The sequence below is a fragment of the Orbicella faveolata genome, unplaced genomic scaffold (genome assembly GCF_042242905.1).
Source record: "Orbicella faveolata isolate gen_17 unplaced genomic scaffold, um_ofav_v1 contig_4, whole genome shotgun sequence".
Classification (NCBI taxonomy): Eukaryota; Metazoa; Cnidaria; class Anthozoa; order Scleractinia; family Merulinidae; genus Orbicella; species Orbicella faveolata.
Window position 1 is genome coordinate 12,292,593 of NW_028301569.1, and position 142,039 is coordinate 12,434,631.

Sequence of the window (142,039 nt, forward strand, 5' to 3'; positions counted from 1 at the left end):
GTCAAAGTCACGATGCGCGAATAGGCAGTCTCGGCTACTCTATGAGTCTTAACGACCCATTAACCGATCTTTTTGAGCCGTTGCTAGGGAAAATTTAGTCTCATATAACCTCATCATTTTTAGTTAGTTCAGAGTTACTTGATGTGTTTTAACTTTTTCCTCATCAGTAACACTAGTGATGACGTCACCAGGCCACGCCCATGGTCATGTGACTACTACAGAAAAAATGCAAAGGCTCCCAGGTAAATTACTTTCCCGGGATTTTTTTCATTGATTTAGTATTTTAATTTAAATCCTCATTACGCTATGGATCGATTTTGTTTAATTTCTAAAAGGTCAGATTTTGAGAGCATTTGAAAATATTGACAAATTCGTAATTTTCTGAAAAAGCATGATTTCGAAAAAAGAATGCATAGCTATGTTGCCAACGTTGGCTTTAATCGAAATTCGTCGAAAAAGGCTGAATTTAATGAAAAACCGCGTTTCCTTTAGCATTTAAAGAAACCGGAAGTGCGCCCGATATCTATTCGAAGTTACCCTATCAGCGCGTGCGCAATTTACACTACCAGCGCACTTCGGTAAGATCAAACAAACCCACAGGGAGTTAGTTTTTCTCTTTCTATTGCCCTTGTTTTTCTTTCTCTTATTTTGTCTTTGCTTGTACTTTTTTTACTTTGCATTTTGCGAAACACAAAGAAAAAGGTCTAAAATGTTAGCGAATTTGCAAGTTTTTGAGTTGTTTTTATTTTCCGCGCTCAGGCTGACGTAAGTGACCGGAAGTAAAATTTCACCCCCTTAGCAACGCGCGCCAGTGCGCGCATGAATCGGTTAAGGTGGCCGAACACAGTTTTCGCGCGCACAAGGATTGCAAAAACAAACATGCCGTCAATAGAGCGATCATTTTATTTCCTCAACACCCGCACTATCTGCGCTATTTTTCTCTATTATTGAACGCAGTGTATTGATGGCTTTAGTCTTTTATTACAAAGATATGTTAGAAAAGTTAACGACGCAAAGAACCCAGCAATTCTCAACTTTTTCTTTGTTACCGAAAGAACCCAGTTTGATGCAACGCATGCGCAGTTGCTCGAAAACTTGAGACCGATTGCTTTTGCAGAAACATGCCGATTTCTAGCGATCCAGTCGTTAGAATTTCAAGAAATTTGGCAAAAAAATAGTTCAGAAACCACGTGAATGCTTTATCGCAAAAAATTTGAATTTTGACAGAGGGAATTTTTAATAATACAGAACATGCAGTGAAAACGGTTAAAGGCGAATTACGAAAATTTTATTAGAACAGTGTTGACAGAAGTGATTTAATGTCAATTCGTAGTGGGCAAATGATGAAAAAAATCTAACGACTGGATTTTTTTTAAATAAACAAAAACCATTTTTAAGCCTTGTTTTTAACCAGCCCCGTTGCCATGGCAACAGCACACACCTTAGCCAAAATGCGATAATAAACCCTTCTGTGGTTAACCTTGACGCTTGCTAAAAACGGGCGCCAAAGCATAAATAGCTTAAAAGTAATGGTGCATTAGGCGTAGGCTCTTGAAAACTGTGTTCGGCCACCTTAATGGGCCTTTAAACTGAAGTGGGGCTATATTTCGGCGTTGTAGCTCGAAAGTGAGCATTCAAAAAGTTTTGCTCTGTCTATTTCACTGCAAACAAAGGCAATCACGAGTTAGTTTAGAGTGCCCGGGGCTGGAAAATATCCCCCAAGTTCAGGCAAATCGTGCCAAAGTTGCTCCAAATCACGATGCGCCTAAGGCGGTCTCGGCTACTCTTTCAGTCTTAAAATGAAGTGGACCTATATTTCGGCCTAGAAGCTCGACACCGAGCGTGCGCTCGTTTTGCCTGTGTCCATTTCACTGAAAACTAAGGCCATCAGGAGTTAGTTTAGAGGCCGTCGGACTGGAAAATTTCCCAAAAGTTCCGGCAAATCGAGCCAAAGTTGCTCAAAATCACGATGCGCCTAAGGCGGTCTTGGCTACTCTTTCAGTCTTAAAATGAAGTAGGACTATATTTCGGCCTAGAAGCTCTACACCAAGCGTGCGCTCCTTTTGCTTCTGTCCATTTCACTGAAAACTAAGGCCATCAGGAGTTAGTTTAGAGGCCGTCGGACTGGAAAATTTTCCAAAAGTTCCGGCAAATCGAGCCAAAGTTGCTCAAAATCACGATGCGGCTAAGGCGGTCTTGGCTACTCTTTCAGTCTTAAAATGAAGTAGGACTATATTTCGGCCTAGAAGCTCTACACCGAGCGTGCGCTCCTTTTGCTTCTGTCCATTTCACTGAAAACTAAGGCCATCAGGAGTTAGTTTAGAGTCCCCGACACTGGAAAATATTCCTTAAGTTCCAACAAATCGAGCCAAAGTTGCTCAAAATCACGAGGCGCGTAAGGCGGTCTCGGCTACTCCTTCAGTCTTAAAATGAAGTGGGGCTATATTTCTTCCTAAAAGCTCGACACCGAGCGTGCGCTCCGTTTGCCTGTGTCAATTTCACTGAAAACTAAGGCCATCAGGAGTTAGTTTAGAGTCCCCGGGACTGGAAAATATCCCCCAAGCTCCAGCAAATCGAGCCAAACTTGCTCAAAATCACGATGCGCGTAAGGCGGTCTCGGCCACTCTTTCAGTCTTAAAATGAAGTGGGGCTATATTTCGGCCTAGAAGCTGGACACCGAGCGTGCGCTCGTTTTCCCTGTGTCCATTTCACTAAAAGCTAAGGCCATCAGGAGTTAGTTTAGAGAGCCCGGACTGGAAAATATCCCTTAAGCTCCGGCAAATCGAGCCAAAGTTGCTCAAAATCACGATGCGCGTAAGGCGGTCTAGGCCACTCTTTCAGACTTAAAATGAAGTGGGGCTATATTTCGGCCTAGAAGCTCGACACCGAGCGTGCGCTCCTTTTGCCTGTGTCCATTTCACTGAAAACTAAAGTTAGCTGAAAAGTTAAGTAGGCTAGGCTGTGTGAGTAGGCTGTGTGTTAAAGTTAACTGAAAACTAACTATATTCCGGTCTAGAAGATCGAAACCGAGCGTGCGAACGTTTAACCTCTTTCCATTTTACTGAAAAGCAAGGCAATCAGGAGTTAGTTTAGAGTCCCTGGGACTGGAAAATATCCCCCAATTTGCTGGAAATCGAGGGAACATTTTTCCAAACCACACCACGCGTAATGCGGTGTCGGCTACCTTTTTTTAGTCTTAAAATAAAGTTGGGCTATACTTCGGCCTAGAAGCTCGAAACCGAGCGTGCGAACGTTTTACCTCTGTTCTTTTCACTGAAGAGCAAGGCCATAAGGAGTTAGTTTAGAGTCCCCGGCATTGGAAAATATCCCCCAAGGTGCAGGAAATCGAGGCAAAGTTGGTCAAAATCACGCTGCGCGTAAGGCGGTCTCGGCTAAAGTGAGGCTATATTTTCGCCTAAAGGGTCAAAACTGAGCGTGCGATCGTTTTACCAGCCCCACGTCATTTTAAGACTAAAAAGAGGAGTCAACACCGCCTTACGCGCAGCGTGATTTTGACCAACTTTGGCTCGATTTGCTGGAACTTGGGGGATATTTTCCAGTCCCGGGGACCCTAAACTAACTGCTGATGGCGTTGGTTTCCAGAGAAATGGACACAGGTAAAACGATCGCACGCTCGGTTTCGAGCTTTAAGGCCGAAATATAGCCCCACTTCATTTTAAGACTGAAAAAGTAGCCGAGACCGCCTTACACGCATCGTGATTTTGACCAACTTTAGCTCGATTTGCTGGAACTTGGGGGATATTTTCCTGTCCAGGGGACTCTAAAGTAACTGCTGATGGCGTTTGTTTCCAGTGAAATGGACAGAGGTAAAACTATCGCACGCTCGCTTTCGAGCTTTTAAGCGAAAATAAAGCCCAACTTGATTTTAAGACTGAAAGAGTAGCCGAGACCGCCTTACGCGCATCGTGATTTTGACCAACTTTGGCTCGATGTGCCGGAACTTGGGGGATATTTTCCAGTCTTGGGGACTCTAAACAAACTGCTGATGGCCTTGGTTTGCAGAGAAATGGACACAGGAAAAACGATCCCACGCTCCCTTTCGAGGTTTTAAGCCAAAATGTAGCCCCACTTCATTTTAAGAGTGAAAGAGTAGCCGCAACCGTCTTACGCGCATCGTTATTTTGACCAATTTTGGCTCGATTTCTAGGAACTTGGGGGATATTTTCCAGTGCCGGGTACTCTAAACTAACTGTTAATGGCCTTTGTTTGCAGAGAAATCAACACAGGTAAAACGATCGCACGCGCTCTGTTTCGAGCTTTGAGGCCGAAATATAGCCCCACTTCATTTTAAGACTGAAAGAGTAGCCGAGACCGCCTTACGCGCATCGTGATTTTGACCAACTTTGGCTCGATTTGCCGGAACTTGGGGCATATTTTCCAGTCCGGGGGACTCTTAACTAACTGCCGATGGCCTTGGTTTGCAGTGAAATTGAAACAGGTTAAACGATCGCACAATCGGTTTCGAGCTTTTAGGGCGAAATATAGCCCCTTTTTATTTTAAGAGTGGAAGAGGAGCCGAGATCGTCTTACGCGCATGGTGATTTTGCCCAACTTTGGCTCAATTTCTAGAAACTTGGGGGACATTCTCCAGTCGCAGGGATTATAAGGTTACTGCTGTTGGCCTTAGTTTGCGGAGAAATGCACAAAAGTAAAACGATCGCACGCTCGGTTTCGAGCTTTTAGGCCCAAAAATAGCCCCACTTCATTTTAAGACTGAAAGAGTAGCCGAGACCGCCTTACCCGCATTATGATTCTGACCCACTTTGGCTCCATTTGCCGCAACTTGGGGGATATTTTCCAGTTCCGGGGACTCTAAACTAACTGCTGATGGCCTTGGTTTGCAGAGAAATGGTCACAGGTAAAACGATCGTCACGCGCAGTTTCGAGCTTTTAAGCCGAAATATAGCCCCCCTTCATTTTAAGACTGAAAGAGTAGCCGAGACCGCCCTACGTGCATCGTTATTTTGACCAACTTTGGCTCGATTTGCCGGAACTTGGGGGATATTTTCTAGTCCTGAGGACTATAAACAAACTGCTGATGGCCTTGGTTTGCAGAGAAATGGACACGAGTAAAACGATCGCACGCGCGGTTTAGAGCTTATAGGCCGAAATATAGCCCCACTTCATGTTGAGACTAAAAGAATAGCCGAGACCGCCTTACGCGCATCGTGATTTTGACCAACTTTGGCTCAATTTGCCGGACCTTGGGGGATATTTTCATGTCCCAGGGACTTTAAAGTAACTCCAGGTGGCTTTGGTTTTCAAAGAAATGGACACAGGTAAAAGGATCGCACGCGCGGTTTCGAGCTTTTAGGCCGAAATATACCCCCACTTCATTTTAAGACTAAAAGAGTAGTCGAGACCGCCTTACGCGCATCGTGATTTTGACCAATTTTGGCTCGATTTCTAAACACTTGGGGGATATTTTCTAGTCGCGGGGACTCTAAAGTAACTGCTGATGGCCCTGGTTTGCACAGAAATGGAAACAAGTCAAGCGATCGCACGCTCGGTTTCGAGCTTTTAGGTCCAAATATAGCACCACCTCATTTTAAGACTGAAAGAGTAGCCGGGACCGCCTTACCCGCATCGTGATTCTCACCAATTTTGGCTCGATTTGCCGGAACTTCGGGGATATTTTCCAGTCCCGGGGACTCCAAAATAACTCCTGATGCTCTTGGTTTGCAGAGAAATGGACACAGGTAAAACGATCGCACGCGCGGTTTCGAGCTTTTAAGCCTAAATATACTCCACTTCATTTTAAGAGTGAGAGAGTAGCCGAGACCGCCTTACGCGCATCGTGAATTTCACCAACTTTGGCTCGATTTGGCGGAACTTAAGGGATATTTTCCATTCCTGGTGACTCCATACTAACTCCTGATGGCCTAGGTTTGCAGAAAAATGGACACAGGTAAAACGATCTTACGCTCGGTTTCGAGCTGTTAGGCCGAAATATAGCCCCACTTAATTTTAAGACTGAAAGAGGAGCCGAGACAACCTTACACACATCGTGATTTTGACCAACTTTGGCTTGATTTGGCGAAACTTGGGGGATATTTTCCCGTCCCGGGGACTCTAAACAAACTGCTGATGGCCTTGGTTTGCAGAAAAATGGACACAGGTAATACAATCCCACGCTCGCTTTCGAGCTTTTAGGCCAAAATATAGCCCCACTTTGTTTTAAGAGTGAAAGAGTAGCCAAAATCGTCTTCGGCGCATCGCAATTTTGACCAATTTTGGCTCGATTTCTAGGAACTTGGAAGATATTTCCAGTCCCGAGGACTCTAAACTAACTGCTGATGGCCTTGGTTTGCAGAGAAATGGACACAGCTAAAACGATCGCACGCTCTTTATCGAGCTTTTAGGCCGAAATATAGCCCCACTTCATTTTAAGACTGAAAGAATAGCCGAGACTGCCGTACGCGCATCGTGATTTTGACCAACTTTGGCTCGATTTCTCGGATTTTGGGGGATATTTTCTAGTCCCTGGAACTCTAAAATAACTGCTGATGGCCTTGGTTTCCAGAGAAATGGACACAGGGAAAACGATCGCACGCTGGGTTTCGAGCTTTTAGACCGAAATATAACCCCACTTTATTTTAAGACTGAAAGAGTAGCCGAAGCCGCCTCACGCGCATCGTAATTTTGACCAAGTTTGGATCGATTTGGCGGAACTTGGAGGATATTTTCCAGTGCCGGGGACTCTAAAGTAACTGCTGATGGCATTGGATTGCACAGAAATGGACAGAGGTAAAACGATCACACGCTCGGTTTCGAGCTTTTAGCCGGAAATAAAGCCCCACTTCATTTTAAGACTGAAAGAGTAGCCGAGACCGCCTTACGCGCATCGTGATTTTGACCAACTTTGGCTCGATTTGCCGGAACTTGGGGGATATTTTCCAGTCCCGGGGACTCTAAAAAGACTGCTGATGGCCTTGGTTTGCAGAGAAATGGACACAGGTAAAACGATCCCACGCTCGCTTTCGAGATTTTAAACCGAAATATAGCCCCACTTTTTTGTAAGAGTGAAAGACTAGTCGAAACCGTCTTTCGCGCATCGTAATTTTGACCAATTTTGGCTCGATTTCTGGGACTTGGGGGATATTTTCCATCCCGGGGACTTTAAACTAACTGCTGATGGCCTTGGTTTGCAGAGAAATTGACTCAGGTAAAACGATCGCACACTCGGTTTCGAGCTTTTAAGTCGAAATATAGCCCCACTTTATTTTAAGACTGAAAGAGTAGCCGAGACCGCCTTACGCGCATCGTGATTTTGACCAACTTTGGCTCGATTTGCCGTAACTTGAGGGATATTTTCCAGTCCCAGGGACTCTCAACTAACTGCTGATGGCCTTGGTTTTCAGTGAAATTGACAGTGGAAAAATATTTGAACGCTGGGTTTTGAACTTCTAGGCCGAAATATAGCCCCACGTCACTTCATTTTAAGACTGATAGTGGAGCCGAGACCGCCTGACGCGCATCGTGATTTTGACCAACTTTGGCTCGATTTGCCAGAACTTGGGAGAAAATTTCCAGCCCCAGGGACTCGAAACTAACTCGTGATCGACCTAGTTTTCAGTGAAATGGAAAGAGGAAAAATATTTGAACGATCGATTTCGAGTTTCTAGGCCAAAATATAGCCCCACTTCATTTTAAGACTTATAGACTAGCCGAGACCGCCTTAGGCGCACTGTTATTTTGACCAACTTTGCTTCGATTTCTAGCAAATTGGGGGATATTTCCCAGTCTCAGGGACTCTAAACTAATTCCTGATGGCCTTGCTATTCAGGGAAATGGACACAGGTAAAACGATCGCACGCTGGGTTTGGAGCTTTTAGGCCGAAATATAGCCCCACTTCATTTTAAGACTGAAAGATTAGCCGAGACTGCCTTACGCGCATCGTAATTTTGACCAACTTTGGCTCGGTTTTCCGGAACTTGGGGGATATTTTCCAGTCCCGAGGACTCTAAAGTAACTGCTGATGGCGTAGGTTTGCAGAGAAATGGACAGAGGTAAAACGATCGCACGCTCGCTTTTAAGCTCTTAGCCGGGAATAAAGCCCCACTTCATTTTAAGACTGAAAGAGTAGCCGAGACCGCCTTACGCGCATCGTGATTTTGACCAACTTTGGCTCGATTTGCCGGAACTTGCCTTGATTTCCAGCAACTTGAGGGATACTTTCCAGTCCCAGGGATTCTAAACTAGCCCCTGATTGCCTTGGTTTGTAGGGAAATGCACTAGGGTAAAACGATCGCACGCTCGGTTTCAAGCTTTCAGGCCGAAATATATAGCCCCAGTTCATTTTAAGACTGAAAAGAAGTAGCCGAGACCGCCTTACGCGCAGCGTGATTTTGACCAACTTTGCCTCGATTTCCAGCAACTTGGGGGATATTTCCCACTCGCAAGGACTCTAAACTAATTCCTGATGACCTTGCTTTTCAGTGAATTGGACAGAGGTATAACGATCGCACGCTCGGTTTCGAGCTTCTAGGCCGAAATATAGCCCCACTTCATTTTAAGACTGAAAAAAAAGTAGCCGAGACCGCCTTACGCGCAGCCTGATTTTGACCAACTTTGCCTCTATTTCCAGATACTTGAGGGATATTTCCCAGTCCCAGCTCCTTATGGCCTTGCTTTGCAGAGAAATGGATAGGGGAAAAACGATCGCACGGTCGGTTTCGAGCTTCTAGGCCAAAAAATAGCCCCACTTCATTTTAAGGCTGAAAAAGTAGCCGAGACCGCCTTACGTGCAGCGTGATTTTGACCAACTTTGGGTCGATTTCCAGGAACTTGGGGGATATTTTCCATTCCCAGGGACTCTAAAGTAACTTGTGATGGCCTGGGGTTTCAGTGAAATGCACAGGGGAAAAATGATCGCACCCTTGGTTTCGAGCTTCTAGGCCGAAATATAGCCCCACTTCATTTTAAGGCTGAAAAAGTAAAAGAGACCGCCTAACGCCCAGCGTGATTTTAACCAACTTTTGGTCGATTTCCAGGAACTTGGGGAATATTTTCCAGTCCCGGAAAATATCACTACAGCACTACTTACCATGACACTCTTAAACCAAACCTAACGTAGTAAAATATAGCAGGGAAGCTGGCAAAATATTTCAGCATGAGACATCAGGGCACTCTATGACCTAACCTCACATTGAGAATCAGAAAACAGCACTACGTAGCGCACTATAGCAGAGAATATGGCAAAATCTTACAGCACGACTTACCATGACACTCTTAAACCAAACCTAAAATCTAGTGCCAGAAAACAGCTTAACGTAGTAAAATATAGCAGGGAATATGGCAAAATATTTCAGCATGAGACACCAGGGTACACTTTAACCTATGCTAACATCGAGAATCAGAAAACAGCACTACTTAGCGCATTATAGCAGAGAATATGGCAAAATATTACAGAACGACTTACCATGACACTCTTAAACCCAACCTAAAAGCTAGTGGCAGAAAACAGCCTAACGTAGTAAAATATAGCAGAGAATAGGGCAAAATATTTCAGCATGACACACCATGGAACTCTATAACCCAGCCTTAAAACTATCACTAGAAAACAGCACACTAACTTGTAATGACCTTGGTTTTTGGTAAAATCCACTGGGGAAAAAATAATTGCACGCTCGGTTTCGAGCTCGCTGGCCGATATATAGCCCCACTTAATTTAAACACTGAAAAAGTAGCCGGGACCGGCCTAAGCGCAGCCTGATTTTGGCCACCTTAATCTTGCTTTCCAAGAAATTGGGCGATATTTCCCAGTTCCGAGGACTCTAAACTATCTGGTGATGACCTTGCTTTTCAGTGAAATCGACAGGGTAAAAATAATTGCACGCTTGGTTTCGAGCGTGCTGGCCGTAAAATAGCATGGCACACCATGGCACTCTAAAACCCAACCTAAAAAGTGTTAGTACAAAACAGCACAACGCAGCGCAACATAGCAGAGAAAATGAGAAAATATTACAGCATGACACAACATAGCACTCTGTAACCCAACCTAAAAACTAGTAGCAGAAAACAGCACAACGTAACCCAATATAGCAGAGAAAATGGCAAAATATTTTACTATGACACACCATGGCACTATATAACCCAACCTAAAAGCTAGTGGCAGAAAACAGCCTTACGTAGCGCAACATAGCAGAGAATAGAACAGAATAATTCACCGTGAAACACTATGGCATTCTTTAACCCAACCTAAAAACTATTGATACAAATCAGCACAACTTAGCGCAACATAGCAGAGAATAGAACAAAATATTTCAGTATGAAACACCATAACACTCTATAACCCAACCCAAAAACTAGCAGCAGAATCAGCCCAACGTAGCGCAACATAGCAGAGAATAGAAGAAATTATTTCAGCATGACAGACAATGGCACTCTATAACCCGACCCAAAACCCAGTAGCAGAATCAGCCCAACGTAGCGCAACACAGCAGAGAATAGAAGAAATTATTTCAGCATGACACACAATGGCACTCTATAACCCAACCCAAAAACTAGTAGCAGAATCAGCCCAACGTAGTGCAACATAGCAGAGAATAGAAGAAATTATTTCAGCATGACACACAATGGCACTCTATAACCCAACCTAAAAACTAGTAGCAGAGAACAGCACAACGTAGCGCAACATAGCAGAGATTATCTTTTCAAAATTTTCGACGAGCACCCCCGACCTTGTCCTTTTGATACAGTGGGAGTTCTAGTGGGAGTCCCCGCAGGACCTTAAATTTTTTTTTTAGTTTATTAATTTTCATTGATTTGAAGTTACTTACAATTTTTTATAAACACACGTAATTCATCAACAAACAGACACGGTACATCATACATTTACTTTAGACTTGAAAGAACTGTTTCTATTAAAACATTTTTCCATTAAAACTTAACTCAATTTCATTATTCAAATTGAAAGGATCGTCACTGACTGAACTTGGGTCCTAGACAACATCTTCAGCCATTTTTTCAGTCAGTTTTACCCTTGGTTCATTGGCTTTACTGTCCTCTAAAAACAATGACGAAGAAAAGTATCGTGATCTCTTGTTTTGAAACAAGGATTTTAGAGTTGTTTTAAAATCACGCCTAAAGAAAGTATACAGAACAGGATTTATGATAGAGGTAGTATACCTAACGAGGACAAACGCGTGAGCAGGGATTTCCAGCTCTTTAACATTGTCTTTTACTTTGAACAACAACATCAAAATAAACCATGGCAACCAACATACAAGGAAGACTGTTGCCATGGAAGCGAACAAAATCAAGCATCTTTTTTCGAGAGCGGCTTGTCGACTGAGCTGCGAGGTCCGTGAGGAAGTGTTTTCTTTCGCTTTGCCCCTTTTGGCAATAGATTTGAAAATAACCACAAAAGCATAGATCATGAATGCATACGGCAACAGGAAGACTGCCACGAGACAGAATATGACATGGCCTAGTGTTAATTTCTCTTGCGTTTCTTTATCCTCTATGTTGACCCAGGCAAAGGGAATGAAAGCCACAATGAAAGACACTACCCAAACAACTTGAAGCACTTTAAAAACGGTTTTTCTCGTCATCGAGCGATGCGTTACTGGCCAGATTATCGACAGATATTTCTCTGTAGTGGCAGCGAGTATGTGATAGCAAGCTAATATGGCTGTAAAATTGTTTAGCACGCTCACCAGAACAGTCATATAATATCGAACCTTGAACGAAGTGATGGCCGGTGTGAATGCAGTTACGATGAACAAGGGAATATTGATGACTCCGGTGATGAAGTCACAAGCTGCCAAACTGAAAAGCACGTAATTTGCTGGTGTACGGAGTTGTGTTCTTTTCGAGAATAAAACCAACACCAACCCATTGGCAAGGATGATCAGTAATGCAACAGGAACTAGTTCAGCTATTGCTTGAGTGTTGGTGCTGATAGTGTTGACTGGAGAAAGTCCTGGACGTTCTGTTCCGTTTGTGTTGTTGAACATCTCCTTCTCAGACGAATTTTCGTGCAAGTGAAACCTGAAAGATCTAGAAGGAAGGTTAAAGTGTATTTCATTGGCCTGACCACCAAAGACAACATGCCTAATCAACATAAAGACTTAGCCATTTACAGCTTAACACTTGCAAATTACCGTTTACACCGATACGAGATCTTAACTAATTACATATCCAGCACTACAAACTACCAAAGATAAAACCTATTAAAAGATCTGACACACTGAGGCATCGCTTTGAAGCGTTAAAGCTGGTAGTCCCATTGAGGCCTCATTCGTTGTGAAGCAGCAGTGTACTACCTAACTTTACAGCGCCATGAACGAAGCACACAGCTTCTTTATTACAAGGATTTCTTACGACTTTCAAACCACTCTGACTCTGCGCGGTAAGGAGGTCTACCTTTAGACTGTTTTATTTAGGCTAAATTAAAATAGCAAACAGTGACGGATTTTTCTTGATCTTTGCTTGCTTGCTTGTTTTAAATTGTTTTTGGTTGTTTCGAACAAACTGTAGTTAACACTTCTTCTAAATAGCAATAAATCTACGTCAAATATGAAGCATTTAACTTGACAGCATTGTTGAATGCCTTATTGTAATATATCGAAGGTGTAAAGATGGTGTGGATGGGAATTAGAGACAACAGAAAATTGCGTCTCAATCTAACAGTCTAACAGGTAACTCGAAATCTTGCTCGCAACTATTTAAGGCCTAACCAACTTTTTCTCGTCCCTGTGGGACTAAAACAACATAATTCAACTCGTTTCCATACTTTATATGATATGAGCTAGCATGAAATTTCCGCTAAGTGATTGGAGCTAAGGAAGCATTTGAGTTATTTACTACGAAATTTGGTATCCACTCGCTTGCGCGTAACTTACCGCTGTTGTCTCGATATGGTTTGAATAACTGGATGATGTCGCATGCAGTACAGTCGAGGTCGTTTGCCAACGAAATAGACAATAATAAACTGATACTGAGCTCCTTTGCTTCACGTAAATAAAGCCATGTCAACAAACATACATTTCTGTAATTGCAGGCAGCATAAAGCTAAAACAATGGCGGCTTAGACAAGTGTCGCTGAGAATACAAAAGAGGTTTTTCGTCCGGAAAATATGAATAATACGTTTAAGGATCCACGATTAAGATCAATTCTCATTACTGATTTTCGTACATTTCTTTTAATGAGAATTGTGAGAATTTGGTGTTGCATCGATGCAATCTACCCTTGTCGACGATTTTCTTTATTCGCTTCTCTCGTCTGCTTTCGTGAAATTTGAATGAACACGTTTTTTGTGGAGATTAGCATGAGCTTTCGACTCTCAAAAAAATCGTCGCGTTCTGTTCAACCTTCTTTAAGCTAAGCGAATATTCAAATTTCTTAAATACATGTAGTTTTACCCGGCTCCCTCCATCCCTTGAGGCCTCGTGTGTAAGGATGAATTTTTATCTAACTAGTCAGTTGGTCAGTTTTTTAGGATGATGTTCATAGGGAGATCCGAATAGAGTGAGACCCCGCCTTACGGCCACCTCGTTCACACGGCTTCCTCGTTATTACAGCCACGTTATTCTGGCCCGAACAAAAAATGCTCAGTCTGTAATTTTCTTATTTGAAGAACCCTTTTAATACGATAAGATTTGTGACCGGGTTAAAACAGGGTTCCACTGTACCAAGTTAACTTAAATTTTCCGCAGCGGAACGCAAGCGAGGATGATATCGAGATAACAAGTAAAAAAAAATAAAATCTTAACACCTGAAAACTCAATCCGAGAACGAATCTTGATTCCAGTGTTTGCTTATCACCTTCAATTTATTTCCTAAATTAACAACGGCAAGAGGTTAATCAATTGGTAAAAATTAAAAACCGTAACCCGTGAATTGAAATTACGATTCTTTCGGTTAAAAATAGCTAGTCACAAAACCTTTGAGTTTGCAAATTATTACTGAGTAATTTTGAAAATATGAGCTTCAACTTTAATTGGGAAAACGAGCGTTTCTTGAGAGGAATTGTCACGCTTTTAAATTTATGTTACCTTAAATCAAAATCTCCGTGCCTGGCTTGTGTTGAGGTCGGTTATCAGTGCTTGTTTCGTGTCTTTCACCGTATGCACTGCTAATGCTTTTCTGGTATCAACTCGTTAGCTTATCTCTTGGCAATCCAGAATTTCTTGATTTGCATTCGACTAATCCACCATCGCTTAATGTTATCTTAACAAAACATGCACAGCATGAACACAATAGTATTCTGTTTTATTAGTCACCATCTGCGGCCGGACTCATGGAAACCGCCATTGGGCGGTATTATATTATCCAGGAAATTATACTCGCCGATGTGGCGCACGAAAACGAAGCCGACACAAAGAAGATTACCAAGCATTTTTACTCAGGTTTAAAGAGGTCTTAAAAAGACACTGTTTTTTCTTCACTTACCGATAAAAGGTAGAAACCGCGAAAACCCTGTTAATCGATTGGTGCCAACACCAATCATGATTTTCGGTTCTTTAGTGATATCTGCCCATCACACGTAGGATTAAAAGAGAAAAATACTGTCATTGTGAAACACTGCTCGATAACATTTACAAGTTTAGTTTAATTTGTATCAATGCAAAAAGATCTTATTCACGATTCAAAAACAAAGCACTCTAAAGTAATTGAGGGGATTTACAGAGCGCTTGTCCCATAGAAAGACTAGTGCCTTCCAATTTGCAAATGAAATATTTTGCGAAAATTCGAGGTTTTGTTTCACATGTTAATTTGCTTCAGTCCAGTTAATTTAAAGCAGGATTTAATTTTGATTTATCCTTCGCAAAAACATCAGGAAGAAAGGTACATTTTAGGTTTTAATTTGTCTGGCGAAATTGCTAAAACGAAAATAGCAACCCAACGTCGCATCCATCATAGTCCGTGATAACTGAGAAATATCTTCCGGAAAACATGCAGCTGTTTTCAATTTGTTCGTCATTATAAACTATTTTATTTTCTGGGTCTCACCGCAAAAAAAATTACCCGAAAAAAACCTGCCGAAGTTCAATATTTATCCATATTTCATTGCAGTTCACAAATTTAATGTCTGAAATGAGTCGTTTTAGCGGTACCAGGAAAGGAAAACGGCTTTCAAAAAAGGCTTAATATTTTTGCTGAAAAATTATGTGGGTTGTATGCCTCTAGCGCCCTTTATCTGATATTTTCAAATGTAAATTTTTAATAATGGTTTTAAGTAATCGAATTTCTGAATTGTAGCTTATTGTATTTCCATCGAGAGTATTAGTTCTTTCCCACGCAATCACCTTCTGGCCGAATGCTCGGCTCCAGACCCCTGTGCTGTTCACTCTGCCGGTTCATGAACTAGCGAGACGGCAAGAAAAAAGATTAGTCCAATAAACCATTTCTGAGCTACTTTGTAACTCTGTGTTAAAACGAGTCCTCGTGCATATGAAACTGAGTTTGATTTAAATGAAAATAAACCCCCACGCGGAACACATTTTTATATGAAAAGTTTTGCACGAAGACTCGTTTGAAAAAAGTTCTATTGACAGCAATTTCTAAAGCAACTAAACCTACAGTTTAAAAGCAAAGATTTACTGTTTGGGAGTAAAACACGAATAAATGAATGGATTTTCAAATTATTTAGGTTTAGAAGTTTTGTTCAGGAACGATTTTGTGCCGATTCGTAGGTCAGGGAAGCAGGTAGCTGTAGCTACTCGGTCAGCAAAAGCCGCTGGTTGACCTGAGACTATTGTTAATGTCAGTTCAAATCTGTTTCATTTTATTAGTTGCGAAAAAAGGCCATAATTTGAAATGGACATAAAACTAAAATTTTCGCCACCATTCGAAACCTATCGTATACCTTTCTCATTTCGGTGTCCATTTACTGATAATTTCATCAATGTTAACTTTTCGAAATAAAAACTAGTGACGACTTGTGTAAGACTGATATGGGATTTAGAGCCAGTTAGCGTCGAAACCGGTAACGCGTTACTGAATTGTCTTAAAAGTTCTAGAGTCGAGTAGTTCGAGGCTTGGCACTTGAGTCGAAGGGATTGGACATCGTATAAGCCGTAACAAAACAAAACGGTGTTAATAAAAACCTCCACACGTGCAGTGTTAAGCCTGGTTCTCACTAGCGACGCAAGCACAAGCACAAACATAGTAATTCTTATTTCACCGTGAAAACGGCCTTGACGCAGGCATAAGCACAAGCACAAGCACAAGCACAAGGATCAAAATTTTCCTTTCTCTTGTGCTTGCGCTTATGCTTCAGTGCGTTTGCGCTGCAACAAGCGAAAACGAAATACCACTCAGGCATAACACAAGCACAAGGATATTTACCACACGTGGTTGTGTTTGGCCAATGAAATCACTGGACCCAGATCACCTCGCGCCTAAACAGTTTTCTAAAATGCCGGAGAGTTCGGTTCGAATGATTTTGCTTGTGCTTGTGTTTGCTTCGAATTTCGTTTTCACTTGGGTCATCCCTATTGCTTGCGTTTGTGCTCGCGTTTGTGCTTGCACTTGTGTCGCTAGTGAAAACCAGGCTTAAGGTTTACCTCATTACTTAACTGGACAAGCAGTGAAAGATAATTTAAATATGATAGACATGTTTTCAAGAGACTTTCCGTCGATTAATCAACGTCGGGCCAGAGTCGGGTAGCACGACAAGATCAGTCGCGCCACCCGAGTTTGCCGGGACTTTGATTCGAACGTCTAAAGACACTTGTGCCGACTTCAGTCACTGTATATGTGTGATCTTCCTGTTAGATTTTTCACCTATCAGAATGCAGTGCTTCTAATAGAGAGTAGAGCTGAAATACAAGTACCACTGAGTTACTTTCGAAAGAAGAGCCAGAGAGAACTGAATCACAACGGAGTTCGATCCGAGAGCGACGTTTGATCAACTATTGATCCACGGTTGTTGTTTAATTACGCGACATTTGAATCAACTATTGACCTCCAGTCGCCCTCAACTGCTTTAAAATACAATTGAGTTCGGCACGACGAAAGTGACAGAAGTGAGACGTTAGAACTGAGCAACTTCATTAAGGAGATTGAAAATAATTCTAGCGCATGCGTGTAACCCTTCAAATAAAAGCTATAAGTAATACTTTCATCAGTCTCCGCTTGGTTATCTGCATTTGTCAAAATCTCAATGTAGAACTTGAACAGATTTGCCAGTTAAAATTTTCAGTGTTTCTTTAATTGTCTGCATAAGATATTTCAGAACTGATAACAATATAAGGGATCTACTTTGGCCATTAAAAGCCACTAAACAGAGACGGTTCCACAGATTTGGTACGGATAAGCCTCTTGCCTTAGTGGTAATAGATCTTTTGCAAATGTCAATGCACAATGAAAGGCCTTTCCGGGAAAAGTAATTACCAAGATAGCATTTCAGGACGTTTTCGTAGCACTTTGTCAAATGTTAATTTGCACTAGTTAAAAATTGTTTTAAAGGTGTTAATTTCGTTTGCTGTGCCACAAAAGCAAATTCGCTTTGAAGCCTTTCAAGTCCATTTAGGGGTCCGTCCAGATTTTATCCAACAAGGTATGAGAAAAAACCTTTTAACAAAGCTGTTTGGTGACATTTTGAGAGATTTTACGGGATAATGGTGTCGGTGTTGGGCGGCTTTCTACGCTGTGCTGTTCTATTCAACAATTTCGGAAACTCCTGTCTCCTATATAGTCCTAGAAATCTAATCAGTTGCATGTTGCTTAGCAGAAAATCGAACTCTTAGTATATCTTCGGTCCATGCTTTACCCTGAATAGAAAGCTGGTTCTTGAATTCCTTGTGACAAAATCCAGGTCTTCCTTTATTGCATTCATTCAAATTCGCACACCTTCTATTATGCATGATGTCGTTCATTTGAAATCTTTTTAAATTCAGCCTTTACAAAGACTATTCAAAAATTAAAGTAATGCAATGACAGCACTTAATAGTATCTGATCAAGACTTGAGGTTAGTTTTAATGCGCCTTTGATGTAAAGGCAAGAAAACCCTGTTGCGTTTTGAGTAGCAGTTATGAATAATCCATCTATACCTGCCAAAAAATTAATGGTTAAATGGAGGTGTTCGAGTCGCAAAATACCACAACATTTGTCATCACACTGTACAAAAGCTTAACTGCTCCCGCAAGTTGTTAGACCGCAAAATCGCCACTGAATATTTAAAGCTGAGAACGAATACGTGTTCTTATCACAGGACAGCCAAATCACCACAACCATACATTGAGTAGTTTTGTCCCCTACCTATATTTCTCCCGTTGTTAATGGTACAATCAGAAAAGTTTGTAGGCAAAGAACTATTTGTGGAATATTATGTCGCGAGTGAAAACCAAACTGGAGGCGAGGTGATCAAGCCAAAAACTTTTAGGGTATTTTTACATAATTTTATCTGTCAGGTGATTAGCCGCGAGGACATAGACCATGTCAAACTCACACGGCACCAAAGTGTTCACGTTTTTCAGATTCGCTCAGTAAGATGGCACTCTATGATCGAACCACACTGAAGAAGGACAGTAATCACCATCAAACTGCGCTTAATAATTGAATTTTGGCAGGATCCTTTCAATACCACCGAATAAGAGATTAACTGTGAAACCAATAAAATCTAAAAATCCTTTTAATAATGAACAACACGATTCCAACAGTAGCGTATACTTGTTCAATGTATTTCGGCCAGCATGCACATAACCAAACTTTCGATTATTTTTCACTTTTCGATTTCGCTGAAGAACAACGTTCTCTCGAGTTAGTTTAAAGTCCCTGGAAATCGGAAATATCGTGCGAGCTCTTGGAAATCAAGTCTAAGAAGGTCAAAATCAAAATTTGCGTAGCCAGGTCTCTGCTTCTTTCCGGTTTCTGCATATGCTACATTTCGGCCAGCATCCACATGACCAAGCTTTCGATTATTTTTCGCTTGTCGATTTCACTGAAGGACATGGTCTTGTCGAGTTACTTTGAAGTCCCTGCAACTCGGAAATATCGTGCAAGCTCTTGGAAATCAAGTCTACGTATGTCAAAATCAAACTTTGGGTAGACCAGTCTATGCTTTTTTCCAGTGTCTGCGTAAGCTCTATGTCGGCCAGCATGCACCTAACAAAGCTTTCGATTAGTTTTCCCTTGTCTATTTCACTGAACAACAAGGTCTTGTCGATTAGTTTAAAGTCTCTGGGACTCGGAAATATCGTCCAAGATCGTCAAAGTCAAGGCTAGGTAGGTCAAAATCAAAGTTTGCGTAGCCAGGTCTATGCTTTTTTCCAGTGTCTGCGTAAGCTCTATGTCGGTCAGCATGCACATAACTAAGCTTTCGATTATTTTTCGCTTGTCCATTTCACTGAAGGACAAGGTATTCTCGCTTTAAAGTCCCTGGAACTCGGAAATATCGTACAAGCTCTTGGAAATCAAGTCTAAATAGATCAAAATCAAAGTTTGCGTAGCCCGCTCTCTCCTTCTTTCCAGTGTCTGAGTAAGCTATATTTCGGCCAGCATGCACATAACCAAGCTTTCGATAATTTTTTCCTTTTCGATTTCACCGAAGGACAAAGTCTTCTGAAGTTTTTTTAAGTCCCTGGAACTCGGAAATATCGTGCAAGCTCTTGGAAATCAAGCCTAAATAGTTCAAAATCAAAGTTTGCATAGACCGGTCTGTTAAGTTTAACAGTGGCTATATTTCGGCCAGCATGCACATAACCAAGCTTCTGATTATTTTAGGCTTGTTGAATTGACTGAAGAGCAAGGTCTTCTCGAGTTAGTATAAAGTCCCTGGGACTCGGAAATATCATTCAAGCTCTTGGAAATCAAGTTTAAGTTCGTCAAAATCAAAGTTTTCGCAGCGCGGTCTCTACTTTTTTCCAGTGTCTGAGTAAGCTATATTTCGGTCAGCATGCACATAACCAAGCTTTCGATTATTTTTCGCTTGTCGATTTCACTGAAGGACAAAGTCTTCTTGAGTTAGTTTAAAGTCCCTGGAACTCGGAAATATCGTGCAAGGTTTTGGAAATCAAGTCTAAGTAGGTCAAACCAAACGTTTGCGGAGCCCCGGTCTCTACTTCTTTCCAGTGTTTGAGTAAACTATGTTTCGTCCAACATGCACCTACCCAAGCTTTGGATTATTTTTTGCTTGTCGATTTCTCTGAAGAACAAGGTCTGCTCGAGTTAGTTTAAAGTCCTCTGGACTCGGAATATCGTGCAAGCTCTTGGAAATCTAGTCTAGTAGGTCAAAGAAAACGTTTGCGCAGCCCGGTCGCTACTTCTTTCCAGTGTCTGAGTAAGCTATATTTCAGCCACTATGCACATAACCAAGCTTTTGATTATTTTTCGCTTGTCGATTTCACTGAAGGGCAAAGGTCTTTTCAAGTTAGTTAAAAGTCTCTGGGACTCCTTAATATCGTCCAAGCTCTTGGAAATTAGGCCTAAGTCTGTGGAAATCAAAGTTTGCGCTGCCTTTCTCTGCTTCTTTCCAGTGTCTGAGTAAGCTATATTTCGGCCAGCAAGCACATAACCAAGCTTTCGATTATTTTTCGCTTGTCGATCTCACTGACGCACATGGTTTTCTCGAGTTAGTTTAAAGTCCCTGGAACTCGGAAATATCGTGCAAGCTCTTGGAAATCAAGTCTAAATAGGCCCTAAACCCTAGCCCTATCCCTGACCGTCAAGTAGTTTAAGACCCCCGTACGGAGGCTAGATCTAAGCAACATCCTAGATGGATTTAGTGGCTGCCATCTTTTTAACTCAATTTTAATTTCTCTTATAAGACTTTTTTGTATATTATATCTAGATAGGTCTTGTTAGATGTCCCCCATTAGCAGTGGGGATTCTAAACTGTTAGATGTAACTGACACGATAATAAAGTCATTATTATTATTATTATTATTATTATTATTATTATTATTAAAGATTCGCACAGCTATTGATGATATTGAAGCTGGTTTCGTCATTGGCTCCGGGCAACAACAAGTTGCCTAGGGAAGCCAAGAAACACCCCTTGTTTATTATTATTATTATTATTATTATTATTATTATTATTATTATTGTTATTATTATTCATTAAATATGAGGTCTTTATTCTTCAGTCAACTGTTTGTCTAATTATCATAATTATATCACCTCTAGTTCGTATAAAAATCATAACATTAATTAACATATTCCATAGAAAATACTACTTATTATAATATTATTATTATTATTATTATTATTATTATTATTATTATCAGTTTGCGCAGCCGGTCTCTGCATTTTTCCAGTGTCTGAGTAAGCTATATTTCGGCCAGCATGCACATAACCAATCTTTCGCTTATTTTTCGCTTGTCGATTTTATTGAAGAACAAGGTCTTCTCGAGTTAGTTTAAAGTCCCTGGGACTGAAATATCGTGCAAGCTCTTGGAAATGAAGTGTAAGTAGGTCAAAAAAAAGTCTGCACAGCCCGGTCTCTGCTTCTTTCAACGTCTGAGTAAGCACTATTTCGGCCAAAATGCAAGTTGCCCCTGAATTTTATAATTAATATTCTTGTCTCAGTAGGATTGCCTCAGGGGCTGCTTGAAATGTGTTTAAATCATTTTAGCTGCGCGCTCGCTGATTTTCGCCACTGTTTCAGCTGCCAGTAAATCTACTTGATCACAATAAACCGCGCTAAAACAAACGCACGAAGAAAACAATAGCCTTCGCTTTCCTGGAAAGCTAAGAAAGTAGGAGTTCTGCCGAGATAATTACTACCGGCTGGAATGATACAAACAATCGTCGTTTTTTTCCCTTTTCCTTTTTCTTCTTCGGTTCAATCAACGTATAACGTAACATAATAAACAGCACCAAATTAAAGGACGAAATTAAATTCGTTTCTTTTTTCCGTTAAGGTGATCGGGCTTTTTTGGCCCAATCTATATCAAAAATTGAATAACTTACTGTTTCTTAGTCTTGATGAAGCCCGTGCAACAATACTTGGTGATCTTCTTTGTGTCGGCTTCGAAGTAGTTTGTAAAAAAAAACGTTTGTTAAAATTATTTAATTACGATGTGACTGAGAGATTGTCATAAATACAAAAGATAACTGATTATGCGTTTGTCTGATTTGCTCAGTGCACGGTGGTTTTTCTCGAAAATTTGTTTATGCGAATTATGGTGTATTGACAAGATGCAAATAAGTAAGGTGCATTTTCGAGCCATGGTATAACTGATAAACTGAAAAACGAGGAAACCGCAACAAAGAACAAACAGAAGGTTTCTAAGGAAAACTTGGAGCAGAAAGAATCAACGCACAATAAGAGAGAGGTATGAGATTTTAATTACGAAACGTTCGTTGCGGCGAAGCCGTTGTCTCCTTGAATATCACGTTTGAACCCAATTATCAAGCAAGATAAGATTGAATATTGTGCATTGTAACTTCGTCTAGCTGAGATAATTAGCGAATAGCAAACGTTCTGTTTTTCTTTTTGTCAGTTCGTGTCATCTCTAAATTTCCAAACGATTGACTTATCTCCGGAATTGTTGATTTAGAGAAAGAGAAACTACAGGTATCATTGAACAGTTCAAAGGAGTCCGGAATATTTATTTCCTATTGATATTCTCGGTGTTAATTTTATCAGTTACCTATCTTGCTTGTTTCTCGATTTTTTGAGGAGCCTCAATAACATCAACTTGGGTTTTTTGATTGAATTTTTGCTCTTTCAGTGTCCTCTGAATTTTTTACCAGAAATATTAAGAATAATCAATGTCAGTGCGATCCGGTTCGTGTCAGGGCAAACAGCGATTTATCCAGAATCTGACCCAGAAAATCTCATTTTTTTTACTTTGCCGTACCCATATCCGGCTAAGTGACCATGCGATATCGTAGCCATATCAGGTCAGTGACTTGATATCGTAGGAAATCAGGGCTGGATACACAGCTTCTGATTGGCTAATAGAAAATTTTGACACGATAAGAGTTAATACTTTTATAAATGGTATTGGAAAAATACAATGAAGACTCCACAACGACTAGCACGTGTACATAATCGATTAGATTTTTGTGTGTCACCAATTAAATCACAAAGGCACTAAAGCTTATATCCAGAGTTTGTTTTTGAAAAGTGAGAAAAATATGACCGCTGTACATGTCAGTGTAATAACCTCCGCTTGATAAATTCACAAGCGAGCCAATGAAAACATATGTAAGAAATCCTATAAAAGTAAATATATGAAAGATCATATATTTGAACTGCGGAGACAGATATGAATCTCCGACATGATTGACATGATTGTATAACTGCGGTGATCAATCACGTCTTCATAAGAAACCCAGTGTCCATATCTTACCTTGACAGCTCTACAAGTGTTTGCCCTATAAAGTTATTTAAAAAATACGAAGTGTTCACTATCTAAATTCTCGTTACAAAATCGATAACTTTCCGGTAGACAGGTGACAAGAACAAAGAAAGCATTTGTTTTGATTTACCACTAAATTCTTCGAACTGAAATTTAAAGAGGAGTATGTCAATCAGTTAAGAGAGTTGACAGCGTGGAACTGAAGTACATTCACATTTGTTAATAATTAACGTGAGCCCTTAAGCGCCTTTTGTTTTGCAGGCGACGTTTCGCCTCAGGGGCCATTGTCGGCATTGTTAATTGTTAGCTTTGACGCACCTTTACTTCCATAAATGTTTGTTTGTTTAACAAGGTGAGTCATTTTAGCTTTCGATAGGCAAAATGGTATGTTCTTAACGTTATCTTGGGTCAAATTTCGACTCATCTGTCGGCACATCCTTCATTTGAACGCGTACGGCTTCAGTGAAATCGACACCTCTAATGATCTGTGGATACAAAATTTCAAAGTAAGTTTGCTTTATTGTTGGATCCTTTCTTTCCTTCAAGTCGGATGAGCCCGGATATATAATTCTTATCCTATCCTTACATTGCGCTGAATACGTTACAGTTCTCAATCTCTACCTGGGTTTGTGAGTTCTATGATATTAATTCAGTGGCTTGCGCTGTTTACGATTTGCACTCTGATTTAATTCCGGCGCCACTCTGACCTGCTCCAACAAATTTGAAAACGTCAATCTATGGAGAATTTGTTCCGGTAACATTTGAAGCTTAAAAAAATGAGCGAACAACGTTCAAAGTCAAAGATTTTAAAAAGCTCTAATTTGAAGCCCCAGATTATTTTCTTGGCCCCCGTTGCAACTGGCGTAACGATCACTTTTCGCTCGAATTCTCAATTAGTCATTGACACATTATTGGCACAACACTTTCGCTTCCATTGCCAACAAACTTCTTTAATTTTAATTTTTAAACGAATTCTAAATACTCAATCCCAAAGCCTAACTTAAATCACCAGTCTATCGCAGTTTTCCCGGGTAATTTCAATATTTAAGGTTTTTAAAATGTTAAAATCTGTTTTCAGCTTTTCCGCTCCATTTCATTTTTAAGGGGTTGAAATTTTGAGATGCGCAGTCTTGGCATCAATTTATCTCTTAGCTATTGTGAATATAAAGCTGCACTTTCCTCTTAGCGAAATGAAATTTGGCTTATATCTATCCTTTCTCTTTGTTTCTTTTTTAAAAAGCTTGGGTATGGTAAATGTGAGTCACTTTTAATGTGGTACAAATCAAGGAGGAAGCAGTAAACTCGAAAGGGTGGCTCTGTATCTTAGACTAAATGAATACTTAAATTTTAGAATAAATTTTCAAGGATACGCTACCAGTGACGTAGCGCCTTAAACAACCAATCACGACTGTGGAGATAAGAAAATATGAAGATGAATTTATAATTTTTACCGCGTTCTTTCTTATCCACTGAAGATCTGCAAGGAATTACCCTTTGTCTATTTTTCCAATCTTTTAGTATAATTAAAATGCTCATACAAAATAAACTTTCAGGCCTTGACTCCGAATTACAACATTACTTTTATCCCGAGAGTTTATCTGCTAATCCATTTGGAAACTTTAAATGTGCGATATTAAAATATACTGATATTTGAAAGAGCTTGTTGGCTGCGACTAAATTCAGGGAAAATCGAACGTTCCAGAGAGGCTTTCAGCAACTGTGTAATTGGGGAATTACGTACGAAATAAAAATTACGGACGTAAAACCAAACGGAATATAACAGGGAAATGTGATGGCTATTTTTATTTCTTGTTCAAATCTTGCAGGGTGTAGCAGGTGTAGCAAAACAAAAATAATTCAGGCAGATATCAAGATGCTCAACAATACGAACTCATCAGCGCCCCAACATCCCCAAGACGACATCTTGAGCGTTGACACTCAAGCAATAGCTGAGCTAGTTCCTGTTGCATTACTGATTATCCTTGCCAATGGATTGGTGTTAGTTTTATTTGTGAAAAAGACACAGCTTCGTACACCAGCAAATTACGTCCTTTTCAGTTTAGCTGCTTGTGATTTCATCACCGGAATCGTCAATATTCCCTTGTTCATCGTAGTCGCGTTCACACTGCTTATCGGGCCGTCAGACCATTATATGGTTCTTCTGGTGAGCGTGGTCAACAATTTTACAGCCATATCAGCTTGTTATCACATACTAGCTGCAACTACAGAGAAATATCTGTCGGTAATCTGGCCAGTGAAGCATCGATCGATAACCAGGAAAACAGTTTTTAAAGTGCTTCAAGTTGTTTGGGTGGTGTCTTTCATTGTGGCTTTCATTCCCTTTGCTTGGGTTAACATGGAGGATACAGAAACGCAAAGGAAATTAACACTAGGGCATGTCATATTCTGTCTCGTGGCAGTTTTCCTGTTGCCGTATGCATTTATGATCTATGCCTTTGCGGTTATTTTCAAATCAATTTCCAATCAGGGGAAGACGGAAGGAAACATTATCTCGAGGTCACATTTCAATCGACAAGCTGCTCTAGAAAGAAGATGCTTAATTTTGTTCGCTTCTATGGCAATAATCTTCCTTGTATGTTGGTTGCCATGGTTTATTTTGTTGCTCATGTACAAGGTAGAAGACAATTTGGAAGACATGGAAATTGCAGCTCACGTGTTTGTGCTCGTTAGGTATGCTACCTCTATCATAAATCCTCTACTGTACACGTTTTTTAGACGAGATTTCAACAAGGCACTCAAGTCTCTGTTTAAAAGGAAACGATCACAGCGCTTTTCGAGAGACAGTGATGTCAACAGGCAAATTTTAACTAAAGACGGGGATGACACTGCTGAGGACATCGTCTGACTCATTTGTGTTGAAAGACATTGTCTAGGGCCTCGATTTGTCTTGAAAACCGATCACAGCTTGCTTGTTATTTAATTCTAAGAGAAATACTTGAAGGAAAAGCTCAGTTTTGGCGCTTTTACTGAACAATTTACCTAATGGAGCTCATTGAAAACATGCCTTATTAAAGTTCTACTGAAACGATTCTTATTATCCAATAGCAAAGTAAGTTAAGTTAAGTAAACTTTATTTAAACAGGGTGGCCCATTCATCTCCAAAGCTGGTCTCCATAGGGGCCCTGTATCTAAAAGTTATACAGATTAAAAGCCTGAAATACAATAATAAAATTTAAGAACATTTACAACCTCCTAGCAAAATTATACATATATAAAAGCCTTTATCCTTTCCAGAACTTTCCAGAGTGAACACTGTAAGTATACTATACCTAAAGCAATTCAATAATCCATCGAACAACTTTGGGCGGTAAGAATTGCCTTACTCAGTTTTTATTCCTCTTTGACAGTTTAACACATTCAGCTCTAGCTACAAACTATCAATTCTTCGTACATTTTTGAAGTTTACTTCACGTTCGTCACCTGTTCGTGTGAGGATCTGTATCCGGCCATTGTCAGAAGAAACTTTATGTTTATTACTGTTGGATTTATAACTGAGAAGCTGACATTAATCAAAAGACAAATGTGACTTCTGTACGGAAATTAACACCGAACATTAAAGTGTAAAAACGTTCTAGAAAGGCCTCAGGGTTATTTTTTGTTCGTAAAAGCAACAGTAGCCTTAATGTCATCAGAGTAGTATGAGAAAATAAAAACTCTGCCTCGAATTACATGATTTATCAGACACCACCGTCAAATAAAATGAATTTTTTTCATCGGTTCGCTTTCAGTCAGCTTTAAGTACGGCATTTACATGGAAAAGAGCTTCCCTCGATTAAGTGCTGGTGCCGAATGAGGGCTGCACATGAGAGTACTTTTAAGCCCATGAAAAATACTTTTAAACGGCTCTTTGCTAAACAACAACTCCAAAGTGCTTAGTCCAAGCACTTGAATTCTAGAGCGACATTAATTGTAAGTGGCTTACACCCCAATGTAGCCGGCTGATTGATTCCATTTAGCAAGGAAGCAGTGACATTGATATGTTCACAATTTCAAGGTATGTAACACGCGACGAATCCTTTACTTGTCTAGTTACAAAATAGAGCAGCCCGTGTTTTGACCTACTCAAACTATGACGTACTTGCTGGACACCTGTTCAAACTTCTCGGGTGGAAAAATCTTTCATGCCAGCAGCAAATTCAAAGAGCTAAGACGGTTTACAACTCTCTGCGCGGGATGGCTCCGGAATATCGCAGTTCTAAATTCGAGCGGCCAGAAACCGCATATAGCTCAAGGGACTCTGAGAATAAACTAAATGTTCCATTGCCGCGCACAAACTAGCATAAAATTGTGGTTCCATTCTTTGAACCAGCCGCCTTTGCGACTTAAGGGAAGCAGAGTCCCTGAGGAATTTTAAACGTCTACTCAAAGAAGATGTAAAAGGCAGGGCATTCGTGGAAAGCAGCATTTCTATTTAATTATTTTTATTATATTAGACATTAGGCATTAAACGGATTAGGTAGTTTTAACCTGACGAAATTTTTTACCGTGCTTAAATAAAGATTATGTATGTATGTATGTAGTTCAGTTTCACAAAAGTGTATGAAAAAAGGAAACGGCGTAAGCTCCCCGATTAAGAAAAATAATTTATCCCACGAAACTTTTATATCTGTTCCTTTCTGTTTTAAATATGCGCAATACAATGGCATGGTTCTTTCAATGGTAAATGGCTGCGATTTAATTACATCAAAAATCCGGCGCCTTGAGAGGATTCTTAGAGACATTTTTAAAAGGATTAATTTCATAGTCACTTGAAAATAAATTGGGAGTATATTGTTACGTTAATGGAGTTTTTACTTCGAAGGCGCAATTTGTATAAAAGAAGATTGTAATTGTAATTTTAGTTCACATTCGACTCTTCTCATGTGTTGACCAAGAAAAATCATCGAACCAGAGATAAGATGCCGAACAACACCAACTCAACAGCGCCCCCACGTTCCAAAGACGACATCAACGGCGATGCAATTGCTCAATTAGTTCCTGTTGCATTTCTGATCATCCTTGCGAACGGATTGGTGCTTGTTTCATTTGTGAAAAGAACACAACTCCGCACACCAGCAAACTACGTCCTTTTCAGTTTGGCAGCTTGTGACTTCATCACCGGAGTCATCAATATCCCCTTGTTCATCATAGTCGCGTTTACACCGGTCATCCCTTATTCGCCCAAGTTGGAATATTACATGGTTGAACTGGTGAACGCGCTGAACAATTTTACAGCCACATCAGCTTGCTATCACATACTAGCTGCAACTACAGAGAAATATCTGTCCATAATTTGGCCAGTGAAGCATCGATTGATGAGCAGGAAAAAAGTTTTTAAAGTACTTCAAGTTGTTTGGGTGGTGTCTTTCATTGTGGCTTTCGTTCCCTTTGCTTGGGTCAACATGGAGGATACAGAAACGCAAAGGAAATTATCACTAGGGCACGTCATATTCTGCCTCGTGGCAGTTTTCCTGTTGCCGTATACATTTATGATCTCTGCCTTTGTGCTTATTTTCAAATCAATTTCCAATCGTGGCAAAGTGAATAGGAGCATTATCTCGAGGTCACATTTTAGTCGACAAGCTGTTCTAGAAAGAAGATGCTTGATTTTGTTCGCTTTCATGGCAACTATCTTCCTTGTATGTTGGTTGCCATGGTTCATTTTGATGTTACTGTATAACGTATACGACACTGAAGTGAAAGGAATGAAAATTGCAACTCAAGTGTTTGTTCTCGTTAGGTATACTACCTCTATCATAAATCCTGTGTTGTACACGTTTTTTAGGCGAGATTTCACCGCCGCCCTCAAGTCTCTGTTTAAAAGGCAGCGATCACGGCGCTCTTCGTTTCCACTGTCTTCAATTGACAGTGAAGGCAATAGGCAAGTTCTAAGTAAAACTGAGGATGACATGGCTGAGACCATCGTGTAACTCTCGTGTAATAGAACACATTGTCTAGTATGTATTTCTCGGTTTCTTATGAAACCTGATCATCAAACACTCACACTAAAAGATTTTTTATTTAGCCAAGAATTTAATATTTTGCTTTCAGCTTAGTACTAAACCATTTGACACTTGTAATAGAGAACTATAGGCGACGTTATTTGGGCTTTTAACGTACCACTTAAAAAGCACATTAAGATCTTAGTATAATTTTGAGTTGATATATCACATTTTATTATGTATGTTCAAAGAAAACATTAATTAATTAAAATAATAAAAAAACTTCTAACCTCTCTGTAAAGGTGGTTAGTTCCTAATAACATTTAAGAGTTGTAATAAGAGATCCAAATGAATTGTACAAAGTAGTTTGATATTCTAGTCAATATATCTATCAAAGGAGGTTCATCAGAGCCACCTAAGCATTTACGAATTCTTCCTCCTTATGCCATATTTGTTAATGATCGATTTGGAGAAGTTCACGTGACGTCTATATCATTCTCTCAGGGAAAGATTTTCTTAATGTTCTTCTATCCGTGCGGAAGTATTTTCTATTGAACTTTTTCCACGTTGACGTTAGGCTTTGAAAATGCAATTTGCAAATTTATCGTCAGCGAATTGCCAAAGTAAATATGAAAAGAAAATCTACGCGAAAACAACACGAAGCTTAAGGTACCAAAGGATTGAGGAAATCGCGCGCAAACAAGACTTGGGCTTAGGCATTTGACGTAATTATGTATCAGAACTATTGTATAAAGAAGACAAGACAAGACAACTTTTTTTTTACTGTAGAATTTAATATATAAATTAAAAGTACCCACAGTAACTGGTTACCCAAAATAACCAAAGATCTAAAATAGCTGGGTGACCACCATAAGAAAATATAAGTTGATCACTGTTGGGACTACATGTAAATTGTTAAAACGAAAACGAATAACTTTGACTTTCAAAGCGTGCAAACGCTTACTACAGAAATATTTTGCGAAAAAAGTGGTGGCTGAGGAATTATTATATTTCAGGAGCCATGGTCATGGGTTCCTGCTTTGTTCTTAAATAAAATAATGTTTACATTTGTTGTCTTAAAAGAAAATGAGACAATAAGGATAAACTTAGATTTGAAATAAGCGGTTTATTAGACTCCGGGATCAATTCCGAATTTACTTAAATTAATTTTAATATAATTAATCCTTTTAATTTTTCGTTCATTGTCAAGAGTTTTATGCATCAGCCTCTGGCTCGAATATGGAGGGAAACCTCATCCCACGTTTTGACCTCAATAAATTGATTTCATTAGATTTTGATTAAATTTACGCTTCAGTCATGCAGTTTTTATTACCCTATTTACTCAAAACAGCGCCTCCCTCAATTAAGCGCCCTCCCAAGTAAAAGCACTAGTAATCTCGGTCTCGATATCAAGCACTGCACTTCTCAACGAGAAAGAGGAGCTTAGCTCAGGAAGCAGGATAGCTCTACTCTGCCTTACCACCCCCCGTCCCTCCTTGTAGTCCAGTCCCTGAACTCTCTCTTCTCCGCGCGCTCTAAATAGGGGTTCATTCCAGGCAGTAGAAAAGACAGTCTCTCTAACAACAGCTTTATTTATTTCTCCCTTATTTTTTTCATATAAATTAAATTACATAGTAGTATAATAATTAAATTAAAATAAAGGTAACTGACAACCTGAAATAGTCAAAAATGCCAGGTTGCCAGTTAATTACATATATATTACAATTTATCCCGCGTGGTTTCAACTCCTATATAGGACGGGACAGGAAGAGTTCAGGGACTAGACTCTCCCCCCCCCCCCAACCTGAACGCCGCCCTCACGTAAAGAAGCACGTATTTTTGTCCCTATCATTATGATAAGGAGTTATTCATTCGTCTTCAAATGTAAACCTGTCATAAAAGGGAAACTTTTTCATCATTGCATACACCCTGTTTATCTGTTCATCCGTCCACACAATGCGATGTCGGGTGATTGAAGGGACTGGATCCACTATAGCTGCACAATCCTGGATGTATTTTTCTTCACACGTGATATCGAGGAAATCGCATATTCTTCTGAGTGAATCCGCTGGATTTTTCACAACATCCATGCTGACAACGTTTATGAAGTCTTCTGGGAAGGTTTTCTGTGCCACGTGAGTTCCCTCTGCCCAGTTATTGTAAAGCTGTATCTTTATATCCAGAATTTCACTCGCATTAATCTGCTGAGAGTTCTACCACATCATTAGTCAGTGATAAGTGGTAATCTTATTTCTTTCTTATTTAGTGGTAAAATAAACAAAAACTGTAGCCTATTGTTAGACCTGCCTTCGTTCAGTTGCCTAGAGACTCTCAATTAAGACCCCAATTGATTTGATAAACCTTGCTGCTTTCTCTTTCCCCATGCCATACCCCCTCCACTTCCCCGCTATTGTGCCTTTTCCTGCCGGGGATTTTCGCTCGGCCTACTCAGTGATCCAAAGATTTTTAAAACACTCGCCTTTGGCTTGGTACTTACAACGCCTCTATAGGTAAGCCTTATCAAATACTAGGTGTGGAATGAGAGTGTGTATCTTAATGATCAGGAGATTGATAGATTAGAGACTCAAAAAACTGCTGTACTGGGATGGTGTGCGAGTAACTCAGTTGAAAAAGTTCGATATTTGGGGCGCAAGTAGTCATTTGAGTACCATACCTTGATGTTCGGATCAGCGTCCCTTGCCTGGATATCTCTGTGACGTAAAACAAATGTTGCAATATTGTCAAAGGGATTTCTAACAACGTGAATGAACTTGACTTTCACTCCTAGTTTCTCTTCTATCTCGTAAATTGCGGCTGTGCCTTTTAGACGAAGCATTACTGCAGTGTCCCATGCTGTCTTGTCTCCAATGACCTTAGGGTTGTTATATGAAAAAAAAATTCAGAGAATATCAAAACGATAATTTTATCAAAGCTAGAATCGGTGACAAAAATTGTTGAGGTGGTTCCAACATTTCGCATTGTCAAAATACAAACTTGGTACTCCAGTCCTCCACCACTCCCACTTTCAATGTTGTAGTTCTGCATACCTACATTGATTGGGGACGGTGCAAACTGGGCACGATTGCAATAAAAATAATAGAAAGAGACTCTAAAAAGGGAAATGTCTTTTGTCACTGATTGTAGACTGTTCATACTATACAGTCTTGAGAAAAAGATACTATTGTACGTCTAATGTCTCTTTAACTCAAAATAAAATGCTATCATGACTTTACAGGGGTAGACTACACTAAATTGAAACTGACGGTTTATAAGGAGCATATAACGAACACGAGCCATGACTCAAAAGACTTCCACAGATCGTAAACCTGTACCTTGTACGTTTATGCATCAATGCTGTAATAGCATTATACCTGAATATATCGATCGTACGCTCCCTGCCATTGATCAGGAACATTGTAGCCAAACAATTGGAGGTTGGTAACGCCTCCTTTCGATTCGCGGGATCTTCGACCATGTAAAGAAGACCGCACTGAATTTCCCATCATGGTATCAAAAAAATCATACTTCGAGTTAACCGTCTTCCAGTCTGGGTTGGAAATCCATTTTCTCAGCGCGTACGATTCGTCGGCAACTATCATGTGTGGATGAGCATCGAGTAAAGAAGACACCAAGCTGTGTCGACTACGTGAATAACCAACGAACAACAGCAACGTAGTCAAGTGATCATAAGCTCTGTTTTTATTGTCTTCTTCGCTAGTGGGCTCTTCTGTAAACGATAAAATAGAAGCGTTACGTGAATTATTTGAGAACCGAGCAGCCTATTTGCAGAGGAATGCTTTTGAGTACTCCCAACACAGCGAAAGTAGCACCGCAAAATGTCACAGTTCTTTCTGTTTCTTTTTTTTCCCGAATTAATTTACATTTTTTTACAGTTACATGTAAGATGATTTACGTATTTGCAGTTGGTTTTGGTGATACCCAGCATCTTTTGTTTCTTAGTTTTATTTATATTTTTTCACGGAAAATATGCTGTTCTTTGAAACCGGCTAGAACTGAAAAAAGTTCATGCCCCCTTGGTTAAATAAAGCGTTATGTTTATATGTTACATTATGTAACAGACTCTCTCGATTAGACAATTACAAAAGGTAGGAAAACAAAACATTTTCAAGTTGTATAGAGCCAATGTTGTTGTAACAGTCAACGTAGAATCCCGGAAAATGAAGGTCCCGGAAATAACACCAGCAGTGCATAACTAGGAGTGTACACCCTCTGATCTATGCTCAGTCCCTATCCAAGCCTATGACCAGATCAAACGAGCTATCTTTATAGACCATTCACACAATTCACTGCAAATTACTTTCAGACTTCAATTAATTGATTACACAAATTCAGCAATAATTCAAATTCTTGCCATTGTCGTGTTCTTGTTGGGTGGAATTATTCTTTTTAACGTCTTCCTTGTTTTTGCGTTGTGAATCACTCACGCCGCTGAAACTGGGGTTCGTTTTATCTAAAAGAAAATTTTAATAGTAGAAAAATTATTATTTCATTGGTTTCAAGGTGCACGACCTGATCACATGCGAGTCGAAAGTTGTTGTTTCCCTGGGGAGTTAGTGAGTGACGAGAAGCGAGCAGTACGCAAGGAAAGAGCCGCTAGCACTAATAGCACAGCCCTTACCCACTTCTGCCCTACCTGTGGGAGAGGCTTCCTTGCCCGGATTAGTCTCATCAGCCACCTCCTGACACACCGTAGAAATTTATTAACAAACTAGATGTCTTTGGTCATCTTCGACTACGAAGGACGAACAACAGTGAGTGACACCTTCTCGTCCAATCAGAAAACGTACTAAGGTTGAGAGGTGTAACAATTTAATTTAATTTTAATATCAGAGCAGTTTTCAATTGAGTGTCGAAAGTAACCAGGCAATTACTTTGGTTGTGGTTTTACTGTGGTTTGACATTGGTTGAGTAGTCTAAATTGGTAAGTTATTGGCTTGATTTTGGTTTTACGACACTCAATTGAAAACCGCTCTATTATGCTCGACTTCACAAACTACTGAACTTTGATTTTAATCGTGCTTAAAGAAAGGTTGTCTGTCCGTCTGCCTTTTGCCATCTGTCTTTCTAATCAATCTAATATTGCGCAGTTTACCGATGAATTTGGTGCTTTATTATTCTAAAATAATTCGAATTATTAATTTTAAATTCAATGGCGTTCTTACCATTGTCGCGGATTTGAATTAAGGATTTGATCTCTTCTACGTTTTTCTTGCTTCCAGAGTGGGAATCACTGACAATGCTCCCATGGTTCGTTCCATCTGAAACAGGAATTGTAATTTCCGAAAAATCCTTACAATTTCTGCAATCGGTGTTGCAATTCAAGTAAATAAGATATCTGCCAGCATATACATTTTAATCAATAAAAGCCTCACACCACTATACATCAGTAGTTTTAAATCTCACTCACGGTAACCACAATTTTCTTTACTTAAGGACGTTCGCGCGAAACTTTTCAAACATTGACTTTTTTCTGAGACTTTTAGCACTGTAAGATGATGAGTTAGTTATGTCAGAAATGTAAAAAAATGGGGGGTCACCGACTTTGTTTAGAGAGAACATGCACGGAAGAACACCCTGAATCTGAAAAAATCGGGCCTCATTAGTGAATAAGGCCACAGTGTCTGTAAGTCCAAAAATATTGCAATTAGATCTTTGAAGAGAAATGTGCTCTGCCAAATATTGTTTAGGTGGACCTATTAAGTGAGTTTAGTCAACTGGCGAGGTTCCTTAAAGAACAAGTTCGCATTTAGCGACGATAGTTTCACGCGCCTTGCAGCCGCAAGATGGCAGGATTCGATGTCCCGTGGACAGAAATCTTGAATTTTTTTTAACTTCCCACATTGATTTTTTGTTCCTTTTTGGACAATGTGGAGATAATTGTAAATAGAAAAGTAGGGGTCACCGAACGTCCAAGATCGTTAAATCCAGGGAAAGCGATAGCAATGGCCATCTGTCCTATCATTGTTTATTTATTTACTTAGCGAGCTCTCTCACGCATGACGTGGCGTGTGAATTTGAGTGCGCAGTAAGGATGCGCAGAAACAATTAGTGCGAACGTCCTTAAGGGCCTAGGCATGTTACACTTTGTGGCCTCTCCGTCTTCCTTGTCGTATGACTGATCGTGAAGATGAAATTTCTGGCGATTTATTTTTCGATTTATTATTTCGCTTTAACCACCGATAAGTTAGCATCTAAGGTTACCAATAATATTCTATTCTTGAGTTTATGATACATACCTGTCAAAACCCTGTCGGTTATTCCATTTATTTGCCACATGGTTAAGATCACCGCTACAGCAACCGAACAAGCCGCTATTAACACCAGACGGAATAACTTTGGACCTCGAGCAAACATTTCCTTTGCACTTCTGGAAAGAAGAATCTAAAAAATTTAAAATAAATTTTTTCAGTTTTAGTTGAAACTCCTGAACAAAAAAAATTGAGCGAGGATCTGCTCGCAGTCGAGTAACTGCGGCTACAGTTCACAAGTGTTTATGAGCAAGCATTTATCATACGTGACACAAAATGTAATTAAAACATTTCACGTTACGCTTAATTGTTATTTTTACAGATATTAAGTGTGGCTGTTCTGTTTCTCAAAAGTGGACGACTCAAGGACAAGCTAAAGCAAATAAGCGTGATCGATAATTTTTTGATCTTAGCTCAGTATGTTTCTCTTGAGACAGTTTTCTATCAAGTGCTATCAACTTTGCGCTATACGGCATGAGTCAATAAATATACTAAGAATATATTTCTGTTATGGAAGCATGCTACACCTAACCCCGTGATAAAAGCAACCTAACTTCGCATGTTCTCGTTCTACTGATACAATTCCTCCACGGGCGCACAAAGATTTCACATGCATGTAGCACTTGTTGTACCTCTGCTAATTTCGCCTCGGGTGTTCACTAATTCGGCTTATTCTTGTGCCATTGAAAACCAGGATTTATTCAATTTATTTTATTTATACTCCGCGTGCATGAATTCTGTAGATATACAACTAACCGAAATTCAGTTATTAAGCTTCAGTTACATGAGTGAAATGACAGCATTTACTTCAATACATGTACTACCATTAAAACTGCATCCCAGTCAGCTCAGAGCATCCGCTCTCCAAATGTCGTGGGCCGCACGGCTGTAGATGCGATATATCCACTGTATATCTTTCGTGGTGTGTCTCTGTAAATTACTTCATATCGCTGATTATTTATCTTACCTTTCCCGTGCTTGTACCAGTTGAACCTGGCCGTTATTTCTTAGTGAAAATTAATGTATCAGAACTTAAACTTCAAGGGAATTTTATTTGCATATTTTGATCGACAGCCGATGCAAAGAAGGAGCTTTTGTAACTTAGAAGCCGGAAATTAGGGCTGATTGGCCCTTAATTAAAGTTCTGAGAAGAACAAAATAATTTTGGGGAATTTTCTTATCATCAAAATCATTGTTATTCATTGATCTAAACTTTTTAAAACACGTTTTTAAAATTGGTCTTATATTTCGTGAGCATTTGTATCTTTTATTCGCAGTTCTTTTTTCATGCATTTTAATAGAACGTAGTCTCTAAGTGACCGTTCATTTTACAGCAAATATTTCTCGAAAAATCAATTGATTTTAAACTTTGTTTCTTTAATGAAAACCTTACCAATAAAGGTCTCTAGTACCATGTTTGATAGCCTAAATTGACAGTCGGCGCACGAGGTTGATATAACGACAAGCAGTTAAATTTCCGTATAGACGGAAGACAGGACGAGACGTTTGCATACACGCGCGTTACACGCACGCGGCACTTTTGTCCCAGTCTCTTTCACTTTCTATACAAGGAGAGGTGGCATTTTTGGCAATATGGCGGACGTGAGCGTGAGAACTGTTTACGATGGTGATCTATTCCCTTACTTAAAACGTTTGTTCTGTGAAGCTCTGAGAACAGTCAGTTGGCTAGATCAAAGAAAACTGGATTCGTTTTCTTTAAAGTTCAATAAGAAACTTTTAAATGGAGATTTAATCATTCCTGCCTTTGTACGAACCTGTCTCGGCGATGTTATGAACGACAACAAGGTAAAAGGCTTAACTCCTTAAGTCTTACATGTAAGCTTACTTGTAAAGGTTTATCAGCTTTTCATATTGCTCTTTAGAAGAAGCGGAGGATATCAGCTGCGGAATAAGTCAATAACCAGTTATTAATAATTTGATACATTCTTTTGATAAGCTGAAAAGTGGGACCACAGCTCAGACAAAATGTTTTTATTCAGTTGGCCTTGTTTGAGTGAAGCCATTTATTTACTTAAACCATGCCATAGAAAATACAGCCAATCAGAATACAGGAAAGCCGTGTATATTCGACATTATTAAAAACTTGATCATTGGATAATGCAATTTGAGAGTTAAATTCATTGGCTTAGCCATCATGGGTTATGAGCTGTTATAATCCATTAAATGTTTTCACTCACGCGCGATTGGTCTAAACGCGTCAAATGACTGAATATTGCCCAGCTAAAACTGAGGAATATCCAAGGATATTCCCCAATTTTCATAATCTAATTGCTTAATGGAAACACTCTTGAAAGTTTGGGAGAATGAGAAATGCTGTAGGAGGTGAGTGTTTCCACAGCTTTTTCGAATTCTCGCAAGCTTTTATGAGTGTTTCTATAACTCCATAGAAACACAGAGAACATGTTTTCTATTTCTTTTAGAAAACACCACGATAAAAAAAGGAAAGCAACTTGTTTACTTTGGTCATCAAAATTTAAATTCTCTTTGCTTTCGCCATCATTACGTCAACAGCTCATGCTTGTTCTGTGTTTCTGTCAAGTTTTTTCAATAACTGTCTAATTTCTTGCACACTGATTGGCTCATTTCTATCATCAATAAGAGTACAGACAGATAAAATTTTAATTTATGCCAGCTTTCAAGTTCAACTTTCAGTTGTCAAACTGTCAACTTTTTAACCAATGAGATTTTATGGACTTTTTTAAGTAGCCAATCAAAAAGCGAGAAAAGCTATTGACAATGTTCGTGTCATTCACTTATCTTTGTTTACGGCAAGTTTATGGTGTCTTTTCCCCTCATTCCCAGCATTTGACCATTTTGGGGTCTTGTTATTGTAAAAAACAAATTGACGTCAGTTTTCTATGCATCTGTCCTCATATTGATGATAAATTTCATCATAACATTGTCAAAGTTTACTGCGGAAGCATTCGCCTGTGGCTCATGGTTCCACAGCTACTTTGACAATGTTATGATGTAATTTATCACCAATAAGAGGACAGACGCATAAAAACTGATGTCAATTTGTTAAATAGAAACAAGATTTTTAACCAATCGACAAGTGTATTTTCCTAGGGCTGTTTTCTAAATGGGAGTTGGAGTATGGGATAGCGGATATGGGATATAGGGCTGCAACAATACAATTTCTCACAATACAATACACATCTCAATACAACTGTCACAATATGATACATGATACGATACATCATTACATACGACTGACAGGTGAAGAAGAGCTGCAAAGAACGGACAAACCAATGTGTTTTGTCCGTGGGCGCACAAGACCGTGTCAGCTGACAATTAATTAGAACTGTACCTGCTCTTGTGTTGCCATCTTGACAGATATATGACCAGAAGAATGCAAAGCAATACAAAGCAAAGATGGAAGCTTTTTTCCCTTTCCTGGGTCTCTTTGTTTTATAAATAAGCCTGAAAGGGCTTGGACTTGGGTAAAGAGTCATAAAAGACAGTTATTTCTGAATGTTGAATTTTTAATACATGAAGAATCACAATATTATAATATTGTGATATCTTGTCATAATATTGATATTTGTATTGTTACAAAAAATATTGCGATTCACCGGTGCATTGGTGTATCGTTGCAGCACTAATGGGATATAAGGGCAATTTTCTCTAAAATTATGGGGGCTTACCCTTAAGTAGGGTAACTAAAAATCAGGTTGTTTCTAAGGGGGCATCACATCAATAGATGATCTTTTTTATAGAGAGTAAATTTTGATTTGTGCATTGCTTGAGACTCAAACTGAATTGCCCAGTGTTTCTTCCAGAGTGCGCTATTGCGGGAATCCCGCGTTACAATCAGAGATGGCCCCCAGAAAAATGAAAAAAGGGCCAATTTGGCCCTTTCCTTTTACAAGACTGCAGGCTTAACACAGGCATAATATTTTAAAAGCCATCCCAGGGCTCGAAATTGTGATCTATATGATCGCCAATGTAACAAGCAGTTCATCCTTGGCGACCAAAAATTCTGGTTTAGTCGCCATATTACGGCATAATGGCGACTACATTTCTCTGTGTTGACGATCAGTAACGGTTATTTTGTCACACATTATGTCCTTCTAGAAAAATCATATTGAAAGATCTTTGCTTCTAAAACATTCAGCATAAGAAAAGAAGTCAAACCGTCCTTTTGCTTTGCTGTGTTGATTCTCTCATATCGGAACATTTTCAAATGGCTGACCGTGTGTGAAATCGCCCTATAGTGCATTGCAAGCCCTTGATCATTGACTACGTCATGTATGCCTAAGAATTGTTCTCTTGTAATGCACGAATCCTTCATACTAGTATCTGATTCAAAAGAAACTTTATTGAGTAGAAACCCTTCAAAAAGCACTTACTATTAAATTTTGTCATAGATCCTAATAAACTGCTTTATTTTCCTTGGTACCCTGATGCATTTTTTCCTTCTGTAGCTTTCAATTTAGTGGCCCCTTTCCTAAAAAATTGACCCCTAAAAAAGATCTTCAGGGGCCACTTTGGTCCTCAAGTTAAATTTTCTGGCTGAAACACTGATTGCCATTGATAATTGTATCAAAAAAGTATCAATATGTTATTAAAACATAAAATAAAGCAGTTTATTAGGATCTATGATAAAATTTAATAGTAAGTGCTTATTAAACATAAACAGGAACATTGTGCCTAAATTAGATCAGTACGCCAACTATATAATCGGACAACACAAACTTTTTAGTCTTATATTAAGGACTGGGAGCAGAATAACCTCCTTGCAAGAGCTACTTGTTTGTCAGTGGCCTAAAGGGATAGAAATATTGAGTTTTTACAATTTCATAATATATTATATTGTTCAGTCAGTATTAGTTTAAAGGTTCTAGGTTATATGCTTGGCATTTTTAGGCTGAATTTGAAAGACTCTGTCAGGAGATCATTGAGCATATATCAACAATTCAGTTTGTACAACACTGTCAATTGACGAGTGGAGGTCATCTTCTACTGACTCTAAAAAAGACTGATGTTACCAGAGCTGCACTTCACAATGTTATAAGTAAAGCAGACCAGTATGGAAAATCAATTGGACAAAACTCTCAGGGTGTGCTATTGAATCCTTCTGTGTTATTATGTTCACTTGATAAGGATCAAGATCATTTAAGTCTTGATCATCTAAGAACAGCCCTTATTTGTGAACACACCAAGCAGCTTCTAAATGCTAATAGGTATGTTGAGTTTTAATAACTACTTGTCATGTGCTAATTTATTATAAACATTATATTTACAGTGGGTCTTCATTTCAGCTTATTTCTGTACTCAGTATAATTGTGTAGTGCAATGTACATTAATGATATAACAGGGATTAAATCTGAGGGTGGACATTAGACAAATTGATCATCCATAAAACCCTTTTTGCTCAGTTACTTTTAGGATATCAATTATCTGTTCTCTTTTGTTAAATAGATACAGCTGACTATCCATATGCCCAATTTTTACCTCTTGACCCAGACCTGGTATTAGTAAATAACTTACCGTAAAATTGCTTGGTAAAAGTACATTGACCAGTTAATAATGTGAAAGGCAGTATTTATACTGAAACACAGAAATATTTATTTAGGAATAATTTTAGATACTCTTTCTCTTTCTCTCTCTGAGTAATCGGTTAGAATCTGAATACAAGACAGTTATCCATGACTGTGTTTTAAAATAGGATATATTGCTGATTCTTCCACTCATCAGTGATATATTTTCCCAACAGTTCATTTGTTTTGTAACAGATTACTTACATTGTATCCTTGTCAAAGGGTGCAGATGTTTATAAATTTGAAGCATTCTCTAATTTGGTTTGTAGGGCTGAGGTGAAATCAATTCCAGGCAGCACAGACCAAACTGCACATGAATTTGAACTCAGAAACAATCAAAATATGCAAGAAACATGTCATCTCTTTTCTACATCATGTTGCACTCCAACTAAAACCAATATGTGGACAGATAAAGAACTTGATGAAAATGCTAAAGAACTTCACAAACTCTTAAAAAGCTGCAAATATGCGAAACAAAGTCATGAGTCAGCAGTCTCAATAAATATTGTGACTAGAGATCAAGTTGCAAACAATGTACCGAATTGTAATTGTGAAGATAATTGCAGCTGTCAAGACTCTGATTTGAATGTTGATGGAATTATTTTGGATGCGGAGGAGTTTCTTAAAGATAATACACAGTTTGAAGGTGAGGAACACATTCATAATACAATCCAGTAGCATGTGATTTTAGTTTTGTTCTTAAAATATATTACCTTTGAATATGTCTAGAATTATCAAGGGTTGTAAAGGATCATATTTCATCCATTCAAAACGATCTTGGATGGCTCACCATTGAAGAACTTCTGAACGTACGTGACGTTACTATGATTTATAAATATATTTTTGAGCCCCAACCTCTTTATCTACTACCCTCTTCAAACGCTCTGAAACTCATTCATATAACACCAGAAATAAAGACCATCTCAGTTTACCTATGTGTAGGACATCGGCAGTGCAACATGGCTTCCATTATACAGTGTAGGGCACTTAAAACTTGGAATAATCTTTCTGTTGCAACTAAGAACTTGCACTCAGTTCTGCATTTCAAGAAGAGTGCGGGAAGTGAAATGTGGCAAGTAAGATGCATGTAGATTTAAGTAGGATGTAGTGATAATCTAATAGGTTTACTCAAGTTTAAAGTTTTATAAGTCATCCATCACATGTTTTTAATATGAATGTTATTAGACATTTTGAATTTATCTTACATTGTATTTCCTTTTTACTTCATGTAAATAAATTCTGAAAAACCCATTTGGGAGAATCAATAAAATGTATTATATTGTAAGCACGTGATAAACATGCAATATTAGCTCACAAATCCTGTGAATAGCATGTTAATCTTTTTCCTGAAATTATATGCCGATTTGCTAGTTGGATTTTTTTTCTTTTTCTGAGGTTTGACAGCTGTTGGGAGTCGATCAAAAGGTATGGAATTTCTTTCTTGTCACAATCAAGAGTAAAGTACTGTAAACATTTTATTTGTAGTACTGGGAAACCAGCTGCTCATTACAGTGTGTTATGGTCAAATCTTTGTTAATGTCCCTGTTCTGTGTGAGTTCACTTTGATGTGTAACCAATAGAAAGATGCCATGATGCAGGTCATACTGTGATAAGACTAGACAGTCGTTCGCCACACTTGACACAATAAAACATTCAAGGATCTCACCTGATCTAGAGCTGTAGGTGCCAAACATATAATTTGACAGGATTGTAACATAATTAGGTACAACAACAAACTGTTTCCGAGGTTTGCATGCTCACTCCATGAACTGCATTTAACTGCTTGTGCCGTAAAACTTTCTCAAAAGATTTTGCCAACAATGCCAACTATTTAATTTTCAATGGCCCACATTTTTTCTAGTTACCCTGTCAACTTCACTTCTTAAAGATGTGGCAAAGCTGGATTTAGCTGGAGAAAATGTAAGGTAGTTTCACATTTGTTGGGAATGGGATCAAGACATATTTTTTAATTTATTGTCTACCTGTCTCATCAGTCTCATGTATTCGGGTTAAAAACTTTGATCTTAAGACTTCTCATGCCTAGTAATCAATGTCTCATGCCTAACTGAAGTTTTTGGAACTATTACAGCCTTAATGGCACACTTTTGTAAAAAATTAATAATATGGAAACTCAAGCCAATACAAGTAAAGGATAGTACACTTTCCTCAATTCCCTAATTTCAAGCTGGCAATGTTGTTATGTTTTGCAAAACATATCCTGGAACTAAGACAAAGATATCTGAGGAAATCTTTGAAGTATCCTTGAAAATGTTTTGGATCTCCAGAATAAACATTTCAAAGCTGTGGCTCCAGAAATGTTAGCAGGTCTATTGTTGTACTATGACATTACTTAACTGTCCCACCGTTATTTCCATGTTATCAGGCAGCAAATGCAGATATGGTGCTCCATGTTACAAGCTGTAGAAGAAAATTTATTCAACAGCAAATCAGCAATGTGTGGCTTATGATATCTACAAGTCTGCTGACTAGGAAACAGGCATGTGCACACATACCAAATTGTGTTATAGAAGTGTGTAGATTGGGGTTTTAAGGGTATCTCAAATGACGATTCAAAGGTGTCTCTTATACAAGGAAACGTTTCATGAAAAAACAGATACAAAGCCAACACTGATAAAATGGGAGGAAGTGATAGACTGTGCTCTGGCTGTTGGACTTGTACTACGCAAACTAATGTTGTATTTGTAGTTCTTAACTGTAAGGTAACTTACTGGGAACAGTGCAATGTTAAGTGTTTTTAACTTACCTAGCTAAATTTACTGGGTTTTTTCTATCAACACACGACAAAGCACTACTGAAACTACTTACAAATTTTACTGGTTGTCTGTTTATGAGTCCATTAGCGCATTAGATCCTTTGTTAAACAATCCCACGAGCTTTGTAGTTTTGAAAACTATCAATTTAAATTAAAGGTTGACTGATTGATTGATTCATACATGTATAATCTGCCTGGTCTTAACTACAAATGAAAAATAAATACTGAGTGGTTATCATGTCTAGTAACATCATTTTGAACTTACAGTATATCATTGTTATTTTTGGTAAATATTTGCTGTGACACTGAAAGATTTTTGGATCCTAACTATGTAATCTAAAACAGGCACAAGCACGCATGGTTTGCTTAGTAACTACTTTTGCAGAAAAAACCGCACAAATTTTCTTCTCAAGCAGTACTTACTTTCAATGAAAAATTCTGGCATTTGTTTTCTAACTAACATTGGCTATTTTGTTTGTTGACATACAGTTTTACCTGACACATGGTTTGGTATCAGTGTATAATGGCACAGAAAAAATCCAAGAACATCTTGATGCCATGGATCTTCTAAGGTGCAGAGGGTTTATTTCTTTAGCATAGCATCATAGCATGATATAATTGGACTCCAGTTTGAAAATGTGAATTCTCCTAAGCTTACAGCTTGATTTATAAAAGTCTCTTAAAACTACATGTAGCTGGGATGATTTTAACACATCAGGACAATTTCCATTTAATGATACAGTTGAATCTCTATTAAGCGGTCACCCCTTATTAAGCAGCCAGTTACTGAAGTCACAAAATTGTCTGTAAAATACTGTAAAAAAACCTATTAACAAGCCACTGCTATTACAGTGTAGGTGGCCATGGCCACCTTTTGGTCATCCCGATGAGGGGTTCTATTCTCCTTACCCCTATTGAGCAGCCAACCATAATTTAACTCACATATCGTAAAATCCCATGTTAAAGCCCCCCTTCCCCGAATAAAAGCCCGTCTATTTGCTAACAAAGGTATTATTCTGGATATAAGTTCCGCCGGATATAAGCCCGTCTAATGTATAAGTGCATTCCCTTTGCATTTCTTTACAAAGATTAAAATGTTTAATTGAAAGTTAGAGGCAGATAGGGTAATAATAGGGTAATAAGGTAATAGCTTTAAATATAATGGTATGTTAGCTTTAATTCATTTCTCTGATACGTTTTATCTCGTTTTCCAAGCCCCCCTGTTTATAAGCCCACCCAAAACCCCTTATGAAGTTATATAAGCCCAGGACTTTAAATTGGGATTTTATGGTACAGTTGAAAGTTACAATGGTTGCTTATTTATATTTTTTGATAGCGTACGTAAAAAACAGCTCAGAGAATCTTACATTCTGAAATATGGAGATAAAGTAGAAGGTATGAAATTAAATCAAAGTTGATTGATATGTCACACTCAAACCCATGTAGATGTTATTGCTTTTACTTACATAAACAGACTGTAGGAAATTTCTCATAAGCTTACAAATACCGTGGGCTTGTCTCTCGAAACCTTTTGTGTGAACTGTTTGGCGCAGTGGTGAGAGCACTCACCTCCCACCAATGTGGCCTGGGTTCAATTTCGGCTTGGTGCCACATGTGGATTGAGTTTGTTGTTGGTTCTCGCCTTATTCCGAGGGTTTTCCTCCGGGTTCTCTAACTTTTCTGGTTTTCCTCCCTCCACAAAACCCAGGATAGCGGACCTGCATGAAAACCAGCTAAGGCTGATGTGGCTTCTCTCTAAATATAGTATTTATTTAATTTTATTATTTCTTGGAGACTTGTCCCCTTACCATAAATCCTTGAATTAGCGCCGGGGGTGCTTATTTCAAATTTAGGAGAAGATGTGGGGTGCTTATTCGAGGGGGGCAATTAATCAAGGGTGTGCACTTATTTAGTTTTTCCCAAATCGTAGCCTGACATGATCATTTTTTAATACATCATCTGGACATAAACAACAACATAAGTTGTTTAGCGACACAAAAAGCTGATCCTAAAGTTTAAATCGTGGCATGGTTAGAAATTCACGTGGTCACAAACTGAAGCAATGAACAATATCCTTTGCTGTCTCATTACTCATCCACAAAATGGGGGGGAGGGGGGCGCTTAATTTAAATTTTGGCCAATTGGAGGGGCGCTTATTCGAAGGGGGCGCTTATTTGAGGGGGGCGCTAATTTGAGGATTTACGGTATGTGTGCCAACCTTTTAATGACATCAGATAGATTCATAGTGTACATGTACAAGCACTGGAAGAAATATTACACATGGTGTATCTGTTTTCCATTATCTATTCCCAGGTCGTGGCTGGGACATATCAATCAGGGAAATGGCAATAGCTGTTATCAAACTAGAAATTCTCTCTGCAGCTCCTAACAGTGAAGTGAGTATCATGGGGTTGCAGCTTGTAATGAACATTGAGAATGTAACCAGTGAGTATAAACTTCCTAATCCTGTAGAAAAGAGATCATATTAAATATTGTTACCATGGAGATTCTACAACTTCATGAAGCTTTATAAGAGTCTTTAAATTTTCAAAATAATAAAATTTGTATTATTTTGCATAACAAATTAATATAAAATTTATTTTTTCAGTGTGATGCATGCACTGTGAAATACATGACAAGAGTAAAAAATAAATCTTCAACTAAGAATATTGGATCCTTTATATCTCAGTACTAACAAACCAACAAACCCTGAGAACTGACATCAAATGTTTACATGAGTTAATAAGATAAGCAAATTTTGATGCCTTTAATAAGTGCAGATTTTTGTCAAAATCAGTTAATATAATCTCTATTATTTATGTAACAGTTTTCAGACCATTGCAATTCTTATGTTTCTTATTTCACACATGTCACTCAGTGTCAATTGATTGAGAAAAAAAAGTTAATTGAATTTTCCTGCAATCTTGCATTTCTAGGTGAAAATTGACTTGTGTGAAACTTCAAGAGAATTCAGGCAGGCTGCCTTTGTCTTGTACAATTGTGCAAGACTTTCTAAACTTTTTCAAAACTTTGAGGAAAATGTCCACAAAGGTGAGATAAACACTTCCTATAAAATTATAGTGATTCAGTTTCAAAGCCTAAAAATACCTGTTTCATTGCAATATACTCAGTCCTTTTACCTAACAGATGTAAATCTAAGTGAGTTTGAGCCAATATGCATTTCTCAAACTTTCAACAACAACAACTTCAGTATTCATGTGTCTCGGTTAAATGGACGAGGGTGAAACCCACTTTAAGAAACCTCTAGTCCACAAGCCCTACATGTACCACACCTTTATCTTCTATTAACAAATAAATAAACAGTTTTTTTGTTATACAGGTATTTATCCAGCCCTCCCACCTGTAAATGATGTGGATTTTAATCTCTTGCATGATCAAGTGAGTTTTGTTTGATGAGAAATACATGCAATCATGTGGTGGAAACCTCTATGTTAATTAAGTGGACACCATCATATATGAATTACACTCCCTAAAATGTTCTGGTTCTCACCTTTGGAATTCCCTGCCAATAAATGTTATCAGGTCAAATTCTCTTTCAATCTTTATAAAACCCTTAAGAACTCTATGCTTGACAATTATACTTATTAATTAAAGCCTAGCACATGAAGAAGTACTTTTTATCTTCAAGAACTTCCTTTTACACTTTGTGTAACTGTATTCTATTAGGAGTATCCACTCTTATCTTTGCTATTTAGATGATCCTAACTCACTCACTATTAAGTTATTGTTATTTTTATTCTTTATTTTTGATGTGATGATCTGTTTATAGTGTAATCTATGTACAAAAGTTACATGTAACTGAGCTGAGTTTAATAAATAAATAAATAAATTTGATTTGATTTGATTTGCCTCAAAAGAAACAGTTAGAGAAAGGTTTTTATTAATTAGCAGAAGTCCCACTATTTATTGTCAAAGATCAATATTGAGCAAAAGCCAGATCTGATAAAGGGAAACTTAAGATGCTAAAGATCTGTTAGTTGTTTTGGGTGATGTTCAAATTACTGTCAAATTGAAGAAAACCATAAGTCAAGTTAATAGACCAGTAAGATAAAGGCCAATAGACCCTATTCATAAATGGATGCCAATTTAACATTCTTTTGTATGCATTTAAATTAGCCCAACAAACCTAGTTTGAGAGTAAAAATTCTATTGAATTATCAACTCAAAAATGAGGTTAGTTGGGCTAGTTAATTTTTCATTGGCAGCCATTTTTGAATAGGGTCTATACTGTAACTTACATTAAGCCAAGAAGCCCTGAGTAATGATGGATTATTAAGCAATGGAAAAGACTGAGGTACATTTGAATGACAAACTATAAAGTCTCTTACTAGTCCAATGTTCACTTGTCTCTATCCTTGTCAACAGGCAGAATGGGAGTTAACATTAAACTATATTGTGGCTTTTCCATCCATTGTAAGGGATGCTGTGCCAGCAACCATAGCCAAGTCACAAAATGTCACCATCCACACAAATAAGGTCAATTAACATCACTGTTCATGTTAGTCAATTGGTGCAGAAAAACAATAATTGTCTTCTTTTCACCTTCAAGTGTTAAATAACCAACTGTAAGACATAATGGCAGCTCCAGTTATACATTGTACCTCATTCACAGTAACTAAACCTGTTTCACAGGTGAACGTGAAGGTGATACAAATTAGCCCTGGTGGTAACATAATTTGGAAAGCTATAACCATATTCAGCCAAAGTATGTAACCTGTCAGAACAAACTTCTGCTTGTTCATTTGTTATGGGAACGTACATGTAAACACAAGCACATGCATCTATTATGCTGTGAACAATTTTGACAGAACCATTGTTTAACAAATAATATTATGTTTCTCTACAATCTTTTGGTTGATATCTGCATTGTCATTTTTATCTGTAATTTACTGTTTTGTGTTCAACCTCTTTTAGATCTGTTGTTTCCTGTTCAACTTGAGTCACAAATTTAGTGCATATTATGGACGAGTGCACATTCTTGGAGTGAGTAATTTAATTGACTGTAAGACTATATTGATATCATTCCTGCTCTAATTTGACTTGCAGTGGAAGTGTACAAGTTAGGCACCAGTAATACCTTCGGACTGTGAAAGAAACTAACAAAAATTAAGGACAGTTTTGACAAATACTTTTCCTGAGCTTGAATTCTCTTCTGGTGTTACCCCATCCCTTCCCTGGGTAGATTTCCCTTGAAACTTTGTCACTCCCTCTCCTGGCTCTGCTGGCAAAACAAAGCACTCTGATGTAAAATGATGCCAGCTACTCAGGCTACTACATTGTACTTTACAAGCGCTTGTCAAGTTTCTCCATCACCTGGAGAGGGAGAGCCCTGTATCAGATGCAAACGAGTGGCATTGCTTTTCCTTTGCTCCCATGTCAATGTTTTTGAAACAGTGTTGTGTCTTTTCTTTATTTTTTTTTCAATAAGGTTATTTGTAACCACTATCTGCAGAATGAACTACATGTTCTTGATTCTCCAAGAATCAACTCACTAACACTTACTTGGTATTTGTATTTTCTTTCATAAATTTCAAGGAGTCAAAGCAACATCTTTTCCCCACAATGTTTGCAAAACTTTATCTAATGAAAACTCTTCAACAGGTCAGCAGCTTTCAGTGCCAGGCTGTTAAATTTGTTATCCCTACTGATTGCCTTATTTAATTTTGATGTTAATTTCCCAAAGCTACTCAGATGACTTTTTTAGATTGTATTCGTGTTATTTAGATTATTTGATTTGTAGTTTAGACGGGTCAGGGAAGGGTTTTTTCGGGATATTTTTTAGGGGGTTGGGTGTGGGTGTATTAACCAAGTAGGGGACTTGTGTCCTATTGTTAAGCACCTGAACTTGTGTGAATCCATAAATAAATAAATAAATAAATATTTGCTTGACAATGTGTCGATTACTGTAAGGAGAAGTTAAATGTTTATTACATGGCTACAATTTCCTTGTGGTTGGATGGATCTGTAGTTGAGAAGTACAGAAACATAGTTACAAGTTGTTATACAAAGTCAGGAATAGGCCATTTTACAGTTGTGTGCTTAGTTACCTGGCCATGGATGCAAGCGAGGCTGGAGGTGACCTTGCTTTGATGCAGATCTCTCTGCTTTTCTCATTTAAATGTCAGCTAGTTAGCATAAGAATAACTTGATTTACACAACAAAAGCAGTAAGGTCTGTATCAAAACAAGGTCACCTCCAGCATTGCTGCCATTCAAAGGCCAAGTCACTAGGTAGACAACTGTAAAATGGTCTATTTCAAACTGCTGCGGACTTTTTCAGTTTATTTCAGGGCTTCTCCAAATTCTGTGACAAAGTTAGCTGATAATGCCAAGAAATTGGGTTTCTTTGTTTGTAGCTGAGATGCATCTTTTTTTCTCTCTCTCTTTTAGCATAAATGAATACAGAAAAAGACAGGTAGTTAGAGAAAGCCTGGGATTTCAAACAATCTTGAGCATTCTAATGTATCTCAGGACTTTCCAATTTTCCCTGGCCAGTGGTTTCATGTTACCAGAAAGGCTACCCTCTGTGCCATAGAAGCCTCTGAACTACCTACAAACACTTTAGAAATGAGGCAGACAAAGTATGAGACAAGTATTTAACTGTTTGTTTAATTCACAGACTAAATTAAGTGTTCTGATTGCAGATATTTTTTATTGCAGATATTTCTGAACAGTCTAAACCTCTTGAATGTCAGTTCTCTGACGCAGATGTAAAGTAAGAGTTACACAGAGTGCTGTGTTGTCATTTACTGTAAATTGTTTTTAAAAAGCGTATACTGAAACCTGAGATGAAGTTAAAACAATAAAAGGGTTTAATAGACCATTTTACAGTTGTCTGTTCAGTGACCTGGCCTTTGAATGGCAGCAAAGCTGCAGGTGACCTTGTTTTGATACAGACCTCACTGTTTTTGTTGTGTAAATCAAGTTGTTCTTATGCTAACTAGTTGACATTTAAATGAGAAAAGCAGAGAGGTCTGTATCAAAGCAAGGTCAGCTCCAGCCTCGCTTGCATTGATAGGCCAGGTAACTAAGCACACAACTGTTAAATGGCCTATTTCCATTAAATTTCACACATAAATCAAACAGGAAAAGATGTCTTTATTGTAATAGGACATTAGCTCTGATATTGAAGACTCTTTCTCAGCCATAGTTTTTGTCAGATTGGATGTGTTGTGGGATGACGTTTACATATATTGCTTGCTTGGGGTGACGTCATTCATATCAGTGACGTGGAGGAGGCTTGGTTCCCCAGTGAGCCATCTTATTACTGATTGGTTGATTACGAAAGTACTCCGAATCAAGGAATGTTTTGATAGCGGGGATTTCCTGAAATTAGATAAAAAAAACTATTTTATTTCCTATGCGAGACAAAGAACAGTTAAACATTACACGACATCCCCAAAAGTGCTAGACTGTGATAATTTTCAATAAGACGTAGAAATGTGTAGATCTCACACACAGGGATAATATGTTGTGCACACCTTGGCTGCCAAAGCGCCAAATACATTTTTCTGATTAGTTGGGAAGTAGTGTGATAAACGGTGAGAGAATACATGAGTAATACCCCCCCGGGTTTTTTTTCCGCTGTTTTCGTGCTGCTCCGGGTATTACTCAACGCCCGGTACAGGTTATAAACCAACCAATCATTGTCCTTGCACCATATTTGTGTAAGTTTTTCTTGCAATCGAAAAACAGGATTTTGGAACCATGTTTTCTTGTTACAAGATTTCACTTATCAACTGTTGCGAGTTCATCTTGCTTACCTCAATTCTTGCCATGAAGTCCTTTATGTTTTGAAAAGGGTCAAGAGTTAAAGGTTCAAAGGTTCGCAATTGATCCAAGAATTCATACATCATAAAGTCGGCGAAACTTAGCTGTGAAACAACGAAAGCAACCTTCATTAAATGTTTTTTGTACAGATATCAGTGTCGAAGAATATTCTGTAAAAGGCTCTTTTGAGTTCGCAGGGTCAAGTCCCGCTCTGACCACTAATCTGGAGTTGTTTTCTCGGTAGACTCTAGTTCAGCCTCTCAGTCATGCTTATAAAAAAAAAAAAAAACGTTAGATTTACATTTAATTGAACGATTTGTTTATATCAGTTTAAGTGGCATGCCCGAGAACCAGCTGGCTATAGCTAAGCTCTACATTCATTTTTGTTGTACAACATATGACGAAAGCCTCACCCTAGCCCTCCCCTCTTCTCGCTTGTTTCCTCACCCCTCCTATTTTGCTTGGCTATTGCTTTTAATTGAATGAGTACTGAGAGATTTTTCATTTAAAACACATTCGTACATCATGCACCTCAAGGGAAGCAAAGTTGTCGGAGCGGCGACGGTCACTTCTTTGGAGAGAGATCTGTGATACACTAAAATTGACAAAGTTGGACGCTTTTGATTGGGTTAATGACCGTAGACGATTTATACTTACATGTTCTCCAGTGAAATAAGGATAAGTACCAAGGAAGTCAGAATGACGCCGAAGGAAGCTGTTGCAAGAATTCAGATAATCAGCTCTACCTCCTTCCTAATCACAAACAAAGTTAAAATAAAGTTTAAATAAAGTTAAAATAAAGATGTCAAAAAATGCTGTTTTGGATGTAAACCACAAAACTTGCACTCACAAAGTCTGGGCTGAAGTAAGTGAATTTCATGAATCTAGCGATGAAGTCTGTGGCCTGTAGCGGGAGAAAGAAGTCAAAAAATAGTCGGTCAGCTTGGATGGGTGCACATAAATTATGCAGAAAATGGGTTGGGCGGGGTTAAGATGTGACTTACGAAAGCGCGACATAAAAAAAGTAGTAATAATACAGTCTTCCGGCTTTCTGACCCACAAAAGTAGATTAATTTGATCAATTAAGCCAAACAAACTGAAACTATAAGGTGATACCTCGCCTTCAATGACATCCGCTCTCATCATTTCCTCCTCTGTGGTTCCACCTGAGAGGAGGATCGAAAATTATTTTTTCATTTTACCAATCGACACACTTTTTACTTCTTTCAGTTCTGTGCACATCAAGATGGTAACCATAATTATATTTAAAATACTCAACTCTACTTATAGAGGGTAACACAGACCAGCAGATATACTGAAAAACTATAAGTCACTCAAAGTTCAATTATCCCCTTTCATGTGAAAACTTGCTAGCGGGGCAGGAGTAAAGAGAGGGGGATTTGGGTGCAAACGCTAAGCAGCCGCTTTCAATTCACCCCTGGATCGATCGGACTTGCCGATTTTCACTCAAATTCTCCTCTCCTCCCTTTTCTACGCCTGCTATGCAGTACTATGTAACTGTCCTCTACGCGTCAAGCCTGTTTTAGGTAATTGATCCGTAAGCAAAGCAAGTTAAGTGCTGTGAGGCAGCAAGCTCAGTTTCGTCTAAGCAGACACTCGCGGGGATTTCCACATTGCGCGGAATGCAGGTGTTAAGAGAACGAAGGAAAACGAATCTGAGTATCAGTAGCCTGCCTCGCAGTCGTCCATGCTGCCCTCCACTATCTCAATATATCTACGGCTTCGTCTCGAGCGTGAAGGTTTCACGCGGCTGCCGCACACTCGCAAAGGGAACAAGTACTAGCATGCTTTCCCGACTATTTAAAAAATCTCCCTTGGGGGCTCTATGGAAAAGAAAAGGAAGTTACTCTGATGCAACGGATGGCGATATAAACCAAGTCTGGATTTGGAGTTATCTGTAAGATTCCAAATTAATCAAAGTAATGAACTTACACAGATCGTGCTTGCGTGCGATGTGTCGCATAATCTGAGAAGACAAAACATATCAGTAAAGTTTGCTATTTCACAGATTTCTTCAGTACTATAATGTAGCCACACTTGTGCCAGGTGATCGCTTAGTTGGGAAGTCGATATTACTTGAGCTCGAGGAATTAACGGCGAGTGAAGAGAGCGCAAGGGTCCCTTGGTTGTAATTTTTGGCAGTATTAGAAGACCGTGATGCACATAAGCAACTTTGATTTTCCAGTCAGTCAATATTCTAATATATAATAACTTACACGTACATGGTGGCTTCTTATTCATGAATTGTTGCAAAAAAAAAAACAGAAAGAAAAAAAAAAAGAAAAAAAGAAAAAAAAACTGCGGCGGATGTGTTTCTGACGGGAATGGATGTCTTATTTTTCTGGAAAATTATACATGTAAGAGTTTTATTAGCTACTTTCCATGTATTTACCGCCATGGTCTGTGTCAGTTTCACATCTCCATCGATAAAGTAAGGCAACTGAAAAATAAAAGATCTCGAAATAAACTCACTCCCCATTGTAATAACCCCAGGACCAGAAGATCGTGCTTTAAATAAACGCACCAGGCCCCGGTTAGTCGAGCCCCCGGGGGGACTCCCATATAAAAAGGTCGGGGTGCCCGTCGGAAATTTTGAAACAAAAAAGCCCTAAGAGGTACAAAGATCTTGCCTTGTGGGCATGGCTTGAAATTTCTTTTCCCCCTTAGAGGTGCCTATGCTAAAACGAGAAATTATCTCCTGCTCAACACCCTAAAAGATAACGTAAAAGCTCCAACCGTGGACCTTTTGAAGCTACACACCCTAAGAGATAGCAAAACCGATTTTTAACGCCTAAAAGGCACGGCGAACAAACCCGTCTTTTTATATTTGAGTTCTCCTCCCCCTTCCCCCGTGTTCGAGGCTGCTGCGCGCATTTCAGGTCTAAAATTTTGTAGAAGAACTTGAACCACCACCAGGCCCGCGTTGTTCGAAAGGTGGATAACACTATCCACCGGATAAATCAGTATCCAGCGGGCGGATAGCGTGGTTTGTTAAGCTAACACGTATCCACTGGACAGCGATTTATCCGGTGGATAACGTTATCCAGCGTTCGAGCAACTGGGGCCCGCAAGAGGCCGCGTACTTAAGATCAAATGTTCTTTTTTCCTTCCTTCCGACGCCATGGAAAACAGAACTTCTGATCCTAGGTTACCCTCATGGTTGTGATTGATCTATTTGGCCATCTTCACGATCTATGACAACTCCGCGACACTGACAAACCGGCCAAGTTTGCACGTCTTAGTTCTGAATGCGTTAAGTTTTGCTGGTTAGAGAATAATCGAAGTTGATGACAATCTATTCTTTTTTTTATATATATTCTGGTAATTTAGTTTAGAGTCAGTTTAATATTTCCTTTTAATTGACGCAATGGGAAAATTAACATAAAGATATTTTGAAAAAGAGGAAAGAAAGTCAGTGTACTTACGTTTGGGAACGGTAAACCTAATGTTTCTTTAACGGACAACCAGCAGCTCTTGTCGTACCCAGGAGCTAAAGATTTTTGACATGAGATTTCTGTCAGCTCGGTACTTAATGTGACATTTATTACGTTGTAGCGAAGATGATTTAAAAAGAACTCAGTCAAAATTTGTCAAGAATATTTGTAGGAGGGGAGAGGAACGGTTAAGGAAGGAGGGAGAAACGATCGAAAAAGTATTTTACGATAACTGCAGAAATTCTCGAGCGCTCATTGGCTAATTTTATTGTCAATAAGCGGACAGACACATGAATTTATAATTTATGCGATGCGTCAACGGGCGAAAGCGGACGATTTGACAATTTGTTATCGTAAAAAACAAATTAATGTCAGTTTTTAATGCGTCTGTCCTGTTATTGACGATGAATTCCGTCATAATATTGTCAAAGCAGTCTGCGGATCCATTCGGCTATCGCCCCGTGGATCCACAGCTACTTTGACAATGTTATGACGAAATTCACGATCAATAACAGGACGGACACATGAAAAACGGACGTCAATTTGTTAAAGGGAGAAGCGAGGTCAAAAAAATAAGCGAGATAAGATATTTCAAGGCCCGTTCCTCTCCTCGGCCTTTTGTTGAGAAACGATCACCTTGGAGTGTTTTTTTCGTCGGTTGTGATTGGCCAGTTGAACTATCTCTTGCAGTTCCTCTTGTGCGTCCGTCCGTCTGTCCGTTCGTGTTTCCTTCAGTTCGTTGTTTTCTCAGTGTTTTCTTTTGTTTGTTTGTTTGTTTGGTCTGCTCGTTTCGTTCGTTCTTTTGCGGAATAATAACGGCTCTTTTGTTGCCACAGCTGTTGAAAGACTGGCTGGACCTGGAGCCAGATCCAAATGTAGGCAGCTGAAGGCAACATTGAAACTCATTGTTCAACTAAGGGTGCGTTCCTTTGGGGTGATCTGGATTAGGATCAGTGATCCAAGATCACTCGGAGCATGGTGCATCAAAGGAACACGGATTCATCGGTTCCTTTGATGAACTATGATCAAAGTGATCTTGGATCACTGATCCTGATCCAGATCACCCCAAAGGAACGTACCCTAAAAGGCCTTATGTGCTACCCAAGCTCAAAGAGGATTATGAATGTATGTGTCTATAGGCTGGTTTTCACTAGAGCATAAGCAGAAGCATAAGCATAAGCACAAATGAAAACAGCTGCGTTACTACTGAAAACTGCACAAGACAAATAAGTGAGTTCGTTCTTCTTATGTTTCTGCTTATGCTTATGTTTATGTCGCGGCTGTTTTCACTTGTGCTTATGCTTATGCTTTAGTGAAAACCAGTCTTATGTTCTCTTGCTACTAATAAATCAATAACAGTTCTTTCTGACTTAATACAACAGGTTTTGTTCAAAGGAAGGACTTACCGTCCCCTGTCACGTAATCGCAATATTCGCACTCTGTTTCAGTGTAAGCCAACAGATAACGAATGGGTTGGGCAAGCTTCGAAAAACAGCAAAAATAAGACTCATTATTATATGGCATATTCTTGTAGCCGATATACACTGTAACGCGCGTTCTGATTGGCTAATTGAAGGGCATTATTCTCCCGTAATGCACACGGGCCGATTGCGGGCTTGCATAAACAAAACAAAAAGCCATATAATAAACAACTTATTAACCTGGAACGTTCGGTCTTTACGGGAAAATCTCAAACCTCGATCTTGTCGTACGCTCGGTCAATACGGCAAGGTCTCGGTCTGAGATTTTCCCGTAAAGACCTAAATCTCAGCAGGGGTGGCTAATGGTCCTTCAAAAACTCTGGGTCTCGCAAAATTTTAGTCGAACTTCACGGGTCTCACAGTCTCATTTTGAAGCAGTTATGTGCGTCTCGCCGTCTCGATTTTTATGCGAAACTGTCTCGGAGTCTCAATTTTTTGCAAAGCTAAGGGTCTCCAAGTCCTGATTCGTTTGTTTACCTGTTTTTATTAATAACTTCTTTTCGTCACTTGATATTGAATTTCAATGAAGCAACTTACAAATTTCCGAGAAAAAGTTAATTCTAACTTCTCCTAAATTGTCTGAATGCCACAAAAAGCTACAAAACCTACCGAAACATCCGTTTTGGTGCCAGAAAAACAGTTATTTTGTCCTAGGATATCATAATGAAGTGTGTTATAATCGAATTTCCAGTTCCAGCCAGTTTGAAGAAGCTGGCTAGAAAGCTGTACAAGCTCATCATGTCTAGCTCTCAACTAAATCTAGGGCTTGAATTTTAAGAGTCTGAACGTCTCGCGCTCGCACTTAAAACTTTGAAGTCTTAGTCTCGCAATCTAAAAGTTAAAACGTCTCGTGCTAGAAAAGAAAAACGCTTGTCTCGCCGTCTCGTCTCGCATTTACCATTCGCCACCCCTAATAACCATACCCTATTGATGACCAAAATGGCCAAAATCGATACCCTCTTTATGATCAAAACGGATGAAAAACCATACCCCTTGTAGTCTCCTCCGCAGCCGTTTTTTGGGATGTCACGCAACGCTCCCCTTTCTTTGGGGGAGCGTTGCGTGACATCCCAAAAATAACGGCTGCGGAGGAGACTATACCCCTTGGGGCCGCACATACCCACATAGCCCAATAAAGGAGTACCCCACCCCGGGTTTGCGTTACATTGAATTTGGAATGTGCGTGTTTTTGAAACTAATTAGCAACATACGACATCTTCGAATACTCAGCGGCGGATAAGGGAGTAAGTCAAGCTTAAGAAATCTGGCTTGTGCTTCTTAATACAATCACGCTGCAGAAACCTATGGCAATGTTTTACTAAGTGGTTATTTGAAAAAAGGTTTGTTAAAGAGGTTCATTTACATTTTTCGAGACTGAAATTGGGCAAACCTGAATACAGAGAAAATTACATGAACTACATTGAGCTCATACTTTAGGACATGCGACCTCAATTTCAATTATTACAAATATCTAAAATTAACAAATTTCTGTCAACTAAATGTGTTTGTAAATCCACAGGGCAAATACAAATGAATTTTCTAGAAGCCTCTTACCCCTCGCACATTCCAGTAGCCCAAAATTGGAGCCATTAGAGATGAAAATCTTGTTCGTATGACACTGTTGCAATCCACCCGCACAAAGACACTTCTTTCAGCTGTCGTTCATTTCGTCATCACCGCAGGGCACAGGTCACGGTATTTGTTTTTTACGCTATTTGAAGAATTGCTCTCAAGCCTTTAGATGAAATTCTGTCACGTTTTTTTAAAGAAATTCTATCCTCATTTGAAGAAATTTCACTTAATTACCGCGCTGCCTTAGGCCGGGGAGTTCTATGACGTTATTTGAGAGGGGTTTTCCACGCAAAATAGGAAATTATTACCATTTTGTTAAGTATTTGCGATAATCAATTTTTTAAAAAATAAATTACCTTATTATTCGTCTTATTAACCACAAACTGAGAAAACTAGACTGGACCTTATTCAGCAATGGACTCGAAGACAGCCAGTCTTAGAAAGACCCGGCAGGTGATCTCTCCACTACCGTTGGAATAGCTATAGGGGCTAAATCAAAGCGAGAGCCCAACTCTTATGTGTACCTTCTTTCCTTATCCACTTCCCAGGACAAATAGCAAAACGAGGATAAGATTCTTATAGCAAAAAGCTGCTCTTTATCAGCGTATCAAGACCGGCATAGCCCGCGAATACAGCCGCCTTTCATTCGCTCGAATGCGTGCCCGCTACGTACCCGCTACTCCCGCACGTAGTCCCGGGAGAGAATGAGAGGCGGCTGTATTCGCAGGCTAATCAGGACATAGAAACGAGTGGCCTTCCGGGCCGTACATGTTCAAGGTCCTATGTCTCCCTACGTCGTCTGTCAATAGCGCTAAAAAGCCTGGTTCTCATATGCCACCGACATACCTGGGACAGGGCCTGGGACACCGTTACGGCATTTGTGAACATTTATCGCCGAATCATAATCTATCCCAGGCATTGACCGCCGGCTTGCCTAGCTGAGTTTAACTTCGCAGGCAAGCCAGCGGTTGTCAACGATAAAAATATTTTATGTGAACCTCATCATCTGGACCATCTGCGGACTCAGTGTATGACCTAACAACTCGATTTTTCCCACAATTCCTTACTTTACAGATGGAATGGTTGAAAATTGCCCCAATTCGATTTGCATTTCGCGCCAGTTTGGGTACGTCGGCCCGAGACGTCGGCGATCTATCGCATAATTATTACAATACGCATCTTCATAATACAATATTGTCACATAATTCTACCTTATTTCATATTATTTTTATAATTCCTTTGTACGTTGATTTATTTCATTTTAATTTTAATGTAAATTATTTAGTAGTATTAGTACTGAAAAGCCCCCTTGGGGAGTGCTAATAAAATTTGTATTGTATTGTATGCACTGGAGACCCACTAGAACTGGTCGCCGAACGTTGTCACTACTTGCAACCGGCGACTGCGTCGCAGGCAGGTCGGCGGCATATGAGAATGTAGACTGCGAGTAGTCCCTTTTTCGCTTCGTCCGTCGTGCGTGTAGCGAAGAAAAACTGCCAGAAAAAAATAGCCGCGCAAAATCCTGGGGGCGAGGAGCCAGGGTTTCGCGTGGCCATTTTTTTCTCGCGGTTTTCTCTCGCGTCACGCACGACGGACTAATCTACTCGTAGTCTAATGAGAACGAGGCTAAAGGCGCGAAACTCGGGTGGCGGCGCGCGTCGCACGCGAACTCACGCTGCTGGCAATGTATTGTGGTATTGAGCTATCTAAACGTTTACTTCGACCGCGAAAAATTGAAAAATGTCTTTGAAAAACAGGTTAGTTTCTATTCTGAAACATCCTTTGTTGGAAATTTTCCGGTATTCTACCCAATACTACCATTTCGTTTGTACATTAAGATAATTTTCTGATGTTTCTTTTCGACTTAGGAGATTTAAACGAGATCTCGAAGTACCCACGTGCAAGTACGACATGACCCATGGCTTCCGTGAGTTTACAACCATATCATGATAAAGGAAGATACTATTGACTGAAAAGCAACTGGAAATGCAGATCCGAGGTGTGTATATAGTCTGTTTATTGTCTTAAAAGCATCATGACCGACCGTCTTTGAACTAGTGTGGTACAATTGCTCTGCGAACAATTTGCTGAGTGCAGACCGCAGATCACAAACCTTCAACCAAACATGCAAGAATTCAATTGATGTCCAGTAATTTTTAAAAAAATAATCTTGAAATTTTTTATGAATTACAAGATAAAGGTAGTAAACAAATCCGAAAGATACTGCTGTGCCTATGCGAAATCACCCCCACCCCCTCAAAAGTCAAATGGTCTCCCCCTAAAATGGAGAATGGATACTATTTAACAATTAGATTGTGAGCTCCAGATTGCTATGAGGTGATAGCTGATGAGGCTGAAGGCTGAATCAACTACCACTTCATAGAAATCGATAGAGAATAACCTAACTGTTTTAGTAGAATTCTTACTAAAATTTACATCAAATAACTGTTTCCAGTTATTTCTTGACGTATTATTAAACTTTGCGCCTGAAAAAGATTGCTCGGATTGAATTGTCATTTAAAATTGAAGTTGTGTGCACACGCACATCAGCTTTTTTCAATAATTTCAACTTTTTTTAAAGTCAAGAAGCCGTAAATGTCCTTTGTTAAGACTTATCAGAAATTTAATTATCCATTCCCATCAAAATGTTCCTCCAAAACTTTGGAAAACGAGAAAAATGTTTTCATTTCTTAGACGACCTCCAGCCACTGCACACTAATTACACAATAGAGTGTTTCTGTTGAGGAACTATTGACTGACAGTTGCCCCACAGAAATTTGATGTTCTTAAAGCAAATATGCTAGTTTTAGGAACATCAAATTTCCAAGAGGCAACTATCAGACTGATAGTTCCGAGACATAAACACTCTATTGTCTTTATTGTTCACCACTAAATTTTCTTCCGCATGCCAGTTCAAAAATCATATTGAATTATTTTCAACTTTTTTAGATGAAAGCCGTGAAAGCCAAATGTAAATTTAAAAAGGAAAATAAACAAAACCCACTTAGTACAATTTCATTTGTTTATTTTTTCTATAAGCTCGCTTGTTTACAGAAAATTTTTCACTTACGAGTACTATCCATCCGGGAATTTTCCTTGGATGGGCACCATGGGCTAATAGTGTCTCTCCACGGATGAACACTATCATGTCACATGATCAATTCAAACCAATAAGAGTCGCAGAAAATTTAGTGGTGAACTATAATGGCTGATAGTGTTCAATGGCACAGCCAATCAGATTACAGCATTTGCATTAGTATACTAGTAGAATTCTTCTAAATTTATTTAGTAGAATTCTACTAGTATACTAATGCAAATGCTGCAACCTGATTGGCTGAGCTACTCATATACTATCAGCCATTAGAGTGCAGTAGCTGTTGGTCTTCCAGGAAATGTGATGTTTTTATTTCTTTTCCGAAGTTTTGGAAGAAAGTTTTAGATGTGAACAGATAATTAAATTCCTGAGAAGACTAAAAGAAGGACATAAACGGATTCATGACTTTAAAAACTTGAAATTATTGAAAAACCGGTGTGCGTGCGTAAACAACCGCAAATTTACTAAGGACAATTCAATACCTGTGAATTTTGTTCAAGGGTAGTCTGGGAACTTCTGTCAAAGCCATCTTGGGTAGACTTCTGTTTCCTAGTAATACATCCCCTTTGGCACCAAAGACAAAGCGCGATGAACTTCAACAACTTGAGCCAGGATGAGAACCGCTGGACCACATAAATGACATTTGACTGCATCTCACTCGGATGTGTGTTGACAACAAAGGATTTTGACTCTTGTTTCACCTCCAGGTCATCACCAGACAGCTCTATACTGTGTTTGGGTAGGTTAATCCATTTGGAAGGAGGCTTTAAAAGGAAATCCAACGGTCATTTCAAATGAATGCATCTGCAGAAGTTCCTCATGAGGCATCGTCAGCTGGATTAGACTTGGATTCTATGTATCTCCATTGTGAAGGACTTGAGTCTTCTCTGATGATAGCAACACAGTTAGTGACGTAAGTGTGGAAGCATTTGGACTCATTCGCAATTTAGCGCAGGACAGTGATGCTGTCAGTCCAGAAGGTAATTTTATCTATTAGAATTTCCAGGTCATTCTTCAACAACTTGTTTAAACGAACTGCCACAGTTGCAGCTGCTAATTCCAATCTTCGAATACTCATCTGCTTCAAAGGGGCGAGGCGGAATTTTCCAACCAGAAAGGAGCAATGATGAACAAAGACAAGGACCATTAGTTTATCAGTTTTGTTACTGTCAAATGTTACCCTCTCCAATAAAGTCTTATTATTAATGAGCCTGACCATGTGAATTAACTTGCTGAAGATATGAGACAGCTCCACGAGTGCAGTGGGAAGCATTGCAGGAATGATGAATTTCAGTGATTACTACTTCTCCCAGATCGGCTCCCTTAACACATCTTTTCACTGAGAGCTGAGAAAGCTTCAGCAGATCAGCAAGCCAAGCCTGCCAAGGAGATAAGTGTAAACACGGAATTTCATCATCCCAACCGAGGCCTTTCCTGTATAAGTCCTGAAGGAGAAGCTTTGCTGGGAGAACGAAAGGCGCTGCCATGCCGAGCACATCGTAGACTGAGCTGACAACCAAGAGAATCCCATGCCTGGTACAAGGTTTATCCTTAATGTTCACTCTGAAACCGAACGGATCCGTCTCGACAAACCATGACACGCCCAAAGCTCTCTCTGTAGGAAGCGTATCCCATTCAAGATTAAGCTCCTTCATGTCCTTGGCTCTTTCTTCCAGTGGAATGGACTCTAAGACTTGTTGATCATTGCTCGCCCATTTAGTCAAATTGAATCCACCAATCTTGTATTGAATCTTGGTGAGGTCACCTTTGGACCACCAGAGGAATTGCAGGAAATCTCTCTCTTCTTCTCCTATTTACTGGCAATTTCATGTTGCGGTTCCTTAACGGCAGTGAAACCTGGCAATGTCCATCTGCACACTGCACAACCGAGTCCTAGACATAGACATAGACATACTTTATTTAACGTGGACAAGTACACACTTAGCTGTTCGCTAGTTTCCAGGTGTTCCACGATTTAAATCAATGTACAACATTATAGGAGCTTAAAAAAAGGTATTCACATCAAGCTAATTTAAAAATCACTATAAAAAAAAAAAAACCTGAGCTAAAAGCGATAAAATATAATCAAAGTGTATTAAACATGAAAATCAGTTTGCCGAATCTTTTTCAAAAAGTCTTTTGAGCCTGCCATGGAATGAATATCACGAGGTAGTATATTCCAGTACTTTGCTGCTGCATAATGCCACAACTTAAGACCATATCTGATAGTGTTCATTTCAGGTATGGAAAGATTAAAATTTCTGCGAAGATTGTAGGCTGTTCTCTTCTCAGTTATAAGATTTTTGAAGCTGGATGGAGCCCTGCCTTGAATAATATTGTTCACAGTCAGTAACATGTCTTGAGTGTGATGATTTTCTAAGGTTGATGTTGATCCAATGCGCCCTAAGAGTGCTTCGTACGTCGAGATCTTGCTGCTGTACACAAATCTCAAGGCCCTCGCATTTGTTCTTTCCAGTTTTGCTATATTCCTTCTTCCACAGTGATACCAAACCTGACTACAATAAGAGAAATATGGTAAAATAAAAGCTCGATACAAGAATTCCTTCATTTTACAAGGTAGAATGTTCTTTAACCTGCTTAGAGCATTTGTTTGGCTCCCCACCTTGCGACAAATGTCCGCAATGTGTGAATCAAATTTTAGTTTTTTGTCTAAAGTTATGCCCAGTAGTTTTATCTCCTTGGATACTGGAATCTCTTTACCCGCACATTTGATGCTAATGCCACACTGATTAGCACTTCCTAGCAACATGGTGTTATATTTTGTCGGGTTGGCAATCATTCTGTTTTGTTTAAACCAAGAGATGGCATTGAACAGATCTTGGTTAATCATGTTTTCTACTGTGCGGGGACATTCGTTTGAAGCATGTAAATTGGTGTCGTCTGCAAAGCTTAACAAGCTGCTCTCATTTATAGCATAGGCCAAATCATTCATAAAAATATTAAAAAGAAGCGGTCCTAATATTGACCCCTGGGGTACACCACTACGAACGACATTCCACAATGAAAAACTGTTTCCCAGTTTGACTTGTTGGTAGCGATGTGAGAGGTAACTCTGAAGGAGGGACCATGATCTTTCATCTAGTCCGTTAAATCTAAGCTTTTCCAACAGAAGATCGTGAGGAATACAGTCGAATGCCTTGCTAAGGTCCAGTGTAGCAGCACCAATAACGTGGCTTTGATCAAGTTTTTCTTTCCACTCTTTGGTAAGTGTTAATAACGCCGCAGAGCAGCCATGCAATTTCCAATACGCAAACGTAAAATCGTGGAAAATGGTATCAAAATAACTACTCATCTGAGTATGGACAATGCGTTCAAACACTTTGTCGAATGTGGGCAGCACGGTGACAGGTCTAAAGTTTGCTTTGTCCAACATGCTGTCCTTTTTGTGTAAAGGTGTAATCTGACCATACTTCCACCCTTTGGGGACTTCTGCCATTGCAATAATAGTATTTATAAGATCACTTAGCGGTTCAGACACTAATGGTGCCACTGCTTTGACTGCGCATAGTGGAATTAAGTCATATCCGTGGGCTTTGTTTGCCTTGATGTCGTTGAGTATTTGCCTTACTTTGTGGTGATTTGTAAAACGAAAAGTAAAGCTCTTACTGGCTATACTGTTCGTAGGTAAGCAAGAGGCATGTGACTGATGTTGGAACGGTCTGTATGAATCGATTGTTAACCTATCGGTGATATTTGTAAAATAGTCATTAAAAATCTCTGCTACTTGAGCTTGATCGATAATCGTTCTGCTATTTTCTTTTAAAATGATCAAATCACTTTGCGCACGTTTCTTTGTGTGTAAAAGAGGACGTAGTGACTGCCAAAAAGCCCTGTAGTTTCCAGCACGTGAGCAGCACAGATGATCGAAATGTTTAACAACAGACTTTCGCCTCATGGAGACCATGCGATTTCTTTCGGTATGCTTCCCAGTCGTCTGTTTTCCTTGGTTTGTTAAATTTTCGTTTTAGACTGTTTCGCTTCCGAATGGCCTTTCTTATCTCCGGTGTAATAAATTTGGATTGGCCTGAAGTCGCCTTACGCTTTCTCATTCTGATGGGTGCATGATCGTCAAGCACATCAGTATAATACAGGGCTGTCATTAAGGGCCGTAACCCGTAACACCTGTTACGGCTGAGTTCACTCGATGCTACTGGTGAAGATGTCGATTGATGGTACGAACATGCTACACTTACCTAATTTATTTTTAAACATTTACCTGTTGAAATAAACATAACTGTTTCTTGGTGTCTTGCATCCTTGGTTCTACTATTTATATTTTACTCTGGAGATGAATTTTCAGTTTGCTTAATCGCCATGAATTACATTTAGACACCATTTTAAGCAGCAAAACTTATTATGCAATGCGCTGCTCCTACCTTTTGAGAAATTCTGCCGACCGATGTAGAGTGTTGTCCAGGCTGATCGATCGTGTTTGGTCCCGCACGTGTGTAGAGAAAGTTATGTTTTAATATGAATAAGAGAAAAGAACCCACGTCAAAACAGCCTGAGATCGACAGATTTTTTTTCTAAATCCCAACGGACCGATGGAAATGAGGAAGCTCACAAAACAGCCGGTCGAGGCGGTCGACAAATACCAGTGATCACAGCTTCAAGTACTGCGAGTACTTCAGCCGCATGGGGGCAACCTATAGAACCGAGTATTATGCTACAAAGAGTGGAAGAAAAATTTCCCGAGTCTAGAAATGGTTAAGCATTTCATTCTTATTACCACTGTAACGGAAAGAGATGTTCAATCCAGCTTATTTGAGCTCCTCTAACGGTAAGATAACTTGGTAATGTAGAGATGTTATTATAATTTTTATTTCCCGTTTCACTCCCATGTTTTGCATTTGACCATAATAATGAATAATTATAACTGTTAGCAGACATCAAACCATATTGCTGATTATGGACTGTCATTTATTTTTTTATTAAACAAGGAACACTCAAGTCTGTTGGAGATATTTTGTAACTTTATTCATTTGATCTCTGTAAATTAAGGTGCATGAATTTGAAATTATGCACTGTGAAAAACAAACACTACTAAAATAAGGACCACTTGCATAGGTTGGTGCAACAAAGATGTTATTTCACTATTTGCTGATGATGTACTATAACATATTATCACTCTGTTTCATCAGCATTTTTGATTAGGAAAGTTGCCATTTTCATGCCCTAAAAAGCAGAAAAATGCATTTCCAGGGGTTTCATGTTCAAAAAATTTCTGGGGGGCATGCCCCCAGACCTCCCTAGATGCTCAGCCCCTTTTGGGCCTTCGGAACGTGGCCGTCGGGCATGTATTTCACTGCTACGGCTGATAACTTACATGCAACTGCTGCTTCAAAACTTAATGACAGCCCTGCAAGTGGTTCAATCTCAGGCTCTGAGAAATCTGGACTGAGTGACATGGCTTATGACATTCTTGCACAACAGAATTGTGTCATGAAAGAGTTCGTGAGGCAACAACAAAGAAACTTGCTCCCCAGGAAATGCGTATTCGTGTTTAGTGGCAACCGCTGGATAATTGAACCTTCATTTTGTGCCTTTGAAACTGTGATCGAGACTAGAGTGTCAGATTACCTAGAATAGCGTATGACTGGCAGACACAGGCATAGACTGGCATAGCTGTCTCTACACGAACGCTGAAACAGGCTACCTAAAGGCAAGGAAGCTTTTGGAGAGTAAATTCGGTCAGAAGCATAAAATTGCAATGGCTTATGTGGATAAACTGACAAATGGTCCTGCTATTAAGGCTGAAGATGCCAAAGTTCTAGAAGGTTTCGCCACTTTGCTGGCCAGTTGTACGAACACTCTTAAAGCTATTGGTTACTCCAGCAAGTTTGAAAGCCCGGATTGCATGCGACAGATTATCTCAAGACTTCCTCCAAAGCTGGACGCTAGTTGCCATGACAACACTGACAGAATCCCCAACACTGAAGGGAGAGACATTTGTATTGATGACATTTCCCTGTTCGTTGAGCAGAAGGCACATGCTTTGTCCTATCCAGTCTTTGGAAAACTCCCTTTCTTGGAAAAGGGAAAGAAGGATAACAGGGACAGAGGCCTGAGATCTAAATCTGAGAAGTGTGGTGACATGCAAATTGCCCTCTTTACCATTACTGACAAGACACCTCCCAGTACATCCAGTCGTGATTCGTCCAATTCAGCTAACCCTTCCCAGAAGAAGTGCCCCTTTTGCAATGCAGATCATACTCTCGCTGAATGTTCCAGTTTTGCCAAAGTGCCCGATGCTGATCTACGCAACTTCGTGATGAAGCAGAGGCTTTGCTGTTCTTGCTTGAGTGGCAGCCACCAGTCCAAAGGTTGCTACAAGAAGAAACCCTGTAATCACTGTGATAGGAAACATGCCACTGTGTTGCATCCAAGTACCCCGGAAGTTGTTGCTGGAGTCAGAACACAAGAAGGCTTTGTTGGAACTGAGGGTGGAGAAGGCAGACCTCAATCTTTGAACAGCCAGTCGAACACTGTCCAGAACATGAACCAGAGCACTGGTGATCAATTCTGTGGCCTAACCACGATGGAGGGTTCCCCCATTACTGTATTGCCTATAGTGGTGGTAAAGGTCAAAGTTAAAGGAAGTCCTCTGTGCATCGAAACTTATGCGTTACTGGACAATGGTTCCAATTCTACCTTTTGTTTAGTTAACCTGATGGAGCATCTAATTGTCGTCGGCAAGAAGACAAGACTGAAGCTAACCACCATGGATAGCAAAAAAGATGTAGACACTGCTCATGTTAACAACCTGGTGTATCTGATCTAGACAGAAATGTTGCCATCCTCCTGCCTGAACTACTTTCTAGACCAGCTATGCCCGTAGGTAGGGAAGAAATCCCAAAGCAAGAGGATGTGGAGTGATGGTCTCACCTTCAGGGCCATGTGTACTTAACCAATCTGAATTCCGGAGTGGATTTATTGATTGGAGGCAATGTTCCTGATGCCTTGCAGCCGAAAGAAATAATCCCTGCTGCTGATGGAGGTCCATATGCAACCAGAGTTGACCTCGGCTGGGTCCTTAATGGTCCAACTGGGAGAAAGCAGAAGTATGTACCTTGCTCTAGTTTCGTCATTACATCTGAGGAGACTCATCCTATGTGTGCAGCTTGTACTGATCTCGTGGACGCACTTTACTCCGATGGTCTAAGTATGTCAAAGGATGACCTCAAGTTTATGAACATTGTCGTCGACATTCAGCTTGGACAGCGACTTATGTCTTTACTTAATGTTTACAAACCACTGTCAGTAAACAACCAGACGTTTACGAGCGACATGTGCGAAATTTTAGACGCAGCGATTTCAAACCGAGCTAGTGTGTTATGTTTGGGAGATCTCAATTCCGATATTCTAAAACCACAAGACAGCTGGAAACAAGGTCGAGCTTTCTTAGATATCTGTGACATCTACGGCTTGGACAATCTCATAAATGAGCCAACAAGGATTTCAATTTCTAGAGAGTCTTGCTTAGACATTATAGCAACAAATTCTCCAACATTTGCATTAAAATCAGGAACAATGGAGACAGGCCTGAGTGATCACAAACTGGTCTACACCATTCTTAACAAGAAATTATCCAAAACAGAGACCGTTTTTACGAAAGGCAGGTGTTTTAAAAGCTTCAATGCAAATGCTTTTAATAACAACCTTGCACGTGTGCCATTTAATGTGGCGTATGTGTTCGAAGACATCAATGACATCTGTTGAGCTTGGGAAAAGATGTATACCAGGGCTGTCATTAAGTTTTGAAGCAGCAGTTGCATGTAAGTTATCAGCCGTAGCAGTGAAATACATGCCCGACGGCCACGTTCCGAAGGCCCAAAAGGGGCTGAGCATCTAGGGAGGTCTGGGGGCATGCCCCCCAGAAATTTTTTGAACATGAAACCCCTGGAAATGCATTTTTCTGCTTTTTAGGGCATGAAAATGGCAACTTTCCTAATCAAAAATGCTGATGAAACAGAGTGATAATATGTTATAGTACATCATCAGCAAATAGTGAAATAACATCTTTGTTGCACCAACCTATGCAAGTGGTCCTTATTTTAGTAGTGTTTGTTTTTCACAGTGCATAATTTCAAATTCATGCACCTTAATTTACAGAGATCAAATGAATAAAGTTACAAAATATCTCCAACAGACTTGAGTGTTCCTTGTTTAATAAAAAAATAAATGACAGTCCATAATCAGCAATATGGTTTGATGTCTGCTAACAGTTATAATTATTCATTATTATGGTCAAATGCAAAACACGGGAGTGAAACGGGAAATAAAAATTATAATAACATCTCTACATTACCAAGCTATCTTACCGTTAGAGGAGCTCAAATAAGCTGGATTGAACATCTCTTTCCGTTACAGTGGTAATAAGAATGAAATGCTTAACCATTTCTAGACTCGGGAAATTTTTCTTCCACTCTTTGTAGCATAATACTCGGTTCTATAGGTTGCCCCCATGCGGCTGAAGTACGCGCAGTACTTGAAGCTGTGATCACTGGTATTTGTCGACCGCCTCGACCGGCTGTTTTGTGAGCTTCCTCATTTCCATCGGTCCGTTGGGATTTAGAAAAAAAATCTGTCGATCTCAGGCTGTTTTGACGTGGGTTCTTTTCTCTTATTCATATTAAAACATAACTTTCTCTACACACGTGCGGGACCAAACACGATCGATCAGCCTGGACAACACTCTACATCGGTTGGCGGAATTTCTCAAAAGGTAGGAGCAGCGCATTGCGTAATAAGTTTTGCTGCTTAAAATGGTGTCTAAATGTAATTCATGGCGATTAAGCAAACTGAAAATTCATCTCCAGAGTAAAATATAAATAGTAGAACCAAGGATGCAAGACACCAAGAAACAGTTATGTTTATTTCAACAGGTACATGTTTAAAAATAAATTAGGTAAGTGTAGCATGTTCGTACCATCAATTGACATCTTCACCAGTAACATCGAGTGAACTCAGCCGTAACAGGTGTTACGGGTTACGGCCCTTAATGACAGCCCTGACTTGCAACACTCACGTGGTCGATAGCCGCCAAATTGACCCTTGCTTTAACTGATCCGTCCTCGCTTTTTTCCAGAAGGTACAAACTGAAAATTTTTAGTGCCATTGGTCCTCGTCACCTTGGTGTTTAGGACACATCTGGACATCAACATGAGTGCTAGAGGCTGGCACTTTTTGGGAACAAAGTTTCCTGCTTCCGCTTGGGCATAAGCTTCCTCTCTAGCCAGAGCCTTAGCATATTCCTTTTATAGGTTCAGCTCATCTTTCTTCAGCTGAAGCTTGTACTCTTGTTGTTTGAGGAGTAGCTCTGTCTCCTGAAGAGAATGGTGCTGATTTAAAGCAAGTACCTTGGCTCGAAGCTCGGTGATCTGGGCTGCCTCTTTTGCTCTTGCAGCTGATATAGAGCTTGTTTTAGAGAGGCTGCTTGACCTAGATCCACACTCAGAGGGTTTAGGCTTGTTTCGAAGACCAATTCCTCCGATTCTTGCCTTTGACCTTTGTCAATCAAAACTGCATGATACACGTGCTGGGCTTTAGCAAACTTACAAAACAATGATGTATTTTCCGGCAGCTTTATTTTCAGTGCTACCAAATTGCTTTCATTGGTTAGAAGATTTTCAATCTCTCTCCATTTAGCAGATAAGGAAGATAACCCTCCTCCTCTCTTCTTTCTTAGGTCTCGAATTTGTTCAAGTGACGCTCCTTTGTGATCCAAAGAAGAGTTAGGTTTAGGAACACGTGCACTTGTGTGTTGAACAGGTTGACTGCTCTTCCCTTCAGCATTCAACAAATGAACATCCGCATCATCAGAAGACATCGTGGTAGACCATACCCACAAACCCGATTCGTCTTTTACGAATAATGTTGCATACGCTTATTACACGTATCAAAATCTTGCAATAGAAGTTTAATTCCACCCAAACGTAGATTGAACACAGTAACTGAGCATAACAAAATTACAAACACGGGAATGAACATAAAATAACTAACAACGACCGAACATGAAGAATGCAGAAAACTGGCAAAGCGAAATAAACAAGGAAACTTTCAAGACAAATGTGACGAACCCAAAAACCAAAGAGGAACTGTAAAACTGAAGCAAATCCAAACAAGGCATATACAGAAACTAAAACTGCTACTGACTAAATAAATTATGCGTGAACCGAACATATAGAGTATGCAAATGAACATAACATGTACATAGGCCGCCAAACAAAGGAAACTAATTACGTGAAAACTTGACACCAAACTCAAAGCTATTACTCAAATTCTGGCACGTACACAAATAGTTTGCTGATATACAAAGAACATTGGATTGATAGATTACCGACATTTCAGGGATGTACCAGTAATATTTGGCTGATATACCATAAACAATGATTTATTAGGGACTGGTAACCAAGATACCACTGGCTGTTGACTACATACCACTAAGGTAAAGGTTAAATCTGTATAGAAGCCAGATGGCCCACGAGGCCTGAGCTTATCCTGGTTTCTGTTCCCTGAAGCGACTAGGAGTATTTCTATTGCCCCCAGGGTTGCTCCCAGCATTATGTTAGCTGGTTCTCATTTATACACCTGGGTGGAGAGAGGCACTGCAAGAGTTAAGTGACTTGCCCATGAACACAATGCAATATCCCCTGTCAGGGCTCAAACCCAGACCACTTGATCCAGAGACGAGCGCACTAACCATGAGGCCACTGCGCCTTGCACACAAACCACCAATAGTTGACCAATATTTACTAACAGGTTGGGGAGATACCAGCTACAGTTGACCAATATACCAAAGATAGTTCACTAATACACCACAGACAGATGACCAATATATTACTCACAGTTAACACATATATTACATACAGTTGGCCAATATACCATTGGCAGTTGATTTATACAGCAGCAGCTGTCAATTGATAGTTAACTAGCAGCTGACCTATGTACCATCAATATATCAGAGACACTTGCTGATATTTAAATGACCCTTATTTACCAGAGACAATTGACCAGTGTTCAGCTTACTATTTATTTTAAGCTTCGTTTCATATATAAATATCTCAAATTTGAATTAAAACAGCCCTTGTAGGTTTTAATTGAAAATGTTATTCCATTTTTCAGGTAGAAGAGATGGATATTCAGCTGCAACAGCCATATTTTTGCAAGGCTCAGCAACATGAATGAGGAAAAGATGGACTGGATTTTTAATGAGACAAAGGTGAGCAGTAGTTGCAGCTTTTGGACCATGACAATGTCTTAATCAAGTTAACTAATATGGATAGTGTTATGTAATGTGTTAAAAGTTGACTTTAAGTATAGAATTATTTTATCTCTGATACATATGTATTGGTGGATATGTACTTGGACCGATATATTTACATGTAGTAGTTCACCAATATTGTTCACAGACACATTACCTCTAATTTTCCAATACTTTGATCACCGATACATAGCCGATTTACTACCATCAGTTGGGTTAGGTACATGTATGACAGATACTGCTATTCAACTGATGCCTAACTGATGTATGTACCAAACGCACTTAACAAATATGCATAGACACACTTTATTTAGACACGGTCGAAACATCAGTTTCAAGATTGAGATTTTAAAAAAAGCCGATTTACATGTTTGCCGTGTGGGAGTACAAGGAGGACAGTTGGTGATTTATCTCATTTCTAAAGTTAATAAAAGATCTAATGGCTCTGACATTGGATGGAAGGCTATTCCACAAATATGCCCCACTGTAGCAGCAACTACGTTTCAATAAATTGGGGTTGGCAGAGCCAATTTGTTTTCAATATTTCTGAGTCCATGGTCCGTGCTGAAGGGCTTAAATAGGCCTAGAGTCCAGGGCTCGAAAAAAACTTGAATTCCAGCTGCCCTTGGGACAAGTATGTCTCAAATATTTCTTGCCGTGGGCAAGCCTTAGTTTGCTCTTTTTATGATTTAGTTGCATTGGCAGACAACTTGCCTGATGCCTTGCCCATCAGGCAAGTCAGAATGAAAAGGTACTTCCTCAGAAGGAGAATCTACTTGTTCTGGACAACTAGACAGCACTATTTTTGGCACTTGACTGATAAACCACCAACTAATATAGCCCGTGTTTTCAAGAAAGATGTTTACCTTGGTTTTGTTTTAACTTTCCTGAAGTGAAATTTTTAAATGTGTAAATACCGTAGTAAACCCCCTTAAATGGCAGCAAAATCAAAAGTAAGTCAACCCAGGTTTGTCGATAGTTGAACGCCTCATCAGGCATGGTTTAGCTTAGTAACAGACGGTAACTGAGGAAAAGCAGACGTTGTCGCTACATCTTGGCAGCAAGTGTTCACGAGTTCAGTGCGTAAAGAAGAGAAAAAAAGACAAAGATTCCCCCTAATAAAAGTAGGTTTCAAGTCAACGGGCAAGAAAAGCTAAATTAACTCTTACGAGTTTAGGCAAAGAAAGTCCAGACAATTGTTTCCCTTTCACTCTCGAGTGTCATAAGCATTTCCTTTCTGTTAGAGGCTCAGTTGCTCAACAGCAGGGTACATGCAGGCACAAGAAGAAGACCTGTTGGTCACAAAGAGAAAGAGAGAGAGAGAGAGAGAAAAACATCACCGATTCCCCTGAAACATGGCAAACGTGCACAACATCACTATTATGTTAACTAAGTGCAGCAGTTTGATTAAACTGTCTATTGTTTACGAGATATGTCAATCAAACTGTCAAATTTGTGGTAAGAATATACATCAAGTTTGATCACTTGTTGCAAGCTAGAAACAACTTGAAATGACATTATATTTCTGCATAGAGTAGTTCAAACCCTTAGAAGTAAAACGTTGAGTAAACTTCCGTGGCTTATTTTTTTGGCCAGGAGCTAAATTTCAACTCACCCTAGTCAAGTCATATCTAAACAGTAGGGTCTTTTAAGGGCCCATTAACCGATTTATGTGCGCCCTTGCGTGCGTTGCTAAGGAGGTGAAATTTCACTGCCGGTTACTTACGTCAGCCCGAGGCAGAAAATAAAAATAATTCAATAACTTCCAAATTCCCTCACATTTTAGTTGTTTTTCTTCGTGTTTCACAAAATGCAAAGTAAAAAAAGTACAAGCAAAGACAAAATAAGAGAAAGACAGAAAAACAAGAGCAATAGAAAGAGAAAAACTAACTCCGTGTGGCTTTGTTTGATCTTACCAAAATGTGCTGGTGGTGTAAAGTGTGCACACGCTGATAGGGTAACTTCCAATATATATCGGGCGCACTTCCAGTTTCTTTAAATGCTAAAGGAAACCCGGTTTTTCCTTAAATCCAGCCTTTTTTGATGGACTTAAATTAAAGGCAACGTTGGAAACATAGCTATGCATTCTTTTTTCAAAATCATGCTGTTTTCAAAAAATTGCGAACTTTTTAATATTTTGAAATTCTCTCAAAATTTGACCTTTTAGAAATGAAACAAAATCTATGCATAGTGCAATGAGGATTTAAATTAAAATATTAAATCAATGAAAAAAATTCCGATAAAGTAATTTGCCTGGGAGCCTTTGCGTTTTTTCAGTATTGGTCACATGACTATGGGCGTGGACTGATGAGGTCATCACTAGTGTTGCTGATCATGAAAAAGTTAAAACACATGAAAAAAACTCTGAAGTAGCTCAAAATGACGAGGTTATATGAGAATAAATTTTCCCTAGCAACGGCTCGAAAAGATTGGTTAATGGGCCCTTAAGTTGGTGTTTGAAGTGATGCGGCCTGTTTTTCCAATCAAATTTGGAGCTATCTAAAGCTTGCCAAAGAAATGATCTTTCAGTTTGAAAAGCAAAAACCCTGTGAAGGACGCTGTTGGAAAACCTCTCTTTGCATCATTTACTAATGTTTGTTTGTGACAATATGCAAATGAGCTCGACATGGAATTACTGTCAGAATGTTCATTGTTTGTTAGTCTATACTTTAAAAAACTGTATCCATCAACACCGTGATTGATTGTGACTTTTTAATTGTGGATTTTGTAGATGTACACTACTGATTTCTTTCACTCGTCCATTGTTTTTTCTTTTCACTATACTTTTTATAGCGGAGCTCTGGCGGCCCAAAGGGCCGCTAAGCGGAGGCCCATACTCATATAGGAAAGAAAAGAAAACCCATGAGTTGATTTTTTTGGGGGACTGGGGCTGACCATCATGGCGTCGAGCTCACTGCTTCTATAGCTCCACAAACTATGGCGATTTAATGATTTGTAAGCTGAAGTTTTGGTTATGCATGGTGAACAAAAAGGTTAGATGGACTATTTCTACACAAATATTTGGCTGATGTAGCTGGACCTGGATTTTAAAGATGCCACCGAAGGAAAAAAAGTGGCCACGAGGTTCAAGTTCATCGACCGGGGAGGCTGACGAAATTCTTGAGAGGCTGTTAAGCATCCAAAATCGCATTGAAAATGGATTTACAAAGATTTACGATGAAATAGAAACTTTGAAGACTGAACTAAACCACAATATCAAGTCCGTTAAAGAAGAACTGGGTGAGACAACAAAATCTCTAAATGCCGTATGGGAAGAAGTTCGATTGCTCAAAGAAGAGAACAAAGAGCTAAAAAAGCAACTTGACAGCACCACTAAAAAGAGTGATACTTTAGAGAAGAAGGTCGAAACCCTAAGGAGCGACTGGTAAAACAGGAGGATTACTCAAGAAGGGAAAATTTACGTTTTTATAATATCCCAGAAGAACCAAATGAGATGAACAAAGAATGTTTTCAGAAGCTAAGGCAAGTTTTGACCGAGCTCGGAGCGCCTTCAGATGTCAAATTTCATGGGGTTCATTGTACAGGAAAGCCAAATGTGGGCACACGAACACCTTCAACATCGAATGAAGAAGAGATACAGGGACCACCTCGCCCGCGACCAATATTAGCCCGTTTTCTATCGCGTATGGACTGCGATTTGGTGTGGTTTAAGAGAAAGGAATTGCTGAAGAGCGCCCGTTTCCCGACTGTATTTATCGACAAGGATCTCTCTCCAGAATCTGCTAAAGACCGAGCTAAATTACGTGCTGCCTTTAGGAAAGCTAAACAACTGAACATTGCTAAGGTACTACTCAGAGGTAAAAGCCTAATTATAAATAGTAGTAAATATTCTGTACACACATTACCAGAGTACTCGCTGCCAAGCGAGCAATCAACTACTCCTGAGTAAAAACCTTTGATTGACTTTATTTCCATTTTATTTTGTAAAGCCGATGATCGGCTTTTATCGTTTAAGGCGCCACCAAACCTCTCAACTGATAGGCAATTTATAAGTCTTAACTTTGCTTTGGTAAAATTGCGATATAAATGGTAATTAGAATTGCGATAAAATTCTTGCATACCAAAATTTAACGGAATGAAACACCAAAACATTTAATTTGCCAAAGTTTTTTCATTAGCACCTAACATTTTTGTTTTGTTTTTATAACAATAGCTGAATAAGTCCAAAGTCCCAAGGGTCCAAACCAAGGTTCAAATCTTGAGACCCTTTTACCATCTAATTAGTTTAGTTTTTTGTTTTAATATGTGTTTAAAATGTCTATTTAGTGAGTGTACGTGTTATTGCTTCTATGTATACTGCGTAGACTTTTCTTTTGGAGCTGCCAGTTTGGAAACAGCTCTTTTGAGTCAAATAATGATTATACAATGGCAAGCAAAAAGGAGAATGTGAATTTTAAACTTCTTTCGCTTAACGTACGTGGAATCTGTTCGCTCGAAAAAACGGAAAGCTTTGTTTATCTGGTTGAATAAGCAAAAAGCAGACATTATTTTCCTCCAAGAAATGTACAGTTCAGTAGAAATCGAGAATATATGGAGAACCCAATGGAATGGGAAAATGTTTTTCGCGCATGGATCAAATCACAGTTGTGGCGTTATAACACTCGTTAGAAATGATTTAGATTTTGAAGAAGAATCCTGCAAGTGTGACCAAAACGGTAGATTTATAATTTTGAATGCGTCTGTGCAAGGAGTTAAATATGTCTTTGCCAACATCTATGCACCAAATAAGGTACGTCATCAATGTACTTACTTTAAAGATTTATATGAAAAATTGGACGACATCATAACAAGCGCTGAACAAAACGTTATCATTGGAGGTGACTTCAATGTCACTTTTGATTCAAGTCTGGACTGTTTGGGTGGTTCACCAGCAAAAACAGAATTGGTTAAGATTCTTGAAGAAATCTGTTTGGATCTGGATTTGATCGATATCTGGAGAGTAAGAAATCCGAAAGAGAGGCTGTTTACTCTGAAGCAAACCAAACCTTTGATCCAAAGAAGACTAGATTTTTGGCTGATTAGTGACACCTGCCAAGATGAAGTCGAAGAAGTTAAAATTATACCTTCTATAAAGTCAGATCATTTAGCAATTACATTAATTTTTAATGGCATAGAAGAACAAAAGCGTGGGCCATCTCATTGGAAATTCAACTCTACTTTGACTAAGGATGACGAACATGTAAAACTTATTAGTGAAAGTGTACCCGTTTGGATTGAGGAATTTAAAGAGGTCAATGACAAAAGAGTGCTCTGGGATCTTATAAATATGGAATCCGACAAGTTTCTATAAAATATAGTAAAGGGAAAGCATGGCTAAGAAAAGACAAATTGCTAGAAATAGAAACACTTCTTAAAGTGTACCAGGAAAAACGCTCTACTGATCCATCAGCAGAAAATATTGAGCAGCTTGAAATTCTTCAAAGTAAGTACGATGCACATTTTGATTACCTTTCAAAAGGAGCTATTATTCATTCGAGAGCGTCCTGGTACGAGAAGGGTGAAAAAAATAATAAGTACTTTCTAAGCTTAGAATCTCATAAAAAGGCCAAAAGTTGTGTCCATAAAGTTTTTACTAAAAAAGGAACTTTAAGCTCAGACCCAAAGAAAATTATGAATGAGATTGAAGATTTTTACACAGATTTATACGGTCTCGAGAGTAACCTACCAGAATTTGCAGATTCCTTTTTTCAACATTCTGCAATTTCTAAACTCTCACCAGATAGAGCAGCAACTTGTGAAGGAAAGCTAATGGTGGAAGAATGTTTTAAAAGCCTACAATCCTTTAAAGAAAACAAATCACCAGGAAATGATGGACTTACTGTAGAATTTTATAAAACATTCTGGGGTGTTCTGGGTAATCTTCTAGTAGAAAGTCTAAATTGTGCTTTTGGCTATGGTGAGTTATCAAATTCACAAAAGCAAGCGATTATAACTTTGATAGAAAAGAAAGGAAGACAGAAGACATATTTCCAATTGGAGACCAATCTCGTTAATAAATGTGGATGCAAAGATTGGATCAAAAGCAATTGCAAGAAGACTTCAGGAGGTTTTACCTGATATAATACATCATGATCAAAATGCTTATGTTAAAGGAAAGTCTATCTTCGACGCAGTTAGAAGTATTGACGATATTTTATAATTTACTGAACGGAAAAAGATCAAAGGCTTTATGCTAGCAATTGATTTTAAAAAAGCGTTTGATTCGCTTAACAGAAGTTTTATGTTTGAAACGCTGTTAACTTTTAACTTTGGCCCTTCCTTCGTGCGTTGGATTAGGACTTTTTATCAAAATATAACAAGTTCAGTTATGAATAATGGTTTTTGGACTGGCCCATTCAACGTACGGAGAGGTGTTAGACAAGGTGACCCCCTATCAGCGTATTTGTTTATTATCTGTCTTGAAATTCTTACTATCTCTGTGCATGAAAATAACAATATCCAAGGGATTCAAGTCGATAAGGAAGAAATTAAACTTGAAATGTTTGCCGACGATGTTACAGCCTTTGTAAGAAACAGGAGATCTCTCGAAGCCCTTCTCTGCACTACTGACTTGTTTAGTAAGTGTTCTGGACTTGAAATCAACTCCGAAAAAACTGAATGTATGCTTTTGGGTAATCAAGTCTCCTTGGCAGCAATGGATGTCATTTCCTCCAAGAACATCCGAATTAAAGACATGGTTAAAATTTTAGGTGTTTACTTTACTTACAATGAAAGTCAAAGAAAAAAGTTAAATTTTGATGAAATTCTTAAATCCATTAAAGAAAAGTTGCAAAGGTGGAAGTGGAGGGACCTTACCATTCTAGGAAGAATTCAGATTGTAAAGACGTTTGTGACACCATTGTTCATGTACCGAGCCAGTTTAATTTGTGTGCAAAAAGATACCGTAATGGAAGTCAACAGATTACTCTTCCAGTTCATCTGGAAAGGAAACGATAAAGTCAAACGTTTATCACTTGTAAGTGATATCGATAAAGGTGGACTAAAAGCGCCTCACGTAGAATCGATTATTAAAAGCCAAAGGATCATGTGTTGCAAGAAATTTGCCGATGATCAACAAAGTAATTGGAAGATTATTCTTTCCCATTACCTAAAAAATGTGGGGTCGAAACTACTTCTGCGCTGTGCTTTTGACTTAAAGAAATTGCCTATTAATTTACCCATTTATTTTGAAGAATGTCTGCGATGTTTTGCAGTAGAATGTAGAATAACTGAGTAGAATAACTGAGCCAGCACTTTGTCAAGAAATACACAACAAGTTTATTTGTATACAAGTTAGGTCCATTTTCTACGAAGAGTTATTTAGAAAAGGAATTATTACACTTGGGGATCTTACGACTAAAGAAAATGCAGTATTCACAGGGTTCAAATTATTACAAGCTCTTCGCTTACATCCAAAGAAAAGTTTCAGCTAATGGCGATAATAGACGCATTACCTGCACAGTGGCGACAACATTTAAAAAACACATATAAAGTGAGGGTTCTGGCGCAGCGCTCACGCACACTGTGCAAGCGTAACGCAACTCCTCATCTCGAAGATTCGGAGTTGCGTCACGCTTGCACTGTGTGCGTTCGCTTGCGACCAGAACTCTCACTTTATGTGTGTGTGTGTGTACGAGAACATCAGTTGTCGAAACCAAAGCTCGACAAGGATACAGCGTGTTGCGTGAGCACTGCGCCAGAACGGTGAGTGTATCTACGCACCAGTGCACCAGTAAAAGTTGGCGAAAAAGCGGGTCCAGCAAAGCTGCAATGTCCGTAATCAATATGCGTGGACATGCCCTTCACTAGTATATATAGAAAACCGCGACAGAAAAATTTTCCTATTGGAGAAGTGCATGCTCAGTGTATACTGTGCCGACATGGCTGCCTGTGGACTTTCCGAGGCCATCCAAAATCTCCCTCCAGAGCTCCGTGAGATGATTTTCAAGGAGTACATCACGAAAAAATCAAGGAAAAAAAAGAAATGGGGTGGGGGAAAGTACACGAAAATCTTAAAAAACTACCGTTTTGCGAACTGAAGCAGCAAATAGCCCGCATGATAATATGTTTCGATGATCCTGACTGTCCTTTCGAAGGGAAATGTTCTCGCTGTTTTGATGAGGGAAATGTTCATGAAATGCGGAGGTCCGAGTTCAGTGGGTTTATAATTCCATGTTCTTTGGGTGCTTATGATTATCACGAATTATTTCTTACCGACTACATAATGTTTTAGCGGAAAGCATCATCCGCCAAAGCCATTGCGGCGACGGCGCTGCGCGGGGGGTACAACTCACAACAAAGGAGTGTGACATGTTAGAAACAAGCAAGCACGTTGTTATACCACCAGACCCAGGGATGGCACGAGCGCCAAACAAGTGCGGGTGGCTGATGCAGGGCCGGAAAGAAAGCTGCAGGTTTTCAGAGGCCATTCAAAACCTCTCTCCAGAGCTTCGTGAGATGATACTCAAGGAGTATCTCGCGATAAAAAAGAGGCAAAAAAAGGAAATGGGCTGGGATGAGGTACATGACGAGATTGAAGAGGCACCGATCTGCGAAAAACGATCAAGAATTGTAAAGGTCATGTTTTGCCGTAAATGCAACTCTTGTGGCATAAACGGGCTCTGTTACGAGTGTTATAAAAATGCAGAAAAACATCTTGACTACCCCATGTATGATGAGAACGACCACGCCGAAATCTTTCAGAAATTTTACTGAGCGGCTACGATATAACCTCCGGCCGAATTACATTTAAAATCTATGGTTTCATTTGCATATGATAAAACATGCTTGTCAGTGTTCACTTGACTGCGTTTCTTTTGAATGAATATTTCACGCCTGAGTGGCAGAGACAAGTGCGTGATATTACACGCAAAGTTGTTGATTGCTTTCATGACGCGGTTCCGGTTGAGGCGATACAGCTTCCCGTTGCGAATTCCTGAAGGCTACAGTTTAAGTTTGTTGCATTCCTCTTGGCTTCAGTTGAAGCGATCAGGAATTTTCAAAGCCATCAGGAATGTTGAAGTCAAAAGGAATGTTACAGGCGGATTTCTATTTTTTGACCACAGTTTTTTAGAATACGGTATTTCTTCTCGGCCTGGCCAATAAAAATGGCACTTTTCACCTTTTTTCGAAAAAAAATTGGGCACGAAACGTGGTAGAACAAAGAGACTTCACCAGAACGATAAAAAGAAACAGCTGATCGCGGGGTTTTCCCTATTTCGCACGTGACTGCGTAAGTGAGTAACCTTCTCGAAAGTTCAAGGCTATTTTTGTGACATGATAAATACCACAATCACCTGTTTTTGATAAGACAAAGAGAGACTTTTGTGTTTTTTCGCTCAAAATTTAGTTCAAATCTGGTGTTTACTCTGCAAGTTTTTTTCTATATTCTTCCTGAACCTGGTACCGAACCTGGTTTCTTATTTTTTTGATATCTGGCTGGATTGGACTTGTCTGTATTCGAGCAAAGTTCGAGCGTAAAGTATCTTTAAGCTGGCTATATTTCTGCATTTCACATGTTATCAGTTGAAACTCCGTGACAGAAACCCGATTATCATTAAGAGCCTGTGAGACGGCGAGGTTAATCGAGTCATGTTTTGCAATAGCCAGAGAATGGATTCTGGAGTGCTTATTGACTTTGCGTTCAAGCTTCTTGTTGACAACGGACAGGCCAGTGAAAACTGCACCAGATAAAGCGGCAATCCCGACAACAGGCGCGCCGACAACAATTCCAACACCAGTGAGTGATGTTGCGACAGCCCCAGAAGACAGAACTGGTGTGAAGGCGGTAAGGCCAACCACGGAATAGTGAAGCGCTTTCCGGGCTTTTTTGTATTTTTTCAACACAAGCCTGTAATGCTCGACCTCAGCAGAAATTTCTTTTTCAATTCTGCTGATCTCGGTTAGCCAGAAATTCTCGGCATTCATCGTTTCGGGAAGGCTTGGATAGATGTCAGGCGGTGCACTTGGTGGGAACAGATTTGCCGAAGACATTGCGTATATATAGAAATTTAATTTAACTCTAATTCAAAAAGAAGAGGGAAGCCCTTGAAATCAAAGAGTTTGCCATTTTCATCTTTCACGCTAATGGTGATGCTATTTATGGACTGGTCTGTAGAGCAGTCTCGCAAAACCTGTTGCGGAGAACCCTGGTAGCTCACCTTTTCATAAGGATTCCCTTTCACATCAAACAAGGCTAATACATCTGACCTTTTGCCATTGAACAGATTCCGTTTTGTGTCGATCAAATCACAATGAATAAAATATGTCGTTGAAGCTGTAAGCCTTTTTACAAATGTTATAAGACTCAACTTTTGCCCAATACCAAGCAAACCGGCTAAATCGCGATCAAGTTCCATCGGTTTTGCCCCAAAATGTCTGATTACAAGCTGGCCAAGAGGTTGGTTTATTTCTGTTTCTAACTGTTTATGGCCATATTTGTCGAACAGACCGTCTATTTGTTTTGACATTCTTTCTAAATTATAATGTCCTGGGGGTATTTTACTAACTGACAAAGCTTTATCTCTGTTTTTATCTCCCAAAGAGGCCGAACCTTCTTTTTTCAAAGTGTCCCAGCTGTTGTACAAACTGCAAGAAATGAGTTTCATGAAACGCACTTTCGGAATCGGGTCTTCGAAATAGATAGTCTGCCCGTTCTGTTGCGTGGCGATAGTGAGAACAACCATTTTATATTCAACAAATAAAATTGTGTTCAAATAATATGGTGAATGTGTGGAAAGATCCAAACATTGTGATAAAAGACGCAATAGCCAAGACAAACGCATGGATAGAATTTCCAGCACATTTCCCCAAGGCCGATAGATCCCGTTTCATCGCTCAGGGGAATACAAACGGAAAAAACGTTACGGAAGAAATCTTTTTCAAAGAGGGCCCAGGCTCGCTTCAAAGCGTCTTCGGCTCAGACAAAAAATATTGGAGCGAGGAAATGAAAAAGGTGTTGGGTTTGGAAGACAAGTGCTCGGGGGAAATTGGAAGGTTTCCTTACCAGCTGGCACCGCTTGGTTCAAAAGTTTCCTTGCCCATCCCTGCCGTAACTTTCGACGGCAAAGCGCAAAGTTTGAAAAAAATATTCGATGCCCCCATCCAAATATACGTCACGCCTGAACAATATTTTACGACAAAATTCCAAGAAATATTTGAAAAAACCAAACTCAGGCACATGTCGGCAGTCGAATCAAAACGCTGGCTGGGAGGGCCTGACATGAAATATTGGCCACAGCAGCTCAACTTCGCGGTTTTCTGCTCGACACAGGGGTGCGGAGTTTCTTGCGAAATCTTTGACAGCGGGTTGGATCTCCCTCCGCAGATAAGAGCTTTCTACAAATTCGACGTGTACTTCACGGTCAGGTGCATTTTGTACCAGCTTGGAGGAATTCAGAGCATGAGCGCTTTGCCCGGACACCCGCCTTTCAACCAATACAATAATCATTACGACGTCGCTTCATAAAAAAGGATATGCAGCGAGTTCGGCATTGCCCCCTCGAGCGATTTGCGCTTCACGCACGGCGAAAACCACGGTCTGGGAAGCGTTTATGTGTACGCGACAGGCGCGGGCGCGACAAAAACTGACTATAAATACCCTGGATGGAACAAATTCAGTGATGAAGGCGGGAGAGGGATAAAAGGAAACCTGATCTATTAAATCGAGCCGGGGGCTGCTTCTGATGCTCAAGCGGACTGGTTCGCGCCAAACACCACGAATGGTTTGACGCAGGCGGGATTGTGGAGAATAAATCAGTCAATTGAGGCTTTTGTTTACCGCATCCTGGGCGCGCAAGTCAACGTCTGTAGCAGCATTCTCGGCTCTGGCAGTCGGGCGAGAGAAGCTCAGAGCGAGTTCCTGGTGCTGATGGAAGACGCGATCAGACAGCCCGACTTGGCCGCGAGCGTGCAAAGGTACCAGCTCGCAGTGGACCAAGCAAAGGTCAGGCTCAATTTCGCTGTTGCCCCCATGGCCTGGCTCATGCCCGCGCAGATGATAATCAACACCGCAAGCACGATAGGTTACAACAACAAGCTGAAACAGGCGGTCACCGGGATGAAACTTGGGGTGAACAACAAGGTAAACCCTGAGACAAAAAAAGCTGGGCTCAAACTAATGGCAGGCAGCCCGTCAAAAATTAACCCGCCCAACAGCCATCCGTCCAACCCTATACACAAAGCGGCAACAGCCGAATCGGGGCGTGTGGTTCCACCCCACAGGAAATCAGCTTCGTCCGAAACTCAACAAGCGCAGCCAGCGGCGCAAAAAATTGAGCCCGAGGCTCTAGACAAAACACCTCAACACGAAATGAACAAAACGGTTGTCATTGTCGGTGTTGTTGTTTTATCAGCTTTTATGTTAATGGTTTGGTGGTAAAGAGGGGGTTCCACCCCAAAGCCCTGCTGGCTAACGCTGCTTCTTAAAATATTTTTCGAACAAAAAGGCCACTGTGGCAAGAATGAGAAGCCAGGTGTGCTCGGCCAGAAATCCGACGACTTGGCCGGCGGTTTTGAACAGGAAGCTCACAATCGAGCCAATCAGCCCGGGCAGCAGAGAGCCGAGTTTCGCGGCAATATCTTTGAGGCCGTTCCCCAAAGCTTTGCCGGTTGCTTTCAAACCTTTGGTGAGGACCCCGATGACAGCGCTGATTATGCTCCCGGCAGCGAGAAGAATGGCGGTCAACGTCACGCCATATTGTTTGAAGATGTCTTTGACCCTTTCCAAGAGAGGCCGCTCTATTTCCCTTTCTGCGATCTGAGTTTGCAAACGTGCGATCTCCTCGTTTCTTTCTGCCACTCTACCTTCTGCGACTTCTTTGTCGGAGGGCGAGGCATCCTCATCTTGGATAATCTTCTGGTCTTTCTCGTTTTGGCGCTGCAGCTCGCTTTCCTGTTCTTTCAGGTCGTCCAACGGTTTTGTTTGGTTGAGCCTTTTTTCTATGGCGTTTGTTTCACTTTCTTTTGCTGCGAGGCTGGCCCTGAGTCTGTCAACCTTGGCTTGTTCCTTTTCTCTGTTTTTGGCTTCTTTTGCTCGCGAGTCCAATTCTTTTTTCTTGTTTTCCAGATCGGTTTGATAGTTCTTTTTCAGTTGTTTCAGCCTGCGAAGCTCTGCTTCACTTTCAAGATTCGAACCTTCTTTATCCTGAATGGAATCGATCTTAGCGGTGGTTTGCTCTATTTTACTTCTCAGAACTTCCACCTCTCTCTTTTCTTTTTCTCTTTGCAAAGAGAGTGTTTCCACCTGTTGTAGTTGCTTTTCAGCTTCTGTCAGCCTTTGTTTCATTTCTCTGATAGTATCCCGGTCTTCTACAATGACATCTTCAGTTTTTTGCCCCAGAATTTTTTTGAAGAATGACTTATTTAAGAAATCTTTCCGAAAACCGCTCCCATCTTCTAGCATAATTTTTGTTTCACCTTGCTTCGGGCCAAGAGCGACTATCTTTCCTTTGTCGGAGTATCTGATGACCAGATCGTTAACTTTGGCGCTTCTGTACCGAGATTTGATAAATTCTCTGACTCTTTCGATTTCTTTTTGTCGTAAATCGTGGGGGACAAGAGGTATTACGTTATCAGGAAGGACTTTTGTGTTCTGATCTCTCAAAGCATTCAACCTTGTAAGCTCTTCATCTGTAAGTTTTCTCGAGGTTTCCGCATAAGAAGTGTCAGGCAGCCCTGTCTGCTCGTGTTGCAACATTTGCATTTCTATTGTCTCTCCGCCGTGGTAAGGAGTTGATGTCACGCCTGGCTCAAAAGGTTGGGTTCTGTTGACCTCTTGCCCACCATCATAATCATCAGAGTCGTGTTCAAGCAGCCTGATACGTTCCGTGTTTTCAGGAACAAATTCGCCCCCGCCTTCCGCCGACATAGCGATATATTTCAAGCCTATTATTTTTCAAATTAGAAATAATCGCCGGCGTGTAATACGATGTCAGTTCCAGAGAACCTTCGCCCAACGCACAGCGAAAAGACCTTACACGCCATGAAGGCCGCACACGCGGTCAAGCGAATCACTTTTAACCCCTCTGAGGCCAGCCCCGGAAATACGCTGTACCTTTACGTGCCCAAGCTGAACGAGAACAAGGTTCTGGTGCCGGGCTCGCTAGTGCTTGTCTTTGACATCGACCTTGCTGGGGGGCACGCCAACAACTTCCTCGTCCAGAACGTCATGCGGGCGCTCGTTGACAAGCTGGTCGTGTTGTTTGCGGGAAGAACCCTGCAAGACACGGTTGGGTACGACATCTACAAAACTTTCGAAGACCTTTTCCTTTCGCAGGATTCTCGAAGAGATTCAGAGCGAAGATCCGCTCAGAAGCGTGAGACAAGAAAACCTTGGGCGTTGACGCCGAAGAAAAGCTGACCGAGGTATACGGAAAAAAGTACTGGATCAGGCTTGACCACCAGATCTTAACAGACCACGGCGTTTTCTACCCCCAGGCCCTTCACCACGACCTTAATTTCGAAGTAAAACTTGCCGAAGCAAAACACGTGGTGAAAGGCTCTGACACGACCCAGCTGAAATACAAGCTGAAAAACATCCAGCTCGAGTACAAAAATATCCGCAGCAAGACTCTGGCAGATGAGGCGCGGAGCGTTTACTCCAGCGGTAAAGAGCTACTTTACGACCACGTGGTGCATGACAAAGAGGTGTCCTTCAAAAAAAACACTGACCAGAGGCTCACCATCAAAGTCAACACCCAAAGAATGTCACTGAAAGCTCTCCTCCTCCTGTTCATAGAGCCGTATAACGCGGGCGCCAGAGATTCAGAGAAATTCATTTTCCCCGATCTGACGAAAGTCAGTGTCACAGTCAATGGCTCGCCCAACATGCTTTACAACAACGGCATCGAAGGCAAGGACATGTGGGAAGAGGCCCGCAACCTGTTTGTGAAAGAAAAAAATAAAACGGAGCACATGGATATGACAAAGTTTTACACTGGTGATAAGTTCGGGCTTGTGATTGATATGCGCACGATGGCGGATCAGTCGATGCACGGCAGCGGGACGTGCATTGTGAACAGTACGGACGGTGTCCAGCTGGAAATTGAGCGGAAAACCGAAGGCTCAGGCGACATGAAATGCCACGTATTCGTCATATCCGACTCGCAGCTCAACCTTATGGACAGTCAGCTCTAAGATGTGTAGTATTGAATATGAACATGGACCCCGGCAAGATACCCTTTAACGCTCTCATCGTGGGGCCGACCAATTCAGGCAAATCGAGGTTCGTGGTGGACCAGCTCTACGGCCTGTTCCGCAGCGAGTTTGACTTCATCGTGCTCATCTGCCCAACGTTCACGCGCAACAAGACCTACCACCGGCTTGGCGAAAACGATCCGAGAATGGATGTCATAGTCTGTGAGCAGCACGACGTGGAAAGGTGGTTGAAGCTCGTGAGATGGCTTTTCGCGGGCACCAACACGCTCATAATCCTCGACGACTGCGTGGCCTCCAAAGACGTGAAAGGGCGCACACGCGAGCTGGTGAATCTCGCCTTTTCTGCCTGGCATATGGGCATGAACGTGTGGGCGCTGACCCAGAAGTTGACCGGAATAACATCTTCCTTCCATGAGAACGTGGCAGCGATCGTCCTCTTTTACACCCCCTTCGCCAGGACAACGAAAGCCATCTTGGACGATTACGCCGGCGAGCTCTCCCCCGATGAGTACAGAGGATTGATTTCAAAGCTGAAAGAGCGAAAGTTCTCTTATCTTATGTTCGCGCTTCGCCACCCATACGGGGTAAAGATATTTGAATAAAAAAAATTGCAGCTGTATATAGCCTTGCAGAATGGCTGCAGAAGACGCCGTGTTAACAGAAGTTATGAACCTTCTTCAAACGGAGCCCGAGATGTCGAGTGGTGGCCACGCAGGCAGCCTTGTTCCAACCGCCCCCGACATTCCTGCTCTTCGGGAGCAGCTGGCCGTGCTCGTGTCCAGAGGCAAAGCCAAAGAGGCCATCGGAGTGCAGCTCTCCCACGAGCAGGTGAAGCGCCTGAGCGACAAAGAGGTCGAGAATTTCACCAAACGCTACGAGACGTACATGGGCTCGAAGACAACGGAAAGCCTGATCGACAGCTTCATTTTTCTTGCAACCAAAGTGGTCGGAATGACCGTCAAGATCAAAGACATCGACGCTTATCGGAAAGAGCTCAGAAACGACTACATCTTGAACAAAGAGCTCTCGTATCTGACTGGCAACCTTGCTTTGAAGTGCGGCCGGTTTCTTGCCGCGGCCAACGTGGTGCTGATCACCACAAAACATATTGATTTTAGTCCACAGTTGCCCGTGCAGAGCCACCCTTCTTGTGATGAAAACGGCTACCCGCTTGAGGGCGTTAATGAAGTACCCGGCTCAGCAACTGCAGAATAAATGGTCACCATTCATCAACAGATGGTGAGGTCTTGCTGACAATTTGTTAACAATTAAACTTTTTTCATTTGCTTATAATACGGTTCGCTTCCATGTCAACCGAACAATCCGAGAGCGCACCTGGTGCCGTCACTGTGCCTCAGGTAGAGACCAAGGCAGCGCCTGCTGCCGATGAGCGGGCCTCTGCCCCGTGCTTCGGGGCTGTGGGGTGGAACCCCACACAGCAAGCGACGGCTCCGACTGCAACCATGCAGCGCATAAAAAACCCCAAGCGTGTGGCCGCCAGAAAAATGGGTGCCAAAAGAACGCGGCTGGCCCGAGAAGAACAGAAAAAAGCGGCCGAGGCTTATGACGTGAAAGCCGCCCCAGAGGCCACTGAGCCAACTGCGACTACAGAAGGTGAAAGCCCAAAGATCGGCAGCCTTTTTGGCCTCAGCACGAACCAATGGATTGGTTTTGGCGGCATATGCGTTTCACTGCTTGGGCTTTATTACAAACGTAAAGAGCTCATGGCGAGGGCCAAGCCCGTGTTCGACTAATTCAAAACGCCGGAGCCCGGACCTGAGCCCACGATTGTCGAGCCAGAATCTACTTGCGATACACGGCCAAGAGGATTAAAAAAAACGGTTTGAACATTTGCGTGTGAATTATACCACGATGCCGAGCCTTGCGCAATTTCTAATCCATACAGCAGCAATCGGAGGGATTACGCTTTTTTGGGTCGATTTCACCTTCAAGACTTGGAGGATGGTGACACGTCTTACCGACGAAATTCTTCTTGAAGAGTGAGAAAGGCAGAGAAAAATGAAACAAGAGGTCAGACGAGATGACAAAATCAAAGAATTCGTGGAAGAAGTTGAAAAGACAGGTCCCCGTTAATTTTGTTTTAAACTTTCGCTCTTTCCGATTTATATAACGATGCCGAGAGTTTGCATTCTGCATGTTCTGATCTCTTCAGCAGCATTTTTGGGTATCACGATGGTGTTTTTCGACTTCAACATAATGGTTTATAAAAGAGTCACCGATCTTATCGACTCAATGTGGTGTGAAACGGAAGAAGAAATGGAAACAAGACGGAAAAAAGAAATAGAAGAAAGAAGAAGAAGAAAGAAGATGGAGAAAAGAAATAGAAACAAGATGGAAAAAAGAAGAAAGAACAAGAGAAGAAGAAGAAGAAGCCGTGGGAAAGACAGATTAATTTTGTTTTAAACTTTCGCTCTTTCCTTATATCAAGCGCGCCATGTCCGACAACAAGCTTGTCAAGACCGTCATTGACGCCGCAACTCTCACGGGATTAGCTGCGGGCATCAGCTGGGCCGCGAAAAAGGTTGTGAAAGAGAATTTCACTTCCAATCCTAGCAGCAGCTTTATGAATTACATGAAGTTCACCGCCATCATGGCGGGCAGCATTGGGCTCAAAAACTACCTTGAGGACCAGAAAATCCTCCCCATCAGCATTTGAAAGCGAGGCTCTGCGACGCACCCCACGACGGGGTGAAGACCACATAATTCTTTTTGAATAAAAGAAGCCTCTCAATAGCGCGCGATGCTGAGCATCGTGATTATGATTGGCAGGGCTGTTTTTAACGCCACGGCTTTTACCGGCGGCAATTATCTGGCTAGGGTGCTCCGTGGGGGCGACGAAGCCGTGCTTGAAGAAAAAAAGCATCACGACAAAGCTCTCGAAGATTATCAAGCCGCTTAGGCCAAATACATGCGCGACCGAACACAACTTCTCAACTGGATCGCGACCAACGCGCAAACAAAGGAGCAGGCAAAGCAGAACATGACCAACATGGACTACGCCTTCAAACTCTACAACCAGGCACATCCCGGTGCGCAGGTGGTGTCGCCCAAGGAGCCCAAGTTGTCAGATTTCTATCAGCCGAGCGAGCAGCAGAAAAACGGTGAACTCGCGTTCGTGGGCGCCAGTGCTCTCGCTCTGGGCTACGCGGCCTGCCAGTTCCTTTAAACTTTTTTACGCCTTACTTATATGGACGCCAAACTTGCAAAGATTTACTACGGGCCCGGGGGCTACTGGAAAGGCATAGCCACGATAAAAAAATTGGCCGAGGCCGCCAAGGTACCTGAAGAAACCGCAAAAAAGTGGCTGATCAGGCAAGCGCTCTGGCAGATATTCCTCCCCACGCCAAAGCGGATTGCTCGGCTGAAATTCGACGTTCCCATGCCCAGCAAGGTCCATCAGGCAGACCTTCTTTTTCTGCCGCACGACAAGTTCCCTCGCGGCTGTAAAGTTTTCAAATATGCGCTGACCGTTGGCGAAGTGGCCGGCCGCTTCAAAGAGGCCGAAGCCCTGACTTCGAAGAATTCTGATGAGGTCACCCAGGCCTTTCAGAAGATTTACAAGCACTTGCCTCTCGAATGGCCCGAAATGCTGCAGGTTGACCCCGGGCGTGAATTCATGGGCGCTGTCACACAAGAGATGGAAAAGCACAAGACATATATCCGGTGCGGGCGCGTTAACATTCATTGCGACCAGGCCATTGTGGAACGTTTCAAACGCACCCTGGCGGAGCGATTGTTCGGGCACCAGTACGCTGTGGAGATGCTTCTCCCTGAGGGCAAGCGGTCCACTGCCTGGGTGAAAAGACATCCTGGAGTTGTTTCGGCTCTTAACAACAAGGTCACAAGCCTTATCGGCATGAAACCCACTGTCGCCATCGAAGAAAAATCTGTTTACGCAAGGCCGTTGACACCTTACACGAGGCCTGTTGGAAAACGCAAAAATATCCTCCCCCCTCTTGTCCAGGTTCGTTATCTCTACCAGGCCGGCGAGCTTGAAGGGGGCGTGAAAAGAGCCACAGACCCAATCTGGTCTTTGAAAGTTTACAACATTGAAAGGTCTTTCATCAAACCGGATCAACCCGTTCTCTACTATCTGAGCGACGGGCCTAAGCACGGCTTCGTGCGTGAAGAGCTGCTGGTTGTCCCTCCGAACACATAGTTACCCCCAGAGCAACTTTGAAACTTCAGCTTCCAACCCTTTAAGTTCATCATCCGTCAATGTTGACAATGTACCGATGCAGGTGTACCTGTAAGCTTTTGTATGGATACCATAGTCACCTATCCATCGCTTTGAATCAAATGGCGTAAGCGAAATTTTGTTAAGATGCATGCCGTATATCTTGTGCCCCTCGCTTCGAAGAATATTTATTCCATGCCATTGCTGCTTTGCGCCTAAAAGCATTTCCTTGTACTGTTCATGCGTTATCTGTTTCTTGACAACGTTCTTTTTCACACCCTTCGCTTTTTTGATATTTTTTTCGTCCGCCTTCAGGATTTAGTACATTTTCGGTCGCAGACCCACGTACTCTGCGATGGGGTCCCTGCACATTCGTCTTTCATTTTGCCCAAGACCTTTTTGTTCGTGTTTGAGTGGAGAGGATGCTCATTTGGGTAGTCGCTCGTGTCGTAAAGGTGCATGTTGTTTTTCATGTCTTCGTAGACGTCTTCTGTTTTGATTATAATCAGAAGGCTGTTGGTGTCCGTGTACAAGAGCTCGACTTTTGAGCCATACTTCTTTTTTAGCTTGTTGTAAAAGAAGTCGTACATCAGGATCTTGCTGTTGTCAAGGATCGTCATCCCCGTGTAGACCGGCTTGTTTAGAAGCAGCTTGCTTTTTCGCATGTCAATCCCTGCCATGTCGTTTGAAAATAAAACATGCCTTGAGTACAAAGGGCTGCCGATCAATTTCCTTATTTTGTCTGTCTTGTTGCTGCGCACTATTCTTATGTCAACGCGGTTACGCAGGTTTTCCATGGTTTTACCGAAAACGGAGTTGTTCATGAGCTTGTAAAAGTTCTTTTCAAATTCGCTCTTTGCTTTTTTCCTGAACTCCGTGTTCATCCGGATGTACCGCTCCATCCATCGTTCTTGTTCGAACTCCAGCACCCTGTGCACATGCTTCAGTTTCATGCCCTGCTTCAGATAAAACTGCAAGTTTCTGTAATGCATGACGTAGTTCTTTTTGTCATGAAGCGTTAGCAACAGCTTTTTGCTGTCCGGGGGTTTTAGATCCAGGTCTTTCATCAGCCCCCCTTGGTAATCTGACATCCACTCCTTTTTTACAGCTTCTTTCTCCGGCGCAAGGGGATAGCTGTTGTGCTCCTGGTGAAGTTGTAGCGGATATTCGAGATCGACCTCGAGAATGAACCCCTTCTTCGCGTTTTCTTTCATACCAAGAATCTCCTCCTCTGTGGGTAACTCTCTTTTCCACTTGAAGCCTCTTATCGGGAGGGGCTTGCACATCACCCATCCGTAAAGATTGTTTGCGTCGAGATAGATGTGCTTTTTGGGCTTGCTGGGGTCGTATACCGGTACTTGCTGGTTGTTTGCCTTAGCATACCTCTTGCTCACCCGAGACTGCCTTACGCGCATCGTGCTTTTGAGCAACTTTGGCTTCATTTCCCGGACCTTGGGGGATATTTTCGAGTTTCGGGGACTCCAAACTAACTGCTGATTGCCTTAGTTTTTACTGAAATTGACACAGGGTAAAGGAGCGCACGCTTGGTGTCGAGCTTCTAGGCCGAAATATAGCCCAGCTTCATTTTAAGACTGAAAGAGCAGCAGGGACCGCCTTACACGCATCGTGCTTTTGAGCAACTTTGGGTCGCCTTGCCGGAACTTGGGGTATATTTTCCAGTCTTGGGTACTCTAAACTAACTACTGATAGCCTTAGTTTTCAGTGAAATAAACACAGCAAAAAGGAGCGCACGCTCGGTGTCGAGCTTCTAGGTCGAAATATAGCCCTGCTTCATTTTAAGACTGAAAGAGTGGCCGAGACCGCCTCACGAGCATCGTCAATTTGAGCGATTTTGGCTCCATTTGCCGCAACTTGGGGGATATTTTCCAGTCCCGGGGACTCTAAACTAACTCCTGGTGGCCTTAGTTTTCAGTGAAAAGCACACAGGCAAAAGGAGCGCATGCTTGGTGTCGACCTAATAGGTCGAAATATAGCCCCACTTCATTTTAAGACTGAGAGAGTGGTGGAGACCGCCTTACGCCCATCGTGATTTAGAGCAACTTTGACTCGATTTGCCGGATCTTGCGGGATATTTTGCAGTCCTGCGGACTCTAAACTAACTCCTGATGGCCGTAGTTTTCAGTGAAATGGACACGGGCAGAAGGAGCGCACGCTCGGTTTCGAGCTTCTAGGCCGAAATATAGCCCCTTTTCATTTTAAGACTGAAAGAGTAGCCGAGAGCGCCTTAAGCGCATCGTGATTTTTAGCAACTTTGGCTCAATTTGCCAGAACCTGGGGGATATTTTCCAGTCCCGGGGAGTCGAAACTAACTCCTGATGGCCTTAGTTTTCAGTGAAATGGGCACAGGTCAAAGGAGCGCACCCTCGGTGTCGAGCTTGTAGGCCGAAATATAGCCCCACTTCATTTTAAGACTGAAAGAAGGGCCGAGACCGTCTTACGCGCATCCTGATTTTGAGCAACTTTGGCTTAATTTGCCGGAAATTGAGGGATATTTTCTTATCCCGGAGACTCTAAACTAACATCCTGATGGCCTTGGTTTTCAGTGAAATGGACACATGTAACAGGAGTGCACGCTGGGTGTCGGATTTCTCGGCCGAAATATAGCCCCACTTCATTTTAAGACTGAAAGAGTTGCCAAGACCGCTTTACGCGCATCGTGATCTAGAGAAACTGCCTCGATTTGCCGGAACGTGGGGGATATTTTCCAGTCTCAGGGACTCTTAACTAACTCCTGATGGCCCTGGTTTGCAGTGAAATGGACACAGCAAATATTTTTGAAAGCTTACTTTCGAGCTTCTGGGCCAAAGTATATAGCCCCATTTCACTTTAAGACTCATAAAGCAGCAGAGACCGCCTTGCGCGCATCGTGATTTTAACCAGCTTCGGCTCGATTTCCCGGAACTTGGGGGATATTTTCCAGTCCCGGAGACTCTAAACTAACTCCTGATGGCCTTGATTTGCAGTGAAATGGACAAAGAAAAACTTTTTGAACGCTCACTTTCGCGCTTCTAGGTGGAAATATAGCCCAACTTCACTTTAAGAGTCATAGAGTAGCCGAGACCGCCTTGCGCGCTCTGTAATTTTTACCAACTTCGGCTCGACATCCCGGAACTTGGGGGATATTTTCCAGTCCCGTGGATTCTAAAGTAACTCCTGATGGCCTTGGTTTGCAGTGAAATGGACACAACAGAACTTTTTGGAGGTTCGGTTGAGAACTTCTGGGCCGAAATATAGCCCCTCTTCACTTTTAGACTGAAAGACTACCGGAAACCGCCTTACCCACATCGTTCTTTTGACCAACTTTGGCTCGATTTCCCGGATCTTGAATGATATTTTCCAGTCCCGGGGACTCTAAACTAACTGCTGATGGCCTTAGTTTCCAGTGAAGTGGACAGAGTGAAACTTTTTTAACGCTCCCTTTCGAGCTTCTGGGCGGAAATATAGTCACACTTCACTTTAATACTGATAGAGTAGCCGAGTCCGCCTTGCGCACATCGTGATTTTGACCAACTTTGGCTCGATTTCCCGGAACTTGGTGGATATTTTCCAGTCCCGGGGACTCTAATCTAACTCCTGATGGCCTTGGTTTACAGTGAAATGGACACAGGAAAACTTTTTTAACGCTCACTCTCGAGCTTGTGGACCGAATTATAGCCCCACCTTACTTTAAGACTAATAGAGTAGCCGAGATCACCTTACACGCATCGTGATTCTGACCAAATTTGGCTCGATTTCCCGGAACTTGGGGGATATTTTCTAGTCCTGGGTAGTCTTAACTAGCTCCTGAAGGCCTTGGTTTGTAGTGAAACAGACACAGGTAAAACGATCGCACGCTCGGTTTCAAGCGTCTGGGGCGAAATATAGCTCCACTTCACTTTAAGACTGAAAGAGTAGCCGAGACCGCCTTGCGCGCATCGTGATTTTGAGCAACTTCGGCTCGATTTCCCGGAACTTGGGGGATATTTTCCAGTCCCGGGGTCTCTAAACTAACTCCAGATGGCCTTGGTTTCCAGGAAAATGGACACAGCAAAACTTTTTGAACGCTTACTTTCGAGCTTCTGGGCCGAAATATAGCCCCACTTCACTTTAAAACTGATAGAGTAGCTGAGACCGCCTTACGCGCATCGTGTTTTAGGCCATCTTGGGCTCGATTTCCCAGTACTTGCGTGATATTTTCCAGTCCCGGGGACTCTAAACTAACTCCTGATGCCCTTGGTTTAACGTGAAAAGGACACAGGTAAGACGATCGCACGCTCGGTTTCGAGCTTCTAGGCCGAAATATAGCCCCACTTCAGTTTAAGACTGAAAGAGTAGCCGGAACCGCCCCTCGTGCATCGTGATTTTGACCAACTTTGGCTTGATTTCCCGGAACATGGGGGATATTTTCCAGTCCCGGGGACTCTAAACTAACTCGTGATGGCCTTTGTTTGCAGTTAACTGGACACAGAAAACTTTTTGATTGCTCACTTTCAAGCTTTTGGGCCGAGATGTAGCCCCACTACTTTAAGACTCATAGAGTAGCCGAAACTGCCTTCCAAGCGACGTGATTTTGACCAACTTCGGCTCGATTTCTCGGAACTTGGGGCATATTTTCCAGTCATGGGGACTCTAAACTAACTCCTAATGGGCTTGGTTTGCAGTGAAATTGACACAGCAAAACTTTTTCAGCGCTCGGTTTCGAGCTTCTGGGCCAAAATATAGCCCCATTTCACTTTAAGACTCATAAAGTAGCCAAAACCGCCTTGCGCGCATCGTGATTTTGACAAAATTCGGCTCGTTCTCCCCGAACTGGGGGGATATTTTCGAATCCCGGGGACTCTAAAGTAACTCCTGATGGCCTTGGTTTCCAGTGAAATGGACACAGGAATGTTTTTTGGACGCTCGGTTTCGAGCTTCTGGGCCGCAATATAGCCCCACTTCACTTTAAGACTCATAGAGTAGCCGACACCGCCCTGCGCACATCGTGATTTTGACCAACTTCGGCTCGATTTCCCGGAACTTGAGGGATATTTTCCAGTCCCGGGGACTCTAAACTAACTCCTGATGGCCTTGGTTTACAGTGAAATGAACACAGCGAAACTTTTTGAACGCTCACTTTCGAGCTTCTGGGCCGAAATATAGCCCCACTTTACTTTAAGACTCACAGAGTAGCCAAGACCGCCTCGCGCGCATTGTGATTTTGACCAACTTTGGCTCGACTCCTGGAACTTAGGGGATATTTCCCAGTTCCGGGGACTCTAAACTAACTCGTGATGGCCTTGGTTTGCAGTGAAATGGACACAGCAAAACTTTTTGAACGCTCACGTAGGAGCTTCTGGGCCAAAATATAGCCCCATTACACTTTAAGAGTAATTGCCACTAACAATCAAAGAAATCGTGGCCACGGTCGAAAAATCGATTTTGCTCATAATTTGCCAGTTTGAAGGCCTAGGTAAGTAACTGAAGGAAATCAAGTTAGTGTTTTGAAATATCCAATATAACGGCAGAAATTCACGAAAAACGGTTATCGCACCGAAAGCTTAGATTTCACTTCGCGATAATCCGAAATTTTACACTTTTCAGCTTTTTGCTACACAGTCGTTTACATCGCTGTGAAACGTTCTCAACTTTAAATCTATGTATTGATTCTTCTTTAATCAAGAGATAGTGATTATTTTTACTTCTTGTGCTTTCTGGCCGAACTGAGGCCCGATTAAGTAGACACACTTTTCTAATTAAAACAAAACTCAAAAGTTATGCAAATTCAGTGAGGAAAAACGCTGACCGGTAGTGCTTCAAATCGTCTGATATTCTAGCAAAAGACAGTTCAGTCGATGAATTTTAGGCTTACGGATTCATTTTTGTGGGATCTACCAGCAATTTTGCATGAACGCCGATCAAAAATCGAGAAAATTGCAATTCAGCCCCCATGAAATTTGCAATGTAACGCAACACGCTAGAATAGGTAAAAATCTTTTGTTGGCTTGACACAGGACAATCAAAGCCTGTTAATGTCTTTAACGTTTGAAACGCTTTAGAAATAATATTTAACTTAGAAATTGCCTGTAATAGCGAAAAAACACGGGTAGAACCAAACTTAATCGCTCCCTAACTCTCCCTGTTTTGTGTCACGCATGATACACTTGGCCCATGCTACAATCTTGGACATGACAATCTGTGGCGAAGGTCAAGTAATTTATGCAGCTTCGGGATAAGTGACGGAGTGTTTGAAGCGTTCAAAGTATTTCCCCACCAGTTGCTCTTAGATTCCCTTTGCGTTTAGATAACTCCTCCCAGAAGCAATTGAAATCTGCAGGAGCAAGGATATTCGGGACGGCTAAAACACACTGTTCAGCTTTCTCAAATAACAACGCGTACTAAAGCTTTACACTGCAATCCACGGTGCTACTATGGAGCGAGTACGTGACGGACTTGGAAGATGCGTCAAATCTGTAGAAGATGATGGAGCTTTCTCCAGAACTCAACCTTCAATCGCTTTTTCAAATTATGCGATATTCAGCTATCAGTTAGCTTTCCTTTGAAGCTTCGTCCAGTACAAAAAGCCTACCTTTGCATTCAGCTCATTGATCGGGGTGGAAAAGGAGACGTCAGTATCAGTTTCATGATCAACTTGCAGGACGAGAAAGGAAGAGAAAAGAGTTGAATTGCATTGATAACGCTGGGGTGGGGATGAGAGAAAACTCCTGATAAAAATTGCCTTGTTTACAAACCAAATTTGTGACGCCACGGTTGGTTTTCATTGCTATTTAGCACTGAAGCATGAAGCATTTTTGTAGCCAATGACATGTCGGTATATCTTTAACCTACGTTATGGTTTACACTTCTGAAAAAATTAGTGCTACCTACTCTTTATCATGCTTTATCATGTAGTCTTGTGGATCGTTTTATACCACCAACTACTGCCTCATTCAGTTGACGAGCCTTTCTTCGACCCTGGTTTAACAAGCTTTTCAGTTCAAATAAATTAACAAGAAATAATTCGAAAACACAAGTATCCTGTAAGATGTTGGATGTTGCAACAAGGTGGCCAAACGTAATTAACCAAATTGCGTGTGTGCAACATTGGTGATATTCTTGCGTGCGTCAATTTTTTTTCCTTGCTTCTAGTCCAGTTCTGGCTCTTTCTCTGTCAAATGTCCATTTCACTGAAAACTAAGGCCATCAGGAGTTGCCTTAGAGTCTCCGGGACTGAAAAATATACCCCAAGCTCCGGCAAATCGAGCCAAAGTTGCTCAAAATGACGATGCGCATAAGGCGGTCTCCGCTACTTTTTAACTCTTAAAATGAAGTGGGGCTATATTTCGGCCTAGAATTTCGACACCGAATTTGCGCTCCTTTTGCCTGTGTCCATTTCACTGAAAACTAAGACCATCAGGAGTAAGTTTACAGTTTCCTGGACTGGAAAATATCCCCCATGTTTTGGCAAATCCAGTCCAAGTTACTCAAAATTACGATGCGCGTTAGGCGGTCTCGGCCACTCTTTCAGTCTTAAAATGAAGTGGGGCTATATTTTGGCCAAGAAACTCGACACCGAGCGTGCGCTATTTTTGCCTGCTTCCATTTCACTGAAAACTAAGGCCATCAGAACTTAGTTTACAGTCTTCGGGACTGGAAAATATCCCCCAACTTCCCGTAGATCGAGCCAAACTTGCTGAAAATCACGATGCGCGTAAGGCGGTCTTGGGTACTGGTTCAGTCTTAAAATGAAGTGGGGCTATATTTCGGCCTAGAAGCTCGACACCGAGCGTGCGCTCCTTTTGCCTGTGTCCATTTCACTGAAAACTAACGCCATCAGGAGTTAGTTTAGCGTTGCAGGGACTGGAAAATATCACCCAAGTTTCGGCAAATGGAGCCAAAATTGCTCAAAATCACGATGCGCTTAAGGCGGCTTCGGCGACTCTTGCAGTCTTAAAATGAAGTGGGGCTATATTTCGGCCTAGAAGCTCCACACCGAACGTGCGCTCCTTTTGCCTGTGTCCATTTCACTGAAAACTAAGGCCATCAAGAGTTAGTTTAGAGTCCTCGGGACTGGATAATATCCCCCAAGTTGCGGCAAATCGAGCCAAAGTTGCTCAAAATCACGATGCGCGTAAGGCGCTCTCGGCTACTCTTTCAGTCTTAAAATGAAGTGGGGCAATATTTCGGCCTAGAAGCTTGTCACCGAGCGTGCGCTGCTTTTGCCGTTGTTCATATCACTAAAAACTAAGGCCATCAGGTGTTACTTTAGAGTCTCCGGGACTGGAAAATATCCCCCAAGCTCCGGCAAATTGAGCCAAAGTTGTTTAAGATGACGATGCGTGCAAGGCGGTCTCGGCCACTCTTTCAGTCTTTAAATGAAGTGGGGCTATATTTCGACCTAGAAGCTCGACACGAAGCGTGCGCTCCTTTTGTCTGTGTCCATTTCACTGAAAACTAAGGCCATCAGGAGTTAGTTTAGAGTCCTCGGGACTGGAAAATATCCCCCAAGTTCCGGGAAATCGAGCCAAAGTTGCTCAAAATCACGATGCGCGTAAGGCGGTTTTAGCTACCCTATGAGTTTTAAAGTGAGGTGGGGCTATATGTCGACCCAGAAGCTCGAAAGTGACCGGTCAAAAAGTTTTGTTGTGTCGGATTCACTGCAAACCAAGGCCATGAGGAGATAGTTTAGAGTCCTTGCGACTGGAAAATATCCCCCAAGTTCCGGGAAATCGAGCCGAAGTTTGTCAAAATTACGATGCGAGCAAGACGACCTCGGGTACTCTATGAGTCTCAAAGTGAAGTGGGGCTATATTTCGGCCCCGAAGCTCGAAACCGAAGGTTCAAACAGTTTTGCTGTGTCCATTTCACTGCAAGCTAAGGCCATCAGGAGTTATTTTAGAGTCCCCAGGACTGGAAAATATCCACCAAGTCCAGGGAAATTGAGCCGAAGTTGGTCAAAATCACGATGCGCGCAGGGCGGTCTCTGCTACTTTATGAGTCTTAATGTAAAGTGGGGTTATATTTAGGCCTAGAAGCTCGAAAGTGAGCGTTGAAAAAGTTTTTCTGTGTCCATTTCACTGCAAACGAAGGCGATCATGAGTTAGTTTAGAGTCCCCGTGACTAAAAAATATCCCCTAAGTTCGGGGAAATATAGCCGAAGTTGGTCAAAATCACTATGCGCACAAAGCGGTCTCGGCTACTCTATGAGTCTTAAAGTGAAGTGGGCCTATATTTCGGCCCACAAGTTCGAAAGTGAGCGTTCAAAAAGTTTTGCTGTGTCCATTTCACTGCAAACCAAGGCCATCAAGAGTTAGTTTAGAATCTCCGGGACTGAAAAATATCCCCCAAGGTTTCGGAAATCGAGTCAAAGTTGTTTAAAATAACGATGCGCGCAAGAAGGTCTTGGCTACTCTTTCAGTCTTAAAGTGAAGTGGGGCTATGTTTCGGCCAAGAAGCTCGAAAGTGAGGGTTCAAAAAGTTTGGCTCTGTCTATTTCACTGCAAACCAAGCCCATCAGCAGTTCGTTTAGAATCGCCGGGACTGGAAAATATCCCCCAAGTTTCGGGAAATCGAGGCAAAGTTGGTCAAAATCACGATGCGCGTAAGGCGGTCTCGGCTACTCTTTCAGTCTTAAAGCAAAGTGGGGCTATATTTCGGCCCAGAAGCTCGAAAGTTGGCGTTCAAAAAGTTTTGTTTTACCTGTGTCCATTTCAATGCAAACCAAGGCCATCAGGAGTTTTTTTAGAGTCCCCGGAACTGGCGATTATTCCCCAAGGTCCGGGAAATCGAGCCGAAGTTGGTCAAAATCATGATGCGCTTAAGGCGGTCTCGGCTACTCTTTCAGTCTTAAAGTAAAGTGAGGCTATATTTCGGCCCAGAAGCTCGAAAGTTGGCGTTCAAAAAGTTTTGCTGTGTCCATTTCACTGCAAACCAAGGCCATCAGGAGTTAGTTTAGAGTGTTCGGGACTGGCAAATAACCCCAAGTTCCGGGAAATCAAGCCAAAGTTGGTCAAAATTCCGATGCGCGCAAGGCGGTCTTGGCTACTCTTTAAATCTTAAAGTAAAGTGTTGCTATATTTCATCCTAGAAGGTGGAAACAGAGCGTGCGATCGTTTTACCTGTGTCCATCACACTAAAACCCAAGGCCATCACCGGTTAGTTTAGTGTCCCCGGGACGAAAATATCCCCGAAGTTCCGGGAAATTGAGCCGAAGTTGGTCAAAATGACGATGCGCGTAAGGTGACTTCGCCACCTTGCTTTAGTCTTAAAATAAAGTGGTGCTATATTTCGGCCTAGAAGGTCGAAACTGAGCATGTAATCGTTTTACCTGTGTCTGTTTTACGAAAAACCAAGGCAATCATCGGTTAGTTTAGAGTCCCCGGGGCTAGAAAATATCCTCTAAGTTCCGGCAAATCGAGCCGAAGTTGGTCAAAATCACGATGCGCGTAAGGCGGTCTCGGCTACTCTTTCATTCTTAAAGTGAAGTGGGGCTATATTTCAACCAAGAAGCTCGAAACCGAGCGTGCAATCGTTTTACCTGTGTCCATTTCAGTAAAAACCAAGGTCATCACCGGTTAGTTTAGAGTCCCCGGGACTGGAAAATATCCCCAAAATTCGGGAAATCGGGCCAAAGTTGGTCAAAATCACACTGCGCGTAAGGCGGTCTTGACTACTTAATCACTCTTAAAGTGAAGTGGGGCTATATGTCGTCCCAGAAGCTCGAAAGTAACCGTTCAAAAAGTTTTCCTGTGTCCATTTCACTTCAAACGGAGGCCATCAGGAGTTACTTTAGGGTCCCCGGGACTAAAAAATATCTCCCAAGTTCAGGGAAGTCGAGCCGAAGTTGGTCAAATTTACGACGTGCGCAAGGCGGTCTCCGCTACTCTTTCATTTTTAAAGTGAATTAGAGCTATATTTTAGCCTAGAAGCTCGTAACCGAGCGTGGGATCGTTTTACCTGTGTCTATTTTACTAAAAACCAAGGCCATCACCCGTTAGTTTAGAGACCCCCGAACTGGAAAATATCCCCCAAGTTCTAGGAAATCGAGCCAAAGTTGTTCAAGATTACGATGCGCGTAAGGTGGTTTCGGCTACTCTATCAGTCTTATAATAAAGTGGGGATATATTTCGGCCTAGAAGCTCGACACCCAGCGTGCGCTCCTTTTCCCTGTGTTTATTTCACTGAAAACTAAGACCATCAGTAGTTAGTTTAGAGTCTCCAAGACTGGTAAATATCCCCCATGTTCCGGCAAATCGAGCGAAAGTTGCTCAAAATCACGATGCGCGTAAGGCGGTCTCGGCTACTTTTTCAGTCTTAAAATGAAGTGGGGCTATATTTGCCCAGAAGCTCGACAGCGAGCGTGCGCTCCTTTTGCCTGTGTCCATTTCACTGAAAAGTAACGCAATCAGGAGTTTTTTTAGAGTCCCAGGGACTGGAAAATATCCCCCAAGTTCAGGCAAATTAAGCCAAAGTTGCTGAAAATCACGATGCGCGTAAGGCGGTCTCGGCTAGTCTTTCAGCCTTAAAGTGAAGTGAGGCTATATTTCGACCTACAAGCTCGAGATTGAGCGTGCGCTCCTTTTGCCTGTGCCCATTTCACCGCAAACCAAGGCCATCAGGAGTTAGTTTAGAGTCCCCGGGACTGGAAAATATCCCCCAAGTTGCGGGAAATCGAGCCAAAGTTTGTCAAAATCACGATGGGCGTAAGGCGGTCTCCCCCACTCTTTCAGTCTTAAAATAAAGTGGGACTATATTTTGGCCTATTATGTCGACACCGAGAACGCGCTCCTTTTGCCTGTGTCCATTTCACTGAAAACTAAGGCCACCACGAGTTAGTTTAGAGTCTCCGGGACTGGAAAATATGCCCCAAGTTCCGGCAAATCGAGCCAAAGTTTCGCAAACTCACGATCCGCGTAAGGCGGTGTCGGCTACTCTTTTAGTCTTAAAATGCAGTGGGACTATATTTCGGCCTTGGAGCTCAAAACCGATCGTGCGTTCCTTTTGCCTGTGTTCATTTCACTTAAAACTAAGGCCATCAGTAGTTAGTTTAGAGGCTCCGGGACTGGAAAATATCTCCCAAGTTCCGGGAAATCGAGCGAAAGTTGCCCAAAATCATGATGCGCGTAAGGCGGTCTCGGCTACTCTTTCAGTTTTAAAATGAAGTTGGGCTATATTTCGGCCTAGAAGCTTGACACCGAGCGTCCGCTCCTTTTGCCTGTGTTCATTTCACTGAAAACTAAGGCCATCAGTAGTTAGTTTAGAGTCTCCGGGACTGGAAAATATCCCCCAAGGTCCGCCAAATCGCGTCAAAGTTGCTCAAAATCACGATACATGTAAGGCGGTCTCCACCACTTTTTCAGTCTTAAAATGAAGTGGGGCTATAGCCCGACACCGAGCATGCGCTCCTTTTCCTGTGTACATTTCACTCAAAACTAAGGCCATCAGGAGTTAGTTTAGAGTCCCCGGGACTGGAAAATATCCCCCAAGTTCCGGGAAATGAAGCCAAAGTTGCTCAAAACCACGATGCGCGTAAGGCGGTCTAGGCTCCTCATTCAGTCTTGAAATGAAGTGGGGCTATATTTCGGCCTAGAAGCTCGACACCGAGCGTAAGCTCCTTTTGCCTGTGTCAATTTCACTGAAAACTAAGGCCATCAGGAGTTAGTTAAGAGACGTTGAGACTGCAGAATATCTCCAAGTTCTGGCAAAATCAAGGCAAAGTTGCTCAAAATCACGATGCGCGTAATGCGGTGTCGGGTACTCTTTCAGTCTTAAAATGAAGTGGGGCTATATTTCCGCCTACAAGCGCGACGCCGAGCGTGCGGTCCTTTAACCTGTGTCCATTTCACTGAAAACTAAGGCCATCAGGACTTAGTTTAGAGTCCTCGGGACTGGAAAATATCCTCCAAGTTCCGACAAATGGGCCCAAAGTTGTGAAGTGGGGCTATATTTCGGCCCAGAAGCTTAAAACCGAGACTTCAAAAAGTTTTGCTGTGTCCATTTGACTGCAAACCAAGGCCATCAGGAGTTATTTTCGAGTCCCCGGAACTGGAAAATATCCCCCAAGTTCCGGGAAATTCAGCCGAAGTTGGTCAAAGTCACGATGCGCGCAAGGCGGTCTCGGCTACTCTATGAGTCTTAAAGTGAAGTTGGGCTATATTTCGGCCTACAAGGTCGAAAGTGAGCGTTCAAAAAGTTTTCCTGTGTCCAATTCATAGCAAACCAAGGCCATCAGGAGTTAGTTTAGAGTTCCCGGGACTGGAGAATATCCCCCAAGTTTCGGGAAATCGAGCCTAGATTGGTGAAAATCACGATGCGCGCAATGCGGTCAGGGCTATTTTATGAGTGTTAAAGTTAAAAGTTGCTATATTTCGGCCCAGAAGCTCGAAAGTGAGGGTTCAAAAAGATTTGCTGTGTTCATTTCACTGCAAACCAAGGCAATCGTGAGTTATTGTAGAGTCCCAGGTACTAGAAAGGCGGTCTCGGCTACTCTATGAGTCTTAAAGTGAAGTGGGGCTATATTTCATCCCAGAAGCTCGAAACCGAGCATTCAAAACGTTTTCCTGTTTCAATTCCACTGCAAAACAAGGCCATCAGGAGTTCCTTTATAAACCCCGCGACTGGAAAATATCCCCCAAGTTTCAAGAAATCGAGCCGAAGTTGGTCAAAATCACGATGCGCGTAAGGCGCTCTTGGCTACTCTTTCAGTCTTAAAGTGAAGTGGGGCTATATTTTGGCTCAGAAACTGGAAATTGAGCGTTCAAAAAGCTTTCCTCTATCCATTTCACTGCAAACCAAGGCCAACAGGAGTTAGTTTAGAGTCCCCGAGACTGGAAAATATCCCGCAAGTTCCTTGAAATCGAGCCGAAATTGATGAAAATCACGATGCGGGCAAGATTCTCTTGGCTAGTCTATGAGTCTTAAAGTGAAGTGCGGCTATATTTCGGCCCAGAAGCTCGAAAGTGAGTGTTCAAAAAGTTTTGCTGCGTCTATTTCACTGCAAACCAAGGCCATAAGGAGTTAGTTTACAGTCCCCGGGACTGGAAAATATCCCGCAAATTGCGAAAAATCGAGTCGAAGTTGGTCAAAATCACCATGCGGGAAAGGGAGTCTCGGCTCCTCTATCACTCTTAAATGAAAGTAGGACTATGTTTTGGCCCAGAAGCTCGTAAGTGAGCGTTCAAAAAGTTTTGCCCTGTCCATTTCACTGCAAACTAAGGCCATCAGGAGTTAGTTTAGAGTCCCGGAGACTGGAAAATATCCCCCAAGTTTCGGGAAATTTAGCCGAAAATGGTCAAAATCACGATGCGCGCAAGGCGGTCTCGTCTAGTCTTTCAATCTTAAAGTAAAGTGGGGCTATATTTCGGCCCAGAAGTTCGAAAGTGAGCGTTCAAAAAGTTTTCCTGTGTCCATTTCACTGCAAACCAAGGCCATCAAGGGTTAGATTAGATTCCCCGGGACTGGATAATAACCCTTCAAGTTCCGGGAAATCGAGCCGACGTTGGTCAAAATCAAGATGCGCGCAACGCGGTCTCGGCTACTCTATGAGTCTTAAAGTGAACTGGGGCTGTATTTCGGCCCAGAAGCTTGAAAGTGAGCGTTCAAAAAGTTTTGCTGTGTCCATTTCAATGGAAACCACGGCCATCAGGAGTTAGTTTAGAGTCCCTGCGACTGGAAAATATCCCCCAAGCTGCGGGAAATCGAGCCCAAGTTGCTCAAAATCACGATGCGTGCAAGGCGGTCTCGGCTACTCTTTCATTCTAAAAGTAAACTGAGGCTATATTTCTTCCTAGAAGTTCGAAACCGAGCGTGCGATCGTTTTACCTGTGTCCATTTCACTTCAAACCAAGGCCATGAGGAGTTAGTCTAGAGTCCCCGTGACTGGAAAATATCCCCCAAGTTCCAGGAAATCGAGCCAAAGTTGGTCAAAATCACGCTGCACGAAAGGCGGTGTCGGCTACTCTATCAGTTTCAAAGTGAAGTGGGGCTATATTTCGGCCCAGAATCTCGCAAGTGAGCTTTCAAAAGGTTTTCCTGTGCCCATTGCACTGCAAACCAAGGGAATCAGGAGTTAATTGAGAGACGCTGGGACTGGAAAGTATCCCCCCAGTTCCGGGAAATCGAGCCGAAGTTGGTCAATATCATGATGCATGCAAGGCGGTCTTCGCTACTCATTCAGTCTTAAAGTGAAGTGAAGCTATATTTCGGCCTAGAAGCTCGAAACCGAGCGTGCGATCGTTTTATCTGTGTCCATTTCACTACAAACCAACGCCATCAGGAATTATTTTAGAGTCCCCGGTACTAAAAAATATCCCCCAAGTTCCGGGATATCGAGCCAAAGTTGGTCTAAATCACCATGGGCGTAAGGCGGTCACGGCTACTCTATGAGTCTTAAAGTGAAGTGCGACTACATTTTGACCCAGAAGCTTATAAGTGAGCGTTCAGAGAGTTTTCCTGTGTCCATTTCACGGCAAACCGAAACCATTAAGAGTTAGTTTAGAGTCCTCGGGACTGGAAAATATCCCCCAAGTTCCGGGATATCGAGCTAAAACTGGTCAAAATCACGATGCGCGCAAGGCGGTCTCGACTACTGTATGAGTCTTAAAGTGAAGTGGGGGTATATTTCGATCCAGAAGCTCGAAAGAGAGCGTTGAAAAAGTTTTGCTGTGTCAATTTTACTACAAACCAAGGCTATCAGGAGTTGGTTTAGAGTCCCCGGGAGTTCAAGATATCCCCCAAGCTCCGGGAAATCAAGCCAAAATTGGTCAAAATCATGATGCGCGAAAGGCAGTCTCGGCAACTATATGAGTCTTAATGTGAAGTGGGGCTATATTTCGGCCCAGTAGCTCGAAAGTGACCGTTCAGAAAGTTTTGCTCTGTCTATTTCACTGCAAACAAAGACCATCACAAGTTAGTTTAGAGTCCCCGGGACTGGAAAATATTTCCCAAGTTCCCGGAAATCGAGCCAAAGTTACTCAAAATCACGTTGCGCGAAAGGCGGTGTCCGCCACTTTTTAAGTCTTAAAATAAAGTGGCGCTATATTTTGGCCTCGAAACTCAACACCGAGCGTGCGCTCCTTTTGCCTGTGTTGATTTCACTAAGAACTAAGGCCATGAGGAGTTAGTTGAGAATCTTTGGGACTGGAAAATCTCCCAACTTCCGGTATATCGAGCCAAACTTGCTCAAAATCACGATGCGCCTAAGGCGGTCTCGGCTACTCTTTCAGTCTTAAAATGAACTGGGGCTATATTTCGGCCTAGAAGCTCGACAACGAGCGTGCGCTCCTTTTGCCTGTGTCCATTTCACTCAAAACTAAGGCCATCAAGAGTTACTTTAGAGTCCCCGGGACTGCAAAATAACCCCAAGTTCCGGCAAATCTAGCCAAAGTTGCTCAAAATCACGATGCGCGTAAGGCGGTCTCGGCCGCTCTTTCAGTCTTAAAATTAAGTGGGTCTATATTTCGGCCTAGAAGCTCGACACCGAGCGTGTTCTCCTTTTGCCTGTGTCCTATTCACTGAAAACTAAGGCACTGAGGAGTTAGTTTAGAGTCCTCGGGACTGGAAACTATCCCCCGCGTTCCGAGATATCGAGCCAAAGTTGGTCAAAATCACGATGCCTCTAAGGCGGTCTCGGCCACTCTTTCCGTCCTAAAATTAAGTAATGCTATCTTTCGGCCTAGAAGATCGACACCGAGCGTGCGCTCCTTTTGCCTGTGTCCATTTCACTAAAAACTAAGGCCATCAAGAGATAGTTTGGAGTCGCCGGGACTGGAAAATATCCCCCAAAATTCGGCAAATCAAGCCAAAGTTGCTCAAAATCACGATGCGCGTAAGGCGGTCTTGGCTACTCTTTCAGTCTCAAAATGAAGTGGGGCTACATTTCGGCCTAGAAGCTCGACACCGAGCGTCCGCTTCTTTTGCTTCTGTCCATTTCACTGAAAACTAAGGCCATCAGGACTTAGTTTAGAGTCCCAGGTACGGGAAAATATTCCGTAAGTTCCAACAAATCGAGCCAAAGTTGCTCAAAATCACAATTCGCGTAATGCGGTCTCGGCTACTCCTTCAGTCTTAAAATGAAGTGGAACTATATTTCTGCCTAAAAACTCGACACCGAGCGTGCGCTCCGTTTGCCTGTATTCATTTCACTGAAAACTAAGGCCATCAGGAGTTAGTTTAGATTCCCCTAGACTGGAAAATATACCGCAAATTTCGGCAAATCGAGCCAAAGTTGCTCAAAATAACGATGAGTGTAAGGCGGTGTCGGCTAGTCCCCTGGTCTTAAAATGAAGTGGGGCTATATTTCTGCCTAGAAGCTTCTCACCGAGCGTCCGCTTCTTTTCCCTCTGTCAATTTCATTGAAAACTAAGGCCACCAGGAGTTAGTTTAGAGTCCCCTGGACTGGAAAATATCCCGCAAGTTTCGGCAAATCGAGCCAAAGTTTCTCAAAATCACGATGCGCGTAAAGCGGTCTCGGCCACTCTTTCAGTCTTAAAATGAAAAGGGGTTATATTTCGGCCTAGAAGCACGACACCGAGCGTGCGTTCCTTTTGCCTGTGTCCATTTCACTGAAAAATAAGGCCATCAGGAGTTAGTTTAGAGTCCCCGGGACTGGAAAATATCCCACAATTTCCGAGATATCGAGCCAAGGTTGCTCAAAATCATGATGCGTGTAAGGCGGTCTCGGCCACTCTTTTAGTCTTAAAATGAAGTGGGGCTATATTTCGGCCTGAAAGCTCGACACCGAGCGTGCGCTTCTTTTGCCTGTGTCCATTTCACTGGAAACTAAGGCCACCGGGAGTTAGTTTAGATTCCGCTGGACTGGAAAATATCCCGCAAGTTTCGGCAAATCGAGGCAAAGTTGCTCAAAATCACGATGCGCGTAAGGCGGTCTCGGCCACTCTTTCAGACTTAAAATGAAGTGGGGCTATATTTCGGCCTAGAAGCCCGACACCGAATGTAAGCTCCTTTTGCATGTGTCCATTTCACGGCAAACCAAGTCCATCAGGAGTTAGTTTAGAGTCCCCTGGACTGGAAAATATCCCCCGAGTTCCGGGATATCGAGTTGAAGTTGGTCAAAATCACGATCCGCGCAAGGCGGTCACGGCTACTGTATGAGTCTTAAAGTAAAGTGGGGCTAAATTTCGGCCCAGAAGCTCGAAACCGAGCGTTCAAAAAGTTTTGCTGTGTCCATTTCACGGCAAACCAAAACCATTAAGAGTTAATTTAGAGTCCCCGGGACTGGAAAATATCTCCCAAGTTCCGAAATATCGATCAAAGCTGGTCAAAATCACGATGCGCGCAAGGCGGTCTAGGCTACTCTATCAGTCTTAAAGTGAAGTGGGGCTATATTTCGGCCCAAAAGCTCGAAACCGAGCCTTCAAAAAGTTTTGCTGTGTCCGATTCAATGCAAGCCAAGGCCATCAGAAGTTAGTTTAGAGTCCCCAGGACTGAAAAATATTCCCCAAATTCCAGGAAATCGAGCTGAAGATGGTCAAAATCACGATGCGCGCAAGGCGGTCTTGGTTACTGTATGAGTCTTAAAGTGAAGTGGGGCTATATTTCGATCCAGAAGCTCGAAAGAGAGAGTTGAAAAAGTTTTGCTGTGTCAATTTTACTCTAAACCAAGGCCATCAGGAGTTGGTTTAGAGTCCCCGGGAGTGCAAGGTATCCCCCAAGCTCCGGGAAATCAAGCCAAAGTTGGTCAAAATCACGATGCGCGAATAGGCAGTCTCGGCTACTCTATGAGTCTTAACGGCCCATTAACCGATCTTTTTGAGCCGTTGCTAGGGAAAATTTAGTCTCATATAACCTCATCATTTTTAGTTAGTTCAGAGTTACTTGATGTGTTTTAACTTTTTCCTCATCAGTAACATTAGTGATGACGTCACCAGGCCACGCCCATGGTCATGTGACTACTACAGAAAAAATGCAAAGGCTCCCAGGTAAATTACTTTCCCGGGATTTTTTTCATTGATTTAGTATTTTAATTTAAATCCTCATTACGCTATGGATCGATTTTGTTTAATTTCTAAAAGGTCAGATTTTGAGAGCATTTGAAAATATTGAAAAATTCGTAATTTTCTGAAAAAGCATGATTTCGAAAAAAGAATGCATAGCTATGTTGCCAACGTTGGCTTTAATCGAAATTCGTCGAAAAAGGCTGAATTTAATGAAAATCCGCGTTTCCTTTAGCATTTAAAGAAACCGGAAGTGCGCCCGATATCTATTCGAAGTTACCCTATCAGCGCGTGCGCAATTTACACTACCAGCGCACTTCGGTAAGATCAAACAAACCCACAGGGAGTTAGTTTTTCTCTTTCTATTGCCCTTGTTTTTCTTTCTCTTATTTTGTCTTTGCTTGTACTTTTTTTACTTTGCATTTTGCGAAACACAAAGAAAAAGGTCTAAAATGTAAGCGAATTTGCAAGTTTTTGAGTTGTTTTTATTTTCCGCGCTCAGGCTGACGTAAGTGACCGGAAGTAAAATTTCACCCCCTTAGCAACGCGCGCCAGTGCGCGCATGAATCGGTTAAGGTGGCCGAACACAGTTTTCGCGCGCGCTTTTGCTGATGCAATTCAGCGCGCGCACAAGGATTGCAAAAACAAACATGCCGTCAATAGAGCGATCATTTTATTTCCTCAACACCCGCACTATCTGCGCTATTTTTCTCTATTATTGAACGCAGTGTATTGATGGCTTTAGTCTTTTATTACAAAGATATGTTAGAAAAGGTAACGACGCAAAGAAGCCAGCAATTCTCAGCTTTTTCTTTGTTACCGAAAGAACCCAGCTTGATGCAACGCATGCGCAGTTGCTCGAAAAATTGAGACCGATTGCTTTTGCAGAAACATGCCGATTTCTAGCGATCCAGTCGTTAGAATTTCAAGAAATTTGGCAAACGTGAATGCTTTATCGCAAAAAATTTGAATTTTGACATAGGGAATTTTTAATAATACAGAACATGCAGTGAAAACGGTTAAAGGCGAATTACGAAAATTTTATTAGAACAGTGTTGACAGAAGTGATTTAATGTCAATTCGTAGTGGGCAAATGATGAAAAAAATCTAACGACTGGATTTTTTTTAAATAAACAAAAACCAGTTTTTAAGCCTTGTTTTTAACCAGCCCCGTTGCCATGGCAACAGCACACACCTTAGCCAAAATGCGATAATAAACCCTTCTATGGTTAACCTTGACGCTTGCAAAAAACGGGCGCCAAAGCATAAATAGCTTAAAAGTAATGGTGAATTAGGCATAGGCTCTTGAAAACTGTGTTCGGCCACCTTAATGGGCCTTTAAACTGAAGTGGGGCTATATTTCGGCGTTGTAGCTCGAAAGTGAGCATTCAAAAAGTTTTGCTCTGTCTATTTCACTGCAAACAAAGGCAATCACGAGTTAGTTTAGAGTGCCCGGGACTGGAAAATATCCCCCAAGTTCAGGCAAATCGTGCCAAAGTTGCTCAAAATCACGATGCGCCTAAGGCGGTCTCGGCTACTCTTTCAGTCTTAAAATGAAGTGGGCCTATATTTCGGCCTAGAAGCTCGACACCGAGCGTGCGCTCGTTTTGCCTGTGTCCATTTCACTGAAAACTAAGGCCATCAGGAGTTAGTTTAGAGGCCGTCGGACTGGAAAATTTCCCAAAAGTTCCGGCAAATCGAGCCAAAGTCGCTCAAAATCACGATGCGCCTAAGGCGGTCTTGGCTACTCTTTCAGTCTTAAAATGAAGTAGGACTATATTTCGGCCTAGAAACTCGACACCCAGCGTGCGCTCCTTTTGCCTGTGTCCATTTCACTGAAAACTAAGGCCATCAGGAGTTAGTTTAGAGGCCGTCGGACTGGAAAATTTCCCAAAAGTTCCGGCAAATCGAGCCAAAGTTGCTCAAAATCACGATGCGGCTAAGGCGGTCTTGGCTACTCTTTCAGTCTTAAAATGAAGTAGGACTATATTTCGGCCTAGAAGCTCTACACCGAGCGTGCGCTCCTTTTGCTTCTGTCCATTTCACTGAAAACTAAAGCCATCAGGAGTTAGTTTAAAGTCCCCGACACTGGAAAATATTCCTTAAGTTCCAACAAATCGAGCCAAAGTTGCTCAAAATCACGAGGCGCGTAAGGCGGTCTCGGCTACTCCTTCAGTCTTAAAATGAAGTGGGGCTATATTTCTTCCTAAAAGCTCGACACCGAGCGTGCGCTCCGTTTGCCTGTGTCAATTTCACTGAAAACTAAGGCCATCAGGAGTTAGTTTAGAGTCCCCGGGACTGGAAAATATCCCCCAAGCTCCAGCAAATCGAGCCAAACTTGCTCAAAGTCACGATGCGCGTAAGGCGGTGTCGGCCACTCTTTCAGTCTTAAAATGAAGTGGGGCTATATTTCGGCCTAGAAGCTGGACACCGAGCGTGCGCTCGTTTTGCCTGTGTCCATTTCACTAAAAACTAAGGCCATCAGGAGTTAGTTTAGAGAGGCCGGACTGGAAAATATCCCTTAAGCTCCGGCAAATCGAGCCAAAGTTGCTCAAAATCACGATGCGCGTAAGGCGGTCTAGGCCACTCTTTCAGACTTAAAATGAAGTGGGGCTATATTTCGGCCTAGAAGCTCGACACCGAGTGTGCGCTCCTTTTGCCTGTGTCCATTTCACTGAAAACTAAAGTTAGCTGAAAAGTTAAGTAGGCTAGCTGTGTGAGTAGGCTGTGTGTTAAAGTTAACTGAAAACTAACTATATTCCGGTCTAGAAGATCGAAACCGAGCGTGCGAACGTTTAACCTCTGTCCATTTTACTGAAAAGCAAGGCAATCAGGAGTTAGTTTAGAGTCCCTGGGACTGGAAAATATGCCCCAAGTTGCTGGAAATCGAGGGAACATTTTTCAAAACCACACCACGCGTAATGCGGTGTCGGCTACCTTTTTTTAGTCTTAAAATAAAGTTGGGGTATACTTCGGCCTAGAAGCTCGAAACCGAGCGTGCGAACGTTTTACCTCTGTTCTTTTCACTGAAGAGCAAGGCCATAAGGAGTTAGTTTAGAGTCCCCGGCATTGGAAAATATCCCCCAAGGTGCAGGAAATCGAGGCAAAGTTGGTCAAAATCACGCTGCGCGTAAGGCGGTCTCGGCTAAAGTGAGGCTATATTTTCGCCTAAAAGCTCAAAACCGAGCGTGCAATCGTTTTACCAGCCCCACGTCATTTTAAGACTAAAAAGAGGAGTCAACACCGCCTTACGCGCAGCGTGATTTTGACCAACTTTGGCTCGATTTGCTGGAACTTGGGGGATATTTTCCAGTCCCGGGGACCCTAAACTAACTGCTGATGGCGTTGGTTTCCAGAGAAATGGACACAGGTAAAACGATCGCACGCTCGGTTTCGAGCTTTTAGGCCGAAATATACCCCCACTTCATTTTAAGACTGAAAGAGTAGCCGAGACCGCCTTACGTTCATCGTGATTTTGACCAACTTTGGTTCGATTTGCCGGAATTTCGGGAATATTTTACAGTCCCAGGGACTCGAAACTTACTCTTGATGGCCTTGGTTTGCAGAGAAATGAACACAGGTAAAACGATCGCACGCTCGGTTTCGAGCTTTAAGGCCGAAATATAGTCCCACTTCATTTTAAGACTGAAAAAGTAGCCGAGACCGCCTTACACGCATCGTGATTTTGACCAACTTTAGCTCGATTTGCTGGAACTTGGGGGATATTTTCCTGTCCCGGGGACTCTAAAGTAACTGCTGATGGCGTTTGTTTCCAGTGAAATGGACAGAGGTAAAACTATCGCACGCTTGCTTTCGAGCTTTTAAGCGAAAATAAAGCCCAACTTGATTTGAAGACTGAAAGAGTAGCCGAGACCGCCTTACGTGCATCGTGATTTTGACAAACTTTGGCTCGATGTGCCGGAACTTGGGGGATATTTTCCAGTCTTGGGGACTCTAAACAAACTGCTGATGGCCTTGGTTTGCAGAGAAATGGACACAGGAAAAACGATCCCACGCCCCCTTTCGAGGTTTTAAGCCAAAATGTAGCCCCACTTCATTTTAAGAGTGAAAGACTAGCCGCAACCGTCTTACGCACATCGTTATTTTGACCAATTTTGGCTCGATTTCTAGGAACTTTGGGGATATTTTCCAGTGCCGGGTACTCTAAACTAACTGTTAATGGCCTTTGTTTGCAGAGAAATCAACACAGGTAAAACGATCGCACGCTCTGTTTCGAGCTTTGAGGCCGAAATATAGCCCCACTTCATTTTAAGACTGAAAGAGTAGCCGAGACCGCCTTACGCGCATCGTGATTTTGACAAACTTTGGCTCGATATGCCGGAACTTGGGGGATATTTTCCAGTCTTGGGGACTCTAAACAAACTGCTGATGGCCTTGGTTTGCAGAGAAATGGACACAGGAAAAACGATCCCACGCTCCCTTTCGAGGTTTTAAGCCAAAATGTAGCCCCACTTCATTTTAAGAGTGAAAGACTAGCCGCAACCGTCTTACGCGCATCGTTATTTTGACCAATTTTGGCTCGATTTCTAGGAACTTTGGGGATATTTTCCAGTGCCGGGTACTCTAAACTAACTGTTAATGGCCTTTGTTTGCAGAGAAATCAACACAGGTAAAACGATCGCACGCTCTGTTTCGAGCTTTGAGGCCGAAATATAGCCCCACTTCATTTTAAGACTGAAAGAGTAGCCGAGACCGCCTTACGCGCATCGTGATTTTGACCAACTTTGGCTCGATTTGCCGGAACTTGGGGCATATTTTCCAGTCCGGGGGACTCTTAACTAACTGCCGATGGCCTTGGTTTGCAGTGAAATTGAAACAGGTTAAACGATCGCACAATCGGTTTCGAGCTTTTAGGGCGAAATATAGCCCCTTTTTATTTTAAGAGTGGAAGAGGAGCCGAGATCGTCTTACGCGCATGGTGATTTTGCCCAACTTTGGCTCAATTTCTAGAAACTTGGGGGACATTCTCCAGTCGCAGAGATTCTAAGGTTACTGCTGTTGGCCTTAGTTTGCGGAGAAATGCACAAAAGTAAAACGATCGCACGCTCGGTTTCCGGCGAGCTTTTAGGCCCAAAAATAGCCCCACTTCATTTTAAGACTGAAAGAGTAGCCGAGACCGCGTTACCCGCATCATGATTCTGACCCACTTTGGCTCCATTTGCCGCAACTTGGGGGATATTTTCCAGTTCCGGGGACTCTAAACTAACTGCTGATGGCCTTGGTTTGCAGAGAAATGGTCACAGGTAAAACGATCGCACGCGCAGTTTCGAGCTTTTAAGCCGAAATATAGCCCCACTTCATTTTAAGACTGAAAGAGTAGCCGAGACCGCCCTACGTGCATCGTTATTTTGACCAACTTTGGCTCGATTTGCCGGAACTTGGGGGATATTTTCTAGTCCTGAGGACTATAAACAAACTGCTGATGGCCTTGTTTTGCAGAGAAATGGACACAAGTAAAACGATCGCACGCGCGGTTTGGAGCTTATAGGCCGAAATATAGCCACACTTCATGTTGAGACTAAAAGAATAGCCGAGACCGCCTTACGCGCATCGTGATTTTGACCAACTTTGGCTCAATTTGCCGGACCTTGGGGGATATTTTCATGTCCCATGGACTTTAAAGTAACTCCAGGTGGCTTTGGTTTTCAGAGAAATGGACACAGGTAAAAGGATCGCACGCGCGGTTTCGAGCTTTTAGGCCGAAATATACCCCCACTTCATTTTAAGACTAAAAGAGTAGTCGAGACCGCCTTACGCGCATCGTGAGTTTGACCAATTTTGGCTCGATTTCTAAAAACTTGGGGGATATTTTCTAGTCGCGGGGACTCTAAGGTAACTGCTGATGGCCCTCGTTTGCACAGAAATGGAAACAAGTCAAGCGATCGCACGCTCGGTTTCGAGCTTTTAGGCCCAAATATAGCTCCACCTCATTTTAAGACTGAAAAAGTAGCCGGGACCGCCTTACCCGCATCGTGATTCTCACCAATTTTGGCTCGATTTGCCGGAACTTCGGGGATATTTTCCAGTCCCGGGGACTCCAAAATAACTCCTGATGCTCTTGGTTTGCAGAGAAATGGACACAGGTAAAACGATCGCACGCGCGGTTTCGAGCTTTTAAGCCTAAATATACTCCACTTCATTTTAAGAGTGAAAGAGTAGCCGAGACCGCCTTACGCGCATCGTGAATTTCACCAACTTTGGCTCGATTTGGCGGAACTTAAGGGATATTTTCCATTCCTGGTGACTCCATACTAACTCCTGATGGCCTAGGTTTGCAGAAAAATGGACACAGGTAAAACGATCTTACGCTCGGTTTCGAGCTGTTAGGCCGAAATATAGCCCCACTTAATTTTAAGACTGAAAGAGGAGCCGAGACAACCTTACGCACATCGTGATTTTGACCAACTTTGGCTTGATTTGGCGAAACTTGGGGGATATTTTCCCGTCCCGGGGACTCTAAACAAACTGCTGATGGCCTTGGTTTGCAGAAAAATGGACACAGGTAAAACAATCCCACGCTCGCTTTCGAGCTTTTAGGCCAAAATATAGCCCCACTTTGTTTTAAGAGTGAGAGAGTAGCCAAAATCGTCTTCCGCGCATGGCAATTTTGACCAATTTTGGCTCGATTTCTAGGAACTTGGAAGATATTTCCAGTCCCGAGGACTCTAAACTAACTGCTGATGGCCTTGGTTTGCAGAGAAATGGACACAGCTAAAACGATCGCACGCTCTTTATCGAGCTTTTAGGCCGAAATATAGCCCCACTTCATTTTAAGACTGAAAGAGTAGCCGAGACTGCCGTACGCGCATCGTGATTTTGACCAACTTTGGCTCGATTTCTCGGATTTTCGGGGATATTTTCTAGTCCCTGGAACTCTAAACTAACTGCTGATGGCCTTGGTTTCCAGAGAAATGGACACAGGGAAAACGATCGCACGCTGGGTTTCGAGCTTTTAGGCCGAAATATAACCCCACTTTATTTTAAGACTGAGAGTAGCCGAAACCGCCTCACGCGCATCGTAATTTTGACCAAGTTTGGATCGATTTGGCGGAACTTGGAGGATATTTTCCAGTGCCGGGGACTCTAAAGTAACTGTTGATGGCATTGGATTGCACAGAAATGGACAGAGGTAAAACGATCACAAGCTCGGTTTCGAGCTTTTAGCCGGAAATAAAGCCCCACTTCATTTTAAGACTGAAAGAGTAGCCGAGACCGCCTTACGCGCATCGTGATTTTGACCAACTTTGGCTCGATTTGCCGGAACTTGGGGGATATTTTCCAGTCCCGGGGACTCTAAAAAACTGCTGATGGCCTTGGTTTGCAGAGAAATTGACACAGGTAAAACGATCCCACGCTCGCTTTCGAGATTTTAAGCCGAAATATAGCCCCACTTTTTTGTAAGAGTGAAAGACTAGTCGAAACCGTCTTTCGCGCATCGTAATTTTGACCAATTTTGGCTCGATTTCTGGGAACTTGGGGGATATTTTCCATCCCGGGGACTTTAAACTAACTGCTGATGGCCTTGGTTTGCAGAGAAATGGACACAGGTAAAACGATCCCACGCTCGCTTTCGAGATTTTAAGGCGAAATATAGCCCCACTTTATTTTAAGACTGAAAGAGTAGCCGAGACCGCCTTACGCGCATCGTGATTTTGACCAACTTTGGCTCGATTTGCCGTAACTTGAGGGATATTTTCCAGTCCCAGGGACTCTCGACTAACTGCTGATGGCCTTGGTTTTCAGTGAAATTGACAGTGGAAAAGTATTTGAACGCTGGGTTTTGAACTTCTAGGCCGAAATATAGCCCCACGTCACTTCATTTTAAGACTGATAGTGGAGCCGAGACCGCCTGACGCACATCGTGATTTTGACCAACTTTGGCTCGATTTGCCAGAACTTGGGAGAAAATTTCCAGCCCCAGGGACTCGAAACTAACTCGTGATCGACCTAGTTTTCAGTGAAATGGAGAGAGGAAAAATATTTGAACGATCGATTTCGAGTTTCTAGGCCAAAATATAGCCCCACTTCATTTTAAGACTTATAGACTAGCCGAGACCGCCTTAGGCGCACCGTTATTTTGACCAACTTTGCTTCGATTTCTAGCAAATTGGGGGATATTTCCCAGTCTCAGGGACTCTAAACTAATTCCTGATGGCCTTGTTATTCAGGGAAATGGACACAGGTAAAACTATCGCACGCTGGGTTTGGAGCTTTTAGGCCGAAATATAGCCCCACTTCATTTTAAGACTGAAAGATTAGCCGAGACTGCCTTACGCGCATCGTAATTTTGACCATCTTTGGCTCGGTTTTCCGGAACTTGGGGGATATTTTCCAGTCCCGGGGACTCTAAAGTAACTGCTGATTGCGTAGGTTTGCAGAGAAATGGACAGAGGTAAAACGATCGCACGCTCGCTTTTACGCTCTTAGCCGGGAATGAAGCCCCACTTCATTTTAAGACTGAAAGAGTAGCCGAGGCCGCCTTACGCGCATCGTGATTGTGACCAACTTTGGCTCGATTTGCCGGAACTTGCCTTGATTTCCAGCAACTTGAGGGATACTTTCCAGTCCCAGGGATTCTAAACTAGCCCCTGATTGCCTTGGTTTGTAGGGAAATGCACTAGGGTAAAACGATCGCACGCTCGGTTTCAAGCTTTCAGGCCGAAATATATAGCCCCAGTTCATTTTAAGACTGAAAAGAAGTAGCCGAGACCGCCTTACGCGCAGCGTGATTTTGACCAACTTTGCCTCGATTTCCAGCAACTTGGGGGATATTTCCCACTCGCAAGGACTCTAAACTAATTCCTGATGACCTTGCTTTTCAGTGAATTGGACAGAGGTATAACGATCGCACGCTCGGTTTCGAGCTTCTAGGCCGAAATATAGCCCCACTTCATTTTAAGACTGAAAAAAAAGTAGCCGAGACCGCCTTACGCGCAGCCTGATTTTGACCAACTTTGCCTCTATTTCCAGATACTTGAGGGATATTTCCCAGTCCCAGCTCCTTATGGCCTTGCTTTGCAGGGAAATGGATAGGGGAAAAACGATCGCGCGGTCGGTTTCGAGCTTCTAGGCCAAAAAATAGCCCCACTTCATTTTAAGGCTGAAAAAGTAGCCGAGACCGCCTTACGTGCAGCGTGATTTTGACCAACTTTGGGTCGATTTCCAGGAACTTGGGGGATATTTTTCCATTCCCAGGGACTCTAAAGTAACTTGTGATGGCCTGGGGTTTCAGTGAAATGCACAGGGGAAAAATGATCGCACCCTTGGTTTCGAGCTTCTAGGCCGAAATATAGCCCCACTTCATTTTAAGGCTGAAAAAGTAAAAGAGACCGCCTAACGCCCAGCGTGATTTTAACCAACTTTTGGTCGATTTCCAGGAACTTGGGGAATATTTTCCAGTCCCGGAAAATATCACTACAGCACTACTTACCATGACACTCTTAAACCAAACCTAACGTAGTAAAATATAGCAGGGAAGCTGGCAAAATATTTCAGCATGAGACATCAGGGCACTCTATGACCTAACCTCACATTGAGAATCAGAAAACAGCACTACGTAGCGCACTATAGCAGAGACTATGGCAAAATCTTACAGCACGACTTACCCTGACACTCTTAAACCAAACCTAAAATCTAGTGCCAGAAAACAGCTTAACGTAGTAAAATATAGCAGGGAATATGGCAAAATATTTCAGCATGAGACACCAGGGTACACTTTAACCTATGCTAACATTGAGAATCAGAAAACAGCACTACTTAGCGCATTATAGCAGAGAATATGGCAAAATATTACAGCACGACTTACCATGACACTCTTAAACCCAACCTAAAAGCTAGTGGCAGAAAACAGCCTAACGTAGTAAAATATAGCAGGGAATATGGCAAAATATTTCAGCATGAGACACCAGGGTACACTTTAACCTATGCTAACATTGAGAATCAGAAAACAACACTACTTAGCGCATTATAGCAGAGAATATGGCAAAATATTACAGCACGACTTACCATGACACTCTTAAGCCCAACCTAAAAGCTAGTGGCAGAAAACAGCCTAACGTAGTAAAATATAGCAGAGAATAGGGCAAAATATTTCAGCATGACACACCATGGAACTCTATAACCCAGCCTTAAAACTATTGCTAGAAAACAGCACACTAACTTGTAATGACCTTGGTTTTTGGTAAAATCCACAGGGGAAAAAATAATTGCACGCTCGGTTTCGAGCTCGCTGGCCGATATATAGCCCCACTTAATTTAAACACTGAAAAAGTAGCCGGGACCGGCCTAAGCGCAGCCTGATTTTGGCCACCTTAATCTTGCTTTCCAAGAAATTGGGCGATATTTCCCAGTTCCAAGGACTCTAAACTATCTGGTGATGACCTTGCTTTTCAGTGAAATCGACAGGGTAAAAATAATTGCACGCTTGGTTTCGAGCGTGCTGGCCGTAAAATAGCATGGCACACCATGGCACTCTAAAACCCAACCTAGAAAGTGTTAGTACAAAACAGCACAACGCAGCACAACATAGCAGGGAAAATGAGAAAATATTACAGCATGACACAACATAGCACTCTGTAACCCAACCTAAAAACTAGTAGCAGAAAACAGCACAACGTAACCCAATATAGCAGAGAAAATGGCAAAATATTTTAGTATGACACACCATGGCACTATATAACCCAACCTAAAAGCTAGTGGCAGAAAACAACCTTACGTAGCGCAACATAGCAGAGAATAGAACAGAATAATTCACCGTGAAACACTATGGCATTCTTTAACCCAACCTAAAAACTATTGATACAAATCAGCACAACTTAGCGCAACATAGCAGAGAATAGAACAAAATATTTCAGTATGAAACACCATAACACTCTATAACCCAACCCAAAAACTAGCAGCAGAATCAGCCCAACGTAGCGCAACATAGCAGAGAATAGAAGAAATTATTTCAGCATGACAGACAATGGCACTCTATAGCCCAACCCAAAACCCAGTAGCAGAATCAGCCCAACGTAGCGCAACATAGCAGAGAATAGAAGAAATTATTTCAGCATGACACACAATGGCACTCTATAACCCAACCCAAAAACTAGTAGCAGAATCAGCCCAACGTAGTGCAACATAGCAGAGAATAGAAGAAATTATTTCAGCATGACACACAATGGCACTCTATAACCCAACCTAAAAACTAGTAGCAGAAAACAGCACAGCGTAGCGCAACATAGCAGAGATTATCTTTTCAAAATTTTCGACGAGCACCCCCGACCTTGTCCTTTTGATACAGTGGGAGTTCTAGTGGGAGTCCCCGCAGGACCTTAAATTTTTTTTTAGTTTATTAATTTTTATTGATTTGAAGTTACTTACAATTTTTTATAAACACACATAATTCATCAACAAACAGACACGGTACATCATACATTTACTTTAGACTTGAAAGCACTGTTTCTATTAAAACATTTTCCATTAAAACTTAACTCAATTTCATTATTCAAATTGAAAGGATCGTCACTGACTGAACTTGGGTCCTAGACAACATCTTCAGCCATTTTTTCAGTCAGTTTTACCCTTGGTTCATTGACTTTAGTGTCCTCTAAAAACAATGACGAAGAAAAGTATCGTGATCTCTTGTTTTGAAACAAGGATTTTAGAGCTGTTTTAAAATCACGCCTAAAGAAAGTATACAGAACAGGATTTATGATAGAGGTAGTATACCTAATGAGGACAAACACGTGAGCAGGGATTTCCAGCTCTTTAACATTGTCTTTTACTTTGAACAACAACATCAAAATAAACCATGGCAACCAACATACAAGGAAGACTGTTGCCATGGAAGCGAACAAAATCAAGCATCTTTTTTCGAGAGCGGCTTGTCGACTGAGCTGCGAGGTCCGTGAGGAAGTGTTTTCTTTCGCTTTGCCCCTTTTGGCAATAGATTTGAAAATAACCACAAAAGCATAGATCATGAATGCATACGGCAACAGGAAGACTGCCACGAGACAGAATATGACATGGCCTAGTGTTAATTTCTCTTGCGTTTCTTTATCCTCTATGTTGACCCAGGCAAAGGGAATGAAAGCCACAATGAAAGACACTACCCAAACAACTTGAAGCACTTTAAAAACGGTTTTTCTCGTCATCGAGCGATGCGTTACTGGCCAGATTATCGACAGATATTTCTCTGTAGTGGCAGCGAGTATGTGATAGCAAGCTAATATGGCTGTAAAATTGTTTAGCACGCTCACCAGAACAGTCATATAATATCGAACCTTGAACGAAGTGATGGCCGGTGTGAATGCAGTTACGATGAACAAGGGAATATTGATGACTCCGGTGATGAAGTCACAAGCTGCCAAACTGAAAAGCACGTAATTTGCTGGTGTACGGAGTTGTGTTCTTTTCGAGAATAAAACCAACACCAACCCATTGGCAAGGATGATCAGTAATGCAACAGGAACTAGTTCAGCTATTGCTTGAGTGTTGGTGCTGATAGTGTTGACTGGAGAAAGTCCTCGACGCTCTGTTCCGTTTGTGTTGTTGAACATCTCCTTCTCAGACGAATTTTCGTGCAAGTGAAACCTGAAAGATCTAGAAGGAAGGTTAAAGTGTATTTCATTGGCCTGACCACTAAAGACAACATGCCTAATCAACATAAAGACTTGGCCATTTACAGCTTAACACTTGCAAATTACCGTTTACACCGATACGAGATCTTAACTAATTACATATCCAGCACTACAAACTACCAAAGATAAAACCTATTAAAAGATCTGACACACTGAGGGATCGCTTTGAAGCGTTAAAGCTGATAGTCCCATTGAGGCCTCATTCGTTGTGAAGCAGCAGTGTACTAGCAAACTTTACAGCGCCATGAACGAAGCACACAGCTTCTTTATTACAAGGATTTCTTACGACTTTCAAACCACTCTGACTCTTTGCGCGGTAATGAGGTCTACCTTTAGACTGTTTTATTTAGGCTAAATTAAAATAGCAAACAGTGACGGATTTTTCTTGATCTTTGCTTGCTTGCTTGTTTTAAATTGTTTTTGGTTGTTTCGAACAAACTGTAGTTAACACTTCTTCTAAATAGCAATAAATCTACGTCAAATATGAATCATTTAACTTGACAGCATTGTTGAATGCCTTATTGTAATATATCGAAGGTGTAAAGATGGTGTGGATGGGAATTAGAGACAACAGAAAATGGCGTCTCAATCTAACAGTCTAACAGGTAACTCGAAATCTTGCTCGCAACTATTTAAGGCCTAACCAACTTTTTCTCGTCCTTGTGGGACTAAAACAACATAATTCAACTCGTTTCCATACTTTATATGATATGAGCTAGCATGAAATTTCCGCTAAGTGATTGGAGCTAAGAAAGCATGTTACCGCCGAAGAACAGTATTTTATTTTTGTTTTATTTTGATCGTGACGTTTCGTGTCAATGACATGAAGTAGCTTGCAAAACTTTGTAACCACCCGGACGGACTCACGTGGAACTGATTTTGTAAAACTTGGACGTGTCTTTGGTTATTAAAAAAGTGTTAAAATCAAATTTGTTGTCGTTATGCGAGTTCATTGGGGACTAAAGAAGTAGCGGCAACATTTTCTGGTCCTTCGAGCCGGATAGAACGAGCGAATCGAAGAATTTGGAATTTGGTGTGGCGAAGATTTTGGAATTTGGTATGGAATCGACCGAAGCGACTGATGGCGGTCGCCATCTTGGCCATTTGGATTCAGCTCGTACTGTGAGTACTAACATTGTTACTTTAAAAAACAAACGGGCAGCCGTCAAAAGAAGGATCACGAACACGTTGAAGAAATTAGAGTCCACCATCGAACAGTATGGTCGAAAAGCGATTATACGTGGATATGTCAACAACTTGCAGGAATATCTTAACGAAGCGAAAGGCCTCAATGATGAACTCGTCTCAGTGATCCCAGAGAACGAGCACGAAGCCGCAATAGATTGGTATGAAGAACAACTCGATAGAGTCGAAGACGCTAAACTTCAGGCCAACGCACATCTTGACGAGCGGGCAGAGGAAAGTTCTAGCGGATTAAGCTCGGTGAAATCATGGAAAACTTCTTCGACAAGAAATGTCTCCCAAGCGGCCGAAATTCGCGCCAAAATTACTTCAGCAGAAATTAAAGCAAAACAACTTGCCTTGGAGGAACAGCGAAGAAGAGAGGAGTTCGAAAAACAATTGGAGGTTAAAAGGAAACTTGAACTTGTCCAAGATGAAGCTCAAAGGCTAAAATTCATGGCTGAAGAAAGAAGAAAGACTCAGGAAGCCAAGGACGAGGCTGCACGCCTCGCAGCAGAAGCAGCAGTGTTACGAAAGGTACAAAATGAAGTTAATGATCCGGAAGCTTTGTCTAATCGATTGCTTGATTTTGAGGATGATTCATTGAAATTTGTTCCATCATCTAATCTTGATGAACCGTTAACAATAATTCCTCCACTACTCCCTGGTTTGTTGCAAGGAACTGGAGCAAATCATGGAACTGCATTGCCACCTGACAACCCTACAAAAGTTGTTACACCTTCACCTTTGTTACAACAGCCAAAGTCAGCTGTTTCATTTATTGCACCTCAGGGCACGAAAAAACCTAATGAAACATTGCCTTTGTATCACTCGTGGATTGGAGATTTACAAAGTGGAGTACAGCATCCAGCTTTAACTAGTACAGACAACCGAAAAACAACCATTTGTGGTCATTCTACTCGTGACTCTCTTCCAAAGTTACGCCTAAGTAAGTTTGATGGTGACCCTTTACACTGGTCTGATTGGTCCTCAATGTTTAAATCAATTGTTCATGATGCTAATCTGTCCCTTAATGGCAAAATGCAACATCTTCAGAACTCTGTTATTGGTAAAGCTAAGTCTGCAATTGAAGGATATGGATACAGTGGAGATTCCTACTATGAAGCACTGAAAGAACTGGAATCCAGATTTGGCAAACCTTCCCTTGTTGTGAAAGTCACACTTGACAAACTGAAAAAAACAGCTCGATTACAAAATGACAAACCTCAAGAAGTGAGAAATCTGTCAGATGTGTGTCAACTACTGTGTGGACATTTAAGAAGTTTGGATATGAAAGTGATCTGAAAGCAGAAGCTAATGTTTCCCTTGCCGTTGACAAACTGTCCCAGGAGCTCAAAATCAAATGGAAGGACAACACCAAAGCTACCAAACTGGAACGACCTAGTCTTGATGACTTCAGTGTGTGGTTAAAAGGTCAGGCAGATATTTATGATGATTGTTGTTACCCAAAAATGTCAAGTAAGTTTCCATTCCAACCTCATAAGAAACCTCGGTCTGGTGGATCAAATGGAATGACTGAAAAACAGAACACTTTCTCAAGTAACATTTCACCTCGCCCCAGGCCAACAAAGTCCTCTTGCATTATGGGTGATGGGCAGGAACACAAGTTATCTTCTTGTCCCAAGTTTAAGGCTCTAAGTGTGGAAGAACGCCTAAATGAAGTACAGAAACATAAGTTGTGCTTTTGTTGCCTCAGTCCTCGACATTGGCTTAGCAATTGTTCAAATCAAACACAGTGTGATGTAAATGGGTGTACGCGATCACACAATGCTCTGTTGCACAACTTGAGAAATGTTTCGGTGGAAAGCAGTGATGCAGTGTCTGCTATTAACCCAGTAGCACAAGCCGAAGTTGGTTCGTCTACTGAACATTCTAACACATCTCACAGAAGCAGTCACACCTCTGTTCTGTTACAAGTAGTACCAGTAACCCTCTATGGTCCAAAGGGATATTTCAACACATATGCTATGCTGGACACAGGAAGCACTTGCAGCTTGCTGTTAGTAGATGTTGCTGGAAGACTTGGTTTGGATGGTCCTTTGGAAAGTGTGGTCTTAAATGGAATTCAGAAAACATCTGAGCTTATGACAAAGCGTGTTAATGTACAAGTCAGCCGATTGAATGACTTTGGTACCCAATTTGATGTGAATGGAGTTCTTGTAGTTGATCACCTGAATGTGCCAGAGAAGAAAGTGAAACTTGATGAGCTACAAGAAAGATGGCCACACCTATCAGACTTGGAGCTGACTGAAGTCGCTGGGACTCAAGTCACTTTGCTCCTTGGTAGTGATGTCCCGGAACTTATTGTTCCCCTGGAAACTCGACATGGTCCAAAGGGTTCCCCTGTTGGTGTTCGCACTAGGATTGGATGGACTGTTACTGGTCGCTTACCTGGCCATATTCAAGAATGTGAATCTGTTTGTAAAGTTCATGTGGCGACTCCGGATGAGGAACTCAATGACACCGTAAAAACTTGGTGGCGAACAGAGAACTTTGGTTGTCGTTATGACAATGATACCCAGCGCTCAGTTGAAGATGAAAGAGTTATGAAATTCTTGAATGAAAGTACACGTAAGGTGGATGGTCGTTATGAGGTTCCTTTGATTTGGCGTGATGACAAAGTCAAACTTCCTGACAATTTTGCTGCAGCTGCTCAACGTCTGAATTTTCTGGAGAAGAAGCTTAATCGTAATCCCGAGTTGGCAGAAAGATACAGGAAAACTATTGACATGGATATGGAAAAGGGATACATCAAAAAGCTTACTAAGGAGGAAGCAACTGCACCAGCCATGCGCAAATGGTACCTTCCTCACCACCCTGTTCTGAACCCCAAGAAACCTGAGAAGGTTCGTCGAGTATGTGATGCCACTGCAAAGTTTCAAGGCTCATCATTAAACAGCCAACTTCTTAGTGGCCCAGATTTGCTGAACGACCTTGTTGGAATTTTCATGAGGTTTCGAGAAGAAAAGGTTGCGCTTTCAGGAGACATTGAAGCGATGTTTAACCAAGTTGCTGTCCCAGAAGAAGATCAAGCTTCCCTTCGATTTCTGTGGCGTCAATCTCCTGAATCATTGACAGAAGTCTACCAGTATGTGCGTCACATATTTGGAGCCAAATGTGCGCCAACCTGTGCTAACTATGCTCTGTTGAGAAGTGCAGAAGATAATGAGAAGCAGTTTCCGAATGCTGCCTTTGCCGTAAAGCGAAACTTTTACATGGATGACCTTTTCAAGTCTGTTAAATCAAGTGATCAAGCTCTGGAACTGCAACAAGAACTTGTTGAAATGCTAAACAAAGCAGCTTTTCACTTGACCAAGTGGATCTCTAATGAGACAGAAGTGATCGAGCGAATACCAGAATCGGAAAGAGCGCCCTCTATCAAGGTTGTGGAGGAAAGCATCGTAATGCCTATGGAACGTGCTCTTGGTGTCGTTTGGGATACCAGCTCAGATTGTTTTGTCTATGAAGTGGTGAAGAGAGACATTGCAGACACGCGTCGGAAGATTCTGAGCTTGATAGCATCCCTCTTTGATCCGATTGGATTTCTAGCTCCATTTCTGGTCAGAGCAAAAATCTTCCTCCAGCATGTGTGGCAGTTAGGTATTGGATGGGATGATGCACTGCCACCAGAGTTTCTAAAGGAGTGGTCCAAATGGCAGGAAGAGCTGGATGGAATTGCACAGTTTCACATTCCCCGTTTCTATCGTCACATACCAGACAACCCGTCTGTTATTGACCTTCACATCTTTGGAGATGCCAGTGAACAAGCATTTTGCGCAGTGGCTTATTTCAGATTCTGCTATGTCAGTGGAGCAGTGCGATGTGCATTTGTTACAGCGAAGACTCGGGTAGCCCCGAAGAAACCCTTGAGCATCCCAAGGCTTGAACTGCAGGCTGCTGTTTTGGGTGCAAGATTGGCTGCTGTAGTGATTAAGGAACATGATTACATCATTGATTCCACCTATTATTGGACAGACAGCAGTACTGTGTTTCAGTGGATTCGTGGAGTGTCTAAGCGCCACCCCGCCTTTATTGCTAATAGAATTGGAGAGATCCTGGACAGCACCGAACCCAACCAATGGAACCACTGTCCTGGACAGATAAATCCTGCAGATGATGGCAGCAGGGGACTTCCAGTGAGCTCTATTACTTCTGGGAGTCGTTGGGTAAATGGCCCTGCCTTCTTACACTTACCTGAAGAGAGATGGCCAAAGGGAAATGCAAAGCTTGAAATTCCCAAGCCGTCCGATGATGACCCACAAGCCCAAGAAATGGCCATTACTTGGACTGGTGTGGTGACAGGTTCAAAGAACGATTTCTTATCTCCAGCGAAATACTCATCTCTAACAAAGCTTCTCAGAGTAACTGCTTACCTGAAACGGTTTATATATAACTGTAAGCACCCCAAATCTGAACGTCACATTGGTTCTTTGTTGGTTGAAGAGATGGAGCAAGCTCGAAAGTTTTGGATCTGCGTTGCCCAAGCAGAATCCTTTCCTCAAGAAGTTGCAGTTCTCAAGTCGAAACAGCATGTTTCAAGCAAGAGCAAATTGGTATCTCTCTCACCATTCCTTGATGGGCATGGAATCATTCGTGCAGGTGGTCGAATTGAGAGAGCCGATATTCCATTTTACAGTCGTCACCCTGTGGTACTAGCACCAGATCATGAGTTGACCCGTCTCATCATCATGAACTGTCACGAGAAATTGAAACATGAAGGAGTGGACCAAGTACGAAATGAGTTGAGACAACAGTATTGGATCTTACGCTGTCGTGCTACAGTGCGAAAGATCCTTCATCAGTGTTCTTACTGCAGAAGGCGAAAAGCGAAACCAGAAGCACCCTTGATGGCAAGTCTACCATATGATCGCTTAAGTGTTGCACCACCATTCTCGAAAGTTGGCGTGGATTTCTTTGGTCCTCTTAAAGTGAAGCATCTTAGAAAAGAGGAGAAGAGATATGGTTGTCTCTTTACTTGCTTGGTGACTAGAGCAGTTCATTTGGAGGTTGCATTTGACTTGTCAACCGATTCCTTCATCATGTGCCTTAGGCGGTTTATGGCTCGAAGAGGTAAACCAACTGTGATTTACTCCGACAATGGAACAAACTTTGTAGGAGCAGACCGTGAGTTACGTGAATGCATCGATGGCTGGAATCAGCATAAGATCGGCAGTGAGTTGAGCCAAGAGGGAATTCAGTGGGTATTTAACCCGCCTGCCGCACCTCATATGGGAGGTGTATGGGAGCGCCTCGTACGATCATGCAAGAAAGCCCTTAATGTTGTTCTACAGAAACAAGTTCTTACTGATGAGGTGTTGCTTACCGCCTTTGCTGAAGTGGAATGGGTTGTAAACAGCCGTCCGCTTACTGAAGTCAGCTCGGATGTGGATGACCTTGAAGCTCTGACACCGAATCATTTCCTCATTGGAAGAGGATCTCTCAACTTACCGCCCGGTATCGTTGACGACAAGGAGTTGTCAAGTCGCAAACGTTGGCGACAAGCACAAGTGGTGGCAAATCATATTTGGAGTCGTTGGTTAAGAGAGTACCTACCTGGTTTGATTACTCGAAAGAAATGGACTCAACCTACTGTAAATGTCAAGGTCGGAGATTTGGTGTTAGTGGTTGATCGGGCAGTTTCAAGAGGTTTCTGGCCCCTTGGCAGGATCGTAAAAGTCTTTCCTGGACTTGACAGTATTGTAAGATCAGCAGACGTGAAAACGAAGTTTGGAGTAATGAGACGCCCTGTGACAAAACTTGCCGTCCTTGAAGAGTGTTCGACCAACTAAATCGGGCGAACACGGGGGGAGGATGTTACCGCCGAAGAACAGTATTTTATTTTGATCGTGACGTTTCGTGTCAATGACATGAAGTAGCTTGCAAAACTTTGTAACCACCCGGACGGACTCACGTGGAACTGATTTTGTAAAACTTGGACGTGTCTTTGGTTATTAAAAAAGTGTTAAAATCAAATTTGTTGTCGTTATGCGAGTTCATTGGGGACTAAAGAAGTAGCGGCAACAAAGCATTTGAGTTATTTACTACGAAATTTGGTATCCACTCGCTTGCGCGTAACTTACCGCTGTTGTCTCGATATGGTTTGAATAACTGGATGATGTCGCATGCAGTACAGTCGAGGTCGTTTGCCAACGAAATAGACAATAATAAACTGATACTGAGCTCCTTTGCTTCACGTAGATAAAGCCATGTCAACAAACATACATTTCTGTAATTGCAGGCAACATAAAGCTAAAACAATGGCGGCTTAGACAAGTGTCGCTGAGAATACAAAAGAGGTTTTTCGTCCGGAAAATATGAATAATACGTTTAAGGATCCACGATTAAGATCAATTCTCATTACTGATTTTCGTACATTTCTTTTAATGAGAATTGTGAGAATTTGGTGTTGCATCGATACAATCTGCCCTTGTCGACGATTTTCTTTATTCGCTTCTCTCATCTGCTTTCGTGAAATTTGAATGAACACGTTTTTTGTGGAGATTAGCATGAGCTTTCGACTCTCAAAAAAATCGTCGCGTTCTGTTCAACCTTCTTTAAGCTAAGCGAATATTCAAATTTCTTAAATACATGTAGTTTTACCCGGCTCCCTCCATCCCTTGAGGCCTCATGTGTAAGGATGAGTTTTTATCTAACTAGTCAGTTGGTCGGTTTTTTATGATGATGTTCATAGGGAGATCCGAATAGAGTGAGACCCCGCCTTACGGCCACCTCGTTCACACGGCTTCCTCGTTATTACAGCCACGTTATTCTGGCCCGAAGAAAAAATGCTCAGTCTGCAATTTTCTTATTTGAAGAACCCTTTTAATACGATAAGATTTGTGACCGGGTTAAAACAGGGTTCCACTGTACCAAGTTAACTTAAATTTTCCGCAGCGGAACGCAAGCGAGGATGATATCGAGATAACAAGTAAAAAAAAATAAAATCTTAACACCTGAAAACTCAATCCGAGAACGAATCTTGATTCCAGTGTTTGCTTATCACCTTCAATTTATTTCCTAAATTAACAACGGCAAGAGGTTAATCAATTGGTAAAAATTAAAAACTGTAACCCGTGAATTGAAATTACGATTCTTTCGGTTAAAAAATAGCTAGTCACAAAACCTTTGAGTTTGCAAATTATTACTGAGTAATTTTGAAAATATGAGCTTCAACTTTAATTGGGAAAACGAGCGTTTCTTGAGAGGAATTGTCACGCTTTTAAATTTATGTTACCTTAAATCAAAATCTCCGTGCCTGGCTTGTGTTGAGGTCGGTTATCAGTGCTTGTTTCATGTCTTTCACCGTATGCACTGCTAATGCTTTTCTGGTATCAACTCGTTAGCTTATCTCTTGGCAATCCAGAATTTCTTGATTTGCATTCCGCTAATCCACCATCGCTTAATGTTATCTTAACAAAACATGCGCAGCATGAACACAATAGCATTCTGTTTTATTAGTCACCATCTGCGGCCGGACTCATGGAAACCGCCATTGGGCGGTATTATATTATCCAGGAAATTATACTCGCCGATGTGGCGCACGAAAACGAAGCCGACACAAAGAAGATTACCAAGCATTTTTACTCAGGTTTTAAAGAGGTCTTAAAAAGACGCTGTTTTTTCTTCACTTACCGATAAAAGGTAGAAACCGCGAAAACCCTGTTAATCGATTGGTGCCAACACCAATCATGATTTTCGGTTCTTTAGTGATATCTGCCCATCACACGTAGGATTAAAAGAGAAAAATACTGTTATTGTGAAACACTGTTCGATAACATTTACAAGTTTAGTTTAATTTGTATCAATGCAAAAAGATCTTATTCACGATTCAAAAACAAAGCACTCTAAAGTAATTAAGGGGATTTACAGAGCGCTTGTCCCATAGAAAGCCTACTGCCTTCCAATTTGCAAATGAAATATTTTGCGAAAATTCGAGGTTTTGTTTCACATGTTAATTTGCTTCAGTCCAGTTAATTTGAAGCAGGGTTTAATTTTGATTTATCCTTCGCAAAAACATCAGGAAGAAAAGTACATTTTAGGTTTTAATTTGTCTGGGGAAATTGCTAAAACGAAAATAGCAACCCAACGTCGCATGCATCATAGTCCATGACAACTGAGAAATATCTTCCGGAAAACATGCAGCTGTTTTCAATTTGTTCGTCATTATAAACTAAGTTAATTTTATTTTCTGGGTCTCACCGCAAAAAAAATTACCGGATAAAAACCTGCCGAAGTTCAATATTTATCCATATTTCATTGCAGTTCACAAATTTAATGTCTGAAATGAGTCGTTTTAGCGATACCAGGAATTGCAAGGAAAACGGCTTTCAAAAAAGACTTAATACTTTTGCTGAAAAATTATGTGGGCTGTAGGCCTCTAGCGCCCTTTATCTGATATTTTCAAATGTAAATTTTTAATAATGGTTTTAAGTAATCGAATTTCTGAATTGTAGCTTATTGTATTTCCATCGAGGGTATTAGTTCTTTCCCACGCAATCACCTTCTGGCCGAATGCTCGGCTCCAGACCCCTGTGCTGTTCACTCTGCCGGTTCATGAACTAGCAAGACGGCAAGAAAAAAGATTAGTCCAATAAACCATTTCTGAGCTACTTTGTAACTCTGTGTTAAAACGAGTCCTCGTGCATATGAAACTGAGTTTGATTTAAATGAAAATAAACCCCCACGCGGAACACATTTTTATATGAAAAGTTTTGCACGAAGACTCGTTTGAAAAAAGGCCTATTGACAGCAATTTCTAAAGCAACTAAACCTACAGTTTAAAAGCAAAGATTTACTGTTTGGGACTAAAACACGAATAAATGAATGGATTTTCAAATTATTTAGGTTTAGAAGTTTTTGTTCAGGAACGATTTTGTGCCGATTCGTAAGTCAGGGAAGCAGGTAACTGTAGCTACTCGGTCAGCAAAAGCCGCTGGTTGACCTGAGACTATTGTTAATGTCAGTTCAAATCTGTTTCATTTTATTAGTTGCGAAAAAAGGCCATAATTTGAAATGGACATAAAACTAAAATTTTCGCCACCATTCGAAACCTGTCGTATGCCTTTCTCATTTCGGTGTCCATTTACTGATAATTTCATCAATGTTAACTTTTCGAAATAAAAACTAGTGACGACTTGTGTAAGACTGATATGGGATTTAGAGCCAGTCAGCGTCGAAACCGGTAACGCGTTACTGAATTGTCTTAAAAGTTCTAGAGTCGAGTAGTTCGAGGCTTGGCACTTGAGTCGAAGGGATTGGACATCGTGTAAGCCGTAACAAAACAAAACGGTGTTAATAAAAACCTTCACACGTGCAGTGTTAAGCCTGGTTCTCACTAGCGACGCAAGCACAAGCGCAAACATAGTAATTCTTATTTCACCGTGAAAACGGCCTTGACGCAGGCATAAGCACAAGCACAAGCACAAGCACAAGCACAAGCACAAGGATCAAAATTTTCCTTTCTCTTGTGCTTGCGCTTATGCTTCAGTGCGTTTGCGCTGCAACAAGCGAAAACGAAATACCACTCAGGCATAACGTGGTTGTGTTTGGCCAATGAAATCACTGGACCCAGATCACCTCGCGCCTAAACAGTTTTCTAAAATGCCGGAGAGTTCGGTTCGAATGATTTTGCTTGTGCTTGTGTTTGCTTCGAATTTCGTTTTCACTTGGGTCATCCCTATTGCTTGCGTTTGTGCTCGCGTTTGTGCTTGCACTTGTGTCGCTAGTGAAAACCAGGCTTAAGGTTTACCTCATTACTTAACTGGACAAGCAGTGAAAGATAATTTAAATATGATAGACATGTTTTCAAGAGACTTTCCGTCGATTAATCAACGTCGGGCCAGAGTCGGGTAGCACGACAAGATCAGTCGCGCCACCCGAGTTTGCCGGGACTTTGATTCGAACGTCTGAAGACACTTGTGCCGACTTCAGTCACTGTATATGTGTGATCTTCCTGTTAGATTTTTCACCTATCAGAATGCAGTGCTTCTAATAGAGAGTAGAGCTGAAATACAAGTACCACTGAGTTACTTTCGAAAGAAGAGCCAGAGAGAACTGAATCACAACGGAGTTCGATCCGAGAGCGACGTTTGATCAACTATTGATCCACGGTTGTTGTTTAATTACGCGACATTTGAATCAACTAGTGACCTCTAGTCGCCCTCAACTGTTTTAAAATACAATTGAGTTCGGCACGACGGAAGTGACAGAAGTGAGACGTTAGAACTGAGCAACTTCATTAAGGAGATTGAAAATAATTCTAGCGCATGCGTGTAACCCTTCAAATAAAAGCTATAAGTAATACTTTCATCAGTCTCCGCTTGGTTATCTGCATTTGTCAAAATCTCAATTTAGAACTTGAACAGATTTGCCAGTTAAAATTTTCAGTGTTTCTTTAATTGTCTGCACAAGATATTTCAGAACTGATAACAATATAAGGGATCTACTTTGGCAATTAAAAGCCACTAAACAGAGACGGTTCCACAGATTTGGTACAGATAAGCCTCTTGCCTTAGTGGTAATAGATCTTTTGCAAATGTCAATGCACAATGAAAGGCCTTTCCGGGAAAAGTAATTACCAAGATAGCATTTCAGGACGTTTTCGTGGCACTTTGTCAAATGTTAATTTGCACTAATTAAAAATTGTTTAAAAGGTGTTAATTTCGTTTGCTGTGCCACAAAAGCAAATTCGCTTTGAAGCCTTTCAAGTCCATTTAGGGGTCCGTCCAGATTTTATCCAACAAGGTATGAGAAAAAACCTTTTAACAAAGCTGTTTGGTGACATTTTGAGAGATTTTACGGGATAATGGTGTCGGTGTTGGGCGGCTTTCTACGCTGTGCTGTTCTATTCAACAATTTCGGAAACTCCTGTCTCCTATATAGTCCTAGAAATCTAATCAGTTGCATGCGGCTTAGCAGAAAATCGAACTCTTAGTATATCTTCGGTCCATGCTTTACCCTGAATAGAAAGCTGGTTCTTGAATTCCTTGTGACAAAATCCAGGTCTTCCTTTATTGCATTCATTCAAATTCGCACACCTTCTATTATGCATGATCTCGTTCATTTGAAATCTTTTTAAATTCAGCCTTTACAAAGACTATTCAAAAATTAAAGTAATGCAATGACAGCACTTAATAGTATCTGATCAAGACTTGAGGTTAGTTTTAATGCGCCTTTGATGTAAAGGCAAGAAAATCCTGTTGCGTTTTGAGTAGCAGTTATGAATAATCCATCTATACCTGCCAAAAAATTAATGGTTAAATGGAGGTGTTCGAGTCGCAAAATACCACAACATTTGTCATCACACTGTACAAAAGCTTAACTGCTCCCGCAAGTTGTTAGACCGCAAAATCGCCACTGAATATTTAAAGCTGAGAACGAATACGTGTTCTTATCACAGGACAGCCAAATCACCACAACCATACCTTGAGTAGTTTTGTCCCCTACCTATATTTCTCCCGTTGTTAATGGTACAATCAGAAAAGTTTGTAGGCAAAGAACTATTTGTGGAATATTATGTCGCGAGTGAAAACCAAACTGGAGGCGAGGTGATCAAGCCAAAAACTTTTAGGGTATTTTTACATATTTTTATCTGTCAGGTGATTAGCCACGGGGACATAGACCATGTCAAACTCACACGGCACCAAAGTGTCCACGTTTTTCAGATTCGCTCAGTAAGATGGCACTCTATGATCGAACCACACTGAAGAAGGACAGTAATCACCATCAAACTGCGCTTAATAATTGAATTTTGGCAGGATCCTTTCAATACCACCGAATAAGAGATTAACTGTGAAACCAATAAAATCTAAAAATCCTTTTAATAATGAAAAACACGATTCCAACAGTAGCGTATACTTGTTCAGTGTATTTCGGCCAGCATGCACATAACCAAACTTTCGATTATTTTTCACTTTTCGATTTCGCTGAAGAACAACGTTCTCTCGAGTTAGTTTAAAGTCCCTGGAAATCGGAAATATCGTGCGAGTTCTTGGAAATCAAGTCTAAGAAGGTCAAAATCAAAATTTGCGTAGCCAGGTCTCTGCTTCTTTCCGGTTTCTGCGTATGCTACATTTCGGCCAGCATCCACATGACCAAGCTTTCGATTATTTTTCGCTTGTCGATTTCACTGAAGGACATGGTCTTGTCGAGTTACTTTGAAGTCCCTGCAACTCGGAAATATCGTGCAAGCTCTTGGAAATCAAGTCTACGTATGTCAAAATCAAACTTTGGGTAGACCAGTCTATGCTTTTTTCCAGTGTCTGCGTAAGCTCTATGTCGGCCAGCATGCACCTAACAAAGCTTTCGATTAGTTTTCCCTTGTCGATTTCACTGAACAACAAGGTCTTGTCGATTAGTTTAAAGTCTCTGGGACTCGGAAATATCGTCCAAGATCGTCAAAGTCAAGGCTAGGTAGGTCAAAATCAAAGTTTGCGTAGCCAGGTCTATGCTTTTTTCCAGTGTCTGCGTAAGCTCTATGTCGGTCAGCATGCACATAACCAAGCTTTCAATTATTTTTCGCTTGTCCATTTCACTGAAGGACAAGGTATTCTCGCTTTAAAGTCCCTGGAACTCGGAAATATCGTACAAGCTCTTGGAAATCAAGTCTAAATAGATCAAAATCAAAGTTTGCGTAGCCCGCTCTCTCGTTCTTTCCAGTGTCTGAGTAAGCTATATTTCGGCCAGCATGTACATAACCAAGCTTTCGATAATTTTTTCCTTTTCGATTTCACCGAAGGACAAAGTCTTCTGAAGTTTTTTTAAGTCCCTGGAACTCGGAAATATCGTGCAAGCTCTTGGAAATCAAGCCTAAATAGTTCAAAATCAAAGTTTGCATAGACCGGTCTGTTAAGTTTAACAGTGGCTATATTTCGGCCAGCATGCACATAACCAAGCTTCTGATTATTTTAGGCTTGTTGAATTGACTGAAGAGCAAGGTCTTCTCGAGTTAGTATAAAGTCCCTGGGACTCGGAAATATCATTCAAGCTCTTGGAAATCAAGTTTAAGTTCGTCAAAATCAAAGTTTTCGCAGCGCGGTCTCTACTTTTTTCCAGTGTCTGAGTAAGCTATATTTCGGTCAGCATGCACATAACCAAGCTTTCGATTATTTTTCGCTTGTCGATTTCACTGAAGGACAAAGTCTTCTTGAGTTAGTTTAAAGTCCCTGGAACTCGGAAATATCGTGCAAGGTTTTGGAAATCAAGTCTAAGTAGGTCAAACCAAACGTTTGCGGAGCCCCGGTCTCTACTTCTTTCCAGTGTTTGAGTAAACTATGTTTCGTCCAACATGCACCTACCCAAGCTTTGGATTATTTTTTGCTTGTCGATTTCTCTGAAGAACAAGGTCTGCTCGAGTTAGTTTAAAGTCCTCTGGACTCGGAATATCGTGCAAGCTCTTGGAAATCTAGTCTAGTAGGTCAAAGAAAACGTTTGCGCAGCCCGGTCGCTACTTCTTTCCAGTGTCTGAGTAAGCTATATTTCAGCCACTATGCACATAACCAAGCTTTTGATTATTTTTCGCTTGTCGATTTCACTGAAGGGCAAAGGTCTTTTCAAGTTAGTTTAAAGTCTCTGGGACTCCTTAATATCGTCCAAGCTCTTGGAAATTAGGCCTAAGTCTGTGGAAATCAAAGTTTGCGCTGCCTTTCTCTGCTTCTTTCCAGTGTCTGAGTAAGCTATATTTCGGCCAGCAAGCACATAACCAAGCTTTCGATTATTTTTCGCTTGTCGATCTCACTGACGCACATGGTTTTCTCGAGTTAGTTTAAAGTCCCTGGAACTCGGAAATATCGTGCAAGCTCTTGGAAATCAAGTCTAAATAGGCCCTAAACCCTAGCCCTATCCCTGACCGTCAAGTAGTTTAAGACCCCCGTACAGAGGCTAGATCTAAGCAACATCCTAGATGGATTTAGTGGCTGCCATCTTTTTAACTCATAATTTTAATTTCTCTTATAAGACTTTTTTGTATATTATATCTAGATAGGTCTTGTTAGATGTCCCCCATTAGCAGTGGGGATTCTAAACTGCTAGATGTAACTGACACGATAATAAAGTCATTATTATTATTATTATTATTATTATTATTAAAGATTCGCACAGCTATTGATGATATTGAAGCTGGTTTCGTCATTGGCTCCGGGCAACAACAAGTTGCCTAGGGAAGCCAAGAAACACCCCTTGTTTATTATTATTATTATTATTATTATTATTATTATTATTATTATTATTATTATTGTTATTATTATTCATTAAATATGAGGTCTTTATTCTTCAGTCAACTGTTTGTCTAATTATCATAATTATATCACCTCTAGTTCGTATAAAAATCATAACATTAATTAACATATTCCATAGAAAATACTACTTATTATAATATTATTATTATTATTATTATTATTATTATTATTATTATCAGTTTGCGCAGCCGGTCTCTGCATTTTTCCAGTGTCTGAGTAAGCTATATTTCGGCCAGCATGCACATAACCAATCTTTCGCTTATTTTTCGCTTGTCGATTTTATTGAAGAACAAGGTCTTCTCGAGTTAGTTTAAAGTCCCTGGGACTGAAATATCGTGCAAGCTCTTGGAAATGAAGTGTAAGTAGGTCAAAAAAAAGTCTGCACAGCCCGGTCTCTGCTTCTTTCAACGTCTGAGTAAGCACTATTTCGGCCAAAATGCAAGTTGCCCCTGAATTTTATAATTAATATTCTTGTCTCAGTAGGATTGCCTCAGGGGCTGCTTGAAATGTGTTTAAATCATTTTAGCTGCGCGCTCGCTGATTTTCGCCACTGTTTCAGCTGCCAGTAAATCTACTTGATCACAATAAACCGCGCTAAAACAAACGCACGAAGAAAACAATAGCCTTCGCTTTCCTGGAAAGCTAAGAAAGTAGGAGTTCTGCCGAGATAATTACTACCGGCTGGAATGATACAAACAATCGTCGTTTTTTTCCCTTTTCCTTTTTCTTCTTCGGTTCAATCAACGTATAACGTAACATAATAAACAGCACCAAATTAAAGGACGAAATTAAATTCGTTTCTTTTTTCCGTTAAGGTGATCGGGCTTTTTTGGCCCAATCTATATCAAAAATTGAATAACTTACTGTTTCTTAGTCTTGATGAAGCCCGTGCAACAATACTTGGTGATCTTCTTTGTGTCGGCTTCGAAGTAGTTTGTAAAAAAAAACGTTTGTTAAAATTATTTAATTACGATGTGACTGAGAGATTGTCATAAATACAAAAGATAACTGATTATGCGTTTGTCTGATTTGCTCAGTGCACGGTGGTTTTTCTCGAAAATTTGTTTATGCGAATTATGGTGTATTGACAAGATGCAAATAAGTAAGGTGCATTTTCGAGCCATGGTATAACTGATAAACTGAAAAACGAGGAAACCGCAACAAAGAACAAACAGAAGGTTTCTAAGGAAAACTTGGAGCAGAAAGAATCAACGCACAATAAGAGAGAGGTATGAGATTTTAATTACGAAACGTTCGTTGCGGCGAAGCCGTTGTCTCCTTGAATATCACGTTTGAACCCAATTATCAAGCAAGATAAGATTGAATATTGTGCATTGTAACTTCGTCTAGCTGAGATAATTAGCGAATAGCAAACGTTCTGTTTTTCTTTTTGTCAGTTCGTGTCATCTCTAAATTTCCAAACGATTGACTTATCTCCGGAATTGTTGATTTAGAGAAAGAGAAACTACAGGTATCATTGAACAGTTCAAAGGAGTCCGGAATATTTATTTCCTATTGATATTCTCGGTGTTAATTTTATCAGTTACCTATCTTGCTTGTTTCTCGATTTTTTGAGGAGCCTCAATAACATCAACTTGGGTTTTTTGATTGAATTTTTGCTCTTTCAGTGTCCTCTGAATTTTTTACCAGAAATATTAAGAATAATCAATGTCAGTGCGATCCGGTTCGTGTCAGGGCAAACAGCGATTTATCCAGAATCTGACCCAGAAAATCTCATTTTTTTTACTTTGCCGTACCCATATCCGGCTAAGTGACCATGCGATATCGTAGCCATATCAGGTCAGTGACTTGATATCGTAGGAAATCAGGGCTGGATACACAGCTTCTGATTGGCTAATAGAAAATTTTGACACGATAAGAGTTAATACTTTTATAAATGGTATTGGAAAAATACAATGAAGACTCCACAACGACTAGCACGTGTACATAATCGATTAGATTTTTGTGTGTCACCAATTAAATCACAAAGGCACTAAAGCTTATATCCAGAGTTTGTTTTTGAAAAGTGAGAAAAATATGACCGCTGTACATGTCAGTGTAATAACCTCCGCTTGATAAATTCACAAGCGAGCCAATGAAAACATATGTAAGAAATCCTATAAAAGTAAATATATGAAAGATCATATATTTGAACTGCGGAGACAGATATGAATCTCCGACATGATTGACATGATTGTATAACTGCGGTGATCAATCACGTCTTCATAAGAAACCCAGTGTCCATATCTTACCTTGACAGCTCTACAAGTGTTTGCCCTATAAAGTTATTTAAAAAATACGAAGTGTTCACTATCTAAATTCTCGTTACAAAATCGATAACTTTCCGGTAGACAGGTGACAAGAACAAAGAAAGCATTTGTTTTGATTTACCACTAAATTCTTCGAACTGAAATTTAAAGAGGAGTATGTCAATCAGTTAAGAGAGTTGACAGCGTGGAACTGAAGTACATTCACATTTGTTAATAATTAACGTGAGCCCTTAAGCGCCTTTTGTTTTGCAGGCGACGTTTCGCCTCAGGGGCCATTGTCGGCATTGTTAATTGTTAGCTTTGACGCACCTTTACTTCCATAAATGTTTGTTTGTTTAACAAGGTGAGTCATTTTAGCTTTCGATAGGCAAAATGGTATGTTCTTAACGTTATCTTGGGTCAAATTTCGACTCATCTGTCGGCACATCCTTCATTTGAACGCGTACGGCTTCAGTGAAATCGACACCTCTAATGATCTGTGGATACAAAATTTCAAAGTAAGTTTGCTTTATTGTTGGATCCTTTCTTTCCTTCAAGTCGGATGAGCCCGGATATATAATTCTTATCCTATCCTTACATTGCGCTGAATACGTTACAGTTCTCAATCTCTACCTGGGTTTGTGAGTTCTATGATATTAATTCAGTGGCTTGCGCTGTTTACGATTTGCACTCTGATTTAATTCCGGCGCCACTCTGACCTGCTCCAACAAATTTGAAAACGTCAATCTATGGAGAATTTGTTCCGGTAACATTTGAAGCTTAAAAAAATGAGCGAACAACGTTCAAAGTCAAAGATTTTAAAAAGCTCTAATTTGAAGCCCCAGATTATTTTCTTGGCCCCCGTTGCAACTGGCGTAACGATCACTTTTCGCTCGAATTCTCAATTAGTCATTGAC

The 142,039-nt window shown here is 41.3% G+C and overlaps 10 protein-coding genes and 2 pseudogenes across 17 annotated transcripts in view; 8 read left to right on the plus strand and 4 right to left on the minus strand.

The window, feature by feature from the left end:
• Positions 1-10,753: 10,753 nt before the first annotated feature.
• Positions 10,754-14,218, minus strand: LOC110044277 (adenosine receptor A2b-like). The gene is made up of 2 exons (XM_089276377.1): positions 14,024-14,218; positions 10,754-12,025 (listed from the first exon to the last, which is right to left on the minus strand). The coding sequence occupies exon 2, from the start codon at positions 11,980-11,982 to the stop codon at positions 10,966-10,968; it is 1,017 nt and encodes a 338-aa protein (XP_089132503.1). The 5' UTR covers positions 11,983-12,025; positions 14,024-14,218; the 3' UTR covers positions 10,754-10,965.
• An 8,984-nt stretch (positions 14,219-23,202) lies between these two features.
• LOC110044280 (octopamine receptor beta-2R-like) lies at positions 23,203-26,983 on the plus strand. The gene is made up of 2 exons (XM_089276477.1): positions 23,203-23,788; positions 25,109-26,983. The coding sequence occupies exon 2, from the start codon at positions 25,156-25,158 to the stop codon at positions 26,146-26,148; it is 993 nt and encodes a 330-aa protein (XP_089132603.1). The 5' UTR covers positions 23,203-23,788; positions 25,109-25,155; the 3' UTR covers positions 26,149-26,983.
• Positions 26,984-28,081: 1,098 nt separating this feature from the next.
• On the plus strand, positions 28,082-30,311 carry LOC110044279 (octopamine receptor beta-2R-like). Its single transcript, XM_089276163.1, has one exon. The coding sequence runs from the start codon at positions 28,202-28,204 to the stop codon at positions 29,210-29,212; it is 1,011 nt and encodes a 336-aa protein (XP_089132289.1). The 5' UTR covers positions 28,082-28,201; the 3' UTR covers positions 29,213-30,311.
• Positions 29,998-36,568, minus strand: LOC149101446 (uncharacterized). 4 transcript variants are annotated; one of them, XM_089276162.1, is made up of 7 exons: positions 36,461-36,568; positions 35,482-35,626; positions 34,408-34,503; positions 33,597-33,695; positions 32,596-32,951; positions 31,899-32,096; positions 29,998-31,437 (listed from the first exon to the last, which is right to left on the minus strand). In XM_089276162.1, exons 2-7 carry the CDS (start codon positions 35,597-35,599, stop codon positions 31,093-31,095), a joined length of 1,212 nt encoding a protein of 403 aa, XP_089132288.1. In that variant the 5' UTR covers positions 35,600-35,626; positions 36,461-36,568; the 3' UTR covers positions 29,998-31,092. The 4 variants fall into 4 exon arrangements, with proteins under 4 accessions (XP_089132288.1, XP_089132287.1, XP_089132286.1 ...); XM_089276161.1 differs by having other exon boundaries at positions 29,998-31,425; positions 36,318-36,568; XM_089276160.1 differs by having other exon boundaries at positions 29,998-31,428; positions 36,318-36,568.
• Positions 36,569-37,067: 499 nt separating this feature from the next.
• On the plus strand, positions 37,068-52,433 carry LOC110044286 (DALR anticodon-binding domain-containing protein 3-like). 3 transcript variants are annotated; one of them, XM_089275885.1, is made up of 15 exons: positions 37,068-37,299; positions 40,384-40,700; positions 41,327-41,703; positions 42,453-42,482; positions 42,919-42,977; positions 43,441-43,554; positions 44,320-44,402; positions 45,167-45,225; positions 46,144-46,226; positions 46,767-46,881; positions 47,171-47,229; positions 48,217-48,327; positions 48,766-48,834; positions 49,387-49,452; positions 50,511-52,433. In XM_089275885.1, the coding sequence occupies exons 1-15, from the start codon at positions 37,087-37,089 to the stop codon at positions 50,562-50,564; spliced, it is 1,809 nt and encodes a 602-aa protein (XP_089132011.1). In that variant the 5' UTR covers positions 37,068-37,086; the 3' UTR covers positions 50,565-52,433. The 3 variants fall into 3 exon arrangements, with proteins under 3 accessions (XP_089132011.1, XP_089132012.1, XP_089132010.1); XM_089275886.1 differs by lacking the exon at positions 48,217-48,327; XM_089275884.1 differs by lacking the exon at positions 50,511-52,433 and having other exon boundaries at positions 49,387-49,743.
• On the minus strand, positions 50,435-58,247 carry LOC110044281 (glutathione S-transferase Mu 1-like). Of its 2 annotated transcripts, XM_089275888.1 has the most exons (10): positions 58,111-58,247; positions 56,482-56,557; positions 55,067-55,131; positions 54,034-54,081; positions 53,574-53,607; positions 52,737-52,786; positions 52,471-52,524; positions 52,278-52,373; positions 51,614-51,724; positions 50,929-51,176 (listed from the first exon to the last, which is right to left on the minus strand). In XM_089275888.1, the coding sequence occupies exons 1-10, from the start codon at positions 58,144-58,146 to the stop codon at positions 51,072-51,074; spliced, it is 675 nt and encodes a 224-aa protein (XP_089132014.1). In that variant the 5' UTR covers positions 58,147-58,247; the 3' UTR covers positions 50,929-51,071. The 2 variants fall into 2 exon arrangements, with proteins under 2 accessions (XP_089132013.1, XP_089132014.1); XM_089275887.1 differs by lacking the exon at positions 58,111-58,247 and having other exon boundaries at positions 50,435-51,176; positions 56,482-56,605.
• An 82-nt stretch (positions 58,248-58,329) lies between these two features.
• LOC149101447 (uncharacterized) lies at positions 58,330-76,430 on the plus strand (annotated as a pseudogene). Its single transcript, XR_016203010.1, has 4 exons — positions 58,330-59,885; positions 59,997-60,127; positions 72,368-72,464; positions 75,300-76,430. The product of XR_016203010.1 is annotated as an uncharacterized LOC149101447 (transcript).
• Positions 76,431-82,817: 6,387 nt separating this feature from the next.
• Positions 82,818-85,331, plus strand: LOC149101448 (uncharacterized; annotated as a pseudogene).
• Positions 85,332-86,673: 1,342 nt separating this feature from the next.
• LOC149101449 (uncharacterized) lies at positions 86,674-89,985 on the plus strand. Its single transcript, XM_089275909.1, has 2 exons — positions 86,674-86,733; positions 86,832-89,985. Exons 1-2 carry the CDS (start codon positions 86,674-86,676, stop codon positions 87,639-87,641), a joined length of 870 nt encoding a protein of 289 aa, XP_089132035.1. The 3' UTR covers positions 87,642-89,985.
• A 32,148-nt stretch (positions 89,986-122,133) lies between these two features.
• On the minus strand, positions 122,134-131,992 carry LOC110044287 (adenosine receptor A2b-like). The gene is made up of 2 exons (XM_089276041.1): positions 131,874-131,992; positions 122,134-123,398 (listed from the first exon to the last, which is right to left on the minus strand). Exon 2 carries the CDS (start codon positions 123,353-123,355, stop codon positions 122,339-122,341), a length of 1,017 nt encoding a protein of 338 aa, XP_089132167.1. The 5' UTR covers positions 123,356-123,398; positions 131,874-131,992; the 3' UTR covers positions 122,134-122,338.
• LOC149101450 (uncharacterized) lies at positions 124,496-130,428 on the plus strand. Its single transcript, XM_089275910.1, has 2 exons — positions 124,496-125,851; positions 125,899-130,428. The coding sequence occupies exons 1-2, from the start codon at positions 124,496-124,498 to the stop codon at positions 130,426-130,428; spliced, it is 5,886 nt and encodes a 1,961-aa protein (XP_089132036.1).
• Positions 131,993-141,059: 9,067 nt separating the features above from the next.
• The window catches only part of LOC149101451 (adenosine receptor A2b-like), a 3,677-nt gene continuing 2,697 nt past the window's right edge, over positions 141,060-142,039 (plus strand). The window contains exon 1 of the mRNA XM_089276126.1: positions 141,060-141,640. The gene's annotated coding sequence lies outside the window, so the exon portion shown is untranslated. The remainder of the gene's footprint in view (positions 141,641-142,039) is intronic.

Excerpts from the sequence above, each read along its gene's own strand:
- LOC110044277 (XM_089276377.1), bottom strand. The coding sequence starts at position 11,982 with ATGTTCAACAACACAAACGGAACAGAACGTCCAGGACTTTCTCCAGTC.
- LOC110044280 (XM_089276477.1), top strand. The coding sequence starts at position 25,156 with ATGCTCAACAATACGAACTCATCAGCGCCCCAACATCCCCAAGACGAC.
- LOC110044279 (XM_089276163.1), top strand. The coding sequence starts at position 28,202 with ATGCCGAACAACACCAACTCAACAGCGCCCCCACGTTCCAAAGACGAC.
- LOC149101446 (XM_089276159.1), bottom strand. Across the intron at positions 32,952-33,596 it reads CCAACAAGAACACGACAATG|AAGAGCCCACTAGCGAAGAA; the intron begins GCAAGAATTTGA and ends TATCGTTTACAG. Across the intron at positions 31,438-31,898 it reads ACGCTGATCCGAACATCAAG|AACTCTCAGCAGATTAATGC; the intron begins GTATGGTACTCA and ends ATGATGTGGTAG.
- LOC110044286 (XM_089275884.1), top strand. The coding sequence starts at position 37,087 with ATGGCGGACGTGAGCGTGAGAACTGTTTACGATGGTGATCTATTCCCT. Across the intron at positions 42,483-42,918 it reads TGTTGGGAGTCGATCAAAAG|TTACCCTGTCAACTTCACTT; the intron begins GTATGGAATTTC and ends CATTTTTTCTAG. Across the intron at positions 46,882-47,170 it reads TGAGGAAAATGTCCACAAAG|GTATTTATCCAGCCCTCCCA; the intron begins GTGAGATAAACA and ends TTTGTTATACAG.
- LOC110044281 (XM_089275887.1), bottom strand. The coding sequence starts at position 56,599 with ATGCCATATAATAATGAGTCTTATTTTTGCTGTTTTTCGAAGCTTGCC. Across the intron at positions 52,525-52,736 it reads CGGATGTCATTGAAGGCGAG|GCCACAGACTTCATCGCTAG; the intron begins GTATCACCTTAT and ends CTCCCGCTACAG. Across the intron at positions 52,374-52,470 it reads CTTACTTCAGCCCAGACTTT|GAAGGAGGTAGAGCTGATTA; the intron begins GTGAGTGCAAGT and ends GTTTGTGATTAG.
- LOC149101449 (XM_089275909.1), top strand. The coding sequence starts at position 86,674 with ATGCGGGCGCTCGTTGACAAGCTGGTCGTGTTGTTTGCGGGAAGAACC. Across the intron at positions 86,734-86,831 it reads GAAGAACCCTGCAAGACACG|AAAACCTTGGGCGTTGACGC; the intron begins GTTGGGTACGAC and ends GCGTGAGACAAG.
- LOC110044287 (XM_089276041.1), bottom strand. The coding sequence starts at position 123,355 with ATGTTCAACAACACAAACGGAACAGAGCGTCGAGGACTTTCTCCAGTC.
- LOC149101450 (XM_089275910.1), top strand. The coding sequence starts at position 124,496 with ATGGAATCGACCGAAGCGACTGATGGCGGTCGCCATCTTGGCCATTTG. Across the intron at positions 125,852-125,898 it reads AAAATGACAAACCTCAAGAA|AAGTTTGGATATGAAAGTGA; the intron begins GTGAGAAATCTG and ends TGGACATTTAAG.